The sequence below is a fragment of the Physcomitrium patens genome, chromosome 1 (assembly GCF_059467195.1).
Source record: "Physcomitrium patens ecotype Gransden chromosome 1, ASM5946719v1, whole genome shotgun sequence".
Lineage (NCBI taxonomy): Eukaryota > Viridiplantae > Streptophyta > Bryopsida > Funariales > Funariaceae > Physcomitrium > Physcomitrium patens.
In genome coordinates this window covers 6,204,408-6,348,586 of record NC_143410.1, presented here as the reverse complement: position 1 = coordinate 6,348,586, position 144,179 = coordinate 6,204,408, and the positions used below count along the sequence as shown (strand labels likewise).

At 35.2% G+C, this 144,179-nt stretch overlaps 9 protein-coding genes across 20 annotated transcripts; 3 read left to right on the top strand and 6 right to left on the bottom strand.

Moving 5' to 3' along the window:
• Nucleotides 1–36,282: 36,282 nt before the first annotated feature.
• Nucleotides 36,283–42,072, bottom strand: LOC112282512 (putative boron transporter 2). 5 transcript variants are annotated; one of them, XM_024520670.3, is made up of 14 exons: nt 41,866–42,072; nt 40,757–41,028; nt 40,516–40,598; nt 40,172–40,364; nt 39,924–40,062; nt 39,532–39,697; nt 39,188–39,357; nt 38,764–38,937; nt 38,479–38,574; nt 38,083–38,217; nt 37,698–38,002; nt 37,285–37,555; nt 36,924–37,050; nt 36,283–36,731 (listed from the first exon to the last, which is right to left on the bottom strand). In XM_024520670.3, the coding sequence occupies exons 2-14, from the start codon at nt 40,855–40,857 to the stop codon at nt 36,697–36,699; spliced, it is 1,995 nt and encodes a 664-aa protein (XP_024376438.1). In that variant the 5' UTR covers nt 40,858–41,028; nt 41,866–42,072; the 3' UTR covers nt 36,283–36,696. The 5 variants fall into 5 exon arrangements, with proteins under 5 accessions (XP_024376438.1, XP_024376524.1, XP_090104775.1 ...); XM_090248649.1 differs by lacking the exon at nt 36,283–36,731 and having other exon boundaries at nt 36,738–37,050; nt 41,866–42,034; XM_090248652.1 differs by lacking the exon at nt 36,283–36,731 and having other exon boundaries at nt 36,738–37,050; nt 40,757–41,086; nt 41,613–41,960.
• Nucleotides 42,073–69,301: 27,229 nt separating this feature from the next.
• Nucleotides 69,302–73,858, bottom strand: LOC112292204 (LIM domain-containing protein HDR3). 3 transcript variants are annotated; one of them, XM_024540472.2, is made up of 12 exons: nt 73,451–73,858; nt 72,847–73,023; nt 72,403–72,706; nt 72,054–72,183; nt 71,720–71,855; nt 71,466–71,549; nt 71,211–71,330; nt 70,822–71,034; nt 70,639–70,701; nt 70,302–70,417; nt 70,025–70,083; nt 69,302–69,910 (listed from the first exon to the last, which is right to left on the bottom strand). In XM_024540472.2, the coding sequence occupies exons 2-12, from the start codon at nt 72,979–72,981 to the stop codon at nt 69,621–69,623; spliced, it is 1,650 nt and encodes a 549-aa protein (XP_024396240.1). In that variant the 5' UTR covers nt 72,982–73,023; nt 73,451–73,858; the 3' UTR covers nt 69,302–69,620. The 3 variants fall into 3 exon arrangements, with proteins under 3 accessions (XP_024396240.1, XP_024396233.1, XP_024396246.1); XM_024540465.3 differs by having other exon boundaries at nt 73,140–73,698; XM_024540478.3 differs by lacking the exon at nt 73,451–73,858 and adding an exon at nt 73,180–73,403.
• Nucleotides 73,859–80,484: 6,626 nt separating this feature from the next.
• Nucleotides 80,485–83,512, top strand: LOC112292216 (uncharacterized). Its single transcript, XM_024540494.3, has 5 exons — nt 80,485–81,324; nt 81,592–81,761; nt 81,911–82,192; nt 82,502–82,765; nt 83,117–83,512. Exons 1-5 carry the CDS (start codon nt 81,060–81,062, stop codon nt 83,462–83,464), a joined length of 1,329 nt encoding a protein of 442 aa, XP_024396262.1. The 5' UTR covers nt 80,485–81,059; the 3' UTR covers nt 83,465–83,512.
• A 27,524-nt stretch (nt 83,513–111,036) lies between these two features.
• Nucleotides 111,037–112,869, top strand: LOC112290459 (F-box only protein 6). The gene is made up of 2 exons (XM_024536723.3): nt 111,037–112,273; nt 112,401–112,869. Exons 1-2 carry the CDS (start codon nt 111,194–111,196, stop codon nt 112,443–112,445), a joined length of 1,125 nt encoding a protein of 374 aa, XP_024392491.1. The 5' UTR covers nt 111,037–111,193; the 3' UTR covers nt 112,446–112,869.
• A 563-nt stretch (nt 112,870–113,432) lies between these two features.
• LOC112290468 (uncharacterized) lies at nt 113,433–116,129 on the bottom strand. 4 transcript variants are annotated; one of them, XM_024536754.3, is made up of 2 exons: nt 115,992–116,129; nt 113,433–114,702 (listed from the first exon to the last, which is right to left on the bottom strand). In XM_024536754.3, exon 2 carries the CDS (start codon nt 114,679–114,681, stop codon nt 113,950–113,952), a length of 732 nt encoding a protein of 243 aa, XP_024392522.1. In that variant the 5' UTR covers nt 114,682–114,702; nt 115,992–116,129; the 3' UTR covers nt 113,433–113,949. The 4 variants fall into 4 exon arrangements, with proteins under 4 accessions (XP_024392522.1, XP_024392504.1, XP_024392513.1 ...); XM_024536736.3 differs by having other exon boundaries at nt 115,846–116,096; XM_024536745.3 differs by lacking the exon at nt 115,992–116,129 and adding an exon at nt 115,694–115,823.
• Nucleotides 116,130–117,192: 1,063 nt separating this feature from the next.
• On the bottom strand, nt 117,193–119,762 carry LOC112279250 (uncharacterized). 2 transcript variants are annotated; one of them, XR_002968934.3, is made up of 5 exons: nt 119,471–119,762; nt 119,122–119,213; nt 118,530–118,691; nt 117,982–118,199; nt 117,193–117,645 (listed from the first exon to the last, which is right to left on the bottom strand). XR_002968934.3 is itself a non-coding variant. In XM_024513492.3 (4 exons), exons 1-4 carry the CDS (start codon nt 119,610–119,612, stop codon nt 118,050–118,052), a joined length of 546 nt encoding a protein of 181 aa, XP_024369260.1. In that variant the 5' UTR covers nt 119,613–119,762; the 3' UTR covers nt 117,919–118,049. The 2 variants fall into 2 exon arrangements, 1 of the variants encoding a protein (XP_024369260.1); XM_024513492.3 differs by lacking the exon at nt 117,193–117,645 and having other exon boundaries at nt 117,919–118,199.
• A 1,077-nt stretch (nt 119,763–120,839) lies between these two features.
• On the bottom strand, nt 120,840–125,310 carry LOC112283068 (leucine--tRNA ligase, cytoplasmic). Of its 2 annotated transcripts, none has more exons than XM_024521342.3 (3): nt 125,155–125,310; nt 121,440–124,784; nt 120,840–121,197 (listed from the first exon to the last, which is right to left on the bottom strand). In XM_024521342.3, the coding sequence occupies exons 1-2, from the start codon at nt 125,260–125,262 to the stop codon at nt 121,467–121,469; spliced, it is 3,426 nt and encodes a 1,141-aa protein (XP_024377110.1). In that variant the 5' UTR covers nt 125,263–125,310; the 3' UTR covers nt 120,840–121,197; nt 121,440–121,466. The 2 variants fall into 2 exon arrangements, with proteins under 2 accessions (XP_024377110.1, XP_024377124.1); XM_024521356.3 differs by having other exon boundaries at nt 125,099–125,301.
• Nucleotides 125,311–126,872: 1,562 nt separating this feature from the next.
• On the bottom strand, nt 126,873–135,133 carry LOC112289760 (dynamin-2A). The gene is made up of 21 exons (XM_024535293.3): nt 134,394–135,133; nt 133,404–133,454; nt 133,065–133,185; nt 132,812–132,907; nt 132,385–132,449; nt 132,077–132,194; nt 131,606–131,939; nt 131,343–131,490; nt 131,089–131,190; nt 130,852–130,971; nt 130,501–130,584; nt 130,201–130,328; nt 129,987–130,071; nt 129,482–129,566; nt 129,303–129,376; nt 128,774–128,996; nt 128,284–128,471; nt 128,036–128,155; nt 127,831–127,898; nt 127,529–127,692; nt 126,873–127,426 (listed from the first exon to the last, which is right to left on the bottom strand). Exons 1-21 carry the CDS (start codon nt 134,556–134,558, stop codon nt 127,188–127,190), a joined length of 2,778 nt encoding a protein of 925 aa, XP_024391061.1. The 5' UTR covers nt 134,559–135,133; the 3' UTR covers nt 126,873–127,187.
• A 4,742-nt stretch (nt 135,134–139,875) lies between these two features.
• On the top strand, nt 139,876–143,978 carry LOC112291316 (uncharacterized). Its single transcript, XM_024538522.3, has 5 exons — nt 139,876–140,451; nt 140,593–140,836; nt 141,091–141,196; nt 141,502–142,757; nt 142,971–143,978. Exons 1-5 carry the CDS (start codon nt 140,116–140,118, stop codon nt 143,777–143,779), a joined length of 2,751 nt encoding a protein of 916 aa, XP_024394290.1. The 5' UTR covers nt 139,876–140,115; the 3' UTR covers nt 143,780–143,978.
• The last annotated feature ends 201 nt before the right edge of the window (nt 143,979–144,179 follow it).

Sequence of the window (144,179 nt, the reverse complement as noted above, 5' to 3'; positions counted from 1 at the left end):
ACCTCAAGGAAGGAACTCAGCCACCATTTGGACCAATTTACAGTTTATCGCAAGTTGAGATGGCTGAACTCAAGACATATATTGACGAGAATTTAGCGAAGAATTTCATACGCCATTCAAAATCTCCAGCAGGAGCTCCAATTCTATTCGTAAAGAAAAAAGATGGATCTTTACGAAAGTGTGTTGATTATCGAGGACTCAACAAGATCACAATCAAGAACAGGTATCCATTACGTTAGATATCAGGACTCCTTGACCAGTTGAATCAAGCTAAGATCTATACAAAAATAGATCTAAGAGGAGCATATAATCTAGTACAGATCAAAGAAAGAGATGAATGGAAGACTGCGTTTCGAACCAGGTATGGACATTTCGAATATAATGTCATGCCCTTTGGACTCACGAATGCACCAGCTGCTTTTCAACATCTCATGAATGATATATTTCGTGAATTCTTAGACAATTTTTTCGTCTGCTATTTAAACGATATCCTGATCTATTCCAAGAACGTCGAAGAACATGAAATACATGTTCGTCAAGTATTACAAAAACTTAGAGATGCAGGATTGTACGCCAAGATGAAAAAGTGTGTATTCCACACTACTCAAGTTGACTTTTTAGGATACATCATTTCAAATGATGGTCTCATGATGGATTCTAAGAAAGTCCAAACAATCGTGGATTGGAAGATTCCAAGGACAGTAAGAGATGTCCAATGTTTCTTGGGATTTGCCAATTACTATCGGATCTTCATCAAAGATTTCTCACGAGTTGCAGCTCCACTTACACGCTTGACTAGTAAAGATAAATTTCAATGGAATCAAGAAGCGGAAGCAGCATTTGAAGCCTTGAAGACATCGTTTGTCTCTGCACCAGTCTTATATCGTGTTGACTTTTCCAAGGCATTTTTTATGGAAATAGATGCATCAGATTTTGCCTTGGGTGCAATTTTATCACAAATGGGAACAGATGACAAACTCCATCTGATAGCTTTTCATTCAAGAAAATTCTCAGCAGCCGAGATCAATTATGAGATCCACAATAAAGAAATTCTTGCGATCGTGGATTCCTTTCAAGAATGGCGTCATTATCTAGAAGGCGCTTCTAGTCCAGTCACTGTGTATACAGATCACAAGAACCTCGAGTATTTCATGTCAGCACGCGTGTTGAATCGTCGTCAAGCTCGTTGGAGTATGTCTTTGTCAAGATTCGAGTTCATTATCACTTATCGGCCAGGAAAACAACAAGGTTTATCCGATGCCCTATCTAGACGTTCTTATTTTGCACCAAAAGAAGGAGATGCAGCTTTTGAGCAACAAAGAACGGTCCTCTTGAAACCGGAGCAATTTCATCTCCGAGCAATGAAATCAACATTGACTGTTGATTCAACTTTTCTTAAGCAAATCCAGTCCAATATGTCCTCAGACCCTCTTGTTTATGATATCGAGAATAATTCTTCCAAGTCTCATGATCCTTCTAAGTTTGAGTTCAAGAATAATCTATTATATTTTGAAGGACGCCTATATGTTCCAGAAGGAGAAGCACGTTTACGTGTTCTTCAAGCACGTCATGACTTTCCAGCAGCAGGGCACTTTGGATATAATAAGACTTTGGAACTCATATCAAGAGATTTTTGGTGGCCACAAATGTGGAAGTCAGTCAAAGACTTTGTACAATCATGTGATATTTGTTCAAGATCAAAAATTCCTCGACATCGACCTTACGGACTTCTTCAGCCATTACCTATACCAGAACAACCATGGTCTTCTGTTTCTATGGATTTCATCACAGATCTTCCAAACTCAAGATCTTATGATTCTATATTTGTGATAGTAGATCGTTTCACCAAGATGGCACATTTTGTGCCATGTACAAAATCTATCACAGGTGAAGAAACAGCTAAGCTTTTCATTGATAATATCTATCGCTATCATGGATTACCTAAAGATATCATATCGGATAGGAGAACTCAATTTGTGTCGAGATTCTGGAGGACTCTTTTCAAGATTTCAAAAGTGGACATAAAGCTATCTTCAGCTTTCCATCCTCAAACTGATGGACAAACAGAGCGCGTAAACCAAGTCTTGGAGCAATATTTAAGGTGTACTATCAACTACCAACAAGATGATTGGACAACCCTTCTGCCATTGGCAGAGTTTGCTTATAATAATACGGTACATTCTTCCACGCAACAAACACCTTTCTTTGCCAATTATGGCTATCATCCACGACTTGATACTTTTGATTTTTCAAAAGTTGATAATCCTGCAGCAGAAGATATGGCAAATTGGTTGTCAGAGTTACATGCAATAATGAAGACACAATTGAAGGAAGCTCAAGAACGACAAAAAATAAACGCAGATCTATATCGTAAGGAGCAACCACAAACCAACGTGGGTGATAAGGTATGGCTACTTCGTCGCAATATCAAGACTATTTGACCTTGTGACAAGTTGGACTATCGTAGGCTTGGCCCCTTTTCTGTTTCTGAACAGATCAACCCAGTTGCATATCGGTTACATCTACCGGAGTCAATGAAGATCCATCCTGTATTCCACGTATCTCTTCTTGAACCATATAAGACAGTGGATATACAAGGAAGAAGACAAATGCCATCGCCTCCTATAGAAGTAGATAATAATGAAGAATTTGAGGTGGAAGAGATATTAGACTCAAGGCGGCGCCGAAATAAGCTGGAATATCTTGTTCATTGGCGCGGATATGATATTAGTGAACGCACATGGGAGCCATCCAGGAATCTAGCAAATGCATCAACTAAAGTCAAAGTTTTTCATCAACGACATCCATCAAAACCAAGATGAAAATCTCTCTTATAAAAGAGACAAGATTGAGGCAAGATAACATTCAATTTCCTATCCTTGTTTGTAACTTCTTTACATTTGTGATGCTAATTAGATGGAGAGCCAACAACCAGCGGATTCAACTCAAGAACCTTCGTTTGCTGACCTGTCGGACGAGACATTACGATTGTCACAACCTTCAAGACGACGCAATCGAGATGAAGATCTTCAAGAACGACATGTTCTTCCTTGAACAGATGGTGAGATACAACGCGTTTGGTATCATGATTTGGGAAGGGACTCCCGATGTTTGGTGATTTTGCTAGAGGTAGGAACAACTCCTGATGGTGTTCCGAATATTCTATTCGAAGGAAGTTATGAAGGCCTCAATAATGATCAAATAACTGGGTGGTCTTCCCGCCCTGGTATGGGACACTACCGATGGTTGAGAGGCCCTATCAATCATCTTCGAAGAAAACAGAGATCAGAGTATGTGGCGAATACAATTCGTCGCATCATAGATTTCTTCAACATATGATGACCGCTCCTCGTGGAACTCGTCTCTAGAAGAGGGGGTAATGTCACGGCCATAATCATGTAAGCTAATAATTACATATAGAAATAGGTAGAAGTAAGTAAAAGTAGATAAAAGTAAGTTAATTATATAATATTTAATATAGAAGCTTCCTAGAAACTTCCTAGACGCTGCTTTGACTTCATAGGTGTCTTTAATTGACTTTTTGGATTAGAAACGTGGTCAACAAGTTGGCCATGTGCCACACATGTTGTTAGCTTGAAGATCAAGCTAACTATGTGGCCCACACGTAGAAAAACTTGCCTTGTAAGTCAAGGCATGTGTCCTACAAAGTCAACACATATTGGAGGTCCTATAGAACGTCGCCACGTAGCCCCTAGTTAGATAGTATATATAGAGACAAGAGTGAAGGCTTCTTCACTCTTGTCAACTCCTTTCTTGCTTCTAGTCCAGGTTCAAGAGTCTTTAATTTCTTGTCTTGTGGCAATAGCCATTCCAGTTTCCTTTTAATATACCTACTTGTTTATATTTTGACTTATTATATCGAGATAGCCTTTTGGTGTATATTTTTCCTCATCGAGTCTTTGTCCTTGATACCAGACCGTGATAGTCATGAGCCAGGATTAAGCTTGGTGCTTCCTCTTTGTTTCTTTTGTTTTCTTTGTTGTTGAAGAGTAATGGATAATTTTTGAATACTGAGAAGCAAGTCTGTGGAATAAATTAGAGATTGATTTATGAGTTATTAATTATGTAATTGGATTACTGTGTGATTGAATTATATGAGAAGTTATTGAACGATTGATTATGGATGGAAGATTATGATTGTTGTTTATTGAGAGTTGTGTCTGTGTGTTTAGATAGAGGAAGTCTCTGATTATAGGAATTTTGTGAATTCAGATTGGTTGGAGTGAAGTCTGTTATTTCTGATATTGGATGGAATTTATTGAGTTTTGAGCGATCTTTTGAGAGTGCAAGATTACACATTGTGGTTATCAGTTGATAAAGGAGTATTATTATTGAGAGGAAGCATTGTAGTATTTTTTAGTATTTTAGTGGTTCGGAATACAATTAATTGTGTGACCCAAATAAATGAAACTCATGCGCTTAGTCTTTCCATGTATTTGAATTCTCTTATACAGATTTATTCTGGAAGGAATTGTAGAATAAGTAAAACGACAATTACATTGAGAAATTTGGTTGTCGTGCTCCTCTAATATTTTCTACCATTCTTCTATCGATTTCAAAGGTATCTCCAAAGGTGTTGTCACTGAAACTTGCGTATTGATCCACACTACATTATTGGCCTCCTTCGCTAATGCGGCTAGTTTAGTCTGCAATATCTCAACCTCTACCTACAGCCGCTCTTGCCGTTCCTTCCAATCGGTCCCCATCCTTGCATTCTCAGATACCATGTTTGTCATCTTCTCCTTTTCCTCCATCCACTTCTCTTTAACTACAAAAGAAAACACAATGCTTGTCAAGAGCCCCCATCATATTTCTTACTATGGTCCAATCAATTGGGTTGATTTTTCTTTCTTTTGTAATAAAAAATCCGTCCCGGATTTATGTATAGTAAAGTTTAAGCCGATTGCCATTGATCTATGTCATAAATTTAGTATCCATAAAATCTTCCAATTGCACTGAACCATTTGAAAATCCATCAAGAGCTCGATATGGCCTATACCATCGAACTTGAAATTTTTCTAGAAAATTTTTAAATTGACTATCATAAAGAAATATCAAATTATTTGGCATAAAAGCCTTTGGTCTAAGCTTACTATCATAATAAGTCTTCCTTCATTTTTGTGTAGTTTCCATTATCATTAATGCATTGGCTCTACTTTCATCTAATTTTTCTAATTCTTCTAAATAGTGCTATAATGAATCATGATCTCCCAATCTATTATCTATAGTAATTCGTAAACTTTGGACTTCCAATTCAATAGGTAATATTACTTTCTGGCCATAAACCAATAGTAAAGAGATAGCATTAGTAGTAACTTTATAAGTTGTCGTATTACGTGCTTTTCTGCTTGAGAATGCGCCGGGCGTCTGGCTGTAGAAGGTAGTATGGAGATTCGCCAATATTCAAGCAGTCTATCAGTTTTTGACTGTTCGAATATAAGCCACTACAAGAATACACCGTAAATCTATACGGATGCCCTTCGACTGCTCGCCAAAGTACTTTTTGCCCCAGCCAGTGGATCTCTAGACGTTACAGAGAACCCCGAACAATCCAAACTGCTAATCTTCGATACCGCTTTATACTCACGATCTTGTATCCACTGACTGTCTCATTAGATTAATCCAATAAATTTCATTCACTCCGCATACTCAATCCTATAGACACCCTTTTAATTCTTCATCATAGATGTAACTCGATTTCACAAAGCAGTAAAGAGTATTCAAATCCACTTCATTAAAAATCTCGATTCACCATTACAACACTGACTTTAGCAACGATTGCCTCAGTCTTTCCAAAACCCTATGAAGAAAAAAAATCCAATTCTCTGTCTTTTTTTCCCGCCCGAAGCATGAAGCTAGCTCTCCCAATCCTTCAAAACCTCCCAAAAAATAACTCCTCCCCTCTCATTTCTTAACCTTAATTCTGAATTTCTTCAATCTTCCATCTTGGATCCAAAATTGGCTCCCGCCATCAGAGCATGATCCAAAATTGGCTCTCGCCGTCAAAGCTTTCTCCTCCATTTTCACCTTTAAGAGATCCTTGTACCGAAAGGACGTTCCCGGAATGGCACATGGAATAGAACAGCCAGAAATGGAATCGAAGCCCCGTAATCGTGACTACATTAAGTCGCCCGACCAATTCAGGTCTCATATTGGGTAAGAGTCCAGTAGAAAGACTCGGATGTTCCCGTAATTGGATCAATTTGGTCCTTCGCGTCAGATTAGCTGAGGCCCGTAGTAAGACCTGGATTTTCTCGTAATTAGACTGCATTGGGTTGCCCGACCAATTCAGGTCTCATATTGGGTAAGAGGACCCGGATTGGATGTCTTGAAATTGGATCCAATTGGCTCTTTGAACTAGGCTCACCCGTCGTGTGAATTGGTCCTTTCTCTTCCTACTGACTCTCGTTATTAGAATTGAACGGAGCATTTCAGTATGCCCCGACTGACTGTAACGGGGTGACTGAAACTGGCCACTCAATATTTGCACAGGAATTGGTCGTTGCTCCCAATATTCGAGATAACCAAACATTAATAAAAGTCCCCTTTCTTTATATTTTCACGGTATACTCGTATTACAACACGACATCCACCCCCTCTGAACCTGTGCATCTTCTGATATGCACCAATTTATCCAATTGCTGTTTGATTTAGAATATATCATCTACGTCTTTGTCCAGTTTGTCTTCGTCACCTTCATTATCCAAATCACTTTCAATCTCTTGCTGCGGAATCTCTATACCTTCATTAAGGTCTTCCATATTCATCTCTGTGTGTCTTCGTTTAAATATTTTTACTCGCTTCCCTGCAATTGGTATTTTCAATTTTGTACCATCTAACTCCCATGATGAGTAAGTCGCATTATCATGAACAGTTATTATACATATGGTCCAAACCAACGTTTTGAAAATTTCCGCAAAGTACTATGTTGATTATCCAGACTATTGTCATAAACAAGTACCCAGTCACCTTCCTCGATTGCTTTAGGTCTCAATCGATGTTGCTTATCGAATCGCGCCTTATTTTGTAACCTTGCTCTTTTTAACCTTCCCAATGCTATCTGGACATCTTCCGTTCTTTGCTCCAATTGTCGAATCCTAATAGCCAGAAGTTCTTCTCTTGTCAATCCATCTTCCCATGGTAGCATACTCCAAGTAATTACCTTTTCTTCAATCGGCATAATTAGTTTTCGACCTGTGATAAGTTCTACTGGCATATGTACTGTCACCAAACTATGTGTTTTTCGATCAGTCCATAATGCAAATGACAAAAGCCGTGGCCACTCTTTAACTTTCTCATTACAAGCTTTAACTAATGCTTTCACAATCGATGGGTGACCGCGTTCGCTTTTTACATTCCCTTCTGGATTATAAGCAATAGTCAGTGATAGTTTAATTCCACATCTTTCAAAGAACTTACGAGCTTCTTGTGCATTTAATTCTCCATGATCTGCAGTGATTTTTCCTATACATCCGTAGCGGCAAATGACATCTTCAAGCAAAAACCTACAAATCCCCTCTGTAGATTTTGTCCTCAATGTTCTTCCTTCTACTTGATTTGATAAATCTTCACGAGCTAAAACTAAATATCTCATCTGCCATAACCCAACCGACATAATAACCAAATCAACAACCCATTTAAAATGAATAGTCAGAGGATACGTAGGATGAAGACCATCTCGATGTCGGATATTAGAATACGATTGACAGATTTTACATGACTCTACAAATGAGACCACATCTCGATACATATTTTTCCACCAATATCGTTCCTTGAGTTTAGCAAAAGTAGCCCAGATTCCTCTATGCCCTGCCCATAAACTATCATGAAACTTTTTTAATAATTTTAGTTTTTCTTCTTTTTTGCCTATCACTCGTCATGGCATCCCAATTCCTTTCTTCAGTCTCTTCCATAAGAATCTATCTCGAAGTAAAAATCCATATGTTTTTTTTCTTATTTGTTTGAAATTTTCTGTAGATCAATTCCCCTGCTTAGACAAGGTATTCAAATAATGACCAATATCCAATAATTCTCCTTCATAAGATTCTTCAAGAAATAGCTTGTCTTCTATGTTGAGATTTGATATTGAATAGAATTTCAATCCGACATCATCAATGTCTTCAACCATTTCGTCCTCCCTCTCGTATCTTGCTCGAGATAGCATGTCTGCTACTAAATTGCCCTTTCCAGTGATATGCTTAAATTCTGGATTTAGTGACTTAATATAAGCAATCCATCTCAACATTGCAATATCTGGCGTTGAACAGTTAATAATCATTCCAAGCAATGGCAAGCAATCTGTTTCAATTACTACTACTGCCCCAATCAAATAGTCCTTTTCAGCTTTCATAGCCGAAACAACTCCCCAAAGTTCTCTTTTGACTTGCGAATATGCACGCTGACGAATACTTAAAACTTTAGCCCCAAATCAAACTGCAAATCTATTCCCACTGGAATCATCTTGACCCACAGCCCATCCAATGGCAATTGGACTAGCGTCCACAGTAAGAATCACTAGTCTATTGCACTTATAATCAACCTTCTTCATTATTGGAGGTGACATCAATAATTTCTTCAATCTTTACATTGTTTGAATATGCCTTTCTTCCCATTTAAATCGGTAACCCTTGCGTAACAGTTCATATAATGGATCCGCTATGTGAGCATAATGAGGGATCCAGATTTGACAAAATACACATGCACCTAAAAACCTGCGAACCTCTGTTAAAGAATCACAATCCTCTTTCATCCTTCCAATTGCATCAACTTTAGTCGGATCTAGTTTTCTTCCATAAGATCCACATAAATGTCCAACAATTACAATCTCTCGTACTCCAAATACGGACTTCATACCCGATAATGTAAGATGAACTTTTCCAAGCCGAGTTAAAATCTTTTCACAATCTTGTATATGATCAACAACATATTTGTGACACCCCCTCATATCTAAAGTTTCATCCTTGTCTCCTTCTCTGCACCCTTTTATAGGAACATCATCCAAAAAAGGCATAGTCTTTTCCGAAATAAAATCTCTCAATACCTTATTCATCCCATTCATCATATGCGCAACTGAGTTGGTCGCGCCTTGAGGAAGAGTGTACATTCTAACCAATCCAAGTGGTGTCTTCATTGTTGTCATATCTCTACTTCCTTCCGCAAGTTGAAATTGATCATAACGTGAATACAAGTCACCCATTGAATAGATCGCCGGTCCAGCAAATGCCTCAGCAAATTCATCCACAATAGGTCCAATTCTTGCATTCTTGACAGTTACTACATTCACTGGTTGCATATCTTGAATAAACTGTAGTGACCCATTCTTCTTAGGTACTGTTATCATGTTGTAACACAAGTATACCGTGAAAATATAAAGAAAGGGGACTTTTATTAATGTTCAATTACCTCGAATATTGGGAGCAACGACCAACTCCAGTACAAATACTGAGTGGCCAGGTTAAGTCACCCCGTTACAGTCAGCCAGGGCATACTGAAATGCTCCGTTCGATTCCAATAACGGGAGTCAGCAGGAAGAGAAAGGACCAATTCACAAGACGGGTGAGCCTAGTTCGAAGAGCCAATTTGATCCAATTTTAAGAATCCAATCTAGGTCCTCTTACCCAATATGAGACTTGAATTGGTCGAGCGACTCAATCTAGTCCCGATTACGGGGTTTCGATTCTGTTTCAGGCTGTCCTGTTCTCTGTGCCGTTTCAGGGAACATTATTTTCGGTAAAAAGATCTCTTAAAGATAAAAATGGGAGAGAAAGCTCTAACGACGAGAGCCAATTTCAGATCCAAGCTTTGACGGTGGGAGCCAATTCCGGATCCAAGACGGAAGATTGAAGAAATTCAGAGAAGAAGGTTAGGGAAGAGAATAAGTTTTTTGGGGAGTTTTTTTTTTTTTTGAAGGATCGGAGAGAGCTAGCTTCATGCTTCAGGCGGGGAAAAAGACAGAGAATTGGGTTTTTTTTCTTCATAGGGTTTTGGGAAGACTGAGGCAATCGTTGCTGAAGTCAGTGTTGTAATGGTGAATTGAGATTTTTAATGAAGTGGGTTTAATTACTCTTGACTGTTTTGTGAAATCGAGTTACGTCTGTGATGAAGAGTTAAAAGGGTGTCTATAGGATTGAGTATGCGGAGTGAATGAAATTTATTGGGTTAATCTAACAAGACAGTCAGTGGATACAAGATCGTGAGTATAAAGCGGTATCGAAGATTAACAGTTTGGATTGTTCAAGGTTCTCTGTAACGTCTAGAGACCTATCGGCTGGGGCAAAAAGGACTTGGAAAAGCAGTCGAAGGGCATCCGTATAGATTTTTGGTGTATTGTTGCAGTTGTTTGTATTCCAATAGTCAAAAACTAATAAACTGCTTGAATATTGGCGAATCTCCATACTACCTTCTACACCTAGACGCCCTGTGCGTTCTCGAGCAGGAAAGCACGTAATACGACATAAGTGATGAACCCGACGTGAAAGCTTGAGGTGGAAGGTATTGGATTTTGGTTGATTTTATCTTTATTTTATAAAAAACGAAAATAAAAATTTTGAAGGATTTTTGGGAGGAGTTTCTGGTGGGGATTCTTCTAAAGGACAAGGTATGCACATGGATCCGTCTATTGCTAGTATGTTTCAAGCCTTCTGATTATCAATGCAGCAACAGCAAAGCAATGATCAAAAAGAAGCTTTGGCAACCAAAGCATTACAAGCAGTGGTCAATAAAATTGATCAATTTGATGGGAGGAATATTTCAAGGTATTTAAGATGTTATGTTCGTGAAATGGAATTAAATCGGGTTTCTGAGAAGAAAATGGTTGAACTATTTGGACTTGCCACGATACCGGAGATAAGAGACCACAATACATCGATTATGGATCGTTATGGGAATTCATGGGAGGTTTTTTTACATGCATTGAAAGATGAATATTTCTTGGAAGATGTTGATCGCGTTACTAAGAAGCTGTTTCTAGAATGGATTGAACGGCCCAATAAGAATTTGCAAGCAACAGAGCTACTAAGGGAATTTGAGAGGCAATACTCTCAATTGTCGAAGGTAGAAAAATTGACATTGGAGCCGAACAAAGTTGATCTATTTCTTCAAGCTGATGATAGAGAATTGCAAGAGAAATTAGAACTCTTTCTTGAAGACAAAGAAGAAGATGAAGGATTGACAACAAAGTGGAAGAACGTTGAAGATGCGGTGGGGTTGCTTATAAAAAAAGAAAGGAGGAAGGATAGGAGCAATATTCCAAAAACAGTACAAGCACCCAAAGCTCCAGTACGTACAACACCACCGACAATGCCTACAGTTCAACCTTCGACATCCTTGTCAAAGAAAGCAGATATGGGTATGGAAGAAATTATACGAGGAATGCGAGATCTTCAAATCAAATTGGCAAGACTTGAAGAGAATACTTCTATAAATAATTCGAAGAATGTTTCAAAACAAGGATATGTACAAAGATGCATTTGGTGTGATGATGCTTCACACACTAGAAAAGATTGCAATGAATTTAATAATATGATACGGCAGGGAATTATTTGCTGGAAAGATGGGAAGATAGCATTGAAAGATAGGGAGGATCTTCTTCAAACCAATTTTGGCAAGGGAGGAATGAGAGCATTGATTCAAGATTACCTAAAAGAGCATAAAACAGCAGCACGAGAAAGTGTAAGTTATGGTGCTAGAGTAGATGATGAAATTGGTGGAAGTACGGAAACTAGTGAGTTTTGGGCTTTTGCCGTTTCTACAATGCAAGAAGGGAAATTACCTCGAGAAGCGTTATTGAGGATTGCAGCTATAATACGAGGTAGAACAGGTTGAGAGGATCATATTGAGTCTCTTTCAGTTCATGCATATATTGCTAAGAGCCAACATGAAGCTTTGATGGAAGAAAAGAGAAGAGGAAATTTTGATGATACTAGAGAAGGAAATTCTTCTAAGAGGCAAACTCGAGGAGACAAGGCTCGGGAGGCAGCTTCACAAGAATTGCCTATAAAGGATACCTCAGCATCATTGGGAGAAAAAACAACGGAGACAAAAGATAAAGGCAAATCAATTGCTTATAAGCTACTTTTTGACATTAAAGTGGCAACAAATTTGAAAGGGGTGTTGGAAGAACGTATATTAAACGCTAAGGTGGAATTCACATTGAAAGAAGTCTTGGAAATTGCAAAGAAGGAGGTTCATGATGTTATCATTGACAGCATTAAGCGAAAGAGGCAATTAATGGGCAAAACTGGAATGAGTCATGCTATTGATGCAAGAATATATAAAGATGAAGAAGAGGTTGATATTGGTTACAAGCAACCAACAAATGAAAAGAATGGGTATAATCAACGAGTACGTTTCGAAGATTCTAGTGACAAGGAAATGGAAACTTTGAGCCATTATACTCGGAAACATTGGGCAAGGGCAACTATTGAGGTATTGGTGAAAGTAGGAGATATAGAAGAACCAATAGTTGCTTTAATCGACCATGGTTCTGAAATAAATCTTATATCTAAAGATCTTTATAAGAAGCAAAAATGGCCAATTGATATGGAACATGGATGGGTAATACGAGCGGCTAATCACACATGGGGCGAATTATACGGAGCTTGTCCAGATAACAAAATACGGATTGGGGATGTTGCAACGGAGCAACATTTCTTTATTTAAGATACAACGTCTTATCCATTGATTTTAGGACAACCTTATATTACAGCAACACGGATGGAAACAAAAGTACTTGACGATGGATCTGCTTATGCAAGGGTACGGAGCGAAGATGGGAAGAAAGCTATACAATTTCTAACAGTACCTCCTAACCATGAACGGAATCGAGATAGAATGAAGGAGAAACCATTGCCAAAGATTGTTGAAGGATTTAAGGATTTTGAGGAGGTACCACTGTAAAGCGAGATTATGGAGGTACAAAAGAGGAGGTACTCTCGCGAGATGAAGGTGCCTTTGATGAGAGTTTTATTGGTATATTGGAGAATAGAAATATTATGTATAAGAAAGTTGATGATTTTAAAAGAAAAGAAAGAAAAAGATTATATGATATTGAAGGACAATTACGCAAGTTAGGTACATTGTAAGATGATGAGAGGATTTTAGGTATTTATGAAGAAAATGGACTGGAAGATTCATTGGAATTCATTACATCTATTGGGTTAGGGGATAATGTGAAGATTGTTGAGATTCATTCAAGAGAGGTTTATACCATACTTGAATCTTTTCAAGCACCAGAAGTCACTGTAGAGATGAGATATAAAACGGTAGATAAGAAGGTAAAGCCTGTCGCCGGACCATTACCAGAAGATTCTAAAGAAAAAATGGGAGAAGCATCAAAAGAAGCAAGTTTAAGAGATCCAATGAGTATTGGACATCAGTTTACTAAAGAAACTTTTGAAGAATTGAAGATTGGTTCTGATGGTTCTTTATTGCCGGAGGAAATTACTTGCTTCAAAAAGATGTTGGCTAAACAAGGTAGATCGTTTGCTTTCGAATCTCATGAAATTGGGTGTGTGGATCCAAATATTATAACACCTATGGTTATCTTCACTGTATCGCATGTACCTTGGAATCTAAGACCGATTCCAGTACCGAGGGCACATTTACCTAAATTGGTTGAACTATTAAAGGAAAAGATAAAGATGAAAATATTGGAACCTTCATTTGCGCCGTATTCTAATCGATGGTTTACGGTACCTAAGAAGAATGGGTCACTACAGTTTATTCAAGATATGCAACCAGTGAATGCACTAACTGTCAGGAATGCGGGAATTGGACCTATTGTGGATGAATTTACTGAGGCATTTGCTAGAAGGGCAATCTATTCAATGGGTGACTTGTATTCAGGTTATGATCAATTTCAACTTGCGAAAGGAAGTAGAGATATGACAACAATGAGGACACCACTTGGATTGGTTAGAATGTGCACTCTTCCTCTAGGCACGACCAACTCAGTTGCGCATAGGATGAATGGAATGAATAAGGTATTGAGAGATTTTATTCCAGAAAAGACTATGCCTTTTCTGGATGATGTCCCTATAAAAGGGTGCAGAGAAGGAGACAAGGATGAAACTTTAGATACGAGAGGATGTCGCAAATATGTTGTTGATCATATACAAGATTGTGAAAAGATTTTAACTCGGCTTGGAGAAGTTCATCTTACATTATCGGATATGAAGTCCGTATTTGGAGTACGAGAGGTTGTAATTGTGGGACATTTATGTGGATCTTACGAAAGAAAACGAGATCCCACTAAAGTTGATGCAATTAGAAGGATGAAAGAAGATTGTGATTCTTTAATAGAGGTTCGCAGGTTTTTAGGTGCATGTGTATTTTGTCAAATCTGGATCCCTCATTATGCTCACATAGCGGATCCATTATATGAACTGTTACGCAAGGGTTACCGATTTAAATGGAAAGAAAGGCATATTCAAGCAATGCAAAGATTGAAGAAATTATTGATGTCACCTCCAATATTGAAGAAGGTTGATTATAAGTGCAATAGACTAGTGATTCTTACTGTGGACGCTAGTCCAATTGCCATTGGATGGACTTTGGGTCAAGATGATTCAAATGGGAGTAGATTTGCAGTTTGATTTGGGGCTAAAGTTTTAAGTATTCGTCAGCGTGCATATTTGCAAGTCAAAAGAGAACTTTAGAGAGTCGTTTCGGCTATGAAAGCTAAAAAGGACTATTTGATTGGGGCAGTAGTAGTAATTGAAACAGATTGCTTGCCATTGCTTGGAATGATTATTAACTGTTCAACGCCAGATATTGCAATGTTGAGATGGATTGCTTATATTAAGTTTCTAAATCCAGAATTTAAGCATGTTACTGGAAAGGACAATTTAGTAGCAGACATGCTATCTCGAGCAAGATACGAGAGGGAGGACGAAATGGTTGAAGACATTGATGACATCGGATTGAAATTCTATTCAATGTCAAATCTCAACATAGAAGACAAGCTATTTTTTGAAGAATCTTATGAAGGAGAATTATTGGATATTGGTCATTACTTGAATACCTTGACTAAGCAAGAGAATTGATCTACAAAAAAATTCAAACAAATAAGAAAAAAAGCATATGGATTTTTACTTCGAGATGGATTCTTATGGAAGAGACCGAAGAAAGGAATTGGGATGCCACAACGAGTGATAGGCCAAAAGGAAGAAAAACTAAAATTATTAAAAAAGTTTCATGATAGTTTATGGGCAGGGCATAAAGGAATCTGGGCTACTTTTGCTAAACTCAAGGAACGATATTGGTGGAAAAATATGTATCGAGATGTGGTCTCATTTGTAGAGTCATGTAAAATCTGTCAATCGTATTCTAATATCCGACATCGAGATGGTCTTCATCCTACGTATCCTCTGACTATTCATTTTAAATGGGTTGTTGATTTGATTATTATGTCGGTTGGGTTATGGCAGATGAGATATTTGATTTTAGTTTGTGAAGATTTATCAAATCAAGTAGAAGGAAGAGCATTGAGGACAAAATCTACAGAGGAGATTTGTAGGTTTTTGCTTGAAGATGTCATTTGCCGCTATGGATGCGTAGAAAAAATCACTACAAATTGTGGAGAATTAAATGCACAAGAAGCTTGTAAGTTCTTTGAAAGATGTGGAGTTCAACTATCACTGACTATTGCTTATAATCCTGAAGGGAATGCAAAAAGCGAAAGCGGTCATCCATCGATTGTGAAAGCATTAGTTAAAGCTTGTAATGGGAAAGTTAAAGAGTGGCCACGGCTTTTGTCATTTGCATTATGGGCTGATCGAACAACACATAGTTCAGTGACAGGATATATGCCAATAGAACTTATGACAGGTCGAAAACTAATTATGTCGATTGAAGAAAAGGTACTTACTTGGAGTATGCTACCATGGGAAGATGGATTGACAAGAGAAGATCTTTTGGCTATTAGGATTCGACAATTGGAGCAAAGATCGGAAGATGTGCACATAGCATTGGAAAGGTTGAAAAGAGCAAGGTTATAAAACAAGGTGCGATTCGATAAGCAACATCGATTGAGACCTAAAGCAATCGAGGAAGGTGACTGGGTACTTGTTTATGACAATAGTCTGAATAATCAACATAGTACTTTGCGGAAATTTTCAAAACGTTGGTTTGGACTATATGTAGTAACAACTGTTCATGATAATGCGACTTACTCATCATGTGAGTTAGATGGTACAAAATTGAAAATACCAATTGCAGGGAAGCGAGTAAAAATATTTAAACGAAGACATGCGGAGATGAATATGGAAGACCTTAAAGAAGGTATAGAGATTCCGCAGCAAGAAGATGAAATTGATTTGGATAATGAAGGTGACGAAGACGAATTGGGCAAAGACGTAGAGGGTATATTCTGAATCAATCAGCAATTGGATAAATTTGTGCATACCAAAGGATGCACAGGTTCAGAGGGGGTGGATGTCGTGTTGTAACACAAGTATATCGTGAAAATATAAAGAAACGGGACTTTTATTAATGTTCAGTTACCTCAAATATTGGGAGCAAGGACCAACTCTAGTGCTAATACTGAGTGGCCAGGTTCAGTCACCCCGTTATAGTCAGCTGGGGCATACTGAAATGCTCCGTTCGATTCCAATAACAGGAGTCAGCAGAAAGAGAAAGGACCAATTCACACGACGGGTGAGTCTGGTTCGAAGAGCCAATTGGATCCAATTTCAAGAATTCAATCAGGGTCCTCTTACCCAATATGAGACCTGAATTGGCCGGTGTCGTGTTACGTGCTTTCCTGCTCCAGAACGCGCCGGGCGTCTGGCTGTAGAAGGTAGTATGGAGATTCGCCTATATTCAAGCAGTCTATCAGTTTTTGACTGTTGGAATATAAACGATTGCAAGAATATATCGTAAATCTATATGGATGCCCTTCGACTGCTCGCCAAAGTCCTTTTTGTCCCAGTCGATAGGTCTCTAGACGTTACAGAGAACCCCGAACAACCCAAACTGCTAATCTTCGATACCGCTTTATACTCACGATCTTGTATCCACTGACTGTCTTGTTAGATTAACCCAATAAATTTCATTCACTCCGCATACTCAATCCTATAGACATCCTTTTAATTCTTCATCACAGACGTAACTTGATTTCACAAAACAGTCAAGAGTAATCAAACCCACTTCATTAAAAATCCTGATTCACCATTACAACACTGACTTCAGCAACGATTGCCTCAGTCTTCCCAAAACCCTTTGAAGAAAAAAAATACCCAATTCTTTGTCTTTTTTCTCCGCCCGAAGCATGAAGCTAGCTCTTTCCTATCTTCAAAACGTCCCCATAAAAAAAAACCCCTTTCTCCCCCCCCTCCTTTCTTAAGCTTAATTCTGAATTTCTTCAATCTTCCGTCTTAGATCCAAAATTGGCTCCAACCGTCAGAGCTTAGATTCGAAATTGGTTCTCACCATCAAGACTTAGATCTGAAATTGGCTCTCGCCGTGAGAGCTTTCTCCTTCGTTTTTACCTTTAGGAGATCCATTTACCGAAAACAACGTTCCCTGAAACAGCATAGAGAATAGGACAACCTGAAACAGAATCGAAACCCCGTACTTGGGTCCACATTGAGTCGCCCGACCAATTCAGTTCTCATATTGGATAAGATACCCATAGTAACCTGGATGTTCGCATAATTCGGTCAAATTTGTCCTCGCGTCAGATTGGCTAAGTGGCCTATAGTAAGACCTTGATGTTTCCGTAATTGGATCAAATTGGTCCTTTGCGTCACACTGGCTGAGGCCCGTAGTAAGACCTGGATTTTCCCGTAATTAGACTGCATTGGGTTGCCCGGCCAATTCAAGTCTCATATTAGATAAGAGGACCCGGATTTGATTCTTGAAATTGGATCCAATTGGCTCTTTGAACCAGGCTCACCCGTCGTGTGAATTGGTCCTTTCTCTTCTTGCTGACTCCCGTTATTGGAATCGAACGGAGCATTTCAGTATGCCTCGGCTGACTGTAACGGGGTGATTGAACCTGGCCACTCAGTATTTGTACTGGAGTTGGTCGTTGCTCCCAATATTCGAGGTAACTGAACATTAATAAAAGTCCCATTTCTTTATATTTTTACGGTATACTCGTGTTACAACACGACACTGGACAATCCAATGCAGTCTAATTACGGGAAAATCCAGGTCTTACTACGGGCCTCAGCCAATCTGACGCGAAGGACCAATTTGATCCAATTACAAGGACATCCGAGTCTTACTACTGGACTCTTAGCCAATATGAGACCTGAATTGGTCGGGTGACTCAATGTGGTGCCGATTACAGGGTTTCGATTCTGTTTTAGGCTATCCTGTTCTCTGTGCCGTTTCAGGGAACGTTGTTTTCGGTAAAAAGATCTTTTAAAGGTAAAAATGGGGGAAAAAACTCTGACGGCGAGAGCCAATTTTGGATCCAAGCTTTGACGGTGGGAGCCAATTCCGGATCCAAGACGGAAGATTGAAGAAATTCAGAGGATAAGGTTAGGGAAGAGAATAAGTTTTTTGGGGAGTTTTTTTTTTTTTTTGAAGGATCGAGAAGAGCTAGCTTCATGCTTCAGGCGGGGAAAGAAGACAAAGAATTGGGATTTTTTTTTTCTTCATAGGGTTTTGGAAAGACTGAGGCAATCGTTGCTGAAGTCAGTGTTGTAATGGTGAATCGAGATTTTTAATGAAGTGGGTTTGATTACTCTTGACTGTTTTGTGAAATCGAGTTACGTCTGTGATGAAGAGTTAAAAGGGTGTCTATAGGATTGAGTATGCGGAGTGAATGAAATTTATTGGATTAATCTAACAAGACAGTCAGTGGATACAAGATCGTGAGTATAAAGCGATATCGAAGATTAGTAGTTTGGGTTGTTCGGGGTTCTCTGTAACGTCTAGAGACCTACCGGCTGGGGCAAAAAGGACTTCGACAAGCAGTCGGAGGGCATCTGTATAGATTTACGGTGTATTGTTGCAGTTGTTTATACTCCAACAGTCAAAAACTAATAAACTGCTTGAATATTGGCGAATCTCCATACTACCTTCTACAGCCAGACGCCCGGCGCGTTCTCGAGCAAAAAAGTACGTAATACGACAACGTTTATTTATTAATGTCATAGCTGCACCAATGAACAAGATACTCCAACTTGCCCCACCTTTGCCGTGAATCCAATAGCTTTTCAACCTCGTATTCCTCGTGGTTCACGATCTCAATACTAGGTGGCGGACATTGCACTCTTCTAGGAAAAGACAACTCTCGATAAGCCTCCAATAAAGAAACATGAAAGACTAGATGTACCTTCATAGAAGCCAGTAATTCCAGATGGTATGCCACTGGATTGATTTGTTTCTAGATGATAAATGGTCCTAATCTTCGATAGTCCAACTTATTACACGGTCGCTTGATCTTGATATTTTATCGAAGAAGCCATGCTTTATCTCCAATTTTGAAAGTAGGTGCTTGATTCCAAAATCTATCTGCAGACACCTTGTAGGATTCTTGAGCGGATTATAATTGAAGCTTCAACGTATTTTGAAGCTCTGATAGTTGTTTCGCAAATCTTTCAGCTGCTGGATTATTATTTGTTGACGAACTCAATAAATCAAGCTTCGGATGATACCCATAGTTGGAAAAGAATGGTGTGTATTGAGTCGACACATGGACGGTGTTGTTATATATAAACTCAGCTAGCGGTAGATATGTGGTCCAATCGTCTTGCTGATAGTTGATGCTACATCGTAAGTATTGTTTCAAGACTTGGTTCACCCGTTCCATTTGGCCGTCAGTTTGAGGATGGAAAGTCGAAGAAAGCTTGATATCTACCTTTAGTATCTCAAAGAGAGATCTCCAAAACTTTGATACGAACTGAGTTCGTTGATCTGATACGATATTATCTGGTAGTCCATGATATCGATACACATTATCGAGAAAGAGCCTTGCTGTGACTTCATTGCATGATGTCTTCTTGCAAGGAACAAAGTGCGCCATCTTTATAAGCCGATCTACCATGACAAAGATGCTGTCAAATGAGTTCGATGATAGTAGGTTCGTGATGAAGTCCATGGAAATTGAAGACCATGGTCGACGTGGAATCGACAATGGCTGTAAGAGTCCATAAGGGCAATGCCGAGGATTCTTGAATCTTGAACAGATGTCACAGGAGAGGACAAAATCTTTCACATCCTTCTACATTTGGGGCCACCAAAAATCTCGAGAAATAAGCTCCAAGGTCTTGTTGAATCCAAAATGTCCCGTAGTTGGAAAATTGTGGCAAGATTGAAGAACTCGGAGTCGTGTTGGTCCTTTTGGGATATATAACCGCTCCTCAAAGTATAAAAGATCTCCTTCCACCTTGAACTTGTCGTCATTGGCACACTGCTTAATATCAATGGCTATTGAATCTTTAATGGTCACGGCACGTACCTGATTCAGGAAGTTAGCATCAATTGGCACAATAACAGCGCAAAGTTGAAATTGCTCTAGCTTCAACAATGTCGTACATTGTTGATCAAACACTGCTTCTCCAGCCTTTGGTACAAGATACGATCTCCTTGATAAGGCATCAAATAGTCCTTGCTACTTTCCAGGTCGATAAGTAATAACAAAATCGAACCTAGATAGCAACATACTCCACCAAGCTTGACATCGATTTAGAACTCGAGCCGACATGAAATACTCCAAATTCTTGTGATCAGTGTATATGGTCACTAGCTGTGCAGCTCCTTCAAGAAAGTGATGCCATTCTTGGAAAGAATCCACTATAGCAAGAAGTTCCTTATCGTAGATCTCATAATTGATTTCAGCAGCAGAGAACTTTCGAGAATAGAATGCAACCGGATGGAGCTTCTTGTCTTCTCCCATTTGTGAAAGTATAGCTCCCAAAGCAAAATCTGAAGCATCAGTTTCTAAATAAAAGGCCTTTGTAAAGTCTGGATGTACGAAGATTGGAACCGTAATAAATGCGGTCTTCAGGTCTTGAAACGCCTTCTCCACTAGAGGTTCCCATTTCAGCTTATTCTTGCATGTCAACCGAGTGAGAGGAGCAGCAACTTGAGAGTAATTCTTGATGAAGATCTGATAGAAGTTGGCAAAATCAAGAAAGCATTGTACATCTCTAACCATCTTCGAAACCTCCTAGGATACGATTGCTTCCACCTTCTTGGGGTCCATCTTCAAGCCTTCTGTAGTCGTAATGAACTCCAGAAACTCCATCTCTATATGGTGAAATAAACACTTCTCCAACTTGGCATATAGTCCTCGCTTGCGTAGTTTCTCCAAGACCAAACGAACGTACTTTTCATGCTCTTCGTCGTTTTTGGAGAATATCAAAATATCATCCAAATAGATGACAACAAAATCGTCAAGGTACTCTCAAAAAATATCATTCATCATATGTTGAAAGACCACTGGAGCATTGGTAAGACCAAAGGGCATGACATTATACTCAAAATGGCCATACCTTGTACGGAACGCTATCTTCCATTCATCTCCTTCCTTGATTCGTACAAGGTTGTAAGCTCCCCTTAGATCAATTTTTGTATAGATCCTTGCATGTCCAAGTTGTTCTAAGAGACTAGAAATCAAAGGTAACGGATAACGATTCTTCTTTGTTACCTTATTAAGGCCTCGATAGTCCATGCACATCCACAATGAGCCATCTTTCTTCTTCACAAATAAGATAGGTGCTCCAGCTGACGATTTTGAATAACAGATGAAGTTCTTGGCTAAATTCTCATCGATGTACTTTCGCAATTCCGCCAACTCCGTCTGCGATAGATTGTAGATTGGGCCAAAAGGCGGTTGTGCTCCTTCCTGTAAGTCTATGGCGCAATCATATGGTCGGTGTTTTGGTAGCATGTCGACATTCTTCTTTTGAAACACGTCTTTAAAATCCTTATATTGCTCAGGTATACTTGTTGTCGAGATCTTCTCCCCGGTAGTTGGAGCCACATAAATGACAAACGGTGTACCTTCTTTAGACGTTCTTATAAATGCTCTTGCTCCAATGAATAAGGATTTCTCTATTCGAGGTTTTGTACTAGGCTTGCTCTTGGGTGGTTTTGTGGGAAAGGTCATCTTCCACAACCTCCAATCTATGGACGGGTTATGCTTTTCCAACCAGGAAAGACCAAGAATAACAAGATTTGATGGGGTTCTAATAATATTGAAAATAATATGACTACTATGGCCCTTAAGCGTCACTTCTATAGGTTCTGATTCATAGGTGACACTACCAGACAATAAAGGTCGCCCATCTATGACCTCAACATGAACAGATTTGGATTTTTGTACTAAAGGGATCTTATGATACTTCGCAAATTCTTCATCTAAGAAACAAGCAGATGCTCCTGAATCTAATAATGCTAAGGTTTTCAGTTTCTGAGGGCCAATAAGTAAAGGGATTGTAAAGCAAAGGGCAGGTTGAGCGGAAAGAAGGGAACCTGGTTGTTGTTCCGATATTTCACTGTCCAGCCGCACGGTTCCTATTGTGGCTGGGCATCCTCGTTTTCCTGAACAAATATGCCTCTAGTCATGACAATACGTCAATTTTGCTTTTTGGGACAGTTTTCAACTTTGTGGCCTTCTTCATCGCAATACAAGCATAGACCTTCCTCCATATGCCACTTTTTTTCTTCTAGGATAAGGGATTTAATATGTACCGCATCAATTTGCATGTCTTCTACCTCTGAATGTGAATTCATGTTGCTTGTCGACATAGTTGGGGCATGGCAAACCGTATGTTGTCTTGAACGTTGGTCTTGGTGGCGTTGAAATAGGCGATTATCACACTTCACAGCTTCGCTAATAGCTTCATTGAGCATTTGTGGATCAAAAAGAGTTAACAGTAAATCCTTCACATCATCCCTTAAACCCCAATAGAATTGACTCATCAATGCTTCTTCATCCCAATTGATGTCGCATGCTAATTACCTAAAGTCTGATGCATAGACTGATGTAGAGTGCATCCCTTGTCGTTGTCGTGTTGTAACACGAGTATACAGTGAAAATAAAAAAAAAAAAAAAAAAAAAAGAAGAAGGGGAATTTTATTAATATTCAGTTACCTCGAATATTGGGAGCATCGACCAACTCCAGCGCAAATACTGAGTGGTGAGGTTCAGTCACCCCGTTACAGTCAGCCGGGGCATACTGAAATGCTTCATTCGATTCTAATAACAAGAGTTAGCATGATGAGAAGGACCAATTGACACGACGGGTTTGAAGAGCCAATTGGATCCGATTTCGAGAATCCAATCCGGGTCCTCTTACCCAATATGAGACCTGTATTGGTGGGGCAATCCAATGCAGTCTAGTTACGGGAAAATCCAGGTCTTACTATGGGCCTCAGCCAGTCTGACGCGAAGACCAATTTGACCCAATTACGCGAGCATTCAGGTTACTACGGGTATCTTACCCAATATGGGACCTAAATTGGTCGGGCGACTCGATGTGGTCCTGATTACGGGGTTTCGATTCTGTTTCGGGCCGTCCTGTTCTCTGTGCCGTTTCAGGGAACGTTGTTTATGGTAAATGAATCTCTTAAAGATAAAAACGGAGGAGAAGGCCTTGATGACGTGAGCCAATTTCGGATCTAAGCTCTGACGGCGGGAGCCAATTCCGGATCTAAGATGGAAGATTGAAGAAATTCAGAGGATAAGGTTAGAGGAGAATCGGGGGGGGGAGCGAGTTTTTTTTCAAGCTTTTGGAAGGTTACCAGTTCGGTTTTCATTGGAGGGTTTTGAAGATCAAGGGAATTAGAGAGAGGAGCTTCATGCTTCGGGTCGGGGAAGGAAAGACATAGAATTTGGATTTTTCTTCTTCGTAGAGTTTTGGGAAGACTGAGGCAATCGCTGCTAAAGTCAATGTTGTAATGGTGAATCGGGATTTTTAAATGAAGTGGGTTTGAATACTCTTGACTGTTTTGTAAAATCGAGTTACGTCTGTCATTGAAGGATTAAAAGGGTGTCTATAGGATTGAGTATGCGGAGTGAATGAAATTTATTGGATTAATCTAACAGGACAGTCAGTGGATACAAGATCGTAAGTACAAAGGGGTATTGAAGATTAACAGTTTGGGTTGTTCGGGGTTCTCTGTAACGTCTAGAGACCTACCGGCTGAGGCAAAAAAAAAAAAAAAAGACTTCGACAAGCAGTCGAAGAGCATCCGTATAGATTTACGGTACATTGTTGCAGTCGTTTATATTCCAGCAGTCAAAAACTCATAGACTGCTTGACTATCGGCGAATCTCCATACTACCTTCTACAGCCAGACGCCCGGCGCGTTCTCGAGCAGGAAAGCTCGTAATACGACATCGTAGTGACTGGATCTTTGTTGTAGCCCATCGAACCTTGTCATGTTCACCAAATGCTTCTGCAAACGCCTCCAAAAAGGTTTCAAAGTTGTTTAGTATGGACGATCATTTCTCAAACAAAGGAGCAAACCATGATAGAGCTTGCCCTGTAAGTAAGGTTCTAACAAGCCCAACACGTGACTCCTCCGTTAGATAGTGTTCGGGCTATAAAATTGTTATCAACCTGATTTGGTTGACGAATCCTCGAAACTTAGAATGTGTACCATCGAACTTGTCCAGAAGGCTAACTTGGGACTCCTTATGTTATACAACCAGCGGTGCTTGTAGAACCTGAGGCAAAGTTGCTTCTCCAAGTACAGAAGTTTGAGGCTGGTGCAACCTAGATTGTGCCATCTCAGATGCTCCTTCATTATGAAGCCTTGCCACGACTCCTTCAATCTCTGCAGTTCTTTGCGATAACGTAGCGAGGGTATTCATGATAGCATCTAATTTGGACTCAGGACTTTTCGTCATACTAATGTCTTGACCCCCGACCATTCTAAGAGAAGGACAGAAATGACTCTACAAGAAGACAATATTGGTTTAGAGGAGGGTACTCCACAACCTCTAAAATGCCTTAAGAGCTTCAAGAAAAGAAGTAATCCATTCTCTCCAAGAAGAATAAGACTCCAATATTGTAACAAAAGAAGTATCAGTTTAGAGGAGGGTAATCCGCAACCTCTAAAATGCTAGTACACTTCTAAGTAGAGGGGTAATCCGCACTCTAACGAGGAAGAAACTAACTCTGATATCTGAGGTGAGTGAAGTCTTGACAAACTGTCACGGACACAGAAATACAGACTCAAGATCTAACAAGAAGTTTAAGAAGAACAGGCAAGAACTAGATTAATCAAATGAATACAAGAACAACACCAAAGAGGTGAGCTAGAGCTCCAAGAAATGTGTTGTCGAGACTGAAGAACTCTTCAGCCTCGATTCCAATATATACTCCTATTTAGGAAGCTTCTCAAGCAACTTCTACCAACTAAGAAGCTTTTAGAAGGTTCCAGAGACTTGCTTCTAGAAGGTTCCAGAGACTTGCTTCTAGAAGGTTCTAGAAACTTATCTCTAGAAGGTTCTAAGGACTATGTCCCTAACATCTTCTACCAACTATGAAGCTTCTAGAAGATTCCAAAAACTTGTTTCTAGAAGTTTCTAGAAAACTTGTTTCTAGAAGGTTCTAAGGACTATGTCCCTAACATTCGCCCTGGACTCTGAATTGGAACAACAGACCCGCTTCCATGGAATTCCCGCCTCTAAGAGGATCTTTCCATGGAAAGAACATTTCTTCGAAATGGCATAGAGAACGAAATAGCTTGAAATGAAACTGAAGCCTCCGTATTCGAAACCTCATTGAGTTGTCCAACCAAGTCAGGTCTCATACTGGGTAAGAGGCCCATACTAGGACTTGGATTGGATGTCCCCATAATTGGGTCAAATTGGCCCTTCACATCAGACTCACCTAAATATTGAATTGGTCTTTTTTTTTTTTGCCGATTTTTAGTAAGAATCGCTCGGATTCATTTCTTTCGATTTATCGAAGAATCTTGAGGACCTCAATTTATCTCCACAATTTTTTCCTGACTTTAGAAATCTTGATCCTAATTATTGAAATTGAATGGAGTATTACATTGCTAATAAGTATGCCCCGACTGCTTGCTATTCCTATACACTGGCGTGTGATTGTCATTGGCTCTGGGATTGGGACATTCACTAGCATAATGACTAATCTGTCTACAACAAAAATAATGAAGTGGTCTTCTTGCACCCCTATCAGGCATATTGGATGTCTCCACCGATATATACCTACTAGGCTTGTTCCATATAGGGTTAGAAAATGATCCAGGTTGTCTCGTTGGTACAGAGGGTACTTGGTTCGATGACGTCAGTAGAGCATATGTTGTTGTCATGTTTGGTGGTACAGCTTATAACGGAGTGACATTAACTGGCCTTTGAATATTGGCACTAGAATTGGCCACTGTTTCTAACATCCAAGATGTCTAAATATTAATAAATCTTTTCCATTAATATTTTTACCATATAGTCGTGTTGCAATACGATAGCATCGTTTAAGCTTTTCATTAAAATTAGATGGGAAGGTTTGAAATGTTAAGTATTGAATTATTTCACTATACTTTGAAGTAATTACATCTATTGTAAACAGTTTCGCATTGGATAGTGCATCGTTAATGGGTTCATAACCGAGATAAATGGTCTGCATTGGAATGTGATTTTCTTGGTCTTACTTGAATAGTAAAGTTAAATTCCTATAAGAGTGAAATCCATCGTGCAATACGACCACTCAATTGAGGCTTATTAATCATATATTTTAAAGCATCATGGTCGACATGGAAAACAAATTTATAACCACGAAGATAATGTCAAAACTTTTGTATGGAATAAATCATCATCAATGCTTCTCTTTCAGTGTTATATAATTTCTTTCAGCTGCTACCAATTGACGACTTGCATAATAAATAGGGTGATCAAAACCCCGATCATCTTTCTGGCTTAGCATAGAACCAATCGCGATATTAGATGCATCCACATAAACTTGGAATGGTTTTGTCTATCAAGGTGCCACCAATATTGGTACTGAAACCAATTTTTGTTTCAATTTTTTGAATGCAATTGTACATTTCTTTGTCCAAAATAGACTGATCCATAGGTTGGTGGTTTCTTCAAGAGATTTATCAAGGGAAGACATATAACTGTGAATAGATAGATAAATTACCTATAATAACTGACATAATCGACAAATGCTTGAACACCCGTAACAGTATTCGGTTGCTTTAATTCTACTATAATCTTTATTTTATCTAGATCTGTAGCAATGCCTGCCATCAAAACTATATGATTCAACAGTTTACCAGAAAAGTACACTAAATTGATATTTTTCTAAATTTAAAGAAATTCCATATTTGGCACATCGATTCAAACATTGACCTAGACATTCTAAATATCTAGCTCTCTTACTAAATGTACAAAAATCATCTAGAAATATTTCTATTTAAATTCATAGATAATCTTGGAACGCTTGCATCATTACCCTTTAAAATGTAGCTGGTGCATTACAAAGTCCAAACGGCATAACCTTATAAGCAAAGGTCCTCCAATTCGTAGTAAAAGTAGTTTTTAACTACTCTTCTTTTACAATCTTAACTTGATTATAACTGGAGAATCCATCAAGAAATGAATAAAATTTATTTCCAGCGACAGCATCTAATATACTATCCGTGAATGGTAAAGAAAAATAATCCTTCTTAGTAGCCGCATTTAATTTGTGGAAAACTTGACAGATGTAAACTTTTCCATTCTTTTTTGGTACTATAACAATTGGTGAAACCCATTGACTAAAAGGAATTGGATAGATAAATCCAACCTCCAAGTATTTATCTAATTCTTCTTTTACCATAAGTGAGTATTTTGGATTAAGTCGATGTTGTCTTTGGCATACTGGTGTAGCATTCTCCTCCAATATAATTCAATGCTGACAAACTTCAACTAGAATTCCTTTCAAATCCTCATACGACCATGCAAAAGTAGTTTTATGCATTAAAAAGTAATCCACCCAAATTTCTTTCTCCTTGCCTTTTATACCATTATAAATTTGAATGATTTAAAGAGCCTCTCCTGTACCTAAATTAATGGGTTGACATCGTGGAATTTCAGGAGTCTCTGCAATAATGTTCTACTCAATTCCAAAATCTTTCATAAAATCCGACAAATTAGAATTTTCCAACTCCAGTTCCATAGCACTAACGTGATTAACATCCTATCTATTCATCCAATATGCAATCATATGATCAGAATCGTCAATAACATCTGAAGGAACTAAGTACTCTCTCGGTCTCCTGCACTAATATTTCATTCTAGTGTGCTCGATAACTTACCTTGTATTAACATAAATTGGGTCAGCTGTACCAATTTCTTCTTCTGTAGAGTCATCTTCACAATCCAACATGAATTTTGAATTGGCAAATTGAGTTTCTCCGTGATATTGGTAGGGTACATTTGAAGCACAATTTTATCATTATCTTTCCCAATTATCAATGTACTACGGCCCTAGTCATTTTGAGCTTTAGCTTGATACAACCATAGTCGCCCCAATAAAATTGAGTATGACAATATAGAGCTTCGCAATTGAAAAATAATATAATCAATTTTGTAAGTAATCCCCCCAATTATTCTATCAATACTTTGTAAAATACCCATAGGTTTAACTCAATTGGAGTTAGCTATTCTCAAAACTACTATAATAGGCAATAAGTGATCCAAACCCAACTCCTCTATTATAGCGGCATTCATAAGATTTATACTAGATCCTCCATCTACTTGCACTCTCGATAATAACACTCCATCAATTGAGACATCAATCATTGGTGCACCCAGATCGGGATTCAAACTTACTTCTCAAATTTCTTTATTTCGAGATCTACAACGAATTAATGAGGAATTCAAGATATTTCGACACTCAGCTGCAATCGCTAATAGTTGCTTCATAGAGATTGTGGGCTGTATGGTGCCCAAATCTTTTAGAATATCATATGGTTCTGTATTAGTGATAATTCTCAATGTCCATTTCTTCTTCCCAGTCCTAGACACTGACGTAGTTAAATTAGTTTTCTCTATATTGAAAATTGATAAAGCTACTTGAACTAAATATGACGGAGCCTATAAAATCGATTCTTTCAATGGGTAAGATTGTTCTCTCAATTGGGCTAATATTGTTTTCTTGGAATTCATGCCTCTGGTATGATCTTTCAATGGAAAGGACGTTTCCCAAAACTATATAGAGAACGATGTCTGGATAGAGAGAGTTTGCCTCAAGAAAACGCTTGGCTTCTGGTTGTCACTAATTATTCAATCAAGCTTTAAAATAAAGGAAGCTTTAATTTTATATATAATTTTTTTTTCTTTTTGAGCAATTACACCAAATACACAAGCCTCAAATAACCAACAACACCCAAAATATGATAAAATCTTCTAAAACCTTGTATATTCTTGTGTGGAGATTTTTCCGAACTTCAACACCTCACATCTCCTAATCCGACCGTCCAAAAAAACTCAAATTTTACAAAAGGTACTGATGTATTCTTATTAACTTCTACAACAATTTTCAACCGCAAATTCGATGCGGATCTTGAAATATCTTGAAAACCCTAACAGCCGCTTCAAACCTTTATCTTTATATACCTACGTGAAATTTTTTTCATATCTCACAAAATATAAGCTCAAATGCCACGAAATTTGTATGTATAGCTTCTTAATACAAAAATTTACATTCTCCAAAAAGTTTTAGCCAAAAATTTGTCCGAATACTCAAGTTATGGCTTCAACCATTACTACAAACAAAACTGCTTACTTACTGCCTTTGATTTGAAAGCGCCGCCTTCAATTCCTTATAACTCCTTCATATTTACTCCAAAAGCAATAGTTCTTTCATAAAAGATGTAGGCCTTGAAATAGCCATTTTATTCGCACCTTCCGATCTTCAAAAGCTGCTGTAAAACTCCTCGTACTCTCAAAAGAGTAACAGTATGTCTTAAATTAACACCTTAACTTCAAACGGCTATAACTTCTTCACTCTAACTCCAAATCCTCTAATTTTTGCACACAAATTGTACCCCAAACTCTAAAATTTAGAAATTCTAGCTTTTTATCTCCAAATTCCTTCCTTGAAGTCGCCGAAATCCTTCTTAAGGCCGCAGATAGCCTCTTCAAAGCCCATTGGGCATGGTATTCGACAAATAGGGATAAAGTTCTCCATTCCTTGCCTTCATCCGACCATGCCTTGTTTTCATCCCTCTCAATTAGTCTCCTACTAGTTTAGATTTTCATCCTTAGGCTTCCACCTTCTCCCAAGGCTTCATACTAAACATTTAGGTCCTATATATATATATATATATATATATATATTTATATTTAATGTAAAAAAAAAAACAAATAAAGAAACAAAGTAAAGTTTCTTATACCAACTCCTTTTAATTTAATCTACTAGCCACTCTAACACACATCTAGATTTATTTATTTACATATAATATATTTCAACTAATTTTTACATACTGTAAGCATTTATAGTATGACAACGAAACTGCTTGAAACGGAACCAAAGCCTCCATAATCGGTACCTCATTAAAGTATTTAACTAATTCAGGTCTTATAATGAATAAAGAGCCCATGTCAGGACCTGGATTGGATGGCCCCGTAATTGGGTCCAATTGACCCTTTGCTTCAAGATCACCCAAATGTTGAATTGGTCTTTTTTCTTTTTGCTAACTTCTTGTAAGGACAGCTTGGACTACTTCTATCTGATGAATTGGTGATTCTTGTGTCCCGTTATTTTTTTCCTCTACAATTTGCACAATCGATTTTATCTTCTGATCACGATTTTTAGGATTAAATGGAACATTTCATTGATAATAAAAATGATCCGATTGCTTGTAATTTCTACATACTGAAGCATATTCATATATAAACCTTCGATTAGGGCATTCACTAGCATAATGACCAATTTATCGACACCGGTAGCAACGTAGTGGTTTTTGGCCCATATCGTCAAGTACACTTGGAGTCTTCACTGGAATATATCTACTAGACTGATTCTAGGTAGCCATAATAAATGATCTTGGCTGACCAATTACTACTAGTCGAGAATTGGACTGCTGAATTGGTATAATTTGGGAATTACCCCCTTGATTATTTCCATCATTTTGCATATTTGTTCCATAAATTGGATTATAATTAGTATTTTAAAAATTTCCAAAGCCATGATTAGGTCGATTTGGACGATTACTATTTCAACCATCCATATTTCCAGTCTGTACTTGATTAACATCCCATTGAGTTGGATGTATTAATGTTTGGTTATTGAACTGTTATTACCTTTGTAAATGCTAGCAGTTTTGAATAAGGTGCTTTCCTCCACAAAATGTACATTGAACATCCGTTTGTTTGGATGATGGACATTTCGTATCAAAATGACCTTATCCCTTATAATTATTATACCATACATTAGATCTCGTATTAGAAGGCTTATGTCATTTTTCCTTATCTTTAGCCAAATTCACGGCCAATTCTTCCATCTTCTTTTTTAGATTTAATAACAAGGCTTCATTTGGATCTTTAACAGTTGTATTTATAAACAACTCCGATTATTGATAGGTTGGCAATGTAAAATAAGGTGTCATTGTTATTGGTGCTATTGCTTGGAGTGGAGTAGTATTAATTGGTTTTTACAACATAACATTCTTTACATTGGATGTAGCCATTTGTGGATAATTATCCATCGACACATTTCTCGATTGTATTTGTTGGCTTCCTGAACTTGGAATCATCGTGGCCTCCACTGTTAATAATTGGTCATAATGACATTCTTCCCACACCTTTGCTCGTGCCAACGGTGTCTCTACCGTAGCTGGTCGAGCCTCTTTTACAAACATTTTTAATTCTAGTAGATGCAAACCATTGATTAATATCGACAATATAAACACAATTGGCATTTGATTATTTGACCATTTACAAAGTATATTTGTGACCCGGCCATAATAGGATTCTACTGATTTCCACACAAACATCTTGCTATTCATAAAACTTACTCTAAGTCAATCTTCAAATCCAATTGGTCTAAAATAGATTAGGAAGGCATTCATCAAGGCCTCCTAATTGAAAAATCTACCCACTAGTTGCCGATTATATCATTCAAAAGCTGTATCTTTTAAAGTTGTTGGCAACCATCTCAACCAAATGTCTTCAATTCTACCATTATTAGTCACGTAGGCTGTCAAGAATTGAGATATATGGTAATCAGAATCAGAGCTCAGCCAACCACTAAAAGTAGGTAATGGTGCCACACTTGTAGTGTAGTCTCCTATTGCTCCCATTTATACCGCAATTAGTACTTCTAGCACTCCCGCGGCCATTGGTGTTATTACTAATCTCTTTGCTATTTGAATTTGAATTTTTCTTCCTTTGATTTTACTTGGACCTACACTTTCTTTTTGTCGTTTCCGTAGGAGATTTTTCATGCGTAATCGCTCCTGTCTTTCTTTTGCTTGTCGATTAATTCTTTAATAATCCTCTCTTTCATAATTATCACTCATAATCTTTCATTCTTCTTTATAAAATCAATATTGCCTTGAATTATAACTCACATATTTGTAACCCTAAAACTGATTCTTCTCACGTTCTCATTCAACATATAATTCCATCTCTCATACAATCAATTTTTAACATTTCATATTGTTATCATTTCCTCGGCAGCGGTGCCAAAATGTTGTTCTCGTTGTGTTCAAGCTTTAATATACCAAAGCAATTGAACTAATAGAGGTGGATTCAAACACGAGAAAAGACTGGTTATATAAATTGGATCTGTTAGTATCACAATTGACTGTACTCTGACTATCTCAAATCAATTATCAAACTACAAAACACCATGGCTTACTACTTCCGTCTTAATTCAACACATAATCCATTCTATGACTATCAATTCAACAATACTTCCATATTCTCATCCATTCATCTCCCACTTACTTTCTTTGCAGTTTATATATATTTAATTATTAATCTCTAGTTTATTTATTATATTTAGTTTCTCAATTCATCACACAGAATTCAATATCTTCACTTAATACAACACAATTCGATAATCTCAATTTTCAAGGTCACAGATTTTCTCCAAATCGATCAGTCCAAAGTCATATTCCACAATATTCTAATCACAATTTCAACAATACTTCTCTCAATCACAATTCTTCATAAGAAAATAATAAAAGCAAAGAAAACAAAGACGTAGCACCAAACTTACCCCGGCTTACGACTATCACAGTCTAGCCCCGATCTCCCTTTTCTCAACCTCTTTATCCTATCAAAAGATGGATTGTAGACTAGGAGATTCCAAAGGTTATGATCCTTTGAATTCTTAACCATTTGTTCTACTAACAACCTACTGTTACCAATTAAACCGCCTAACCATAAGTCTAATTCTCAAGGTTATCAATAACCAACCAATAACTTATCACAAAATTTATTTACATATTCTACACCTTGTAATAAGTTAGAGTGTCTAAAACTAGAGCCATTTTGTATTCAAAATTAAATCAATTGAGTAGCTTATTTGTTGGAACTACCTATATTTATGAAGGCACATCAAGTTTTTCATGTTTCTTTCTTAGAAGCTTGTTCAGAATCAATTATTTTAAGAAGAGTACAACCATCATCTCTTTATATTGAAATAGATAATCATATAGAATATGACATAATCAACCTAGTAAATATCACATATAATCTATAAATCACATCCATCAAATAAAGAACTCTTTAAGCCAAGAAAGCATAAAAAAATTATGTATAGCTAATATTCAACTTTGAAGGAGTACAAATTTGAGATCTAAAAAACCAAAAGAAATATAGATATGAAAATAGCTGCAAATTTGAGATACAATACAATTGTTGCTACTCCAATGTAGCACTTGTAACAAACATCTTAAGAAAAATCAAAAAATCTTCAGTAGTTTGAAGTACTAATTGCAACCTTAGTCAAGCTACTTATAAAATGCATGCCTCTTACTACACACCGCAATCTCTAAGAATAATTGAAGAAAGCTCCAAAATAGGGAGATATTGTACAAGGAAGAAAGAGCTTTAAATTCCAAACTTCAAACATATGAATAGCAAAGTACATGAGAAAATAATAATTTGATGCAAAAACAATGATTAGATGAAAATATGCCAAAACTAGTGTCTTAGTAGAAGTGTTGGATACCTCTATAATATGAGTATAGTATACTAATCGAAAAATTGTGATAGAGACAATTGTGACTTTAGATTCTTAAACAAACAAACTATATATATATATATATATATAGATACAAAATTGTAAATATTATTATCAATGCAATTAAAGTCTTATTCCATATTCTTGGGTCTCCTATAAATTCTACAATAGAGAGTGTGTGTATCCATCTTCTTTTGAGATATTTATGGTATTTTTTAGAATAAAACGACCTTGTTTGATAAAAAATTTAATTGAAATAACCTTTTGATGCTTTGAGACTTGGAAAGCGAATTCAATGCTCAAACTGTGTCCACGTCTCCTGCATCTATCGAGCTACATGATCTGTACCAAGCCATTGCAAGTGAGAAGATGTGGCTCTGTTAAGCCATGATTCACTAACTTGCACAGGGGGCCATTTTGACAACAGTTTCGTTATCAACTCCAACCAACATATTCTTTTCTCACCCGGCAGGTATGTGTCGAGAAGCATCTTCTGGATTCTCTTATTGTGACCTACCCAGCAGCAAAGCCGGTTCGGCCAACGGTGGACAAGTTTTGTCCTCTCAAGGTTTGTACTAGTGTCGAGACACGAACATGGCGATTGCTCAGCAAAGAGTGTTACACTACCGCTATAATGCTAGTTGATTGGTCGTGTTGCTCTTCAAACTCAATATTGCTTCAACCATTTGTCTCTTCAGACTCTGAGTATAGAATATAGTCTTGCTCTCCTGTGCCTAGTTGTTTCTGAACCATTAATTGCTTTTGGTCATTGGAGCTAGCCATCCTGCACCCACAACTTCCCCGACTTTTAACACAGATGAATGCTTGGATAGCATGTATCAGGATCACCTCTTCATTGCGTCATTTTTTATCATCTGATCATGATCTCTTTGTAGCTGTGGATCGCTGGCGTCGAATCGTTGTCATGTCCAATGCATATACAATTCGAGTTTGAGCATGAGGTCACCCAGAGAAGGCCAAACTTTGCAAAGAGCTGGAGTAGTGTGCCGTGTGATTGATCCTTGGCGAGATGGTTTCATTGCAGACGCACCATGTCTCGAATGAACTTTTGTGTGCTGCTCACTGTGGCACCTCCTATGGTTGCTGTTCTAGTGAAAGCTCGGCATGTTGGCATGGACCCATTTAGTAATCCTTGCAACCATTGCTATTTGTGGCCACCACCTTCAAAGCACTCGTGAATACTGAGGTCGATCTCGAGAAAGGTACGAATTTGTGAGTATATACTTACATATATGCTTCCCACTCCCACGGTTTGCAAGGGATGGCTTCAAATATCCCAACGCAGTTTCTAGTAGCTTATAAGGAGCCATAATGGCTTTGAGTCTGTGAGAACACTGTGAAAGTACTGCATGAAGTGCGCAACGACGGAATGGAAAGATTCTTTTGGAAAACCATAGTGGTATGCCACCTACAGTAGAGCGTGTGTGGCATTGCTCTTGCACTGTATTAACCTCCTTGAGCTACATACTGTCATTTTTTTGTTTTTTGTTTTTTTTTATTAGTTATGTTTTCTTAATACTTTTTTTTCGCTACTTAAAGCATCTGTCTATCGTTTTTAATGAGCATCAAAAAACAGTTTTATATAAATTTATATACACATGTATATCACTTTGACGTGCTTTATTTCATGAACAACTATCTTGTACCATAAATCTTTGGTTTGAACTGCTTTATATAAAATACTCCTTGTGTTTTTTTTTTCATTTGAGTTAGCGCATCCGTTTGAAATCGAGTATTCAAATATACATTTCACTACATATTAGGCTACGTGCTCCCTAGTTGAACGAACCTAATGATTTTTAGCCTCGCTTGAAAACTTCATTTGAATAAACATTAGTTTTAAAAAAAATTCCTCCCGTGGTATTACTTCACAATACAAGGGCAATACCAACTGTGGTGAGAGTGATAATTGATGTGTGTATACCCTAAGACCAAGTCATAAGTCTATTCATTGGGTGTTTCCAACAAAAAATGTTTAAATCTCCTATAAAACGCAACTAAAAATGTATTGTCCCAACCATTAACTGAGCGGCTGCAAGTAAAGGATATTACGTTTGAAAACGATAAATCATGGAGTGAAAAAATAAAAAAATAAAGGCATACATCAATCAGTCAAATTGACAACTTGACCAATTAAGCAGTAAGAATTCCGATTCAGAAAATTGTAAACATAAGCTCATCCCCAACTGCATCATCCTCATTGCCGGCATTGTGCTCAGCAATAGTCATGGTTTCTCACCTCAATCGCTCCGCTATCTCAGCCTTTTATTACTCGCTTAAGTGTGAGATCATTGAGTCGAAGACCTAATCTCATCGTCAACATGTCTTGCACATAATCGATTATACATGTTGCGCTTGTAACTCAAATGCTCACCTTCGGTTCAATTTGAAGGGTGAATATGATACTGTGTTTAATAAAAAAAGAACATCCTAGACTGACGTAGCTGAAAAGATCAGAAGAGAATTTTTAGTTGCCTTCCGGGTCTTATGGAATGACCCTTATGTAACTTTGCACCTGATATTACTCTGCATTCGTCTATTACAACTGGTCTTCGTGTGTATTGGTAGAGTGACCTGAAATCAACCAACAATAGAATTATATCAGCTGCAAGCCTGCGTTCACATACTCCTTACACAGAGAATCGCCATTCAAAATAGTGAGCCGAATCCATCAACTAACTAAGATGGTCAAGTGGTAACCCACAATAACTTCTGCAATTTCTCTGAATTGCATACTATTGAACTCTGTAGATGAGGTAGGAATACCGAAGTGATTGTGCAGAGGAAGTGGGAGAGGGTGTTTGATTTCTCCACGAGCCGCAGTAGCGAAATGATCCAAGGACGCGTCATCAGATGTGTCCGATCCCACAGAAAGGCCTTGGGCTTCAGCTTCCTGCAAGAACCAATTCATGAAAGCTCTCAGGAGAGAATTCTACTAACACAATGTAACTTCGCAAAAATAAATAAATGAAATGATGCTCAAAGTACCTGCACATGTTTTAAATGATAAATGAACGTCTTTAAAATGTGTAGAGATCCTACACAACAAGTGAAATATAATTTAATTATCCACCCACTTGTGCATGACACCAATGCAAGTCTTAGGAGATGGGATGGATGAGCTTACTTTCAAGGCCAAGCTTTGAGGAAGTGGTGCCACCTCTTCGTATTCTGCAGAATCGAGCTGCTGCAAGTACTCCCTCTTAAAAAAGCGAGGTAGCACAAACTGGCGTACAGGGATCAGAAGCATGATCAGGACTGGAAACAGAACTCCACCGATTGGAATCCATGTGATGCCGTAGCAGCATATCATATAAACTAGTTGGAAAATCGTGAAGGTAGCTGTCACTTTGAAAGGCACCGTATGCATAAACATTGGATGAGTAGTCTCCAAAGCCCTGAGTAACACATCAACAACGTATTCAGGACATCATCACAGAGGCGGACCCATCAGAGCTAGAGACACTACCCAACACATCATATTAATACTTTAATTTTATTTGTCTATCACTTTTAACTTTCATCTGTTGAATCACTTACTTATACCGCTTAGCGGAGGAGCTGAAGAGTAGACAAATTCTTCCCCAGAACTGGTTTCCTGGAAGACTTTCAATGGCCATGTAAGCAAAGTAGCCCCACAACACTGAGGACGGGATCTTCTTCAACGCAGGCATCGCACCAATGCATGCGGCAACCAACAGCGATTGCAACAAGTTGCTTAGCCGTTGCTCTTTTACTTCGACAGGAAGAAGGGGATCAACATCCTTTTCGGGGTCAAAGTTCACCTTGTTCATGGGGCTCCCAGGATCACTGGAAGTTATGTTGATGTGAAGCTCTTTCGTGGCCTGCCATGACAGAAGAGAATCACAAATCTACTGCTAGAATGTTCTTCGCAATGAAGCGTATTCACATGTACAACACATACCCGAGGAGCACATGGAGATGAAAGTGGCGTCTCAGTTTGTCTATATCCATCGTGCAAGTCATCCTGAAGCTTTTCTCCCGATGGATTATGTGCTAGACTTATTTTTGCTCGTTTTATTAGCTTGCTGCGGACGAGCTGAAGAAAAAAAGGTGCGCGTAAATATTTATCACTACATGCATAAATACATACATATTGTGTGTGTGTGTGTATATATATATATATATATACATACACTAAAACTACCAACTGAAACTCAAATACTGCAATAGACATAATATAAAATACAAATGCTGTAGAATATTATTGTACTACAATTTGTTTTCCAGATAAGGTCTTCAATAACTTAATACAGCCCTTGAATAATCGGAGAGAAAAAACGCCAGACTGAAGCCTCACCTCTTTCTTCAACGAAGCAAGCGCACGAGTATGCATGGGCGATTGAGGAAGAACTCCATGAGATGGTGGCAGACCCAGCAATCCGCACAAAAGTACCTAAAAGTTCATGAAAGATCATTGACATTGATAACTGACAACCAGATTGAGAAGCTTCAGTATCTACAAACAACCATGTAGGTTTTTAAGTTCCTCAGAAAAGTATATCTTCTTCATTCGAATCAACCTCAAAATTTATTACCCAGTAAAAAAAAGTAAGTATTCACGACACCCCTGAGAGAACTTTACCGTGAACCCTAGGAGTAGCAGATCGTAATGATAGGAAAATGGTTTTCGTAAATTAAACTCGGGTTGTTGAGCCAGCTGAGCGGACACACAATGATCGAAATAATAGAGAATGACAATCATCAAGGCCGGTACAATGGCTGCCGCAATATAAACTCCTGGAATATCGTTCATGTCCTGAAATGCGACAAGTTTACATACAACCATTCGTTTCAACAGACGCATCATACAGTTATAAGTCGGATGCAAATACCTCAAGACGCATGTTTTACAAAAGAAAAAAATCATAAAAAATTTACAAAGAAGAAATAATAAAAGGGGAGTTCAAGCACGAACGGCAGCAATAGAGAAGTAAAAGACACGACACGGATTCATGAATCATGAGTCAAACTTGATCGAATATACACCAAAATCAAACTGTTCTTACCGCAACCACATCCCAGTGCGTTGTTGCTATTGGTGACTTCCATGGATTTGGGCTGGTCAAACGCCTTGGAATACCTGCTGGAACAGATCCTACTCGTGCATACGAGACGGCACTCCATACAATCACCAGGATTGGAACTCCATAATTTGCAATAAATCTTCTGAAGAAGCCTGGTGGAGGTCACACAAAAAAACCCGAAACTATAACTTCTGTCGAATACAGCTGTGATCTTAACATATCCTCAGAAATCATTATTATAAACAGATAACGAACGAACATTTACTGTTAGCATTGCAAGAGATTGACATGAAAAAATTGCTGAAGTTATGGAAATAATGATTCACCTGGGCCAAAATTCCAGGACCTTGCATTCCTACTTTTTATGGCCGTCCAAAGAAGCCCAAAGGTAAGGATCAACCCAAACATGCCATTGCCAAAGCGCCACGAAGACTGGAATTGCTCCTCAGTTGCATTCACGAACTTGGAAATACGAAATTCGTTCACCGCTCCCTGAAAAGACGCAACTGAATGATCGTTACCAAAACTAACCAGCACATTATAAAATTGCTGACAACCAGTAAAGAAGAACGTCCCGAACGAATCAAGTTTGCTCGATCAAGTCGTTAAAATGTGATTTAAGAAACGAATAACAATGACCTCTTCCCAACAAGGACGACGAGTCTGATACAAAAAGTCACTATCAAACGATGCTCTTGACTAGATGAAGAACAAAAACCTTCACAGCCTGCTGCACAAAGAGCACAGCAATAAGCAACCCAAAAAGCTCCCCAGCAACCCTGGTGAATCTGTTGATGAAATTACATGCTCCAAGGATAGCGAGAGCGGCCAGCATAAAGGCCGACCATACACAGACCCTGGAAACGCAACTTAAGATGTAAGAACAATGGGTATACCAAATGCACAGGCTTATAACACTCGAGTAGAAGAGCAGAGAGAATCTGGGAGCAGTTCAGAGAAGCGTACCAAGCCGCCCAGCCCAAGAAAAATCGAGCGCCAATTTCAGGCCTGTTCTTCGCAAAATCATACATGAATGTGTATACCAAAGAGGTTGGCTCCGATACTCCAACAATAAGAAGTGGTTGGCCGCCAACAATGGCCTGAATTATGCCACAAATCGTTGTTGATGATAAGGTTTGTACAGCCGTAATAACCCCCTCTACAGTTACAGAGTAAAATTCTCAGTACAGGAGTAGTGCCTAGGACACGAGAACACCTTCTCCTGAAAAAACATAGACCCTGGGTAAAACACTGTCATAGACTAAACAAAGTTTAATAATAAATAACTACATAAAGAATCACACGCTCACCCGTATCCCTGCCGAGCTGCTCTCCAAAGGCAATCACCGGTAAGGCCGAAGCGAAAAATATGTATGCTGTGGCAGCAAGAATCCTGACAGGCCCCAAGGAATTAACACGTCAAAACTACCGATGAATGAAATTGTAGACGAAGGCTTGAAGTGGAACACCCCACTTATTGATTTGAGTTTAAATGAAGTGAATTTTGCAACACCCTGATTGACCCTAACCTATTGATCATCAAACAAGCACCTGTACGTAGAATTGAAGCCACCAGTCCAGTCATCCTTATAGCAGGCAAGGCGTCCTCTGAGGTCCTCTCGTACACCATTGAAGGGTACTATTTTGCCCATGTCGAACAAGCTCCCTCAAGAAGAGAGCCTGCACACGCGGCTTCTTGTTTCAAGCCGCCACTGGAATCGTGACGGGGTACACCAATGACCCAGTACGAGCTGGTTCTGGCAAATACTATTTGCCGCTCCAATTGCTAGAACCACCCCCGTCATATGTGTCTGATTCAGACCCTGAAAGATAAATTTATATTTAAAATTTTGAGCACAATCCAGCTGCCGTGATTGCGCCCTGTCATCACACTTGCAATGTTGTAACTTTCAGCTGCAAAAGTTCTGGGAACTAACGTTGCATTTCAGAGCCCATACCGAAGGTAAAGTCATGATCTTGCAATGTGGCCTTCAAGAACCTCACCACTTTGAAGTAGGCAAGAAACAGTGCACATTCACTCACACGCCCTGAAACTTCTTGAACTAATATCAACCATTATTTTAGACTGTTTTTCCAGCCACGCGACCTAATACTTTCAGAAAATAACAGCTTATGACACAATTCGAACACTATCTACGCTGTAACCAAACCGAAACGAGCTCATTCTCAACATTCCGACCTCAAGAAACCAGTCGAATAACCTCAAACCGTCCTGGTACATTGATTACACTGCCACACAATTCAACTACACAATTTCTACGACTACATTCTCTTGAATCCATCCTGAAATCCAATCACAGTGCCATCCAGCCCAGCTTTCGCCAGAATCAACAAAGTAAATATTGCTCTCCCTGAACCGATCAAATACCCGGAACGCAATTCATACCTCTCAGCAGAAACGGACGAAAAGTACTGTTCACGACACTATGCAATCACGCCAGTCGCCTGAGAACAGCAGGAGAGAAGCGCCCGACCCAAACCAGTCCTGAATTCAGACCAGAAATAACGCCCAAAAAAGCGACTTTCTCTCCACACTACTCACCACCGCTCAATCCAACCTCAAAAACTCCAGCATGCACCAACCCTGAAGAAGAAAAACACCGCTAACACGACCACTACCACCACCACCACCCACTCACCGAATCACGCTCCCCGCAACCTTGACATCAGACGGGGCGCCAAGGGGCTATTCACCTACTCCTGCTGCTCCCGCTCCTGGTTGTGTCGTGTTGCGGGGCCATCGATTCACCTACTCCTGGTGTGCTGTTCTTGGTTGTATGTCGTGTTGCGAGGGGTGACACTGGTGGGTGCGCTTGGTCCCCGGCGCTGTGCTCCGCTGCGAAGGCGCTGCTCCCTCCTGCTCCGTTGGGGCTGCCGTGTCCGTCGCGGGCACCTACTCACTTTGCTCGCTGACGTCGCTCGTGTGACGCAGCTTTCGCGACGTGTCTTCTCCTTTTCTCTCCGCATCTGTGTCGCCCAACTTCTTCCTTTCCGAGCACTCATCCTGCATTTTTCGCCTCCTTTGTCTGCCTCTCGAGCTTTCGAAGGAAATTGGCAGCCGAGTAGTTGATTAGCCATTACATTAATGTCATTTACGATTTTATGTTGAGGCATCGTGTGTAATTTGGCGTCAAAGTTTTGAGGAGTTGGTATGAGTTGTGAGTTGATTTAGATAGATAGTTTGAGTTCCATGGATTTGTCATCTATTACTTGTGAAAAATTGAGACAAGTTGACTCGAATGTTTTAGAATCTTAAACAAAGTTCAAGAATAGAAGTTAGTAGGTAGTGGTGCTACTAGTTGATAATGTAATTATGACTCAATTCATGTACATTTTTAAAAGAATAGTATCTAAGGGGATTTTTTTTGTTGAATTAATAACACTAAATACTATTAAAGACAAAGAATAAATCATATTGAAATATTTTTTTTGTTAAAAATTTCATATAGTAGAACAAGAAATAATGTCTTTGAATAATATAATTATAATTTGGAAAAATGAAGATGTCAAAACTAAATTAGTTTAGATGAGGATTAGCACTAAAAAAGGATATCAAATAGGTCCAAAGTTCTTTTAACACACTAATTAGTAACTATACTTTATTAAAATCATGTAATAGTTCTGAATCAATGACAATCTTGTTAATGTGATAATTGATTGACAATAGCTTCCTAAAATCAAAGATTGATAAGTTATCTAAGTTCAAATCTAATGTAACTAATGGATAGTCTTAGCTCCTACAATGGTCATATATTAGTAGAACAAATTCTAATTTTTTCTGCATGGCCCCCCTCTTATTGTTCATCCAAATTGCTATTATTCTTTTAAACCTCTTTTTATGATTTTTTTAATACTCTTAAAATTTATAATCAAAGATAATATAAAGCATCATTACTATAATTAAATCATGTATTTTATGTATTATTTATTTTATTTTAATAAATAAATTAATAATTATTTAATTTATATGTTATTATATATTTTTTTCAAATCTATTCAAATGATAAATTATGATAAATTATGATAAATTATTAAAGCTTCTTATTTTAAATTTTTCTTATTCTTCTTAATTCTTACTTATGTATCTCAAAGATTTATATTTTTATGAATATGATGATTTATTTCTAATTAATATTGAGATAAGATAAAAATAATAATAATAAATAAAAAATTAAGTCTTTTTTATGAATATTTTTAGAAAGAAAATTCGATAACTAACTATATTATTACTAGACTTTGTATATATCTAATATAATATAATTTTTCTTTAAAAATAATTTTCAAGCTTTCATGTTGATATTATAATATACTTTTATAATAGCTAATTATAAAATAAATCTAAAATAATTACAATATATTGGCATGAGCTCTTAAATTTCACCAATTCAAGATTGTATTAGAAAGTAACCATTAGATTGAGATATATAGATCATGTCTTTTCATATTTATATCTCTTTATTATTTAGGTTGACATCAATCTCTTTAATATACACTTTATAAGTATCAATAAAAATATAATTATTATTATGTTTTTTTTTTCTTTTTCTTTCTATTAACATGGTATTAAAGCATCAAATATGATCTTATATTATAATAATTAAAATAAAAAATAAACATTCATATTATATATTGATTATTTTTCCAACAAAAAATTAATCAATTATTGCTTCTTCAAATTCAATTCATAAAACATATTTGGTAGAAAAATTATCATCTACCAATTACAATTTATGGAGTGTTAAATGGATTTGATTCTTGTTTTAAATGATCTTTTTTTGTTGTGAATGCAACAAAACTTGATCTTGATTTTTCAAATAATTTTGTACAAAAAGAATGGAAAATTAAAGATGCAAAAGTAAGAGCAAATATCTTCTTACATTGCAGTTATAAACAAGTCAATTTGATAAAATCTTCTAAAACTTCTAAAGAAATAAAGAATAGATTAGAGTCCACATATAAATAAATTGATCTTACAACACAAGTCACTACAAAAAAGAAATTATTTCAATTCGAAACTAATTTTAAATCAAAAAAAAATAGCTATGCTTCATTTATTTATTTTTATTAATAACAATGAACCTATAAATTTACCTATTTGGTATTTGAATATAAAAATAATAAGTCATATGATATCAATTAAGGAATGGCTCATATCATATTAAATTTTAAATCTTCCCTTAAATATATACATAGAAGATGATAAAAGAGCATAAAGCTATTGGCAAAGATATGGTGCAAATTAAATTAAAAGTAGTGAAATTATAAATTTATAAGAAACTTTACATCTACAAATTTTAGCTAGAATTTTGTTGTCTTTATATTTAGCCTTAATACAATGTAAAAGCATGGAGCTCTTTTATAATTGTTTTAATATTAAAACATATTTTAAAGCTAAAAAAGCACTTGTAATAAGAATTAATCAAGTTAGAAATTTCTACCTATTAGAAGTTAAAACTCTTAACTTTAAACAAACAAATTCACTTATAATAAGTAAATTATCTACAAAAAAAAACTATTATATAGCATCATTGTTTAGGACATATCAATCAGCATACATTAATAGAAATGTGTAAGTTTAATACAAATATTTTGATAAATATATCACATATTTTTTAACATAAAAGTAGTTTAGCTATAAAACAACATAAAAATTCTTTTTGTAAAGATAAAACTCTACATGCTTCTAAATCATTTGAATTGATCTACATCAATGTTTGTGGTCGTATGTAAACTATCTATTAAAAACTTTATTTATTTTTTCATTTGTATTAATGATTATTTAAGATTTATAGCAATATATTTCTTAAAACATAAATCTAAGGTATTTTCAAACATTTCAAACTTATAAAGCTTGTGCCAAGAATCAAAAAAATCATAAAATTTAGTCTTTATGCTTTGACAATAATAAAGAATATATATCAAAAGAATTCAATAATTTTTGTGGTTAACATGGAATAATACATCAATTTACTATCTTCTATATACTTGACTAAAATTATGTTAGCAAGCAAAAGAAAAGAAATTTGCTACAATCCACTAGATGTATGTTACACATATTTAAATTACTCAATTTGTTTTGGCAAATGTTATTGTCTAGACTTGATGTATATAAAATAAAATCTTTTTAAAGGAATTAAGAGCTTTAATGAATCTTTTGATATTATGGTGTAGTAAAATATCTCATTTAAATAATTTGAAAATATTTGGATATATAATATATATATATATATATATATATATATATATATATATATATATATATATTTAATGAATACTTATATAAGCTTGATATAAAAGATAATAAATGCATTTTGGTTGATTATGGTGACTTATGAAAAAAAATGATTATCTATAATATAATATAAATACAAGAAAATATTTTATAAGTCAAAATATTATCTTTGATAAAATTACCTTACTAAAAGTATTAGAGTTCAACAACATATATAGTAGCTAATTGTGATTCTTGTTATAAAGATATAAGTTTTGTCTTTGTTATCTTCTCAATCTCTTTTTTCAAATGTGGGTGTAAATACTTCCAAGAATAAATTAAGTTCCTATATGAGTCAAGAATTTTTTTCTATCAAAGGTGCAAATTAAAAGAGACCACTTCTAGATAAGAGTGCACATATGAATCCAACTTATATAAATCTATTGAAATATTAGAAAAGATGCAACCATAGATTAAACTTGACTTATTGTAAATATCTTCAAAATTTTGATCTTTTTCCATGAAACTTCTCTAACACACTAATCCTTCCTTCTTTTATATTTATAATAGCATAACTTCATAGATTTAATTGTAAAGTTGATCTTCTTAGTTTTCTCAATTTCACAATTTTTTGGTACAGAAAGTAAACTTCATTATTGATTTCTTCTATAAGTATAGAAATAATATCTTTATTGTAGATGTTGATAATATGTGAGAGTTCCACCTTAAAAGTATTGATAAGCTTGTAAAGATTTACAATAGTTGCAAATTTATTTTCAATTTTATCAAATATTATATATATAATTTTTTCTTCCATATCTATAATAGAAAAATTTTACAAATCTACAAGTAAAATTAGATAGGGGTCATTAAAAAAACTTTAATATCAGATGAAAATTTCAACAAAGAATGGTAGTACAATCTTTTAAAAGAAAAAAAATCAATGTCAAAAGAATGTTAGTTTAAAGGTAGATAGTCGGCAAACTTCATAACGCAATAAAAAAAAAGAAAAATGATTCACTCACTCCTAAAACAAAATAAGAATAGTTTATTAGGATTCTTATCAAACTATCAAGTACATGAATCACAAACAATAAAAATGTCAATACTTTCTAATGGTATTCAAAAAGAGTAGATATTCATTGAAAGATGGTATAATATTAAGACTAGAATAGCTATTTCTAAAGGCAAAAAGATTAGAGACTCTTGAAATAAGACTAAAATCAAGAAAGGCATTGAGAAGAATAAAAAAAGTTTCACTCTTATTTCTATATATACTATCTAATTTAAAATTATATAGTAACATTCTATAAGACCTTTGACATGTATCCAACTTAAAGAATACATTTTTAACTTGTAAGACAAGTTTTCTACATATATATTATATAGCCAAATTATATTCCAAATCACCAACATGTATGATATGCGACCAACTTATTGGCCAAATTTTCAACCTACTAATCATCTACAAATATGTATAAAGTCACATCCCTATCTATGAAGCTTCTAAAAAACTATTTATAAGATATTATCAAATTTATTTACTTCTAATTACTTCTATCTAAATTCTTAAATTTGAATATATATATATATATATATATATATATATATATATATTAATGAAATTATTTCATTGAAAATTATTTTTTTTATCGTAAAGTAGATTCTAATATATATTTATTTTTTGAATTAATACATCAAAGATTTGTCATCTTAGTATTATATTTAGACAATTCTATTATTATTAATAATGATATTTAATTTTTAAATACTACTAAAAGCTTTTAAAAAGTAATTTTGAAATAAGCAGCAAATACCTCATTAAATGTAGAAATAAGTTTTTAGATATTATTATTGAATGCAATAAAATTTAAAAATATATTATTTTATCACAAATTAAGTATATAACTAAAATAATAATAAGATTTAATATGTATGATTTTAAACTTGTTTTAAACTTTTTTAAAGTTGAATTAAGATTAATTAAAGATATGAATCCAATAGATCTTAAGGACAAAGAAACGATGAAGGATGTTCTATATTCAATGGTTATAAGGTGCTTAATATATGCCATGGCTCATATTATATTTAATATTATTTTTGTTGTTGGCTAAATTACCAAGTTTATGGCAAATCCTAATTAAATATATTTATTCATTGTAGAATGTATAATGAGATATCTTAAAGACATTTTAAATTATAGAATTAATTATCAAAGTAAAAAAAGTTCTATTGATTATCAATATGAAATTCAAGATCGGAGTGATGGTTAAAAATATATAGTTTTAGCTTCAACCACAAAACAAACTATTTAAATTAAATAATAAATGAAAGATATAGATTATCGTTAATTGAATACCTTACTTTTATAATATGATAATCAACTTCTAATTTCTTTATCTAAAAATCCATGCCATCATGATCAATCAAAATATATTGATATAAAATATCAATATTTTATATAAAAGATTGAAGATGAAAATATTCATGTACTATTCTATCCAACTAAAAATATGGTGACTAATGCTTTAAAAAAGCTTTACTAAGATCCAAATATTTTAAAATTCTAAAATAAAAAGGCATGAAGACAAAAACTAGTAGATAATTTAAATATAAATTGAGAGAATGTTGAAAAATAACCATCATATTTAAATACACAAATCATATCCTTTTATATTTATACCCTTCATTGATTAGGTTTTCATTAACTTCTGTGATATACACTTGACGAGTATTAACAAAAACATCATTATTACTGTTCTCTTTTTTCTTTTCTTTTTTTTTTTTTTTTTAACAAATTAGACCTCTTCTGAGAATTTTTCGTCTCTAATTCTAAGCTAAACAAGTAATTGTAAATCCTCTCTTCATAGAATTGTGTTGCATGAACCTCCTTATTTAATTGAATAGCTTGAAACATCTTAGCTATTAGATTTCCAGATTGAATCTTGGCCGTTATAAGATTTATTAAGAATAGAGAAAAAGCATAAAATGGAATTAAGGAGGTGGGCAAGTTAGAGGGCAGTTAGTTTGGAGGGTGGCAAATTAAAAACTTAGAAACTATTTTTGATTGGGCTTGCATTGATCCATATTCACATGGATGCAGAAGTTTGTTCAAGGGTTGTCTCTCAATCCTAATTTTTAACAATTAATTTTTTTTATTATTTTTTGTACTATATACAACAACATTCATATATGTACATGATATTTTTATATCCAAGAAAAGTTTTTGCAACTTAAAACATTTATTCATTAATTTTTTTTCAAATATAAATATTTTATAAATAAATATTTAGTATTAATTTTTTTGTATAAGAAATAAAATAAAGATTTATTATATTATATTATATTATATTTTTATAATAAATATTTAAATTACATATAATCTATTTAAAATATTTTAATATTTTATAAATCATAAAATATTTTTTATAAGCATTATGTATATTGGTAGTTTTACAATTAATAAATGCAATAATTATAATATTTTGGTCATAAAAACTACCACTAAAATGAGTCTTTATTATATATAATGATAAATACTACATATGAAATATCATCAAATCAAATCAAATCCTTATACAAAGTGCCAAATTTTGCATCCATACTCTTATTAAAAATCTAAATCTTTAAAGAATAATTCTACATCTTAGTCAACATTGCATACTTCTTTATCTAATGCAATACTATTATCTTCTTTTACAATCATATATTAGTAATTTTTGTAGTTATTTTTGATGACTTTAATAAAGAATATCTTTAAATTACTATACTTTGGACATGTTACTTTGCACAACTTATGTAGTTTTTCTCACATATGCTTCTTCTAAACAACTTCTTATCTTTGTTGTAGAAATTTGAGTCTATCAGGTTTTAGTACTATTAGATTTTTTCCACCAAATCCTCTTCTATTATCTAATTTTTTTCTTCTTCTTTTGACTTCTAAATCTAAATCTAGTACTTGTAACATGAGCTTATAAAAGGCTGATACTACCACCATTTTTTAATATAAGGATTTATAAGAATCTTGATAATAAGTCTCTTATACCTTCTAAAAATATCAAGATTGATTTTTTTATTTTATTAAATTTATCATATTATTCCATAGTTAAGGCATTCATCTTATATAGTGTCATGAAACTAGTGTCATGGACAATAAAATCATCTTTAAAATATAATAATAGAAGTATAAATTTATTTCAATGATTGCCTATATGATTATATAGAAGTAAGTAAATATAGATTAATTTCATAATATCTTCTAAAAAAGCTTTCTAGAAGCTTCACAGATGCAATTTTGATTATACATGTGTTTATAGTTAATTGATAGGTTAGAAAATTGGTCAACAAGTTAACCACATACTACATGTATTGATAGCTTACAAAACATGCTAACTATATGGTGTAAATATAAAAAACTTGCTTTGTAAGTTAAGATACATATCTTGCAAAGTCAACACATGTTGGAGGTCCTATAGAACATAGCCATATAATTCCTAATTAGATAATATATATAGAAGTAAGAATAAAGCCTTTTTGACTCTTGTTAATGCATTTTTAGTTCTTAGTCTTATCTCAAGATTTTTCAATCTTCTTGTCTTTAGCAATAGTCATTCTAATTCAATATATTACCATCTTTGAGTGATTTTCTAGTCTTTTTATATAACAGAAGAATGTATTGATGATTTCTTTTTTTTTAATTCAGATCTAAGATAGTTTGATAAGAATGCTAATTCATTTTTCTTATCTTATTTTGGAAGTGAGTGGATTATTCTACTTCTATTATTATATTTTAAAGATTACAGACAATCCATCTTTAAAAAAATAACTTAATTTTTTAAGACTAATTTTTTTTCTTAAAAAAAGTAGATTACTGTTCTTTATCAAAAAAGTTATTTGGTATTAGAGATTACAAATTATCCTCTTTTAATTTAATTTTTTGAACTTTTTTTAGTTGTCTATAGAAGGAAAGATTATTAATACTATTCATAGCAAAAGTGAAAATAGATTTGCAACTATTATAGATCTTCACAAGCTTATCAATACTTTAAAAGTAAAAATCTCAAGTATTTCTAAAGCAAATTATAGAGGTATTATTTTTGTACATATAAAAGAAGTCTAGAATCTATGTCAAGAAGTTTTACAATTAAAGAAATAAAGTAAATTAATCTCACAACCAAATTCAAGAAGTCTCTCTTCTATAAGTACAAGAAAAGTAAGGTTTAATATGCCCAAGAATTTTGATGGAATAAGATTAAAAATTTTTTAAAAATTGCAATAAGTTAAGCTCTATTTAAACTTGCATCTTTTCTAATATCTTGATAGATTTACTCAAGTTGGATTCATAGATGCACTTCTATTAAAAAGTGTTATCTCTTGATTTATACCTTTGATATAAAAGTATCACCACTATTCTATAATTTGAATTCATTTTTAGAAGTATTTATAACTATATTTGAAAAAAATAATCAAAATAGGATAGCAAAGATCAAGCTTATATTGCTACAATAAAGGTCATATTCATCTACTATAAATGTTGTTGAATTCTAAAATCTTACTTACAATATGGATAGAAATGATAAAGCCCTTATCAATCAATTTTAATATAGGTTGAAAGATAAAATTAAAGATTTATATGTTGACAATGCCAAGAGCAAATTCATTAGAGTAATTTATTACTCAAGCTATTGCATGATAATCAATTCTTTGAAAGACTCAAAGAATAAAGATTTGATTAGAGAAGTATAAATCAAGCCATAGCAATACTTTTAAGTAATTGGAAGCATACTTCTTTAAGCTAGAGCCTATGCAAATTGACACAATAAATTTTAAACCTCTCACTAAGCAAGCAAAGATTTATCATTGGAAAGAAGATTTATGCTTATATTACAGACCATCGAAGCATACTACTCAATATTATCCAAAGAAGCAACACAATTACAAAATGAGAAGTATAATTGCTAAATATGATAATATATTAAAAAATAAATTTCTCCAACTATAATAGGAACCATACGACTAGATACTTATGTAATACCTAATAAAGATCCTATTCTCTCTTCAAATCCTTTACTTTGTTTCAAAATAGAAGTTTATTTAGGACCAAAAAATCACAAAGTCTTAGCCTTGTTAGATTTAGGAGCGTCAATTTGTTTTATAGATAAAGACTTTGTCAAAAATCAACAAATATTATTAGTCAAGAAAACTAAATTCTTACATGTAGAAGTCGTAGATGGTCGTTTGATATCTTTTGGAGATGTTATTCATAAAAATATTTTTTTAAATGTAAAAATCAAAGATCATAATAGCATAGAAATATTTAATATTATAAGATCTTTCTCCAATCCAATTATTTTAGGATTATTGTGGTTATAAAAATATTATTCTTAAATAGATTAAATTTCTTATAATCTTAGATTTTGTTGTAGTTTAATCCAAAATTCCATAAGTCAAGTAAAAACACATAAGTTTAATATATCCAAATCCTTACTACTAGGTGCAAAAGTTTTTATTATTGTAGCAAAAAAAAAATTATCTTTTGTTATATATGTCACTTTTATTTTTAATGGTAAAAAGGTATTAAGTCGTATTCCTAGCCAATATCAAGATTTTAAAGATTTTTTTGAAAAACAAAATATGAATATTCTTCTGAAGTATCGACTTTATGATTATTCAATTGATTTGTAAGAAAGAGCTCAACCACCATTTGGACCAATCTACACCTTATAGCAAAATGAGTTGGTTATACTAAAGGAGTATATCCATGAGAACTTGGCTAAAAACTTCATATGCTATTCAAAATCTCTAGCAAGAGCTTATATCTTATTTATAAAAAAAACAATGGAACTTTTTGGATGTATATAGACTATCAAGGATTTAATAAAATCACCATCAAAAATAGATATCTTCTATCTCTAATTTTAGGACTTTTTGACCAATTCAATTAAGTAAAGATCTATACAAAAATAGATCTATGAGTAGCATATAACCTAGTCTATATTAAAGAAAGAGATGAATAAAAGATTGATTTCTAAATTAGATATGGACATTTCGAATGTAATGACATGCTTTTTAGACTCATGAATGCACTAGCCACTTTTCAACATTTTATTAATAATATTTTTTGTGAGTTTTGTGATGATTTTATTGAGAGTTATTCAAACAACACTCTAATCTATTCTAAAAATATAAAAATATAAACTTCATATTTATTGTATATTACAAAAACTTAGAAATATAGGATTATATATTAAGATAAAAAAATATATATTCTACACTACTTAAGTTGACTTCTTATGACATTATTTCTAATAAAAGACTAATAATAGATCCAAAGAAGGTTTAAACTATCATAAATTAAAATATTCTAAAAATAATCAAAGATGTACAATATTTTTTAAAATTTACTAATTATTATTGAATTTTTATTAATAATTTTTCTCAATTTGTGGATCTTCTTACATGTTTGATATGTATAGACAAACTTGAGTAGAGCAAAGAAGCTAAAGCATCTTTTGAAGCTTTAAAGACAACATTTATTTTTGTACCAATTTTGTATCATATTAATTTTTTTGAGGTATTTTTCATGGAAATAAATACATTAGATTTTGTTATAGATAATGATTTGTCAAAAATAAAACAGATTACAAGCTCCACATGGTAGCTTTTCATTCTAGGAAATTTTCAGCAATCAAGATTAATTATGAGATCTATGACAAAGAGCTTCTTACAATCATTGATTCATTTCAAAAATGGCATCATTATCTAGAAGGCACTTCAAGTCCAATCATTATATATACAAATAACAAGCACCTCAACTACTTCATGTCAGCACATTATTTGAATTATCACTAAGCCTATTAGAAAATATTTTTATAAAGATTTGATTTCAAAATCACTTATCAACTTAAAAAATAATAAGTTTTATCAAATATCTTTTTTAAATATTTTTATCTTACACCAAAAAAATTAAATATATCTTTTTATTAACAAAGAGTTATTTACTTGTAGCCAAAGCATTTTTACTTTTGAGCAATAAAATCAACATTGACTACTGATTCAACTTTTCTTAAGTAAGTTTAATTGAGTATGTGGGTCATCAAATTGACTCACTAGTTGTTTTAGGATAAAAGAATGCATGTAGAGTGCCAAAGTTACATTTTTTAGGTGAAGGTGTACTTAGTGGATGTTAAATGAAGGAAAATAGTATTAGTAGAGAAGAAATGGAGTCTTAATAAGTCTTGGAGGTAATTATCTTAGTTGATTTAGTATTTTTTATTTATTATTGAATATTGAAGAATATTTATTAAGGTAAATATTTATATTGGCCTTCTATTTATATATATTATTTATAAGAAAAAACTATAAATATAATTTATTAATTAAAAAAAGCATGAAAAAGAACTTCATGTCTTTTTAGTTAGTTATACAAAAAATAGGATTCATAATAGATTTAAATTGATTTTATAACTATAAAAATTATCAAGATGGGAAATTATATTATTAAACTGATATTAGTATTATAGAACCATTATAAGAATTTTAGAATTTATTTAGAATTTATTTAGATTTTTTTAGGAATTTTTAGAGCAATTTCCAAGACTTTGGTAAAATTGAATTTTACAACCTTGAGAGCCTTTATGAAGAAATTGTACAAGGTATCTAGGATAATTGCCTCCAAGACTAAGAATTCAAAAATTTTATAAGGTTTCTAGGATAATTGGATATTTTTAAACACCATGGTAAAGTTTAAAAAAAAAAAAAAAAAAAAAAAAAAAATAGTAGAAAATAGGAGAATCAACAGGTAGTCTAGTTCTTATAGGAAGGAAGGTGTACAAATCCCATATTGGTAGTAGCACCTTGGATATAGGTAGGAAGATAAGACTAAGGCCTCAAGGCCTCTATAGACAACCTATATACACTACTTGTGAACCTTAGTGAGGCTCGAACTCTTGATCTCTTCAAACAAGTTATTGTCACGGACATACATATAATTACCTATATGAATAGATAAAAGTATGTAAAAGTAGATAAAAGTAGGTTAATTGTGTAATATCTTCTAGAGAAGCTTCTTAGAAGCTTCATAGACGCTGCTTTGACTTTATAGGAGTCTATAGTTGACTTTTAGGTTAGAAACTTGGTCAACAAGTTAGCCATGTGCCACACATGTTGGAAGCTTAAAGAACAAGCTAACTACGTGGTCCATCCATAGAAAACTTGCCTTGCAAGCAAAGGCATGTGGCCTAGAAAGTCAACATATATTGGAGGTCTTATAGAACATCGCCACGTGGCTTCTAGTTAGATAGTATATATAGAGGCAAGAGTGAAGCCCTCTTCACTCTTGTCAACTCCTTTCTTGCTTCTAGTCTAGTTTCAAGGGTCTCTAGTTTTCTTGTATTTTGGCAATAGCCATTCCAGTTTCTTTCTTAATATACATATTTCTATTTTGTCCTATTTCTTTTTGAGAAAAGTCTCACTTACTCTTTAGCTTTCATCGAGTTCTTGTCCTTGACAGATTGACAAGAGTACACTTACAATATCAGAGCTTTGTCTTTTCTTGATTAAGAGTGGATTACCCTTTTTTCTTGATAAGACATAAGCGCATTAGAAGTTGTGGATTACCCTCTTTTAAACTGATATTGTTCTTAGTATTTTCTTTGTTATCAATTCCTCTCTTCTATTTGTTTTGAGCGTTATTAGACATCTTCTCTTTTCTAAGTGCTACTATGGCAGAGCTTGTTGAAATGAAGAGTGCAATGGCACAGATGCAAGAACAATTGAGGGAGTTAATGCTTGCGATGCATCAACTCAATTTACCACCACAAGGAGCAACAAGAATGGTAGGAAGTGAAGATATAGAGATGATTGGAGCTGCTTCAACATCTGCACCAAACCATGTCCCTTCTCCCAGAATGGAACACCCTTCGAGTGTTAGAGAACCGAGAGTTGCCTTGCCCGAGAAGTTTGATGGTACCAGATCCAAGTTTCGAGGATTCATCAATCAAGTCCAACTAGTGATTGAACTTCAACCCCAGAGCTATCCAACTCCAGGGTCACAAGTTAGATTTATTGGTACACTTCTTGCAAGTTCAGCATTGTCATGGTTTTCATCTTTTCTTGAACGACGAGATCCTATATTGGATAATCTGGAGGCTTTTTTGGCGGAGTTTCGATCCATGTTTGGAGAACATGATGCAATTCGTGTTGCAACCAACAAGATCCGTATTTTGCGACAAGGCAATCGATCAGTAACATTATATGCTTCGCAATTTCGACAACTTGCAACTGATATCAAGTGGGATGATGCCGCACTTGTGAGTCAATTTCTCTACGGATTACAATATGAGGTAAAGAAATTGATGCTTAATTTACCTGATCCTCAAACATTGAGTCAAGCAATTGACTTTGCTGTGAAGTGCGACAATCGACTTTTTGAATTTTGATCCGAGAGTCGCACAAGTGGGCCTCAACGTTACTACAATTCAATGGCAACACCAACGTCTCCTCAACACATACCTTCAGAAGTAGAGGATATGCAAATTGATGCGGTACGTTTCAAACCTCTTACTGAGCAAGAAAAGTCTCGTCGTCGACAAGAAGGATTGTGCTTATATTGTGGAGAACCTAAGCACACTGCTCAACATTGTCCAAAGAAGCGACGTAACTACAAAATGAGGAGTACGGCTGTCAAAGAAGACAGTATGTCGGAAAACGAGTACGTCCAGCTACAATAGGGACCGTGCGGCTGGAATCTTGTACAACTTCTAATGAAGGTCCTATCCTCTCCTCAGAACCATCTCCTTGTTTTATAATAGATGTGCGTTTAGGACCTAATAATTACAAAGCCTCTGCCTTGGTAGATTCAGGAGCCTCATCTTGTTTTTTAGATGAAGAATTTGCTAGATGTCATAGAATATCATTAATACAAAAAACTAAACCTGTACACGTAGAAGTCATAGATGGTCGTCCGTTGTCTTCTGGAGATGTAACTCACGAAACACTTCCTGTAGATGTAGTAATAAATGGTCATAGTAGTTGCGTAATTTTTAATATAATTAGATCTCCCTCTAATCCAGTAATTTTAGGCTTATCATGGTTAGAAAAGTATAATCCTCGAATAGATTGGATTTCTCGTAAACTTGATTTTCCTCAGAGCATTAGTAACAGTTCTATTAATCAAGTAAAAAACCATGAGTCTAGTATAGTAAAACTCGCACTTATAGGTGCAAAAGCATTTATACACGCAGCAAAAGAAGGATCAACTTTTGCTATTTATGCTGCACCTATTTCTGAAAGCGTAAAGACTTCAAGTGGCATTCCAACTCAATATCAGGATTATCAAGACGTTTTTGAGAAAAATAATGCAGATATTCTTCCTGAGCATCGCCCATACGATTGTTCAATCGATCTCAAGGAAGGAACTCTGCCACCATTTGGACCAATTTACAGTTTATCGCAAGATGAGTTGGCTGAACTCAAGACATATATTGACGAGAATTTAGCGAAGAATTTCATACGCCATTCAAAATCTCCAGCAGGAGCTCCAATTTTATTCGTAAAGAAAAAAGATGGATCTTTACGAATGTGTGTTGACTATCGAGGACTCAACAAGATCACAATCAAGAACAGGTATCCATTACCTTTGATATTAGGACTCCTTGACCAGTTAAATCAAGCTAAGATCTAGACAAAAATAGATCTAAGAGGAGCATATAATCTAGTACGGATCAAAGAAGGAGATGAATGGAAGACTGCGTTTCGAACCAGGTACGGGCATTTTGAATATAATGTCATGCCTTTTGGACTCACGAATGCACCAGCTGCTTTTCAACATCTCATGAATGATGTATTTCGTGAATTCTTAGATAATTTTGTCGTCTGCTACCTAGACGATATCCTGATTTATTCTAAGAATGTTGAAGAACATGAAATACATGTTCGTCAAGTATTACAAAAACTCAGAGATGCAGGATTGTACGCCAAGATGGAAAAGTGTGTATTTCACACTACTCAAGTTGACTTTTTAGGATACATCATTTCAAATGATGGTCTTATGATGGATTCTAAGAAAGTCCAAACAATCATGGATTGGAAGATTCCAAAGACTGTAAGAGATGTCCAATGTTTCTTGGGATTTGCCAATTACTATCGGATCTTCATCAAAGACTTCTCACGAGTTGCAGCTCCACTTACACGCTTGACTAGTAAAGATAAATTCCAATGGAATCAAGAAGCGGAAGCAGCATTTGAAGCCTTGAAGACATCGTTTGTCTCTGCACCAGTCTTATATCGTGTTGACTTTTCCAAGGTATTTTTTATGGAAACAGACGCATCGGATTTTGCCTTGGGTGCAGTTTTATCACAAATGGGAACAGATGACAAACTTCATCCGATAGCTTTTCATTCAAGAAAATTCTCAGCAGCCGAGATCAATTATGAAATCCACGATAAAGAACTTCTTGCAATCGTGGATTCCTTTCAAGAATGGCGTCATTATCTAGAAGGTGCTTCTAGTCCAGTCACTGTGTATACAGATCACAAGAACCTCGAGTATTTCATGTCAGCACGCGTGTTGAATCGTCGTCAAGCTCGTTGGAGTATGTCTTTGTCAAGATTCGACTTCATTATCACTTATCGGCCAGGAAAACAACAAGGTTTGTCCGATGCCCTGTCTAGACGTTCTTATTTTGCACCAAAAGAAGGAGATGCAGCTTTTGAGCAACAAAGAACGGTCCTCTTGAAACCGGAGCAATTTCATCTCCGAGCAATGAAATCAACATTGACTGTTGATTCAACTTTTCTTAAGCAAATCCAGTCCAGTATGTCCTCAGACCCTCTTGTTCATGATATCGAGAATAATTCTTCCAAGTCTCATGATTCTTCTAAGTTCGAGTTCAAGAATAATCTATTATATTTTGAAGGACGCCTATATGTTCCAGAAGAAAAAGCACGTTTGCGTGTTCTTCAAGCACGTCATGACTTTCCAGCAGCAGGGCACTTTGGATATAATAAGACTCTGGAACTTATATCAAGAGATTTTTGGTGGCCACAAATGTGGAAGTCAGTCAAAGACTTTGTACAATCATGTGATATTTGTTCAAGATCAAAAATTCCTCGACATCGACCTTACGGACTTCTTCAGCCATTACCTATACCAGAACAACCATGGTCTTCTGTTTCTATGGATTTCATCATAGATCTTCCAAACTCAAGATCTTATGATTCTATATTTGTGATAGTAGATCGTTTCACCAAGATGGCACATTTTGTGCCATGTACAAAATCTATCACAGGTGAAGAAACAGCTAAGCTTTTCATTGATAATATCTATCGCTATCATGGATTACCTAAAGATATCATATCGGATAGGGGAACTCAATTTGTGTCGAGATTCTGGAGGACTCTTTTCAAGATTTTAAAAGTGGACATAAAGCTATCTTCAGCTTTCCATCCTCAAACTGATGGACAAACAGAGCGCGTAAACCAAGTCTTGGAACAGTATTTAAGGTGTACCATCAACTACCAACAAGATGATTGGACAAACCTTCTGCCATTGGCAGAGTTTGCTTATAATAATACGGTACATTCCTCCACGCAACAAACACCTTTCTTTGCCAATTATGGCTATCATCCACGACTTGATACTTTTGATTTTTCAAAAGTTGATAATCCTGCAGCAGAAGATATGGCAAATCGGTTGTCAGAGTTACATGCAATAATGAAGGCGCAGTTGAAGAAAGCTCAAGAACGACAAAAGATAAATGCAGATGTATATCGTAAAGAGCAACCACAACTCAACGTGGGTGATAAGGTATGGCTACTTCATCGCAATATCAAGACCACTCGACCTTGTGACAAATTGGACTATCGTAGGCTTGGCCCCTTTTCTGTTTCTGAACAGATCAACCCAGTTGCATATCGGTTATATCTACCGGAGTCAATGAAGATCCATCCTGTATTCCACGTGTCTCTTCTTGAACCATATAAGACAGTGGATATACAAGGAAGAAGACAAATGCTACCGCCTCCTATAGAAGTAGATAGTAATGAAGAATTTGAGGTGGAAGAGATATTAGACTCAAGGCGGCGCCAAAATAAGCTGGAATATCTTGTTCATTGGTGCGGATATGATATTAGTGAGCGCACATGGGAGCCATCCAGGAATCTAGCAAATGCATCAGCTAAAGTCAAAGTTTTTCATCAACGACATCCATCAAAACCAAGATGAAAACCTCTCTTATAAAAGAGACAAGATTGAGGCAAGATAACAATTTCCTATCCTTGTTTGTAACTTCTTTGCATTTTGTGACGCTAATTAGATGGAGAGCCAACAACCAGCGGATTCAACTCAAGAACCTTCGTTTGCTGACTTACCGGATGAGACATTGCGATTGTCACAACCTTCAAGACGACGCAACCGAGATGAAGACCCTCAAGAACGACATGTTCTTCCTCGAATAGATGGTGAGATACAACGCGTTTGGTATCACGACCTTGGAAGAGATTCTCGATGTTTGGTGATATTATTGGAGATAGGAACGACTCCTGATGGTGTTTCAAATGTATTATTTGAAGGAAGTTATGAAGGCCTCAACAATGATCAAATAACAGGGTGGTCTTCTCGCCCTGGAATGGGACACTATCGATGGCTAAGAGGACCCATCAACTATCTTCGAAGAGAACAAAGATCAGAGTATGTAGCAAATACAATTCGCTGCATATTAGATTTTCTCAATATATAATCACCGCTCCTCGTGGAACTCGTCCCTAGAAGGGGGGGTAATGTCACGGACATACATATAATTACCTATATGAATAGATAAAAGTATGTAAAAGTAGATAAAAGTAGGTTGATTGTGTAATATCTTCTAGAGAAGCTTCTTAGAAGCTTCATAGACGCTGCTTTGACTTTATAGGAGTCTATAGTTGACTTTTAGGTTAGAAACTTGGTCAACAAGTTAGCCATGTGCCACACATGTTGGAAGCTTAAAGAACAAGCTAACTACGTAGTCCATCCATAGAAAACTTGCCTTGCAAGCAAAGGCATGTGGCCTAGAAAGTCAACATATATTGGAGGTCTTATAGAACATCGCCACGTGGCTTCTAGTTAGATAGTATATATAGAGGCAAGAGTGAAGCCCTCTTCACTCTTGTCAACTCCTTTCTTGCTTCTAGTCTAGTTTCAAGGGTCTCTAGTTTTCTTGTATTTTGGCAATAGCCATTCCAGTTTCTTTCTTAATATACATATTTCTATTTTGTCCTATTTCTTTTTGAGAAAAGTCTCACTTACTCTTTAGCTTTCATCGAGTTCTTGTCCTTGACAGTTATTCTTGAGATAAAATTATTTACTTAATTTTTCATTTATTTACGTTTTACTTTACAAGTCTTCATAACTTACTCATAGTAACTCGGATTTATATGTTCTTTACACCATTAGAAAAATAAAAAAAATTAAATTTATAAAAATATATTTTTTATTTTTATTTTTTATTTTTTACTAGGTAAAAATTCAATGAATAGATTATAACTAGTTTTATAATGTACAATTGCTTGATTGTACTTTTTCCACTTGTTTTCTATTTTTCTTCTTTCATTCTTGTTCTTGCTTCTTTCACTTCATACCACCCATTACAAGAAACTTTTAACTAAGGCCATCTTGTAATTGAATTAAAAAGTGAATTTTACACTCACAAAGTATGTCTAATCTTCTTATTTGTGATATTAAAAATAATTCTTTAAAGTCTTATGATACTTCTAAGTTTGAGTTCAAAAATGATTTACTCCATTTTAAATGATGATTATACATTCTAAAAGACGAGGAAAAATTACATTATTATGTGATAATACAACTATATGGTAAAAAATAAAAATATAGATATTATTATAGAAGAGCCTAGTAAAAAGATGTTAGAAAAAAAACAATGATAAATTATAAAAAGGTGGTAAAAAATTTAGTCTTAATGCTATTTTTTATAGAAAGGACTTTTATTTACTTTGTAGAAATATAAATTAGCTAAATCAAAGTAAATATGATAAGAAATTAATATAGGAATATTTTTAAAAAATAAAAAATAGATTAAAGTAAAACTTACCACAAGTTATCAATAATTGATATCTAGAGAGAACCAATTGTTAGCTTGGATCAAAGTCAAATTCTAAGACAAAAAATCATACACTTATGGAAATTCTAAGGTTCTTTTACAAATTAAAGAGTGGAATTTGAAAAAAGACTTAAAAAAATATTTTTAAATGTTGATTTTATATCATTTAGATTAATTTTTAGGTTTTGGAGGATTTTCAAAGTTAGTGATGTACTTAGTAGATTTAGATTTTTAGAAATAAAAATGAGTTTACAAATTTAAGGATTTTGTGAGTTTTATAGCATATTTATTAGTGAAATTTTGATAGTAACATTTTACATTTTTTATAAATTTTTATAAAAAAAATTGAAATCAAAAAAATAATTAAATTGAAGCATATGAAGATTTTTATAGGTTAAAATCTTAGAAATTAGAATTTAAAGAATTGGTGAGGATTTCTAAGATATTTGTCAAGTTATCAATTGAATTGAAATAAAAATAATTTTAAAAATATCTAATTTGATTTCTAAAAATGTAAAAGATTTGAAATGATTTGAATGGTAAAATTAAGAGATTGTGGCTTGAGAATATCAACATCAAGATTGAAGAAGGAAACCAATTGGTTTTAAATGGAAATTGGGGATTATCATTTATTTGGTATGAGCAATCATTTTCAATTTTTTTTTGATTTTTGATAAATTATTTGTTTTAAAGTGTGTAAATTTTGAATTAAAATAAATAATTTAGTCATTATTTATTGAATTTTTAATTTGATATAGGATTATATAGAATTTTATTTAAGATTTAGGATGTGATTATAGATTGATTAGAATTGATTTAGAATCTAGGATTAGTTAGGATTAAAAATTTCATTAATATTTGAATAAGATTTGGTTAGGAATTAATTAAGATTTGATTAAAGTTTGATTAGGATTTGATTACAATTTTTTTAGGATTTGATTAGAATTTTACTAGGATTTCATAAGGATTATTTTAGGATTTTATTAGGAATTGACTTAGGATTTAATTAAGGTTCATTAGGATTTTAATTAAGATTTGACTTAAGATTTGAATAAGGTTCAATAGGATTTTAATTAAAATTTTAATTAGAATTTGACTTAAGATTTTTTAGGATTTATTAATCATTTCTATTTTTAGTATTTTAAAAACTTATTTGTTATTTCTTTAAAAGGTTTTATTTTTTATATTTATTTGAAATTATTTTTATTTCTATAAAACATTATTTTTATATTTCTTTAAGTTTTCCTTATTATTATTTTTTGAAGTTAATTTATGACTTCTTAGTGTTTCTTTTGTAACTTCTTTTAAATTTATTTTAGATTGATTAAAGTTTGATTAGGATTATTAAAGATTACTTAAAATTTATTTAAGACTCTATTAAACTAAGTAAGATTTTTGTTGTTTTTTTAGTTACTTTTAACAACTAGGTACTTAATGCATTCTCAAGCAAGATCACACATAATACAATAACATATTCTTTAAGCTCATCATGATTTTTCAGCAACTCAACATTTTGGATACAATAATCTAATATTTAGAGATTTTTGGTAGCCTCAAATATAGAAGGTAGTTAAAGACTTTGTACAATTATGTGATATTTGTTCAAGATCCAAAAATCCTTGTCATTGATCTTATAGACTTCTTCAGCTGTTATCTATTTTTAACAACCAAAGTCTTTTGTTTCTATAAATTTTATCATAGATCTTTCAATCTCATATTAATATGATTCTATATTTTTGATAGTTGATTATTTTATCAAGATGGCAAATTTTGTATCATTTATAAAATCTATAATAAGTGAAGAAATAACTAAGTTTTTTCTTAACAACATCTATCCATATCATGGATTGTCTAAAGTTATTATGTCAAATAGGAGGACTCAATTTATATCAAGTTTTTGGAGAACCCTTTTTAAGATTTTAAAGGTGGATATAAAGCTCTCTTTGTTTTTTCATCTTCAAACTAATGGGCAAAAAAAAAAAAAAAAAAAAATCAAGTTTTTGAATAGTATTTGAGATGTACCATCAATTATCATCAAGATGATTGAACAATTTTTTTGCCATTGGTAAAGTTTACATATAATAATTTGGCACATTCTTTTATTCAATAAATAATTTTTTTGCCAATTATAATTATCATCTATAACTTGATATTTTTAACTTTTCAAAAATTAATAATCCTGGAGTAGAAGATTTGGCAAATCATTTGTCAAAGCTACATACAACAATGAAGGTGCAGTTAAAAGGAGGTTAAAAACAACAAAAGATCATTGTAGATGCTTATTGCACAGAATAACTACAATTCAACATGGATGGCAAAGTATGATTGCTTTGTCATAATATTAAGACTACTCATCCTTATGACAAATTAGAATATTGTAAGCTTAGATATTTTCCTATTTACAAACAAGTCAATTATGTTGCTTATTGATTACATCTATTAGAATCTATGAAGATTCATTTCATATTCTACATATCTCTTTTTGAAAAATATAAGACAGTGAATATCTCAAGAAAAAGATAAATGCCACCTCTTTTTATAAAAATAGATAATAATCAAGACTTTAAAGTGAAAGAAGTCTTAGATTCAAGGCAGCACCAAAATAGGTTAAAATATCTTATTCATTGGTATAGATATGATATAAGTGAATGCACATGGGAACCAACAAAAAAATCTTAAAAATGCAATAAAGAAGGTTGGAGCTTTTTATTGACAAAATCCATCAAAAATTAAGATGAATAAAAGGAAGATCCATAAAAGATGATGACTACTCCTTGTGAAATTCATCTCTAGAAGAGAAGATTATCTTATACATATATATATATATATTAATAATTACCTATATGATTAGGTAGAAATAAATAAATATAGATTAATTTAAAATATCTATATATATATTAATAATTACCTATATGATTAGGTAGAAATAGATAAATATAGATTAATTTCATAAAATCTTCTATATAAGCTTCTTGAAAGCTTTATAGATAAGATTTTGACTTTATACATGTTTATAGTTGATTAGTAGATTAGAAATTTGATTAACAAGTTAACCTTGTGTTTTTTGTGTTGGTAGCTTGTGGAACAAGCTAATCATATGGTGCACATATAAAAAACTTATCTTACAAGTTAAGATATATGTCTTGCAAAGTCAACATGTATTAGAGGTCCTATAGAACATTGCCACATAGCTCTTAATTAGATAGTATATATAGAGGCAAGAGTGAAGTCTTTTTTACTCTTCTCCATGTCTTTTTAATCTTTAGTCTTATTTCAAGACTTTCTATTCTTCTAATCTTTGGCAATAGCCATTCTAATGTAATACTATATCATCTTTTAGTGATTTTCTAGTCTTTTTAAGTAACACAAGAGTGTATTAACCTTTTCATTCTTTAAGGTTTATGTCCTTGATACTTAATTATTTCAAACAACGTATAGACTTAAATATCATGCCTAAAAATTTAAACTCTAATATCTCTTCTTTTTCTTGGATTATTATTTAGTCCATCATTTGAACCATCATATATTCCATCACTTGAACTATCATCAGTAATATTTTCTTCTTGCTTGAAGAAGTTATTGTCTACATGAGAATTTAGTAATAAATTCAATAAATATAAATATTTTTCATTAATAATCCATCTCATAGCCCATATGTATTTATATATGAGAATATAATCATTGCATCACACTATTTGTAAAGTAAGCTAACAATATATTATTTTGTTGAAATATTTTGGCTTTGAAATGCAAATTCTTTGTAACATATATCAAGAACTTTCAAATTTAAGAATTGAACTTATTTGTAATGTTCAATCAACTACTTAGTTCTTTGGAACCTTGATATACGTTGCTTATTTCTACTTCTTAAAGAATATTTTTTTAATTCACTTAACATATAGGTATTGTTGTAATGTTGCATAAAAATAATTTTTTTTAAATAATGTCTTATACTTGACTTACCTATTAATATAATAATGAGTTCATTAAGTTTTTAATTCACCTTTCTATTCAAGATGGTATACTTCACATGTTTTTACATATGTTTTGTAAGATTAATTGTTTTGGCATATTTGTGGCAACATAATTTAGTCCAATTTGGCCACATCAACTTTCATTTGCATTTGTGCCAAAATCGACTATTTTCTACATAAGAACCATTTTATTTTTAATTTATGTAATCTTCCATACTCAATGTCAATTTTTTTTAATATTATATTTTAATATATAATATATAATCTTATATGTATATATATATATATATATATATATCAAAAAATTCATTAATATGGAATTCAAACAATAAATTTTTTGCCCATATTTTTTTGTATAGAATCAATACAAATAATATGTGACACTTTACTTAAATTCTACCAATTTTTTTTTAATACAAATAGTCTTTTCTAATGGCTTTCATTAAAGTCTTATACTCTATATTACTTTTATAAATAACTATTGCATTTGATCAAATTGTACCTATATTTTGAAATATGGTACTCATTATTGGATGTAATATTGTTTGTTCTTAACTACTATCTTTGCTAGTGCTACAAAATATCAAAAAAATTAACATCCTCAATTTTGTTGTATTAGGATACATTCTAACATACAATGGAATATTCTATTAGTTTGTCTTAAATGTTGAATTTACAATCTATACCAAATTTGGCATATTATCTTTTGTTCTTTGAAGCATGTCTTTTAATTCCATCTCTAATATAAATATTTACTTCTTTGCTATTAGATTCTTTGAATCATAAGCTTAATAAAAAATTAAAAATTAAAAATTATTTTTCATCCATTTAAGAACCATTTTTCTTACTACTTTATAATTGTCTTCATTGTATTTTTTTTATTTAAAGAAAATATGATAGATTTGAAGTTTCTTTTAAATCTGAAAGGATGTAAAATATTTGTTGTTCATGCAATTGGTTTTTTTGATTCAAAATGTCTTTGCATCTTCTAAAATATTTTAAGACAAATTTTATGTTATTAAGATTACTCAACATCTTAGGACAATTATTAATTGTACTTTTTTGAGTAAGTAAGAAATAAGAATCCTATTTTGATCTAAGATTATGGCCATTATGGCTTAAATTGGTATAAACTTCAATATCTTATTTTTTATCCTCTAGATATATGATTTTTATAAAAAAAATTATATTTCACATGCCTTTTAGAAGATTATTATCTAAATTTACTAGTATTATTGATTAAATCAAAATCCTTGCTATAAATCTTTTATTCTTGATGGCATATAAAGATTGTCATCTTTTAGTCATAAGGTGTCTTTCTTTGGTATTGATGGATTAGCTTCAATACCAATATGTAATATATCTTTAAATTATTAATAAACTCTTTCTCTTAGGCATAAAAATATATATGATGTTGGATGTATTACCAAAGTTGTTGATATTGTAAACAAATCACTCTTTCAAATACATGTTTTTCATATTCACACATGATACAAGTCTTAATAATTTTGTGTCACAAACATATATTTATTGTAATTGTTATCTAAGTGATATGAATAGGTAGAAATAAGTAAAATTAGATTAATTTCATAATATCTTCTAGAAAAACTTCCTAAAAGCTTCATAGATGCTGCTTTGACTTTACATATGTTTATACTTGATTGGTAGATTAGAAATTTGGTCAACAAGTTAACCATGTACCACACATGTTTATAGCTTGCAGAACAAGCTAACTATGTGGCGTCCATATAGAAAACTTGCCTTGCAAGTTAAGATATGTGTTGTGCAAAGTCAACACATTTTTAGAGGTCCTACAGAACGTCGCTATGTAGCTCCTAGGTAGATAGTATATATAGAGGCAAGAATGAAGTCTTCTTCATTCTTGTCAACTCCTTTCTTATTTCTAGTCTAGTTTCAAGGGTCTCTAGTTTTTTTGTCTTTTGGCAATAGCCATTCCAGTTTCTTTTTCAATATACATATTTAATTATTTCTATTTTTTCATCTTTCTTTAAAAAAGTCTCACTTGTTTATTTGTTTTTATCAAGTTCTTGTCTTTAATACTTTAGTGATGTAAGTTCTTTGAATTCTATACTTACTCCCTTATACTATCTATTTCAAATCATATATTCTTAAAAGAATTTTTACATTTATAAAATAAGATTCTTCTCCATAATATCCATCATAAATTATTGATGTCCATTCATCAATATAAAGAATAATAAAATCTAGATATTTATTATTAAATAACTAGTGTTCATCATTTAACAACTTAAGTATTACAAAACCATTTCTAAGAGTTTTTTTTTATTTTTTTAAAATGGTTTATAGAACACTTTAATTGAAGTTCCTTCTTGATAAATAAAATTAATATCTAATCTAATAATAGTCTCATATGTGTTGATTATTACATCTCTTTTTAGCTATTAAATTATGTATTCTCTCAATTCATATTTAAAGCAATAATATCTATCAAGAATAAATATTAGAAGATCTAATCCTAAGTCTTGAATCACATCTATTTCATATTCATCCTCTTCTCTTTTACTATCTAAAAATCATAAGAAGTTGAAGTCAATTTCATCATTTGAAGAGATATCATTGAAGTTAAGGGCTTCAATGACTTTGTTAATGGTTTCCATTGTTTCTCCATCTTTCAAGCTCTAAAATATAGCACACAATATAGTTAGTATTGCATAAAGTTGTTACTTTAAAATAATATTTAATTTATTAGTAGCAATCTCTACCACTAAATTCTCACATTGGTCATTGCCAATATTTTAAATTGCAACTAAATGGTGGTAGGCTCTACTACAAAGTTGCCCAAACCATAACCATTTTTTACTCATTTTCTATCCATTTTCTATCACCAATTTCTCTATAATCGTAAAAAATGGTCTTCAACCATATCCTTTTGTAATTTTTCTTATCTATTTTTCACCACCTATTTCTCCTTGGTAGTGAAAAATGGTCGCCATTCATGCCATTTTTTTTTTTTTTTTTTTTTTTCCCCCTCTTTTTCACATAAAATCATGCCTTGGTGGTGACAATCACCATCCCACTTTTCCTTGCTAAAATTGTAACCTTCCTTTTTACTTACTTTTCCCTTGTTTTTTATTTTTCTGTGATTGCCACCACCATTCTCTGTAATGGGCTCTGTGGGATTCGGCAGGCCCCCTATCCTAGTACACTGAGGAAGTTTCGAGACACACCTTTTTTTTAATAAAAGACCACTCACACATGCGGTCCGACTGCGCAGCGCTGTTGACGCAAGAGAAAGATGTCTGGGATTCATGGCCTCCTCTCATGCGAGGCTGCGTGCCCTCCTCATTCCTTTGCTTATGCTGCCAGTTTCCCCAAAGATCCTCCACCCCCCCTCTGTGTTTCCAAAAAAACTTGTAATGGCTAAGATTCAATCTGGAAATCCAACAGCCGAGATGTCTCGAGCCAGTCGATTGAATAAGGAGGTTTCTACAACACACAGCTAGAAGGGAATCCCCCCTTCTTTAATAGAGAGAGGTTTGTTCTTTCAATGCCGTTATGAATAGTTGAATGGTGAGTGATTCAAAAGCCACTTTGAGTTCAGTCTACACTAAGCTCAGAGTTGTATGCGGCAGGGGTAATGTAGAACTCTGTTTCCTTAAGAAAAATCCAATCTAACCAGACCTGGTATTCTTCATTGACAGTAGTATTGATATGTGTTACGGAGGAAAAAACTGCAAGACCACTTCAAATCTAATTTTCAAACACCAGGAACCAATGCTTCAAGTTCTGTGATGCAAACCTCGACAGTTAGTTATCTGCAAAGAAGACTTAAAAATTTAGACAGTTTCTCCATGTGGAGAAGCCAAATTGGAATCCTCCATGTACATGTTCTCGCCTTCAGAAAAAGAAAAAGAAATCTAGGGTTCTGCTTCTATACTGTACATTTTCTGAGTTTCGTGGAGCAAATGGCACCATGATGAGACTCTCCCACTCTTTTCAATGGGCGTTTACTCTAGTATACTAAAGCTTCATATGGAGTATAAGATGCGGTCTTGTCTTCCACCTAGTTTGTTTTAATCCTAAGGAGTAATGCATGAAGCGCAGAAAACATCCGAGTTTTGCTTCGTGACTCAGACTTGGAAGTTTGCCGTCATTCGAAGATGCTCCAGAACTCTCACCAGCCCATACCGGTTCACTGACGCGAGCGCCTGGCGAAACCCATCTCCGTAAACGGGAGACGTGTCAGAGGAAATCTGGTAGAGGTAGAACTTGCCCAGACGCTCTTGAGCAGGGCTAGTGATGCCTTTGGCACTGGTGGAGTCTTTCTTCTCCGCTCGCTTGAGCTCTGCTGATAGCCATATGTGTGACATGACTTGGCATATGCCCTCCTCCACCTCAGGGCGCATGCGAGGAAATCCTCCTACAAACAAATAAGCAATACGCCATTGGGTCATCAGAATATATTAATAATTCGAAACTATACAATTCCCAGCTGGTCCACACATGAATTCAACTGTCTTAGTTAGAGTCATACCTGCCAAACGTAGCCATGCGTGCATAAGCTCATGAACTAAGATAGATCCCGTAAGCAGCCTGCACAACCAATTCCAACCGTGTTTAGAAAAATTCACGCCACGTGCATGGTCCCGAGCTCTTTTGCAACTGCATATGTTAACGTGTCTGGAGAAGTAGATAAGAGTTTCTTCAGAATGCAGTGTGGGGAATCAACTTTCTCAGTTTCTGGATTTGAATGGAAATGTAATCATCCCCTCGAGAAGTGTTTAAAATACAGGACCATGACGATGAGTTACCTGGGGAGACCATAGAGAACAAGGATGGCGGTGACTTCACAGTGACGACGGAGATGTTTTGGCTCGGTCCAAAAATTGAAAGAAAGCCTGGGGAAAGACGATTTTCCTCCGAACACCTGTTTGCAAGTTATGACCATTACCAGATCATCAGCACCAACAATATATCCAGATTTGGAGACTCCAAAGCTACAAAACATGAGGTGAATGCCCTCAAGTTGCACAAATCCGTGTGTGAGCACGAGCTGTGGCAGTCAATTGGCAAACCTCTTTTACAGGTTAGATAACTGTCGAGCCAACCGTTGAAGCAACAAACACAAGAGAAATGAACGAGACTGACCGTGGTGACAGTTTGCTCCTCGGAAAGACAAAGTCCTCTTGTCTCCGACGTCATGTGTATTCCCTGCAATGGAAACCATACGAAACATCTAAGTATCCGATCGGCTCCAGCTACTGGGAATGAGGAGCTCAACACGTTTCGGAGAGTAGATAAATAAAAGCAGGCCTAATGTGAAAATCGTACCTCTTTCTCGCCTTCTCGTGCCTCGTTGAGAGCGGTGCGCTCAACCAGGAGCATAGGAACTTCTTGATCTATCATCATGCCGACGTTCTTATAGAATTTCAGTACCTCTCGGTAAAGAGGTTGGCATTCTTTGGTGTCAAACACAGCGGTTTCTAAACACTCCAAGCAAATCTTGCGTCCATCCTCTAAGCCTGCGTACTTCACTTCACCGGTCTGCAGGCGACAGATAAATCGCAAAACATCGACCATCAAATACAGTTTTAGGATTCGACTAGTGGCATTTACGGTGTTGTTGGGATATTGGTGAGTGGGATTCATGCCATGTAAAAAAGGAAAAAAACGGTAAACATTCATATTGAAGTCATGACTATAGGTGAGAGATACTCTACCTCAATGCGGTCACAACTACAGCAGCGTGGCGTGCCATCAATCTCATGACTGGGACAATACTTCTGATTCCAGAATGGATGCGACCGGTATTCTATCATCCCATCCTCATTTGTGGGAATCTGCAAACGTCCAAATAATTTTTGTGAGAAGATGATGTAAACTAAAGGGATTGACATATGACACTCAGCAATTTCAGTTTGACCATAAATGGATTCAAAGGTTTTAAATTCAATGAGAAGGATGAAAAATCTCACGAATTCGAGACAAACTTCGCACTTGGGGTGGAACAACTCCTTATAGCAGTTGCGATGGTAGGGATCACCCCCTTGGACTGAAAACTGAAGACCAAAAATAAACAAGGTGATTAGACATTCAAAGAACAGAACGATGGTGCTTGATGTTCCACTGCTGCAACTCCTAAATTAGTTCCTAGCTGATAACACCGGGTTAGGATCCTTCTAATGAATAAAAGATTGGCATTTTGAACCTAGAAAAGCTCAATCAATACCTCTCGATCGTCAATAGGTTTGCTGCACATTTTGCAAGCGAAGCAATGTGGATGCCAATTCTTCCCCAAGCAGCTCAAGAAGCGCCCATATCCAAGAGGTTGCTTACATCCAGCGCAAATATTCGTTGCGGTTGGTCTACAGATTCCAACACAAAGTATCATCACAGGGTTCCAAAAATTCTTTATTTCTTTAAAATAAACACACCTATCAGAGTACTGAATGTTCACAAGGAACAGTCAAGGTAAAGCTTCAACAACCCTCGGAAACTCTAGAGCACGGGAGAACTACAAGAATGCGAAACAAGAAGCGATTCAACGAGGCACAGATGCTTACTTGAGCACTGCAGGGCGGGTGCTGGGGCTTTTTTCCTTCCGTGAAGCACGATACTGGAGGTCCAAACTATCCTGTAAAGCTCTTGCTAGCTCCTCATCAGCATCCGTGCTAGGCATATGTTTGCTTCCTCCTGACGTTAACAGAAAACCCACAGATTCAAGTACATTGATCAATCGAGTCTTACAAGCAATGTCCAGACATCTAGCAGCTATGGCGTGACTAGAGAAGCCACAAACTAGAGCATCCTTATCACAAATCATCTACTGTAGTACCCCACATTTAACAACCTGAAGGATCAAAATCACATGGCACAGAAGTACCCTAATGAAATAAGCGTAGCACTACTCACGATTCTCTTCTTCAGAGAGAGCCAGCGCAATGGCGTGATCAGTGGCCTCCATGGAAGCGGCATCAATCTGTGGGTACGAGATTCTTTCGTTGTGATAAGTGGGCGTGTCATTAGTGTTTGCCGGTGGCGGTGCAACAATCTCGTATGGGAACCTATCATAGGAATGTGAGGGCCCGTCGTCAGAGTTGTATGGTATGTTGTAGGCATGTAACGGCATGTCGCTCGAGTATGAGGGCCTGATACTGTTGGTGTAAGAAGGCATCTCCTCCGAGTATGATGAAGACCCTTCAATACTCCTCGAATCCTGCCACCAGTATGCTCAATACTTAAATTTAGTGATCAGTGCTGTTTTCCCGAATTGAACCACTTGTTTCTGAGTTTTCAATTTCCTGATGCGGTTCACTTGGCAGCTGTGAGAAATGAATGGTTTGGAAGTCATTTTACCTGGAAGATATTAGGGCCTTGCCAACCACCGTGACTCTGGCGAGGGATGTTAGTGTAATCAGGATACTCGTCGCCTTCATGGTAGCGGTAAGTAGATGAGCTCGGAGCATCGAATAATCTGCCGAGCCACGCCATGTAAACTACAACGCTGCCAGTCTAACGGATTGGAAGAGTTATCTGCATTGAAGAACAGTAGAGGGGATCAGTCCAAATGCCGGGCAATCACCACAAAATTTACCAAATAGAAAAGGTTGGGCAAGCTCATGCAAAAATCTGTGAGCTAGAGCTCGCACCCTCCGCTTCGAGCAGAATTGAGATCGTAGATTGATTGACCTCTACAACTTTGCCAATGATTTTTTTTGCGATTCTGCGTTTTTAATTCAAGTGCGGAAAGAGAGCCGCCGGCAGTCTGAAGTAGTGAAGTTCGATACTGTCCGGGAAGAAAATAATCGAATACGCCGTCTAGGACTTGAATGCCGCAGATGGAGGCCTAACTAGCGAACAGAAACAAGTTTGGCAAAGCCGACCCGCCTTCCCTTGCGAAACAAATTGCATCTCCAAACCGACGAAACAGAAAATCAACTTAATGAAATAAAATCCTCACCTGGATAACAGCAATTCACGAAATGATCATGCGAAAATATCTACATCCAGTGCTCCACAATGGAATTCTTACATCCAAGACTAATGGAGGATTAATCCCTGTAATCGCTCTCGAAGGCTACCAACCAACTCTCTCCATACAAGCCAAAAAAGGGGAATTACTCTCGCACTGAAAAAGTCCACTAGCTCGCCGGCAAAACTAGACCACCAAATCGATTACCCCAAGCCTGCATTCTCACAAGAACTAACACGACGTACACTAGCAAACCACAAACCAAAGAGACGAAGGTATATGATGTTGTTGAACCAGCCGCAGCGACCACTGCTAACAGTGGCAATGATCGGGCCGGTATAACTAACAAAAAGAAGAAAAAAAACGAAAAAAAAGTGAAGAGTTGCACTACAGAAGAGCTTATTGAAGACCAAGTGGGGTCCAGCTAAGGCATAGTACAAGCGATGATATTAATCACCACGACGTTTCTGCTGCTTCATCCATTTGCACCAAGACGCACAGCTTCAATGAGACTTTCGTATTGACCAGATCATTGGCTGTGTGTGACGAATCTAACCTCGTCGACAGACACAATGTCGTGCAAGATTCCACCGTAATACCAGGTCGTATGGGATCGTTCAATCCAAGAAACCATTGTTTAGCAGGTTGCAGGTCCCTGTATTTCGCCACAAACTAGACAACGCTAGAGCCAAAAAATGCGCATACTCTCGACAGATGGGAAATTCATTCACAGTCCATCCTCACGCAAAAGTAAGCGAGGACTAGTTGCAACGAGAGGATAAGCAGTAAGCCATCATGATAGTGGGCAACTTTTCTCGACAAACGGTGTGCTGAAACTGTGGGATCAGGAGTGGTTTGTCGACCCCGGCGCAGAAGTCGAGAACTATACACCGACGTGAAAGTATACGGTAAAATCACTTTTACTCCATTGGGACCCTCCATCGCCTTTGCCAGGTCCACGAGCCCAAGGGTCCCACCACGGCAGCAGATTGATCGCGATAGGATTGCAGCCAATCAATTCTGTGAACATGGTTCAATCGTCGGCGAGCACGGCGACCAAGCTCTCAATGAAAATGCGCTTGCAGTGCCATGCAAATGACGCTTCTAGGAGGGGAGTTGCAAATCTCTTCGCGTGTACTTTTGTATCCTACACTCGCGTCGTACGTTTCCTACAATTTGGAAGATTCTAGACCAGCTCTGGGCGATCGAGGGAGGTGCCGCACGCTGGTAAAACTCTAGGGGTCCTGCAAGCCCAGTACGCCAGTGCTTCGCCCTTGACCGGGCAGTGGCACTCATGCCGAATACATGAAACAACTCTCCCGACCAGAGCAGCCCACCATTCCACCTTTACATCCACGCATGTCTACACTCTAGAGCCTGTCGTTCAACAAAGTGATGTAAGCTGATTGTGGTGATTGTGGATGATCGATCGCCGAATGCGTCCATGATGGGGGCTGTCAGAGAGTTGCGAGGGGCAAGAGCCGTGAGGGCTCTCTCGTCGTCTCCTCCTGCAGCCCCATGTGCACCTGCCGATGTGCTCATCATCAGATGTGATGATATGAGAGAAAAAGAGAGAGAGTTTGTGTGTGTGTAAGTGAGAATTGTCACTGCAGCACCGGACGACGACAATGGTGATCGCATCGGGCTGGGGTGCGGTGGCGAGGCGAGGGCCCCCACCACGCAAGCTGTGGTCTGTGGTGCTGGCTCTGTCACTTCGGCGGCGCTCTGCACGGCGTTGAAAACTCGACAGCCTCGGCGACGCTCACACCGCCGCTTGTTGATGAGTGGTGCCATGATCAAGGCAACCTTGTTCCTCTCTTAAGTCTATATTCTCAACTTAAATTCATGTATGTATATGTGTAAATATATTCTAGTGGAAACCCATGCAGTGGCCACAAAAAAAAAAAAAAAAAAAAAAAAAAAAAACATTGTAATCTATGTGTTGTTTCATATGCCATAAAATTCCATGTTGCATGTGGTTCCACATTGTGGTGCTTTTGAGCTCCACACCTAGTGATCTTGCAATGTTACTTCTGGAAATCTGCAGCAATAGCACAATATATGATTGATCAAAAGTTAAGTTATTGTTTCACATTTGATGAAAACAATGAGATATGCATTCAATTAGAAATGGTTTATGTCTCCTCTATTTTATCCAATTGATTTATCCTCTAAGTTGTTTTATGTAAGAGATATATATATATATATATATATATATATATTTGTTTTGTTTGATGGTATGGATTAATTGGGAAATTGAATGTAAAACTTCTTATATTTTTGTTGTCTTGAGTTGGGTAAAATTGGGTACAATTATAATAACAAGGTCAATTTAAAAATAAAAATTGCTCTTGTGGTAATTGGTCTGCAAGAGCATGTACTGTGAGATTGCATTGTGGAATCCTAGTGTTCATTTAATTTTCATTCCAATTTGTATCTCTGTTTTGCTTTGGGCCATTCATGTTTTATTCCATTGTTGCAAAGATGTTACACAACTAATTGATTATTTTCTTGTTGATGATTTTTGTATAAAATTTTGCCTTAATCTATTCAGTTGTCTCAAGTTAGATTCCTTGTGTGAATATTGCTCAACTCCTCCCCTACAAAAACAAAAAACAAAAATGTTCTGGTAAGTCCATATTATATATATGTCCACACAAATCTATGAATAGTTTGGATATGGTGCAATAAATATTTGGTTAGTTACAAATTTTAGTTTGAGTATGAATATAAGAACCAATTTAAGCTTGGTTATATATAAATACTCACTTCATATATAGTACCGATTTGTAAGGATATTCTCTATTGCAAAATTGGTGGCACCTCATTTTGCAATACTTTTTGTGATCAACAATTCATGTTTCTGCTGAAAGAGTGGGTTTTGACATATCTAGTTTACATTTTGCAGCTTTTGTCTTGATGGGTCTGCATTGTGCCAGTTCAATCTAAAGTGCACCAATGGTAATGGGATGCCATTTTACATGGATTCACTGGCTAAGAACTTTGTGGAAATGGTCAATCTTTTGGGCAGACAATCACATTCCCATAGACTATATTGTGGTGAATAAAGGCCTTGGTATACAGCAGAATATATTATTTTGTTCTTATCATTGTTATTGTCTGATTTTCTTCTGACTTGAATCCACTAAGCATATTTTGAAAGTAAGCTAGATGTATTTGATTCCAATTGAAATGACTTGGCTATGTATTGTAGGGGATATTCTGAGGGAATATTGTTAAAAATCTGTTATCAATAACTGAAGATGCAGCTTCAACAACCAATTGCATAGTAACATGAGTTCACATGTAGTTGTATCTTCATGTACAGCTTTGGAGGCATGGTTACAAAATGTGGGTTACTTTCACATTGTTTGCCACTTAGTAATAATCAAAGGTGAAAATTTTATATTTTGGTTTAATGTATGTGTGTGTGAATACATAAATATATATATATATATACTGTCACAAACAAACATAAAAATCAGTGGATATTTTGAATTTCAGGTAATGACAAAAAATACAGTAAATGTAGAAAACTACATTGATAAATAAAAATCCATGGTAAAAATTTATTTTATCATGTTATTTGAAAACATATAATGCAGATAATGACAGAGAAAACTTAGAAAATATGATTACCATATTATCTACATACAAAGAAAGAGAGAGAAAAAAAAAAAAAAAAAGAAAAAAAAAAAAAGAGGGTACTTAGATGTGAGATTTTTCCTACTTTGATTAATCACAACAAGTTGTATATTAAAATTCTTATCTAAATCATGTTACTTAGTTTACATCACAAATCACATTTCTTTGAAAAGGTTTTATATTTAAACTTATTTAATTTTATTTACACTGTTTTCACAGATTTATTTTTTTATATAAGATTCGATTTTTCAACTAATTTTTAACATATTTAAAATAATTCTGATATTTTCGAAATTTTTCAATTTTGATATTGTGTTAAACACTCGAACTTAAATATTATTTGTTAGCACCAAATATGCAATTTATGAAAAGGAAAGAAACATACTTGCATATTGTTTTAATGACAATAATTATGAAAAGAACACGTATTCATAATTAATTATATGGCTAACTTAAAAGTGAAAATTAATGAAACTAATAAATTTAGATTTAAATGGTACATAGGTTCACATGTATTCTTTATTTTCTTTCTTTCTCTAGTCATATATATATATATATATATATCAATTTCTTTGATAGTAAAAAACAATGATAATAATAGTAAATATATTATAAAACCATGTTGCGCAAAAAAATCTGTTGAGTAGATTAATTTTCTGAAAAAATTGTATAGTCATCCGGGAAATTCTTCTGTTAAATGTTTTTTTATTATAATTTTTTATTTTTACAACTTTGAAATCTGATCGTATCCTAGAATCACAATAAAACCATTAAATTTTTAGTAAAAATTTATAATATTTATAAAAAAAAATGTCGAAAATAGATTATTTTCAAAAATATAGACAGAAGGAAGAAGAAGATTATTTCATCTCATTCTATGCTTTTTAATTCTTTTATAAATATTATTTTTTATAATTCTATTAATATTTTAAAAAATAATATCCAAATATATATATATATATATATTACCAATTTTAGGACGTTAGAATTTTTGGTTATATACACTATAAAAATGTCACATATTATATTTTAGAATTCTATTATTTTGTTCTTATGAAATTGATATGAAAAACAATATTTTACCAAAATAATATATTTATTTTGATATGTCTATAATTTTTTTTAAAAGAATATATTGAGAATTTGTTGGATAAATGATTTTGGTTAGCCATGGACTTCATCTAATATCTTGCTAAATACTCTTTTTAGATTGTTATCACAAATTTTAAGTATGGATCATTTTTTAGACAATACAATTAGAATAATGTATAAAATAAATAAATTTATTAATATTCTCTTAAATTCAATGTTGGTAGAATGCAATAATAGTTAATTATACACTATTGTCTTTCTTGTCTTTATTCATTAATATATGGATGTAATTAATCAAACCAATTTGATAATATTAAGAAAATGGTTCAATTTTTTTTGTAGGGGTAACACTTAACCTCTTACTTAACCCAAAGTTGCTTAATCCATATTATATAAGTCTAAAAAAAATGAGATTTAGAGGTTATTAATCCAAAAGATGCAAGAAATACTCTACTATCAAAATTGATTGTATGGGTATTTTGTCCAACACACTCCAACATCTGAAATGTTTTTGTCATTGAATGATGCAACCTAAATCCATTGCTTTAAGTAACTAGTGTCTAGACTTTACATAAACACTAGTATCCAACTATAAATAAAGTATAATATTAAAAAAATGATATAAAATAGATAAAACTTGAGTTGCAATGTTATCATTAATTTTTCTTATCCTTCTAAATTTCTTCTATGTTTTATAAAATAGATTATTATTTATAATATCCAACTCATAATTTATAAAATTTTCCACTAATTCAAATAGAAATATTTATTTTATTCATTTAAAGGGGATCCAAAGAATTAAAGATTTATTTTTAATAATTTTCATAAACTATTATTTTTAGATAAAACCAGACAAGAATATGAAAAAGAAATAAATCAAGATATATATTTTAATATATATATATATATATATATTTATAGTTTATAGAAAGATCTTCCAAGTGCAAGAGTCTCACCTTTTATATGTAAAGATTGGATTGGATTCTATAAATTACAAAATATTTAAATAAAATTTCTTCTTCAATTTAATTAAAAATCTTATTTTTAATTATATTTTATATTATTGGTCTATAAATAAAACATTATTTATGTACACAAAAAACATAGGTAAATCAATGATATGGAAGAATCAATCTAGATTGGATCTTGGTATAACTAAGATGAATTTAATTTTCAAACATGACTTTTCTTTCAATTGGCATAATGTATAGTTGAGGCTCTACTTGCACAAAGAGTCTATGTTTATATGGCTCATTTGGTACAAATGAGAAGTAATAAATAAATAGAGAAAATAAATTAGTTCAAAATTGATATTCATTATAATCTTTGCAAACCTAATCAACAAGTAACTATTTCATATAGTATTTAGAGGTGTTTTCATATATGGCATTGGGTCTTTTTTCTATATTACAAACTAGCCTCTTATTTTATAAAATAGAAATTATAGAAATGTTTTACTTAACAAACAAACAAATGATCTTTGTAAAGTAACTACCCTCCACATTAATAAATAAATAAATAAATAAAAATACACTAAATATTCCCCATTAAGAAGATTATATTCATAGATTTTAAAGATTTAACCAAAAAAATTGTATTCAAATATAAAAATTAAAACAAACTCGATAAAAGAAATAGAATTTAATCTAGCTTATTAAAATAAAACAAGTTACTTTGAGAAACCATGTGTAAAAAAATTAGAAAACAACTCAATAATAAGAAAATATTTTTGAAAAGATGGCACTAAACATAGATAGCAATAAAAATGATTGGATTTAGATCCACTATAAAAATTAGATAGAACTCAATGGTGTCCTAAAGTGGCATCATAATTTATAAAAAAATGATTAGTATAATTTTTTAAGTCTAGTTTGTCACTCCTATATCTATCTTAAGGAAGGGTTGCTTTGCTTTGTGCTCTACTTTTTACACCCTAAGCATTGGACTTACTCCATTTTGTATTTTAAAAAATCAAAAAAAATAAAATTAAAATTAAAAATTGCCTCAACTTTTGTCTCTAATGCCAACTTGTTGAGAGCACGAAATCTGTGAACGAACGAACTTCGTGGACGAACGTTTGTAGATGAACGAAGACGTTGGACTCGGATGGAGATTTACAATCGGTTTTATCAATTCACTATTGGGACGTTGGAGATTTCATTCATCCTTATGTTGGATGAGTTGGAGATGGACAGAGAGGAGGCCAAAGGGACACACGGTTTAGGGCTTCGGCACTGAGGGAGTCCAAATGGAGGCAGCACTTTTTCAGATCCAAACACTCAAATTGGGATCTTTTCGTCACCCCTCATGGAGAATTAAACCTGCTGAATTCGATGCAGAATTGTTGAAGAATACGTGGCCAGAAATTTACGAGATACGTTGAAATCAAGAGTATCGCTGGGATAACGAGTGAAGAATTCGCGCTGGGACATTTCAGGCCTTTCGTATTTTCACTCTTGATCGATCTCGTCATCCTCGCATTCTGAATGTTGGAGTGCTGCTCGCGCATCTCCAGACTTAGGACTTCTGAAGGAATTAACTGGGTTGCAGCGTTATGAACTGCAGCTGAAACTTGAACCAGCACTGTAACTGCACTTGAGATGTGTAGTTTAGTATTTTAGAGTCTGGTTTGCGGCTCGAAACCAAGTTAGCCCATGCTTCACGCAGCTTTTCTTTTCTGTTAGCTTTTTAACATACTGATGTGAGATCGATATAGCTTGTGGGTTATATGTTTTTGAGCAAGATGTTGCCGGTTCGATATTCTTGTGGTGCGAATTGACGAGGAAGCCAATGCTGCAAATTTGTTGAAAAAAAAAGAATATAGAGAACAAGTGGAAGGGGAGGAGGTTAGATTGTAGTCATGAATCTTAAAGTGAGGCCGCTCATGCGGCGGTGTTTTAGTACGAGTGTTAACACAGGTGAGCAGAACTTGATTACATGGGTTAGACGAGAGGGTGGTCGTGTGGGAGCGCTGGATCAGCAAGGAAGTCAGGAGGGAGGGTGGGGTTTACGGACAACCGAAGCTGTGAAAGCAGGGGATACGCTCATATCTTTACCTCCGCATCTTATCCTGTCGCTGGAAACCTCGAATCCGCTGCTTCTCGCATTGTTCGATCGCGTTCCAGGTTTGTGCGCATGAGACGCTACGCCAAATTCTGTGTTGATCTTTGAGGCTACTGTTCTAGCAATGCCACAATAGGTGCAACGCGTGTTCCTCGTCGTCTTCTTTGATTATTTGTTTGCTTATTTACTTATTTGAGTTATACCCATGTTATTGAATATAAGTTATGATCCCACGCAAACGCTGCTGTGGCCATGTGATTCATAAACGATGGTTCTTCCACAGTGAGGATGGTTGCTTTAGGTCGAGACTGAGTTTAAGGTTTGGGCAGAGGAGCTGTGGACAGTCAAGTTGGGACTGAAGTTACTCTCAGAACAAACAAGGTTCCAGATGTCGCAGTGGTGGCCTTATATTCAGAACCTTCCCAAGCGCTTTACTGTGCCCATTTTTTACACTTCGGAAGAAATTCAAGCGCTTCAGTACCTTCCTCTGACACATCAGGCAGGAAGTCAACATATCCCTCATCTTTCGTTTCGAGTGCTGACTGCACATAATGCTTATACTTTTATTTATTTATTTACATTTATTTTTTGATTGCTTGATGAACGCTTGACGTACATTGGCTTTGTGATCTGCTCTCTGGTGTACAGGTGCACAAGCGAATTCAGTTTCTAAACGAATTTGTAGCGGAGGTTAAGCCAGCTATAGTTGGTCAGGCACCACAGCCTGGGCAACCCTTCAACAATTATCAAATACTTCCTCATGCACTTGCTTGGGCAGCGACAGCTGCTTCAAGCCGTGCATTTCAGGTGCACAGAGAAGGGGGAGGATCATCATTGTTGCCCTTAGTGGACATGTGCAACCATAGCTTTACACCTACTGGACGTCTTTTACAGCACAGTTCTGAATCTCAGTCATTGCCTGTACTTGAGGTTAGTGGAACCATAGAGACTTATTTTCAATAATAGAACAATTGATGGGTTTTCAATTGAGGGAATGTGACTAAGCACGTACAAAAGCATTACGATATATGACTCACTATGATCACTCTAGTGAAGTCCGTAGTCAGGTCAATTTCCATCTTCGTTTCTACGATAAATTTGCAAGTAGTTTGAAACCCTTATTTTATTATTATTATTATTATTATTATTATCTCTCTCTCTCTCTCTCTCTCTCTCTCTCTCTCTCTCTCTCTCTCGCTCTCTTTGTTGAAGATTAATGGACTGGGTTGCATGGCACAGGTAGTAGCAGAAAAAGATCTGGAAAAAGGGGAGAATGTGGTTTTGAACTATGGACCTCTAAGCAATGACATTTTGCTTCTCGACTATGGCTTTGTGATGCCTAAAAACCCTAACGATCGGGTGGAGCTTCGCTACGACGACCAGCTTCTTCATATGGCTTGTCTCGTGGCTAAAGTTAATATAGACTCGTTTAAGGATCCTACCACTTCGCAGCTGGCTCTTCTCACAAGATTGAACCTTCATGGTCCTAGCTCTTCACAAATGGTAGTCCATTTATCCTTTAAATTGCGTTGCTATTGTATGATTATCTGAGGGGTATCTGCAAACATAATTGTTTGAGCGTTTAAGCTGAATGATGCGACTCAACTTCAATGCCAGCACAAAATATAGAGCAATAGATCCTTCTTGTATGTTGAAAGGACATTAATAGTATGTTACTATTTTGGCGACTTCTTGACAGCATTATATTCTAAGGGTTGTGACGTGAGTAAGTCTCTCCGCTTAAAGATGTACAATTTCGTCTTGCTTTGTTTTCTTTCTTTCTTTATTTATTTTTTATGTTGTGTGCAGAACCTTCTGTTGTAAAGGTTTGCTGAGAAGGTGTTAATGTTGCAGGTTACATTAGGCGGAACCGAGCTTGTGGAAGGCCGGCTGCTGGCGGCAGTAAGGGTAATGCATGCCCAGGACCCCATGGAACTTCTTGACGTTGATTTGGAGGCGCTACAAACCTGGAATCAGTCACCTCCGCTGGGTGTTCTAAACGAGCGCAAGACCATTCGCACTCTAATAGGTCTTGGTATGCTCGCCCTTGCATCTTTTCCAACTGAGATTGAAGAGGATCAAAGCGAGCTAGTAAAGGGTGACATTTCAGAGAATCATCGTCTCGCAATTCAGTTTCGGATGCTTAAGAAGCGCTTACTGCTTGATACAATCAAAGGCTTGAAGGCCAGGGATCCAACATGAGTAGTCTCGGAAATTAACACAATAAAGTCTGCTGCTCTTAACGATGAATGGGTTAAGTAAATTCTGCTTTTACTATGCATGCGTCGAACTAGGAATGGTACAACGCAGCTAAGCTTCAGTTTATGCGACATGCATGAATTAGCATAATCTTTTCTACGCATTTGAAGATCCTCATTGGCAGTAAAATTTGCCTCTTATTAAACTAGAATCCGCAGTCTGGGTGACCAATGACCAGGGAAAGTTCAGCAAAGCAGGGCTCATAAACTTCGTCAACGGCTTGAACTTTCCGTTGTCTACACTTTTGAAGTCATGGACCATAGAATTCGCCATTATCCAGTGTTGTTCATCAAATATTATAATAGAACAATACTACATCTTATAAGAAGTGTTTATATTGGCAATATTAAATATGTTGTAAAAACAAGCCTTGGCAAACATGGATAAGAGCCAACAGGTGGTAAATATTTTGTAAAATTTTCCATATGTAATTATTTGATGGCTACAAATATAAAAATCAATATGGTTTAATTATTTTGTTTCATTTCACAATATGTCAAGGATGTTCACAAGTACTGCAATATAATCACAGTATTAGAAACTTACACAATTTAGAACCTCAATTTTTTTACTCAAAAAATCATTGCTGTCTTTCAATTTCTGGTGTACTTTTCCAGACATTCTAGCTTTTAGAGTACTTGTGTAATAAACCATATCCAATTATACTATAACAACACACACATTTTGAAGAGAAGGAATTATGTTTCTTTCTTTTTACATCTTGATAAAAATGTGTTTTAAAAAAGCACATCCATGAGTTTTGAATTTTTTCATTATTGTCAAAAATGATATAACATTTTATACTATCTACAATAGTATTTAATGAAGACTCAAGAAAGTATGGTCAATTGCAATTGTTATAAATACCTCTACATGAATGATACAAAATCAAGTAACTAACTCATACTACAAAATCACTTCAACAATATTTGATACAAATAAGCTTTGATGGCTTCAATCACTTGAATCATCAAAGAAACACAAAATCATGACAATGTCCATATTTTAAATTGTTTTTAGATAGGATAAATGAAAGAAGTTTGAACTCTCTCTAAGATCTAAAACCCTTCCAATCTATAGGAACGTAAATCACAATACAATGTAGGACGAAGCAGACCAGAAGAAAACTAAAGAGAACTACACAAAATGGAACATGAAAGGTAGAATAGAGCAAATGAAAATAGAATAGAACAAAATAACATGAAAGGTAGAGTAGAGCAAAAAGAAATAGAATAGAGCAAAATAACAAACTGCAAACCAAACTTTAGTGAGAGAAAGGAACCAAAGCCATACTTGATTAAATATCCAAATGGCCTCAGCGAATATTATTTATACTTTATCCATCCATCTTGGAACTTTATAAAATATTCCTAATGGTAGGCTCTACCAAGATAATCTCTTCTTCTACAAGATTTTAGAGATGGGACCTACTTACATAATTATCTTTGTAGAAGATTTTAAGATGAGTCCATATAAATAATTGTTCAAAGCTTTTTTGAAATATTCCATGGTAGATTCTACATAGACCACCAATCTAACTCCAATTCTAAAAACTTTCCAAATACGGCTCCAATTACCTATTTCTATGTATCAACAATACAAATGTCTTATCCATACCTCGTTACAGTTAATCTCCCTCCAATAATGAAGAACGTCATTATTTTTCTTTCAATGGTATTTCTAAATTGTTTCTTGACAATAAATGAGGTTTTGTACAAGTTCCTACATTACATCATAGATGGAATAAACTTTCAAGATGATTTTGTTCTAAAGTTGCAGACATCCAGTGCTACAGCAAAGATAACAATGCTTCAAAATGCTATCCATTTTATAATCTTATTTATCATCAATCTCAACTAGTGGTGGTAGTGGTGGTTTGAGAAGTACCTTAGTTCAATATGAAATTCCTTAAGCTATGAAACATGGAAGACCAAATAGACTTGAATATGTCGTCAAAGCTCAAGATAATATGCAATATCAAAAATCACTATAGAAATGTGAACAGATCTAAGCTTACAAATTTAGATTGATATTAGAAAGTAATACTTGGTCACCCTCTCAAAAGGTCTTATATTATTGGTGGTTATCTATATATTATTTTTGTCAAATTTGTGCAATAAAGAGGTGGTACCATATGTCCTATAAGGCCGTCATAAGCTTTTGTATGAATTTATCTATTGTTAGATTATTAGTGGTGATAGAATAATAAAAAATTATTAGCATAGTTGGATGCTCATTGATATTAAGAAAGAATAATAAATGATTAATACTTGCTTGAATACTATCATTGCAAGCAAACTCCAAAGACATCAAATATTCATTCTAGACATTATAGTGAACTGCCATGAATGCTAGTAGCATATCTTCTAAGCTCCCATTTGCATACTCCATTTATCGATCTATTTGAAGATAGAAGGTCATAGACATGATAAGTTGTGTATCTAATAGCTTAAATAAAGCCTACCAAAAATTCTCTATAAAACTTGGATTTTGATTTGAAACAATGATACAAAGTTATCTATGGTGGTAAAAGATAATGTAAAAGAAGATCCATGGAAGTATTGAGGCATCAATATCAGAGTGCACTATAGCCAAGTAAAATTGCTTTAAGAGTTGATTCACAAAGACAACAACCAGAGTATGATTGTGAGACATTTGTGGCAAATACATAATGGGATCCATAGACATCTACTCCTAACATGCTGTAGGTAGTAGAATTAGTTGCAATAACCTAAGAGGTGCTACGTTACATATTTTGTTACGTTAACATCATTTATAGGAGTGCACAAAAGCTCAAACATCATAATCCAAACCTATCTAAAATTATGTCCTTTAAATCCATTTAAGAGTCTTTTCATACCTTAGATGTCTAGATATTGGAATATTATGTCCCTCTTGAAGTATGTACATCTAGAGTATAGTATTGTTAGATACATAATTTTATTTTCTGAAATAGAGTAGCTATCACTGAGATGATAATCTTAATATTATATATTTTCCATCTTTAGTTATTTGATAACCATCTTGAAATAAGCATCCCAATTCATAGCTTTATTTCATTTTGATCTTTTGATTAAGTTTGAAATGGTACTACTAATAGTAGCGACTTTTGCCTTTTCCTTCAATTTAGGCTTCAAGTTTAGTTTCTACAATAAGGTATTTGATACGATGTGTTATTGCCCTTGCTTGTACTCAAGTTAAATGACAAAGAACTACAATTTTTCTTTTCAAAAATGATGTTGTGATTTTATATATTTTTAGATGCAAATTATAAAATAGGGACTAATGGTTAATCTAAATAGTTACTAGTTTCTTCAACAAATAGTGTTGCCACATCTTTGTGGTATATACAGTTGTTAGTTGCTCTTGATTATGTACAAAGTAATTGTGCTCTATCTTTTTGGACTTACATGATTCATATGCCAAAGATTGAAGGCACCTACCAAAGTCTTGTTGAAGGACCATGCTAATAGCAAAATTGAAAGCATCAATATCAAATATATATAGAAAGTTAGGATCATGTGGTTGTAATATTGGAACAATAATGAGGGCATTTTTTGCTCCAATTTCCATTCAAATAGGGCACCCTTTTCCAATAGGCTTATGATGCAACAATGTATACAAATTGTTAAAAAAAATGACAATAATATCAAGCAAGGCCTAAAAATGAATGAACTTTAAAAGCATCTTTGAAGGTTGGCCAATCCTCCACTACTTTTATCTTATCCTACTCCATGTGCATGCCTTTGAAGGATACTATATGCCTCAAAAAGGTGACTTTTCACTCCCAAAGTTGACACTTTGATTACTTGCAATAGAAGCAATTATCTCATAGGTAGCACAATACTTCTAGTAGATGTTGCTCATGTTCTTTAAGAGTTTTAATATAGACCAAGATATCATCGATGAAGACAACTATATACTTGTTTAAAAAGTTCCAAATTAATCTATTCATGTAATCCATAAAAGAAGCTAGAGTATTGGTGAGGCCAAAAGATAAAACAAGCCATTCAAAATATCCATAGCTCGTATAAAATGCCATCTTTTTTATAATAGGTATTTGTCACTAGCTACTCTAAAGGTCCAATTTGCTAAAGATGATTGTACCTTGAAGTTTGTCAAGAATATCATCTATATGTAGAAGTGGATATGCATTCTTCACAGTTTACTATTAAAGCATTGTTAATCAATGCAAAACTAAAGTCTACCATCTTTTTTGGATACAAAGAATACATGTGCTTTCCATAGCAACGTATTTTCTCAAATGAGGCCCTTCTCTAAGAATTAGTCTAATGTCTTTTGCAACTCTTCAAGTTCATTTGATGCTAGGCAATAAATTGGTCGACTTGTCGATTTGGTCCCAGATAATAGTTTTATTTAAAAGACTGCATCTCAATCAGATGACATGCCACTAGGCAAGTCGATTTGAAAGACATTCTAATATTTATGTATGAGTTGCTCTGTCCATATTGCTCCTTCAATTGTCTTTTCTATCACTAAGGCAAGATTCATAACCACCACATATACAAGTTGCTTATGTTGTATTTGCTTTTTTATAATGATCATTCTTACAAATAAGCCTTTAGTCGCAGATTGTTTTTCTATCTCACTTAATACAAAGGCACAAAAATTCACCTTACATTCACTATCTTTGAAAAAAATTGTCCTTGTTAACCAATCAACTTGCTTATTTTTTATATCTAGCCATGGCATACTAAAGATATTGTCATATCTAAGCTTTGTTATCATGAATTTTTTTTCTTAAGACATAGGTGTCACTCAACTTCAAGGTTTTTTTTTGACATGACTCACTCAATACATTCTCTCGATTATCTGCTAGGTATATATTCTTTCTTTTCATCACTTTGATTTTAATCCCAAATTGCTTGGTAATTTCAACCAAGATAACTTTTTTTTATAGAGCTACAATTCACAAGCACTCAATATGGCTATCTTTTTAGCCAATCCATTAGACACATCAGTCAATTCTTTTGATAATTATCTAAAGCCATATCATTTATTTCTAAGAGATATCAGCTATTTCTAGTATTAGCCCTTATTTCTTTTATTGGTGAGTCTCATTTTTTTACTCCACTTCTTTATTGACTTGATTAGCTTCAAGATTGTGAACCTCTCTTGATTTTTTGGTGCCTAAATTTTGACATTTCAAACAATCTTTGACTTGATAGCTTAGCTCTTGACAATAAAAATTCAATCCCTTCTACGCCAATATTTATTGTCTTTGTAGTATTATTGGTACTTATAAGATATCAATCTCTATCAGCATTGGTTCCTATGTCATAGTATTGGATAGAGCTCTATGCTATAGGTCATGCTCCATGATTTCTAAAATCTATAGCATCAACTTTCTTTACAATCCTAATTGCCTCTTAAAATATTTGTGGATCCCTTAATTCTACCTCTTATTAGACTATAAGTTTCAATCCTTATACAAATCAATGTATCATCTCTGCTTTTGAAAAATTGCAAATTTGAAGACATAGAGACTTGAATTAGGAGATATAAACTTGTACTAACTTGAATTGTATAAGATTAGTCAACTAATTATATGCTAACTTTTCTACATTGATGGGCCAAAATTGAGTCCTAAGCTTAGTTTTAAACTCCTTCTAGTCACAAAATCCATCTTAAGCTCCATAATTTTGATCTTAATGTCAGTACCAAATGGTTGGCATATCTCTCAAATAGCTACATGTATACATAATTCTTTTAGTGATATTTGCCTCAAATAGTTGGAAGTATTGTTACATACTAAAGAGCCATTGGCATACATCTTCTTGCTTTGAAGTCCCAAAGTATGTATTGAGCTTGTTCAATTTCAACCTAACAGATGTCACTTTCATTCTTATAGAGGCTTCTATTTACTCTTGCACAATAGCTATCTGATGTTGGATGTATTATATCTAAGTTTCCATCTGAGATTGCTTTGCTATATCTCCCATGCTATAATTTCTTTGTTGGATTCTACTACTATAATGTCTTCTCTTCTTTCAGCCAACTTTTTAAAAATAATTCATGATAGCCTAAAAATAATATTCGGTGTGATGATAAAAATTAACCTCCAATTAAATGGTAGCTATCAATACACTATCAAAGAATAGACTAATACTCACTTTCATAATAATGATAAGAGACTAAAATCTCTTTAATATCTAAAATCATTCCAATCTATAGAAACATAAATCTGAATACAATATATAGTATAATAGGCCAAAAAAAATAGAAAAAAATTAAATAGAATGGAATATAAAAGACATAATAGAGGAAAAGAGAATAAAATATAATAGAACAAAATAATACAAACTAAACTATATTAAGAAAAAAGGACCAAAACCATACCTAATCAAATATCTAAATGGCTTCAATTAATCATATTTACACTTTGTCCAACTATCTTAGAACTTTATAGAATTTTCCTAATGGTAGATTCCATTAAGATAATTGCTCATTTTAAAAGATTTTAAAAAAGAGGCCCAACTTAGCTAATTGCTCTTTCAAAAGATTTAAGGTGGACCTCATTTAAATAACTATCTTAAGCTCTTCTAGAATGTTCTATGGTCGATCCTACATAAACCACCAATATAGCTCCAATTCTAGAACTTCTCAAAAACAACCAACTAACTATTTCTATGCATCAACAATACAAATAATTTAACTATGTCTTATTACAATAAATACAAGAAATATTTCAAATATATACTTCTGTAATCTTTATTATAATATAAATAAGAATCTTTGAAACCACTTTTGCTATCAATTTCATTCTTTGTCTTTAATCTTAATATATTTTTTTTGATAGATTTTTACATCCTTAATAATTCTTTGAACAACTATGAGATCCATGCTCTACTCTCTCCAAGACAACATCATCTCTACTCTTCTTTATTCTCAAAAATCTTATAACCAAATTGCTTCCAAACTTGGCTATAATAAAGCTATTATCTCTAGGCTAGTGAAAAAGATTACTTTTAATAGAAAGAATCTTAAGTTAAACAAACCAAAGAAGCTCATTGTACTAGATGAAAGGGCAATTATTTGCCAAATCAACATTGAGAAGGCTGAAAATGCTTTTGAGGTTGCTAAAAATTTTAAACATGATATAACAACCAATATGACATAGCAACTAATATAGTTAATCATGAGGGTAGAAATATAATGGTATGTAGTTACATAGAATGAAATGGGATTGAAAGATCGACAGAGATTGAAGGGAGGATGGATGCTAAGGAATTTGTGGAAACTCTTGAAAAAATTGAGCTCTCTAGCATTCAAGAATCTGGTATTTTTAAGAAAGAGGTGATTTTTTAATAAGACAAATGACTCCAAGCATAACTCAAAATTTGCATGGAAGTGGTTTGTTTATCATAGGATTAAAATATTAGATTCGCATACTTAGTCTTTTGATCTTAATTCCATTGAATATCTTTGAGAGCACTTCAAATTCCAACTCAACACTTGGAAGATAAAATGAAAGAGAGTTTGGAAATTATAGCAAAAAATAGTTGCAGAATGAAATAATATTGAAGTAGTTTTGTGCCAAAAGTTAATAGAAAGTATGCATAAGAGGTTGGAAGCAGTTATCAAGGCCAAAAGAATTCATAAAAAATATTAATATGTAATTGGATACTACATTCAAAAAAAAAAATTCAACATTGCTCTAAATTGAATTGATCATACCTCTACAATTACATAATGGAACTTTATTCAATATAGACTCATTTAATAGCTGTAAAAATATACTTTATTTAATATACAAATCATGTGTCATTATTCACTACAATTCATCTATAATATACTACTCTTTTCAAAATATGTTAATATTGAAACAAGTTTTTGAATCATTTTTTATTCATAAGTGATGTCATATAAAGAAAAAATTATAAAGCCAAATAGTCTATAGTTATGACAAAAAATATTAAAACTTAAATATTATTACATATATCAAGGTATCAAGGACATGAATCTTAAAGAAAAAAATCCTCAATACACTCTTGTGTCATTAAAAAGGACTAAAAAATCACTCAAAGATGTTATAGTATTGAACTAAAATGATTATTGCTAAAAAATAAGAAAACTAAAAAGACTTGAAACAAAACTAAAAACTAGAAAAGCATTGGCAAGAGTGAAGAAGGCTTCATTCTTACCTCCATATATATACTCTTAACTAGGAGCTATGTGGCAATATCCTATAAGATCTGTAAAATGTATTGACTTTATAAGACATGTATTTTAACTTCTAAGACAAGTTTTATATATATATGCCATATAATTAACTTGTTTTGTAAGGTATTAATATATGATTAACTTATTGATCAAGTTTTTACACTTTAAATCAACTATAAATATGTATAAAGTCAAAGTAATGTCTATAAAGCTTCTGAGAAGCTTTTTTAGAAGATATTATAAAATTAATCTATTTTTATCTATTTTTACCTACTTTTATCTACTTTTACTTAAGCATGTAGGTATTTACTAAAATAAATATGTATATTCCTGATATTACATTTTCATCTAGAGACAAATTCCATAAGGAGCAGTTATCATGTATTGATGAAATCTAAGATGTGGAGAATCATATTTACCACATACTTTGATCTTTGTTCTCTTCAAAGATGGTTGATAGGACTTCTTAGCCATCAATAATATTCCATACTATGATGAGAAGATCACCTTGTTATTTAATTGTTGTTGAGGCCTTCGTAACTTCCTTCAAATAAAATATTTACAATACTATCAAGAATTGTTCTTACTTCTAATAAAATCATAAATAATTTAGAGTCTCTTCCAAGGCTGTGATACCAAATATATTGTATCTCACCATCTATTCAAAAAAAGATATGTTTTTTTTGAAGAACTTCATCTTGATTATGTCATTTTAAAGGTTGTAACAATCATAATGTCTCATTTGATAAGTTAGCAAGTGAAAGTTCTTCAGTTAAATCTACTAGTTGTTGATTTTCCATCTCCTTAATATCACAAATACACAGAAGCTACAAAGAAGGGTAGAAGGTAGAATGCTACTTTTCTTATATCTTATTTTATTTTATAATAAAGATTTGATATTCTTTATCTTGATTTTGATGGATGTTGTCAATGAGAAGCCTCAACTCTCTTTGCTACATTTGCAAGATTCTTTGGTGGCTCTTATGTGCATTCACTACTAACATATCCGTACTAATGAACAAGGTATTCCAACCTATTTTGGTATCACCTTGAATCTAAGACTTCTTCCACCTTAAATTCTTGATTATTATTTATTTCTATAAGAAGATATGGTATTTATCTTCTTCTCAAGTTATTCACTATCATATATGGCTCAAGAAGAGATATATAAAATATGAGATGGATCTTTATAGATTCATGTAGATATAATTGATAAGCAATAAGATTGATTTATTTTCAAATTGAAAAAGATCTAAGCCTATAATAGTCCAACTTTTACAAAGATAAGTAGTCTTGATATTGTGACAAAGTAATCATACTTTGCAATCCACATTGAATTGTAGTTGTTTCTTATAATAGGCATGTGCATTCATTTTTTTTTGTTCTTGAACTCCTTTTAATTGTGCCTTCATTATTGCATATAGCTTTGACAAATGATTTGCCAAATCTTCTACTACAAGATTATTAATTTTAAAAAAATTAAAAGTATAAAGTTATAGATGATAATCATAATTGAAAAAAAAAGGTGTTTATTGAGTAGAAGAATGTACCAAATTATTATATGCAAACTTTGCCAATGGTAAAAGAATTGTTCAATCATTTTGATAAAAATTGATGGTACACTTCAAATATTGCTCTAAAACTTGATTCACCTATTTTGTTTGTCCATTAGTTTAAAGATGAGAAGTTGAAGAGAGCTTTATATCTACTTTTAAAATCTTGAAAATGATTCTCCAAAATCTTGATATAAATTAAATCTCCCTATGTGATGTAATATCTTTAATAAATTTGTGATAGCAATAGATATTGACAAAAAAAAGTTTAGCGGTTTCTCTACCAGTGATAGATTTTATACATGGTATAAAATATTCCATCTTAGTAAAATGATCTAATACTACAAATATAGAATCATACAAATCAGAGGCTAAAAGACTTATGATAAAATCTATAGAAACGGAAGACCATGATTATTTTGGAATAGGTAATAATTGAATAAATCCATATTGTTGACAATAAGGAATTTTTGAACTTGAACAAATATTACATGATTGTACAAAGTCTTTGACTGCCTTCTACATTTGATGCCACTCAAAATCTCTTGATATTAGCTCCAAAGTCTTATCATATCCAAAATATTATATTCCTAGAAAGTCATGACGAGTTTGAAGAACACATAATTGTGCCCCTCCTTCTAGAATATATAATTATCTTTTGAAATAAAATAGATTATTTATAAATTTGAACTTAAAAGCATCATAAGATTTAGAAGAATTATTTTTGATATCATGGATAAGAGGATGAAAAGAAATACTTGATTGAATTTTCTTGATAAAGATTGAATCAATAGTCAATGTTGAATTTATTACTTAAAAAAAAATACTTTGGCTTTAACAAAATCGTTCTTTGTTGATCAAAAGATACATTTTCTTCTTTTGGTACAAGATAAGAATATCTAAAAAGGACTTTTAAGAAACCTAATTATTTTTTCAATCAATAAGTGATCTTAAAATCAAATCTTAATAAAGATATGCTCCAATAAGCTTGGCAATGATTCAAAACATATGTCGATATAACGTACTCAAGATTCTTATGATCTATATATGATGATTGGTCTCGAGGTGCCTTCTAGATAATGACACTATTCTTGAAATGAATCTACGATTGCAAGGAGTTCTTTATTGTGGATCTTATAATTAATCTTGACAACTAATTTTTTTTTTGGAATAAAAAGCTACTAGATAGAATTTATCATCTGCTCCTATTTGAGACAATACTACATTCAAGGCAAAGTCTGATGCATCTGTTTTTATAAAAGAAAATGCTTTAAAAAAGTCAACATATTTTAAAATTGGTATAAAAATAAATTCTTCTTTAAAGCATCAAATGATGCTTTAGCTTCTTTACTCTACTAAAGTTTTTTTTATAAGTCAAATATATAAGTGGAGCTACAACTTGAAAAAAAATCTTGATAAAGTTCCAATATTAATTGATAAAGTCCAAAAAAAAAATTATACATCTCTTATTGTGCTTGAAATCTTCCAATCCATGATAGTTTGGACCTTCTTTGGATCCATCAATATTCCTTCATTGAAAAAAATCTATCCTATGAAATCAACTTAAATAATGTAGAACATATATTATTTAAACTTGGCATATAATTCTACATCTCTAAGTTTTTGTAACATGCAACAAACATGAACTTCATGGTCTTTTATATTCTTAGAATAGTTTAAGATGTCATCCAAATAACAGATGAAAAAATTAACAAAAAATTCACAAAAGACATAATTCATTAGATGTTAAAAAACAGCTAATATATTCATGAATCCAAAAGACTGTCAAGAACATAAAGTGAAAGAAGATATATAAACTTATGGAATCTATATCAAAAAGAAAGTGACAAAATAGAAGAAAGTATGTATATTCAAGGAAGACCTAGAATGGCTATTGCCAAAGACTAAAAAAATACAAGACTCTTGAAACTAGACTAAAAGCAAGAAAGGAGTTGACAAGAGTGAAAAAAAGCCTCACTCTTGCCTCTATATATACTAATTAACTAAGAACTATGTGGCAACATGCTATAGGACCTCTACTACGTATCCAACTTGTAGGACACATGTCTAATTTGTAAGGCAAGTTTCTTAGGTGTATGCCATATGTCCAATTTGTACTATAAATGGTCAATATGTAAATACGTGGCCTCCTTATTGGTCAAGTTTTTAACCTACTAATCACCTATAGACATGTATAAAGATAAAACAACGTCTATGAAGCTTTTTACAAGATAATATCATATTTATCTGTTTTGACTTATTTCTATCTATTCTTATTATCTAGATAATTATCAAGATAAATATGTATGTCCGTGATATTATCCTCTTTCTAGGGACGAATTCCACAAAGAGCAGTGATTACATGTTGATGAAGTCCAAGATGCGCCGAACTATATTTGCCATGTACTTTGATGTTTATTCTATTTAAAGGTAGTTGATAGGTTCCTTCAACCATTGATAATGTTCTATGCCAAGGCGAGTAGACCACCTTGATATTTGATCATTATTGAGGCTTTCATAACTTCATTCAAACAAAACATTAGTAATACCATCAGAAGTGGTTCCTACCTCTGAAAGTATCACTAAATACTATGAGTCCTTTCCAAGGTCGTGGTACCAAACACATTGTATCTCGCCATCTATTAAGGAAGAATATGTCATTCTTCAGGATCTTCATCTCGATTTTATCGTCTCAAAGGATGTGACAGTTGCAATATTTTGTTTGATAGCTCAACAAATGATAGCTCTTGAGTTGAATCTGCTCGTTGTTGATTCTCCATCTTCTAAGTACTAAAAAATCTAAAGAAAAAATGATACAAGATAGAATAAAAATCTCTATTGAGCTTGCTTTATTTTATAATAAAACAATTCTTGACTCTTCATCTTCATTTTGATGGATGTCATTAATAGAAAGCTTTAATTTTGACTGATACATTTGTTAGATTCCTAAATGGCTTCCATGTGCATTCATTAATGTCATATCTATGCCAATGTACCAGATATTCTAACCTATTTTGGCACCGCCTTCAATCTAAGACTTCTTCTACTTCAAATTCTTCATTATTGTCTACTTCTATAGAAGGTGGTAGTATTTGTCACCTTCTTTGTATATCCATTATTTTGTATGGCTCAAATAAATATACATGGAACACCAAATAGATTTTCATAGACTTCGATAGGTATAATCAATAAGCAATTGAACTGATCTGTTCATAAATGGAAAATGGTTTAAGCTTATAATAATCTAGCTTATCACAAGGATGAATAGTTTTAATATTATAATGAAGTAATGATACCTTATCGTCCAATTGAGGTTGCTCTTTGTAATAGACATCTACATTGGCTTTTTATCGTTCTTGAGCTTTTTTTAATTATGCCTTTATTATTGCATGAGCTCTGACAATCACTTTGTCACATCTTTTGCTTTAAGATTATCAACTTTTGAAAAGTCAAAAGTATCAAATCATGGATAATAATTGTAATTGGCAAAAAAAAGTGTTTGTTGAGTAGAAGAATGTACTAAATTATTAAAAGCAAACTCTGCCAATGGCAAAAGAGTTGTCCAATCATCTTGTTGATAGTTGATTGTACACCTCAATTACTACTTTAAAACTTGATTTATCTATTCTGTTTTTTTATTAGTTTGATGATAGAAAGCCAAAGATAGTTTTATATCTACTTTTAATATCTTGAAAAGAATTTTCTAAAATCTTGATAAAAATTGTGTTCCTCTGTTTGATATAATATTCCTTGGTAATCTATGATAGTGATATATGTTGTCAAGGAAGAGTTTAGCTATTCTTTTACTTAAGATAGATTTTATACATAATACAAAATATGCTATTTTAGTGAAACGATCTACAATCACGAATATGGAAACATATGAACTTGAAATTTTGAGATCTGATATAAAATCCATAGAGACAGAAAACCATGATTGTTTTGGTATAGGTAATGGTTGGAGGAGTCCATAAGGTCAATGACAAGGAGTTTTTGATCTTGAACAAATATCACATGTTTACAAAAATTCTTTAACAACCTTCTACATTTGAAACTACTAAAAAGCTCTAGATATAAGCTCCAAAGTCATATTATATCCTAAATGTCTTAATGCAAGGAAATTGTGACAAGCTTTAAGAGCACATAATCATGCTTTTTTTTCTGAAACATATAAGCATCCTTCAAAATAGAATAGGTCCTCTTTAAACTCAAACTTGGAAGTATCTTGAGACTTAGAGAAATTATTTTTAATGTCATGAACAAGAAGGTCTGAGGACATACTTGCTTGGATCTACTTAAAAAAGTCAAATCAATAGTCAATGTTGATTTCATTATTCAGAGATGGAATTATTTTGACTTCAATAAAATTATCTTTTGTTAGCTAAAAGCTGCTTCTTCTTCTTTTGGTGTAAGATAAGAACATCTAGAAAAGGCATTAGACAAACCTTGTTGTTATTTTGGCCGATAAGTGATATTAAACTCAAATCTTGACAAAAACATGTTCCAATGAGCCTGACAACAATTCAAAATACATGCTGACATGAAATACTTGAGGTTCTTGTGATCCATATACACAGTGACTAGACTTGAAGTGCCTTCTAAATAATGATGCCATTCTTGAAAAGAATCCTCAATTACAAGAAGTTCCTTGTTGTGGATCTTATAATTAATTTCTGCTGCTGAAAATTTTCTTAAATCAAAAGCTATTAGATGAAGTTTGTCATCTACTCTTATTTATGACAAGATTACACCCAAAACAAAGTAAAATTCATTTGTCTCCATAAAAAATACTTTAGAGAAGTTGACGCTATCGGGGTAGAGAGGGTTTCCCTCAAGAAAACATTAGATTCCTGGCTATCACTAATTGCTCAATCAAGATTCAAAATAAAGGAAGCCCTAGGTTTATATATAAATTTTTTTTTTGGAGTAATTACACCAAATACATAAGCCCAAGTAACCAATAATATCCAAAATATGATAAAATCCTCTAAAACCTTGTATACCCTTATATAGAATTCTTTTGTAAACTTTAATATCTCATATCTTTCAATCCGACCGTCCAAACTTACTCAAATTTTATATAAAGTACTGATATATTCTTATCAACTTTCACAACAAATTTCAATTGCAAATTCGTTGCGGATCTTAAGATATCACCAAAATCCTAACAGTAGCTTCAAATCCTAGTTTTTATACACCTATGTGAAATTTTCTTCATATCTCACAAACTAAACATTTAAATGCCACAAATTTTATATATATAGTTTTTTAATACAATTATCTACCTTTTCCAAAAGATTTGAGCCAAGAATTCTTCCAAAAACTCAAGATATGGCTCCAATCATTACTATGAATAAAATCACTTACTTACTGTCTTTGATTTGCATGCGCTGACTCCAACCCTCCATAACTTCTTCATTCAAACTTTAAATTCATCAAAAAGTATATAAAAAGTGTAGTTGAAGAAGTGTTCTTTTCAACCTCAGTTCTTGATCCTTCATTGCTCTTTGTAAACATATGTTATGCCTCAAAGAGTGACAATAGATATGAAATTGACACCTTAACTTTGAGTACCAATAATTCCTTCATAAAAACTCCAAATCATCCAAAATTTGCATCCAATCTGTATCCAAAAGCCTAAACGTGATGACTTTAGCCTCTGAAGCTCGAATGACCTCGAATAAAAAACCCTAATTCCTAATAAGGCCTCAGGCAGCCTCCTTGAAGCCCATTGGGCATGGCCTTCAATCAATAGGAATGAAAATCTCTATCCCTTGCCTTCATTCAACCATGCCTTACTTTCATCCCTCCCAATAAGCCTCCTAGTAGTTAAGAGTTTCTTCTTTAGGCTCTAATCTCCTCTCAAGGCTTTATATTAAACATTTAGATCCTATAATTTTTTTAAATGCTATAATCGAAATAGATAAAACTTAAAATAAAGTTTTTTATATCCACTCTCTTTAAATTAATCTATTAACTATTCTAACATATACAAATATTTATATGTCCTAACTAATTTTTACATACTATAAGCAATTACAGTATGACAATATAATATAGGATTAGTACAAAAGTAAAAGCTTTCTTCAAAGCTTCAAATGATGCTTCTGCTTCTTTACTCTTCTCGAGCTTGTCTTTATAAATTAAGCATGTAAGTGGTATTGCAACTTGAGAAAAGTTCTTGATTAAGATCCAATAGTAATTGACAAATCTCAAAAAGTATTGTACATCTCTTACTGTTTTTAGAATCTTCCGATCCATGATTGTATGAACTTTTTTAGGGTCCATCATTAGACCAATGTTTGAAATAATGTATCCTAAGAAATCAAGTTGAATAGTGTAGAATACATTTTTTTTTTTTTTTTTTTTTTTTTTTTTTTTTTTTTTAATCTTGGCGTACAATCCTACATCTCTAAGTTTTTATAATACATGATAAATATGAATTTCATATTCTTCTCTATTCTTAGAATTGATTAAAATATTATCTAAGTAATAGACAACAAAATCATCTAGAAACTCACGAAAAATATCATTTATAAGATGTTGAAAAGTAGCTAGTGCATTCATGAGTCCAAAAGGCATAATATTATATTCAAAGTATCCATACCTTGTTTGAAATGTAGTCTTTCATTCATCTCCTTCTTTAATAAGGACCAAATTCTATGCTCATCGTAGATCTATTTTTGTATAGATCTTAGCTTGATTTTATTCATCAAGAAGTCTAGATATCGAAGACAGAGGATATCTATTCTTAATGATAATCTTGTTGAGTCCTTGATTATCTACACACATTTGCAATGGTCCATCTTTTTTCTTCATAAATAAGATTGGAGCTCTTAAAGGAGATTTTAAATGGTGTATGAAATTCTTCGCCAAGTTTTCATCAATTTACCTCTTGAATTTAGCCAACTTATTTTGTGATAAACTATAAATTGGACCAAATGGCAGCTGAGTTTCTTCTTTAAGATCGATTGAGCAATCATATGGATGATACTTTGGAAAAATATCTATATTCTTTTTCTCAAAAATATCTTGAAAATCTTGATATTGACTTAGAATTTCACTTGAAATTTATCCAAAATTTAAAATGGATGTGGCATAAGTAACAAAAGATAGTCCTTCTTTTGCAGCATGCAAAAAAGCTTTTATACCTACAAGTACAAGTTTAGCTACATTAGACTCATGGCTTTCTATTGGATTAGAAAAAACTTTTAATGATGTTTGAAAAAAAGTCAAGTTTATGAGAAATCCAATCTATTATAGGATTATATTTTTCTAGCCATGATAAACATAAAATGACTAGATTAAAAGGAAATCTAATTATATTAAAAATTACGTAATTATTATGACCATTTATTACTACACCTATAAGAAGTGTTTTATGAGTATCATTTCTAGAAGATAATGGACAACCATCTATGACTTCTACATGTACAGATTTAATTTTTCATACTAATTATATATTATGACTTTTAACAAATTCTTCATCTAAAAAATAAGTTGAGGTTCTTGAATCTATTAAAGGAGAGGCTTTGTGATTATTAGATCCTAAACGCACATCTATAGTAAAAGAAGGAGAGGGTTCTGAGGAAAGAATAGGACCTTTGTTAAGAATTATACAAGATTTTAGTTGCATGGACTTTATTTTAATTGGACAAATTTATTTTTCGACATGTTTTCATCTTTGACAGTAGTACTCCTCATTTTATAGTTGTATTGTTTCTTTAGACAATATCTAGTAGTGTGCTTAGCTTCTCTATAATATAAATATAGCCTTTTTTAATGATGATGAGTCTTTTCTTGTTTGATAAGAAATTTAAAATATACTATATTAATTTGCAGGTCTTCTACTTCCAAATATTTAGATTGAAAAGTCATTGGTGTTGTCATTGAATTTTATTAATTTTGAGGTTTCATTGTGTGATTTTCAAATCAAAACTCAAAAAGTCAATTATCACATTTCACAACATAGTCAATTTCTTGAGTCAGTATTTGAGGATCACGTAAATTGAGCATTAGTTTCTTTACTTCATATTATAATCCATAGAAAAATTGGTTGATGAGTGCTGTATCATTCTACTTAATATCTATTACTAATTGTCAAAATTGTGAAGTATATAATATCATTGATCGATTACCTTCTCGTAAGATACAAATCTTGTTTTTTATAATATAGATTGCATCATATTTTCTATACATAGAGGGAAACTCCGCTAAAAATGCTTTCAAATTATCTAATATTTATCATGTTATTTAAAAAATGATAAAAATTATAATAAAATAAAATTTGAAAGTAGTATTCCAATAAACCTGACTTGTGATCCTTGAGTTGGATAACTTTGAGGTTGTAATTCAATCACCAATTGTACCTAATTAGATCTTGTGCCATCAAACTTCTCAAGTAATCCAATTTTTGGTTCCTTGAAACTTGAACAATGTTCCATTGTAGGAGCAGTAGTATGATTTGATGTAGATGTTGAAGCAACTTCAATCATCTCTATATCTTCATTGTCTGATAATCTTGTTGCTCCTTGTAGTGGTAGACTGAGTTGATGCATCGCAAGCATTAACTCTCTCATTTTTTTCTTGCATTTGAGCCATTGCACTATTCATTTCAGTATGCTTTGCCATGCTAGCTTAATAAAAAGAAAAGTATCTATTCTTACAGAATACAATATTCAAGAATCAAGAAAAAAAATAATTCTAGAAATAATATCAGTTGAAAAAAAGGTAATCCGCAACTTCTTATATACTTATGTCTTATCAAGAGAAAGGGGTAATCCACTCTTAATCAAAAAACGATAAAGCTCTGATATTGTATGTGTACTCTTATCAATCTGTCAAGGACACAAATTCGAAGAAGATACATAAACTTGTGAAATCTGTATCAAAAGGGAAGTGACAAAAGAAAGTATGTATATTCAAAGAAGACTTGGAATGGCTATTTCCAAAGACTAAAAAAACATAAGACTCTTGAAACTAGACTAAAAGCAAGAAAGGAGTTGACAAGAGTGAAGAAGGCCTCACTCTTCCCTTTATATATACTACTTAACTAAGAACTATGTGTCAACATGCTATAGGACTTTTAATACGCGTTGTCGTAATACGTGAAGTCTTACTTGAGAATGCTCCAAGCACCTGGCTGTAGAAGAAAGAATAGAAATTGTAATAACAAAATCTTAATTCTAATAGAATACTAATAATGCTCTAATTAAACCATAATAATGCTAAGCAAGCTTAATCAAATTCAAAAAAAACCTCAAAGAAATTTCAAACAAACAATAAGAATTCTTAAAGAAATATTACAAGAATGACAAATATCACTCAAATACATCTCAATTCAATCTTAATTTAATTCTAGTTAAAATCCTATTGAACTTCATTCAAACTTTAGGCCAAAACTAATTGAATCTTAAATCCTAATAAAATCCTAAACCCTGAATCAAATCCTAAACAAACCTTAAACCAAATCCCAATCAAATCCTAAACCAAATCCTAACCGAACTCTAAACCAAACTCTAAATCCTAAATCAAATCCTAACCAAATCCTGATCTAAATCCTAAACTCTAAATCAAACCCTAATTCAAATCCTAAATCCTAAATCAAATCCTAACCAAATCCTAATCCAAATCCTAAATCCGAAATCAAACCCTAATCAAATCCTAATTAAACCTTAAACCCTAAATCAAACCCTAACCAAACTCATATCCAAATCCTAAACCCTAAACCAAACCCTAAATAAATCCCAACCAAATCCTAAACCAAATCCTAAACCTTCAATCAAACCCTAATCCAAATCCTAAACCAAACCCTAATCAAATCCTAAATCAAATCCTAATCCAAACTCTAAACCCTAAACCAAACCCTAACCAAATCTTAAACCAAATCCTAGTAATTTCTATAATAGATTTAAACCTCAATAACTAATAAATAAATTATCGATCTTAATTCAAATTTTGTATACTTTCAAAACAATAAATTAAAAACAAGCACAAAAAAATTGAAAAGGATCAAATTTATCAAATTGTCGATAATCTCAAAAATGTGCTAGGGTATTGGCCAGCCTCCTTCTCCAAACTTAATGCTAATCTTCCAGAGCCAATATCTCTCTTTTGTGCCGTTAGATTAATCTCAAAATTCTCATATAGATAGAAAATCAAGTCTAATATCTTTTCATGTAAGTTTCACTCCAATCCAACTAATAGATTGTAAGAAATCTTAAAAACCCCCACTGCACCTAAAATTCTATTTTCTAAGACCTTGACTCATTTAAACCTCAATATCTCTCAATTCAACCCTTAGATCGAGCTCATATTCACAATACATATTCAACACAACTATAAACATAAACCTAGAAAATTTCATCTATAGATCTATTACAAAACTCTTGAAATCATCCAAAACATAAATCCTATTTTATTTCATAAAATCCAACTCATCTGAAACAAACTTTGACTTTGCAAAGCTCTTACAAAGTCATAACAACTCCAAATCATCCAAAATCAATGCTTATAGAAATCCTATCCAATCTGCTATCAAATCATACTCTCCGATCTGCCAAAGAGTTCCAAAGTCGTTGTCTAAACTCGGTTTTGTGCTCCAGGGTCTGATTTCGATCTTGGTTTATAACCGGCCCTCTCTTGGTAGCAATATCTAGTTTTTCTAAGTAATTTTTACTGGAATTTACTCTTAACTTCTTCTTAATGATGTCTATATTATTTATTTTTCTAATCTACCTTGTTTTGCCTTATTTATGGCCCTACAAAGTAAGTAGAAGTCACCTTTTTAAAAAGGCAGCATTGCTATTAAAAGTTTTACTACCTTCCTATCTTTTATCCATATTTTTTTATTTTTTCTTTTAACTTGGCTCTTCTATAATAAGCTCTATGTTATCATCTTTCACTATATAGTCATGTTACAACATGACAGCGTCCAACTTATAGAACACATGTCTAATTTACAAGGCAAGTTTCTTAGGTATGCACCATATATCCAACTTGTAGTACAAGTGGTCTACATGTTGACATGTGGCCTCCTTCTTGACCAAGTTTTCAACCTACTAATTACCTATAGATATGTATAAAGGCAAAGCAATGTCTATGAAGGTTCTAGGAAGCTTTCTATAAGATATTATCATATTTATCTACTTTGACTTACTTCTACATATTCTTATTATCTAAATAATTATCAGGATAAATATGTATGTCCATGAAAAAGGCATGACATTATTTTCAAAATATCCACATTTGATTTGAAATATAGTTTTTTATTCATCTCCATTTTTAATACATATCAGATTATATGTTTTTTATAGATCTATTTTTATATAAATTTTTCTTTAATTGAATTGATCAAGAAGTCTTAAAATCAATGGTAGAAGATACTTATTTTTGATGGTGATCTTGGTGAGTCCTCGATAGTTCTTACATATTTTCAAAGTTTTGTCTTTTTTCTTCACAAATAAAATAAGAGCTTCAATTAGAGATTGAAAATAGTATATAAAATTTTTAGCCAAGTTCTCATCAATGTACTCCATGACTATAGCCAACTCATTTAATAATAAGCTTTAGATTAGTCCAAATGGTGGTTGAGATCTTAAATAAAGATTGATGGAACAATCATAAAGATGATGCTTTAGAAGGATATCTACATTCTGTTTTTTAAAAATGTCTTTGAAATCTTAATACTAACAAGGAATACTACTTAATTTCTTTTTACTATCAAAAATGGGCATGGGATATATAATAAAAGATAATTCTTCTTTTGCAGCATGCATACAAGGTCTTGCATCTATTAGTAAAGGTTTGGATATACTTAACTTATGTATTTTGACTTGACTAACGAGATTTTTAATTAAACTATTAAAAAAATTAAGGTTATGAAAATTTCAGTCTATTTAAAGATTATAATTTTTTAATTAAGATAATCCTAAAATAATTGGATTGAATAGAAATCTTATTATATTAAATATTTCTATACTATTATGATCTTTAATTGCTACATCTAAAAGAATAGTCTCATGCATAATATCTCTAAAAGATAGTGAATGATTATCTATGACTTCTATATGTACAGATTTAATTTTCTTGAATAACAATATTTCTTAATTTTTGACAAAATCTTTGTCTATAAAAGAAGTTGAGGTTCTTGAATCTAATAAGGTTAAGACTTAATAGTTTTTTGGTCCAAAATAAACTTCTTTTGTAAAACAAGATGAAAGGTCTGAGTAGAGAATAATACTTTTACTAAGAGTTATGCAAAATTCTAGCTGCACAATCCCTATCATAATCAGAGAAATTCATTTTCTAACACATTGTCTTCTTTAGCAACCTTGCTTTTCATTTTGCAGTTGCATTGTTTCTTTGGATAATATTGAGTAGTGTGTTTAGCTTCTCTGTAATAAAAGAATAAGGTCTCTTATTGTCATCGAGTCTTTTTATGCTTTGTGAGGAATTTAAAATGTAATATATCAATTTGCATTGGTTCTGATCTTAAAGAATAAGTTTCTGAAAACTTCAAAGATGTTGTCATTATTTGACTTGTTCTTCTCTAACCAAGTCTTTATTCTTAACGTCTTTCAAATAATTGATTCTAGCATGCAATAGCTTAAGTAATAAGTTATTTCAAAGATTCTACCTTCAGCTTTCTCAATAACAAATCTTTGATATTATCCTTCTACCCATATTGAAATTGATTAATAAAGATTTTGTAATTCCAGTCCACATTGCAAGTAAGATTTTGGAATTTAGTAGCATATATAGTAGCTGACTATGATTCTTACCATAAAGATAAGAACTTGGTCTATACTATTTTTTCTTGATCACTTTCTCCAAATATGGCCATAATTACTTCTAAGAATGAATTCAAATTATAAAGGAGATATGAATTTTTTTTCATTAAAGATACAAATCAAGAAAGAATACTTCTTGGTAGAAGTGCACCTATGAATCCGACTTTAAATTTTAAATAGAGCTTGACTTATTGCAAAAAACCTCAAGATTTTGATCTTGTTCCATTAAACTTCTTATGCATACTAATCCTTGTCTTGATCATACTTGTAGAAGAAAAATTCTTTGGATTTGATTGTAAGTTCAATCTTCTTGTTTTCTTCAAGTGCACAACTTTTTGATGCAGACTTTGAACTTCTTCTATAGGCATAAGAATAGTACCTCCATAATTTACATTGAAAATGCATAAAATTTCTAATCTTAGAATATTGACAAGCTCATAAAGACCTACAATAGTTATAAATCTATTCTCACTTTTGCTAAGAGTACCATCCATAATTTTTTTTTCCATTGATAATTCAAACAAATTCAAAAAATTAAATTAGAAGAGGATAATCTACAAATTTTTATATCAAATAAAAATTCCTATAAAAATAGATAATTTATATTTTTTTAAAAAAAATCAATGTTAGAAAACAAGATTATTTGTTTAAAGGAGGATAGTCCACAACCTTCAAAATACAACAATAAAAGTAGAGTAATCCACTCACTTCTAAAACAAAACAAAAACATTACATTAACACTCTTATCAAATTGTCAAGGTATCAAGGACATGAATCTTGAAGAAATCCTCAATACATTCTTGTGTCACTAAAAAGAACTAAAAAGTCACTCAAAGATGATATAGTATTGAATTAGAACTGTTATTATTAAAAACAAGAAGACTAAAAGACTTGAAACAAAACTAAAGACTAAAAAATCATTGACAAGAGTGAAGAAGGTTTCATTCTTGCTTCCATACATACTCTTAACTAGGAGCTATGTGGCAATATCCTATAGGACCTCCAAAATGTATTGATTTTATAAGCCACATATCTTAACTTATAAGACAAGTTTTATATATATATATATATATATATATATATATATATGCCACATAATTAGCTTATTTCACAAGCTACCAATATGTGGTTAACTTGTTGACCAAGTTTCTAACCTATCAATCAATACAAATACATATAAAATCAAAGCAGTGTCTATAAAGCTTCTAAAAAGCTTCTCTAAAAGGTATTATGAAATTAATTTACTTTCATTTAATTTTATTTATTTTTGATTACTTGCACTTAATCATATAGGTATTTACTAAAGTATGTATGTATATTTGTCATAGCATGTCATTACTAAATGATAAAGTAATAGATTTCCACTGTTTTCTTTGTAAATCTTATACTCTAAAACTATTTAGTACTTAGCTTCTCGGTGACCTTTGAAGTTCCTTTCTATTGGCATGAGGAGATACAATCTAAAAAAATAATGGCAAGTTTCAAAATGTATATCAAAGATGTATTCAGCTTTGACCTCAATGTCTTCATTCTCATCCATATGCCAAAAATTATCTAATTTTTAGCCAAAGAGAGAATTCAATATTAACATAAAAATATCATGCACTTCACATTTAAAAAATTATTAGTTATCAAACACCTATTCTACAAAAATAGATTTATTATTCTTTATAGTTCAGTTCTAAAAGATCTTGCATAGGTTGTGAATTATGTATTCATCAAAATTAATAAGGAACAAAATTTGCCATAGACCTTGTCACTTCTAAATACCAAAAACTATTGCCATAGAATTTCAACAAGGTGGTCTATAAAGCATTTGCAATAGAAAGGGACATAGTTGTTTTTGTATATGAAATTAAATATTTTAAGGATTTTTTGTCTTTGAAAAGACTAAATAAAAGTGTCTCACAAAATTTCAATGCATTTATAGCGGCTACTTTGAAGTCCCTGTAAATATGCTATTATAAGAGATTTTTTGTTGTGTCCACCTCTTAATAAATTTGGTCCTTAAATTTGTATGGGAGAAGGTAGCAATTTGGATTGATATAAAAATTCTAATTGCTATTGTTTATTACAATCCAATGCACTCTCATAAATCTTTCTAAAAAACAATGGTTTCAAGGGATGTTGGAGAAAAATCCACCTCTTAGTTGCATCATATTTGCATGTGCGCTATGATCTTGAAAAGTGTCAAGTTACTAAAAGAATTGGTGTACTACAACCACCATATAGGTGTACTACAACCACCACATAGGTGTAGAGAAGTTTTACCTCTACAACAATAGCAAAGACAATCTTGACAAAGTAATCAAAGGCTTGAGAAGTTTTAACATTAAGAAGCCACTATGGCCTTGGATGAAAACTCAAAAGACAAGATTTTCTCATTGCAACTTGTATATGCAATCAAAGTGCATGTAGATGTTCTATATCGATATTAACAAATACATTTTTTCAAATCAAAACTTTTTAGAAATTAGACTGAAATCCCAAGCCCCCAATTTGCAATTGACAACAACTTCTCAATTAATAATTGCTTTGTTTATTAAGAAAGCAGTTGAGAATAACTTCAAGGTAAGTAAATCAACATTTCTTGTTATAACTACGAGCTCTTGGTTTCTCCTCTGCAAGGCATCCCACAAAGTTATACTTGCCAAATGTGGTGATATTATGTCAATCATGAATATTTTAAATATTTCAAGTTATTTAAAGAATATATTTTTAAAAATTCTAATATATATATATATATATATAGAGGAATGTTAAATAGACTTTGGCTTTTACTAAATTGACCCACCCATCCTAACCATCATGGAAAGAAAAAAAATGACTTCTAGATTTATTTCTCTACTACTAAATCCAAAACCAATGAAAATCAATCACATTCATCATGATTATCATATTATTCATTATAGGTAGGTCGTATTAGTTAAAACATGGGTCCATTTAAAATTACCTTAGATATATATATATATATATATATATATATAACTGAAAATAAATTCCATAAGATTTTTCATCTATTCCACCAATTGTGTAGAGACAAGTGGCCAGCAAGGTCCGTCATCAGCCCATAACCCAACTCCTACCCTAATATCATGGCGGGCAGCCAAGTGGCATCCAACTGTGCACGGGCAGCCCGGAGGAAAAGCCCGCGCAGGGCGTGCCAAGAGGGTATTAGCCGCGCACGTTGCTCGTGTCTGCGGCGCTTCCGTCCCACGCATTCCCCGAGCTCGCAATTGGTGACGCTCATTAATCCAGCTGCTGTTGTCGCTGCTGCGGCCCATCTCACTTCTTCTGTGTGTGGGTCCCGCGATTTGTGTCGCTGCTTTCTCCCCATGCGCTCTCTCGCTCTCTCCTCATCTCGCCGACACGTTTGCAGGCTCCATTATCCGAGGTCCCAAATGGCACTTTCAGAGGCGGAGTTGGGGTGTTTGAAACGGGTGCGAGGAGATCGAACAGGCCTCCTTAATAAATCCACTGGCCCGACGCATCTCAGCCGTCAGATTTCCGGATTCAATCCTGGCCTTTACATGGGTTCTCGTTAACGCGGGGGAGCGCGGGGGGAACGTGGCGGGGCGGGCAGTAACTGACCCTGAAACCGATGCTTTGTATTAGATTTATAAAAATTCCCCTTTATTAATGTGTGTGATTGAAACCGAATAAAGAATACTGTACAGATAAAAGCATTCAGGTGGCATTATTTTTGTTAACACATGGTATATAGAAATGCATGCATGCTTATAAGTGCATATTACAGTTAAATAACTCAAAACATCCCAATAACATTTTGACTTAAAATATACCAAGATAAAATGAAAAAATAAAATAAAATAAAATAAAATAAAAAATACTTATACAATGAACTCAAAACCTGACTTCAAATTGTACACACTAAAGATAGCAATAATATTTGTGGTTATCTCAGTAAATAAGGTTTGAAATTAAATGAAAACAAACATCTAGCATAGACCATATTTAGGGTCCAAACCTAGACTTGATTTGGTTCATAGTTTTCTTTTTTTCTTTTTTTCTTTCTTGCCAATTTACTTAAATAACATATTTATGTTATAAACAGAATATTTTTGTTTATTTAATGAAAGATACATCAATGTAATAATTATGTATATATATATATATGTGTGTGTGTGTGTGTGTATTACCCTTGAGTGTATAAAGAAATAACATGGAGATGAATCATATACAAAAAAGAGGGTATTTAATAATCATGGAAGTTTGAATTTTAAATCAAGTTAAATCAATTTTGAAACCTTGTTTATAAAATATCTTTGTTGGAGAAAAAATTAATGAGTAAATTTTTTGAGTTGTAAAAAATCTTCCTAGAAATAAAAGTATCATTTACATTAAGTGTTGTTATGTATGACAACAAAATAAAAATAAAATCTTTGAAGCAAGAGTAATGGTTGAATTCAAACAAGAAATTGTCCCAAAATGTCATAATATAGTTAAAAAGTGTTTTTTACAAAACTTTGCAATTCTACACAAGAGAGTTTATCTCTTAAGACAAGATTAGGATACTGAAGCCAAATAATAATAACAAATAAAATAAATATAAAATGTAAAATATAAAAAAAGAGACGTGTGCTATGCAGTACATGATTGAGCAAATTTTACTTGGTGGTGGTGGTGGTGGGAATAATGGTACTTTGTTAAAGGAAGTTGGGGGGTATACCATACTACAGGGAATTGAAGGATTTGGGATTGAGAGAAACAAACCCCCTAAACAAACTTCACCGTACATACATACATACATACTCTTTGTGTAGAATGTGGATGAGTGAGGGCCCAACTGAGGAATGCAACCCAACTGAGAAATGGCAAAATAATCCTCACTGGAAACATCCTCCGTGGCTTGGAGTTGTAAATCTTTCCCAACCTGCCCGCCCCTCTGGTTCCCCAACGTTCCCATACTCCGTTCTCTGACACAATTCGACGACGAGGGTGGATGATGGACAGGAGGGTCGGTGCATGGATTTCGTGTATCTATCTAAACGAGTGAGTGAGTGTGAGTGACAGGATGCTCTCGTGGAAAGTTGTGTTGTTTGTATTGTGAGCTTAGAAATGGTGGGTTTCAGAGAGTGTTTGTTGTGAGAAAGTGTTTGTTGGGTTGGGTTGGTTGATTGGGAATGGCGGTCGCAATGACAAGTAATGAAGATGGAAGCGGGATGGATCCCAAGCTGTGGGGCGAGCTTGGTAACCACATCGAACTGGCGAAGAACATCTACTCGAAGCTGCCGATCCAAGAGTTTTGCCGGCTACGCGTGGTTTGCAAGGAGTGGAATCGTTTGTCCCGCGATCGAAAGTTTCTCGAGAGCTGCTACACGAGTCCCATTCCGAAGCCTTACTTCTGTTTGAGGGCTGAAGGGAAGGACAGGCTGCACGCCTTATTGTCTTGCGACGCCGGGTCCAAGCGCTGGAATTGTACACGACTTTTTAATATAGATTATCGCTCTGGAATTCTCGATGTGAACGGAATGATTTACAGCATCAGCTGCAATGATTATGGTGGACAGGAGGTCTATAACGTGCATACGAGGTATGCTCATTCACTGCCTCTTCCCTTGGAGAAATCGTTGGATCTTCCATTCGCCGCCCTCAAAGTCGACAAATCGATTCACCCTTACGAGTATGTGGTTGCCTATGGGAACAACTGGATACCCACTCAAGTTTACGACTCCATGACGAACTCCTGGACGGCGAAGCCAGGTAACAGGCCTGTCATGGGACCTGGGCGAGCCAATTGCGCAGAGTGTAACGGCATCATGTACATTAGGTCAGAACTGGATGAGATGACGACCTACGATTTGGAGAAAGACGAGTGGGCATATATGGATCCTCCAGGGGGAGACTGCGACGACTACTTGCGTAGCATTGGAGTGTGGCAGGGACGGCTATATGACGTGTGTGTGGAAATTGACAAGAAATTGATCACTGCGTGGGAGCTTGGCGATCGCTCTACTTCGGAATGGAAGCCCTACGCGCGCATGCCGGAGGATCTTTTCACGTATATAGCCTATGGCGATAACCCGGATCCCCCTGTAGATCCTAGTGACATACAGATTTTGACAAATTTCTGCGATGAGTATGTGCTTGTGTGGACTTGGCTGATGGAAGAGAACCTGGCGGAGAGGTTTGTTATGTTCAATTTGGATACCCATGTTTGGGAAAAAGTGGATATACCGTGGGGTTCCTGTTCACTTGACAAGGTACTTCCGTTGAAGTGATATCTCCAGTTGAGTTCGTGAATCTGCCCAATTTCTTCCACGCAAGCGATGGCTTTGTGTCTCGACTGCACCACAATGTGCTCAAATTGCTTTTCTTTTGCATCTGCAGTTCCAAGTCCTATGGATAATCGCTGCATCGGTTCATGGACCCTAGTTTGCTTGCGTTTTAGTGAATGCCCTCATCAGTGAAGGCTTGGTCACAGCTCCAGGGATAGTTACCTGCAACTCGAGAAATCACGGCAGATGTGCTCAAATCAGGGTCTCATGATTTTCTTGGAGGAAATGCAATCGGAGAATCTGGAAGTAAAAAATATGTTCTACAAATTATGAATTTTTAATTTTGGATGTTTTCTCTTGGTTTTGTATCTGTAGAAGGCGCGAAACGGGTACAAACAAATCCAAAACATGTGCGAGGAGGAACCGTTTTAGGGTGTATTTAGGCAGTGTTGCGGCACTTGGGCCTGAACATCAATGTACCAGTGCATTTGGATGAAATACACCAGGTGCATGACATTCTACGATTCGTGTGGATCGGCACTTGATAAGATCCATGCATGAAATATCTCTATTTTACTCTACTTCCTGGATGAATCCTCATTACGTATCTTTGACGTATAAATGGCAACCAGCATGTTATACGGTGAGTGCTTAGAATAAACCATCCTAAACCATCCTAGTTGTTGCCCCGCCTTGAAATTTCCAATTTCCTTAATTCTCCGCAACTGTGAATGACTTCGTTGAAAGTGACACCAAAATCCCAAACCATGAATGAATAAGATAAGAATCCTTGAATAGATGGGTAATCAACATACACTACAGGCCACACTGCTTCTCTGCTTTACATAATATATTACATGTCCTTGTCATTCATGAAGTGTCGAGGAAAATTTTTACAAGAAAATGGACACTGCTAAAAGCAGCATACAATATCAAATGCGTAAGTAAATCACGTTACAAAACAAACAATGAGCAGGACATAAGAGCACTTCGTGGCCCTCAATTACTTTGTAATAGTACAGCATTAGAACTGCAGCAACATTGGTGATCAACCAGAGACTCGAACACTTGCATGCACACCTTCGCTACTGAAATCTAATATTCAACAGGAACAGTAGGACAACCTCGAGACAATCTTCTGATATTCTCGCGCAAAAGTAAACCTTTGTTAAAAAATTGTAATTACATTACAATTACAGGTCCCAGTGGAAATGTTTTCATTCTCACAGAAAGACAGATCGGGAACAACAATGCAAAAGCTGTCACTTTTCTTTGAAGCACCTGTCATCAACTGAATACAGAGGACACCCTGACACCTTCTCAAGAAACTATTGAAGACCAAGTCGCAATGGTCAAGTCAAAATCTCTTACAATAAACAAGACCTCCAAAGAATCCACTGGCATGCACGTGTAGGAACAACACTCTACACCAGATTTGAATGAGGAAAAAAATGTCGCTGTAATAATGAAAAAGTCGAGCCGAAAGGGATGACCATTTCCATGAAGGACCACTGGCTTTGACGCTCACTTCAAGTTTCGAGTGAACCTGCTGAAAGCGAAAGAGTTGACCTCGTGCGCAGTTACATGGGACTTCGGGAAATATAGTATACCTCATCGCGCATACTGCTCTGTTCAAAAAATTATCAGTTGGAGACGAGTATCTAGTGAATTGCAAGATCAACAGTCTCAGGACCGAAGTATTCTTGCCACATTCGAGAGTCTCCAAATCCAGCAGACGGCACCCAAGTCACTTCGCTCATTGACTCTCTCCGTGAAAGAGAGGGCGTCAAAGGGGTTGTCGGACCAACATCGTCGTCATTAAATTCTTGAAACTTGTGTTTCCTACGAAGCTTGGATTTCACCTTCCTGAGGGTTCGAATGGCAACAAGGGTAGGCATTTTGATACACGCAAGAGCTAAAAGGTGTAGCAGAGAGAGGGGGCAACAACAAACGGCTGTACAGTCAACTGCAGCTCCTGCTATACACTTGCACATCCCAGCTTTCTTGGTGGTGAAGCGCTTAGTTTCCCATTCTTCATCACTCCACTGCCCTTGCTGCCAACGATCATTCTCACTCTTACAGGAACAATTACATACCGCACCTTCTTCTTTAAATTTACGAGAGGGCTTAGTAGCCTTTGCATCTCCAGGAGAAGATCCTTGCAACGCAGATATGCATGACGCGTGCTTCAGATGAACACCAGGATTTCCGGATGATGAACTCCTCTCACAGTCGCCGTGGAACCCGTTAGTTGCAGTTTTGGGACGAGAACCAAGAGATTCAGCAATCAGATACTTCTTGGAGTCGTTTTGTTGCACTGGTCTATGCCTGTCAGACGTCTTCGCCTTGTCCAATCTGGTAACACTTGGTGTATGCAAAGGTTGCGCAATCATCGTTTTAATTTTGTAAGATTCCTGCACACGGTTTGAAACCCGCTAAGATCCCACTAACAATAAAGTACTCCGTCATATCCATTAACTTCCAACACTAAGTGCTAACTCCAACACACGTAACTCAAAACCAACACATCTTCCACATGACATTCGCAGTATCAGGAGGAAAAAAACTAGCTACTGCCAAGCCTCTGTAAATGCTAAAGATAAGGTAGACACATTCGTATTATGAAACTGTTCAAACCAGAGACAGCAACATGATGGCCACGAAAATACTATTCCATGCACAAGCAATCTTTCAAAATTACGCTCAAACCTTCGAACATCGACAACACATGTAGTGACAACGGAAGCAAATCTACCAACTCGTGATCGAAGAAAACCCTTAAAAACTTCTTCTCTGAACCGTTTCCTAAGAAAACGGTTACACAAATCCTTGACTTCTACAGATTCAAACAATGAGACACAATCAACTAAGCAGAAACGCTGCTATGCGTGCCTCACATCCCTGTGTTTTGCAATCCCAATTTGCAATACTCAAAGCACCAAACGAGGTGTACTGGCAAATAGTACTTGCTACAGACCGAAACAAGCGGGTGGAGTTGACCCTAACCAACAACATGCTTGTCCAAAAACCGTTACGACCACTTCGAAACCGCTTCGGAAACTTTTTTTTGAAAAAGTTATCATGAGCCAAGGTTTATCAATGACAATCTAATCCTCATCTGCTTCTATGATTCCAGAAAGACTCGAAAAAAATTAAAAGAGAATAGCAAACGAACACGTTCAGCGTCGTAAAAAGCGGTAAGAGCAGAATGCCAGCTACAATATTTCGATTGGCAACCTCCCATGTGAGAAGAATTGAAACGCTCTTGTGAGCGGAGACAAAATTGTCAATCGAAAACTTACAGCAGGGTTGTGCACAAGACAATAAAATCCACAGACAAGACAACCAGTTTTAGCGAAGTATGAAGTGCGTGACGTTCAGTCAAAATTAGCGAAGAAATCCCACCATGAAGCATAACTCCACGCCCGCAAACCAAACCCTCGAGAAACACTAATCCAACACATACAGACACCTCATCGAAAAGTTGCTCGAAGGGCAAAACCCATCTCAAGTCCACGGGGAGCCTCGGATGGCAGATCCCTCGAACTGGGTCTCACCTCCCAACTCGACGAGGTCGATACCTCGGCCATGAATGATCAGCACTCAGTTTCTTTTCCCACCAGCGTAAACCATAACCATGCCGATCATCACGATCACAACTGCGACACTCTCTTGAAGCTCAAATTTGCACACAACCACAAACCTTGAGAAAACTGCAGAAGGACAACTGCAATCGCTACTCAATTCTCGACCGCGAATGCACCCAACTTCTTCAAACCTCGAAGCCAAACACCCTCCTCGTGCTCTAACAATCCAAACCTCCCGTACCCACTATTGAGCAGCCTCGCTAACGTCACGTGCGCCTCAACGAAGAAATTTCGCACACCAACACGGCGTCGCACGGTCGGCGACGCTGCATGGGCACCGCCAGCATTTCTCCGTCAGGATCCGATCCCATGATCGGTTCCGACACTCCATCGATGTGAATCGACTTCCTAATACGAGATGTGAAGTTCGCTTCGGAAAGTTTAGATGTATTGCTTAATTTAAGCATCGAAACCCTAATTTGAGAATTTGCTCAGATAGAAATTCAGGATTTGAAAAACTATTCTTATTATTATGATGGGTTTTTTTTTTTTTTTTTTTTTTGAGAGAGAGAGAGAAGTGGTAAAATTGTTACGTGTTGAAATTGAATTCAAGGACATTTTGATTCAGGTCATCTTAACTTTGACGTGGATTTAAGGGGTTTATGATTAAAATAAATAAGTAAAATGAAGTATTTCTAATTTTTTTCTTTGACACCATTTCATATAACTCTGTAATATTTTACATGGAATTGATTCATATTGCTTATTTAACCTCGTTTTGCCTAAAATCTCATCATTCTAATTAAAATAATAATTTAGTTTACCATTAAGTTATTTAGTGTTACTCTTTTTCTTTTTATCTTTTTTTCTTTAAATATATATTTTAATTTTTTTCTGAGACAGCATGATATTTTTATGTAGATTTTCTTTTTTATTACCATGATTTAGCTTGTTTTAAATGATTTATGTAATATTTTTAAAATCAAGTACATGTCATATATCTATACTACATTCATAAATAAAATAGGTATATTGAATTTTATAAAATTATAAAATTCATAAATAAAATAGATTAGACTTTTATCCTAATTTATAAAATTTATACACGGTACGATGTGGATTAAAAGTAATTTTTACAAGTCATAACAAGATATAGATTTATGTTAACAATAAATTAAAAAAACAAAACAAAACAAAACAAAACAAAAAATCCTTTTTTCTATTATTCATTGTTATAATTTAAGAAGTAGAAGCAAAGATTTATTATAATAAAACTTAGCAAGATAACCAAATAACTATGTCTGTATACAAGAAATGTTGCAGTCCTAAAATCAAGCCAAGCTTTGAAAATGCTTGTCTTTTAATAGTTTCATTTATATTGTACTAGTTCTAAGTCAAGAAACTTTGTCAAAAATATGCTCATGTCAACATTGTCAATGAGTATTATATAAAATAGTATCAACTCTATTATCTACTCTCATGTACTCATATGGACAAGCAATGGAATTGATGAATCTTCACAATTGTATCTTAAAACTGGAAAGACCAGATGCCGAATGATGCATTTTTATTGCGGTAAAGAATGGCTTTTGTCACACCTCACACATGTGCTGCAAGGGAGCTGATTCATACCTTCAATTCTTCCAAGTATGATAAGACCATTTGATCCAACAAGCAGTTACTCGGTTCCTTTCCCTGACTGCAAAGTTGCAACAAGCTTGCACTCTTCGGCCTTCAGTTCGATCGTAGTAGATCGACAGTCTGGAGTTTCTAAGTCTCAAAGCACGTTTTCAGAATTACGACTGGGTTAAGCATTGTCCAGCATTGTATGAGTTTAGTGGAACATCTGAGTGAGAGAAGGTGTTGCCATAACGAGTGCTGATCTATCTACACAGGAGGAATTGTGTAGCAAGTGATTCTCTCAACTTCAAAGAAAATCACAGGAGGACAATAAGGATAAGCGTTAATGAATCAGATGCAGTTGCAAGAGAACAACGGAAAAGGAAAGAAGCTGTAGGACTAGACAATTCTTTGAGAGCTCTATTTACAAACACAAAAGCCGCATTGAAAATTGAATCAAAATGTCCATGTTTGAAGCAAATGAACCTGAACTGTGGAAAAGACGATCGTTGTCCCCCTCAAAACGTTGGTCCCTATCTATTTAGACTGCCCCTCTAAAAATTTAGACCGGCTTCACGAGCAGCATCTGCCAACGCCTTAATGCGACCGTGGTAAACAAAACCGCCCCTGTCAAAAGCCACCTTGGTGATGCCTCTCTCTAGGCACAGCCTGCCAATAGCCTCCCCAACTTTCTTAGCCGATTCCTGCAAAAACATTTGAAGCTGTTAGCAAGAAATTTTGAAATTCACCGTGGGATTCTAATTCTGTTCTATATAATCCTCTGCATTCTAGTCGTTCAATCTGTAACTTGCTCACATTTAAAAGCTACTTCTAATTCTGTCCTATGCATGAAAGATGATAAATGAAAATAGAAGTTCAACGGTGTTATCCTTAGTACTTTTGAAGTTTGATTATTTTGACGGGGTGTGAAGCGACGACATCACATCAAAGTTGAACACCAGATAACCAAGACAGGAAATATTTTCAGTGAATACGTAAAACTGACGTGTTGGAAAATTAGAGGAGAAACTCACAATGGTTGGGCCTGCGGTATCCTCGATGGCTTCACGAATTTCTTTCGTAAGCGTGGATGCAGTGGCCAGGGTATGCTGCTTGGTGTCGTCAATGACTTGGGCGTACAAATCTTGGTTAGTGCGGAAGACAGCCAATCGAGGTCTTTCAGTTGTACCACTCAGCTGCACACAAGTTCCCAGCGTGGTATTTCATTAAAAGGATCTAGAAACGGCCAGGTATGATCACTTCAGACCTGCCCAACATAACTGGCCATCACACTAGGGTCCTTTCCAATTACTCAAATCCACACTATAGATTCACATCCATCTACTTGTACTCTTCTTGAGTTGAAAGTCTACAGGAATGCAATACCGACTTCAAAAACCAAGAATGGGACAGTTTCTGACACTATGAATTTTAGGGCAAAGTGTAGAGTGTGATCAATTCAAGCTACTTAGAGAGTCCAATTAGTAAGTCGTGACGGGCGGTATTTCTCCCACATTCTTGAAGATCTAAGAATGTAGACAAATTCTTCTCAGAATTGTTGAGTATCAAACTGCGTAACCTAGACAAGTTCGATAAGAAGCCTCACGAGAGCAAATTCCACATTACCTTCTTTCTCAAACGCCTGTGACGAGATTTCACAGACTCTCTCCGGGTTTGATCCTTCAGGGCTTCAATCTTCAATGGCTCACGCATGAAAGCTGCAAAAAAAATTAAACAGAGTCAAGTAACCAGAAATGCTGCACGTCACAGTGATGCCAATTCTGCGATCACACCAGCTGAATTTTCAATCAAGAACGAGTCACGTCACAAAACGCAACAAAACCGTGAAAAAGAAGAGTCTCGTTCCATCGCGCAACACCAAAATCCTTACCACCAATCCCATTCCGAGCAAAAACGAATCCCATGATTAAATTCTTAGAAACTAAGGACACAATCGAGCACTGAGAACACTCACATGGGCGCGAGGATGGCAGCATTGGGGATCTAATCGAGGGGGCGGCAGCAGCCAAGCCATTGAATTCCGTGAATGGGGAGCCTCGTAGCGACAGCGACAAAGTCATAGACGCCGCAGCTCCGGTCATCAAAGCTGAAGTCATTGTCACCAGCCACACCTGCGAATGATGAATTGAAATCCCACAAAAACCAACCTCCTAAAAGAGGTATAGAAGCAAAAGACGCTTCAACGAACGCAAATTGTTGCGTGGTGTCGGAACCCACAAAATCTGTTCCGCAGCGGCGAGGCTCTGGGAGGCCCTGCCAGCGTTCAGCGGAAGCGAAGTGGGTGTCTTATTCAGCCTCGAGGAAGCCAGTGTTCCCTCGCGATGTTCCCACGTTCTCTGATCCCCACGCCTCCCCCTCAGTACCCATTGGTGACGGGGTCAGGATGTTCGGCCTCGGGACCTCGCGCTGAAAACCGTGGATTTGACATCAAGCAATAAAGATAATTAATATCTATGTATATAAAAAATTAAAAAATAACGATTTTGTTTTCGAGATGTGTTTTTTTATTTTTTTTTTTTCGTGGGATTTATGCTTCGTGAGACATGAATTCATAACATATGGTTTATTTTTTCGTCTAATCTCATTTTAATTGTTGACAATTAAACACTAAATTGTTGTGTTTTCTAGCCTCTGTCTGTTTTCGTGACACAAATCCGAACATAATTACAGCAAAAAAACTAAAATCATAGTTTGGAGCTGTTCCCTCATTGTGCATGAACTTCTTAATTTCTGATTGTTGATTTTTAGCAAAGATTCCGTGTAAGGATATCGTAAATTCCACCGTTCTCAGTTTTGTGAAAGTGAATATTTTTGCACTTTTTGTAGGACATATTTGCTACCATTTTCTGCCATGTCCGAAAATTGTCCTAATTCAAAGTTTTAGCTTCATATACATGTTTTACACAGTTGTATGTTTACATGTTTTATTTTTTTCTACATGTAACAAAAACATGAGCTGCCAATATCTTAACACCTTCATCATCAAGGCAACCAAAGTCATTCAATGTAAGACGCACTGCTTACTACATGTATGCTAAGGTACTGAGAAATGCATGTGCGATGATCCCATTGAACAGAACACTGGAGCACTACCTCATTTGACTTCCATGACTATACCACAATAGTATCCCAGCCATCCAAAATTCTATCTCATCTCCAAAAGAAGGTGTTTTTTCATTGTTGCCTCAATCGTTTCCCATGTTTGCTGTGTTTTGGTTTGAAATAGAATAGAACACGGGATAAATGCTGTTAACTTGTAGTTCACACAAGCAGTTTTTCCACTCTTTTCATCAGCAGCTGTCACCGGCAAGAATAACAACTACTTTTGAAGTTAAAAATGATTTCCTGTAAGAAATCATGGTATTTTTTCCATTGCAATTGAGCAGTCGGAAAGAAAAGATCACCTCCTGTACGAAACTCTCAACAGAACTCAGGACTTTTGGAACACCTAAAAAATACCGATCTGTCCATGATAAACTACCTAGCTACACATTAATGTGCTTACTGTTTAGAATAGGAACAAGAGGCTTAAAAATCAGTCACCAAGTCAGGATCTTGCTAAGGTCTACTATTACGAGCAACCATCGGTCAAATAACATAGATCTCACAGCCTTTGCACCTTTCAAAATCTTGAAAACCTCCACAATTGGATTGGGCACAGGCATATCAAGTGTCGCAGGTCTGCAAGTACCAATTCACGATTGGACCAAGCAATTAGAAGCCACCTTCCGTGAGATGCACACATCGATTTAGCCAGAATTTTTCAAGATCACGAGTGCACAAATCCGCCACAACTTAAGTAATATGTTCAGTCACACAACCTGAGGTTCCTGAAAAGCTTGAGAGCCCAAACTTGCGTGCCAAAACACAGGAAAGATTGCACAACTTTGCACAATTTCGGATAATGAGATTTTAGGGCATACCAACAGGACATGATAATTGCGGAAAGCTCAATTCAATTTCAAGTCCGCCAAAGAGACCTCTGAAGTCGAAAGGAAAGCAGGAGCAGGGTTCCCAGGTGTTGGAGGTTTCTGCTTCAGCTGAGTTTGCTGCGCGCCCGCCATAGCCAGAGCATCAGCATCTGTGTAGGAGTAAATTTGCACCTTTTCCAATAAGAGCTGACTTGTGATGAATTCTAGATTCTCTTTCAGAACCTCAATCTCTCCAAATGGAAGCTTCACGTCCAGCGCATGCTCACCCACAGCCAGCGTCTCATCCTTCTTGAACTTGATAAACGGCATGCACTGTTGCTGGATCTGTTTAAATCCCGCCTCTTGGCCCAAACTACTACTCTTCAAGGTAGCCACAATCTCAGAGTCAGAACAGAAAGATTTTGTACTGGCGGTATACTTGCTTTTCAATATCTTTAAACACTCCTCTTGCCACCCACTATACTTCTCAGCAACATAGATGAGGGCAATAGTCAGTTTAGCAGCAGGTGGGGCAGCGCCTCCTTTACCCTGCTTAACCTTTTTAGGGGCGGATTGCTTTTGCAAAACGTTTCTCAAGGTCTTGATTACATCCTGTAAATACTTGTTAGCACGTTGCAGAATGAGGTCAATAGCACCAGTAGGGGTTGGCCATCCCGCTGTAACTGCATAACCCTCTTTCTTGAACAAATCAGTCCATACATGCTCCGCATAATGAGGGCAAATGGGAGTGATAAGCCTTGTCTGCACGTCCATAAATCTCCAAATCAAATCCTTGTGCATTCCCTCTGCCCCACACGCCAACCTGTACTCATCCCGAGCAGTCTGAAGATCATAGAAACCAGTCTTTAATGCGTCCCTGAACATGTAGTTACTGTAATGCATTTGTGTCTCCTTGATGGCGATATTCAGCTCATTCTCGAAAACCCTATCTGGGAACGAGGTAGTAGGACCTGATCGAAGCACCAAATCTGCTCCAATAACTTGTTCCATCCAAGCAATCTCCTTCGTCAGACGCAAAATAGCAGAGTTTGCCGTTTCGAAAACAAAGTTTGCATCGTCCATAGCATCTCCAGCATCAGCTAGAGCAAACCTCGTAGCATCTGCTGAGAACAACTCAATAGACGACAGGATGGTCAAGAAATTGCCGGTTGATTTAGACATCTTCTCAGAGTTCAGTAGGAGATGTCCATTGCACCGGAATCCCTTAGGCCACTTCTCCTTCGGAAACATCGCAGTATGATTGTAAATGCAAAACGTCAAATGATTCTGAATCAGATCCTTCCCTGACACACGGAGGTCAAATGGGTACCAGTACTCAAATTCAGTTCTCATCTTCTGCAGCAGTTCAGCCGGAATATTTGTCTCAGGAAGAGGACCTTCTTGGAATACATAGTCCCAGACGGCATGAGTCATATCCTCTGGCCGTACGGCACCAACGCTCTTTCCGTACATATCACCACCTTGAAGGAGATGCACTACTGTGTAAAAGGCCATATATATGGTCGAGTCCGAAAGAGACTCAATCAAGAATTGAGGGTCCCACGGCACCCGTGTTCCTAAACCAAATGACCGTGAGCATGCCCATTGATTAAGCCAACCCAGGGTGTGCTCGAAACCATGTCTGGCTTCATCATTGAAAAGTTCCATTCCTTTCAGGCACTCCTCTGACAGGGCTTTCCATTCCTCCTCTCCATACAGCAAGTACCATTGATCTGTCAAGGCCACGACACACTCGTCCCCAGATCTAGACATCACCTTCTTCTCAGGTTCACTGTAAGGGACAGCCATGCCTTCCAGCTCCAACATCTTCCGTATCAATGGCTTCGCATCTGATACTTTCGAGCCCTGGTGGTCTCCAATCAGCATTACTCCATCAGTGAATCCTTTAAGATATGTTTGTCTCTTAGCCTCTGCTAACTTCTCCTTGTCATTCTGACTTTGAATTTTCAGGTCCGTACAAACCTTCTCTGCTGCAACGTCTCCAAACCCAGGAATATTAATGATAGGGATAATCTCGAAAGGCATGACCCACTCGTCTTTCACATTAAACTTCTGACGCAATGCAGGTTTTGCCTTCAAATCTTTCATGGCCATGTAATCATCAGGAGAATCACTCGGCACGCTTGTCACGATCCCTGTTCCTTTGTCCGTCAAAATTGTGAGCATAGGCAGAGCGTAAATTGTATCGTAACTAGTAAGTGGAGACTGGAGAGGCAGCCCAATCAAATCATGCCCAGTAAGTTCCACCAGACAAGTAGGCTTCTCTGGAATCCTGGATTTTCGCTGATAAGCAAGATTGAGGGCAGCACGGTAAGTTACAATGAAGACTTCAGTGTCATCAATTTCGTAAGCACCATACTGACCGTCAGGGAGCACCCACGCATTCGTTTGGCCATACATAGTCTCAGGGCGCAGTGTAGCAGCTGCAAGAAACACCCTCCGACCAGCAAGCACTTCAAGTTTCCCTGTAAAAGGCGCCTTGATTTCCATCTTGATGAGAGTATAATCCTGAGGCTGCACTCCTTCACCTGAAGCTCTGTCATGATCTGCACAGGGTTGGCCATCAAATGGAGAATATATTGCGTACCGGGTAGCCTTTTCCACCTTGCCTTTATTTTTCAAGGTCTGAAGATGCCACCTCACAAACGAGTCGTAGTATGGGTTCATGTCAGTGGTGATGAAAGAGCGCCTCCAATCCACTCCGAGCCCGAATGACTTCAGATGCTCCTTCGCTACCGGTGGGAAAAACTCTAGCCAATAGTACGGATCCTGAAACTTGGAAATTACCTCATCGTCAAGGTCCAGCGACTGCATGATCTCCCATTGATGTTTTGCAGGCCCAGTCTTCGAGGCGGCTTTCGACTTCTTACTCTTAAACTTCGCTGGCTCGGCTTTTTCAGCCTCCTGCTGTACCTTCTCCGCGGCAGCAGCTTGCGCCTTGCTGACTGCCTCACTCTCTTCCTCTATCTGGGGAAAGACTGGAGGATTCCCATAGTTCTTAACCTCTCGCGCTAACTTATCCGCACAAGCCTTGATGGGCATACCGGTACAATGAAAGGCAAAAGGAAAGAGAACCTTCTTCCCAATCAAACGGTGATACGCAGCTGCAAACTCCAGCTTAGATATTGTGAACCCGTGGCCAAGATGAAGATACCCATTCATGTAAGGATACGGGAAATTCCCAAAGAACTTCTCGTCTTCCTTGGCTTTCTCCGACGGAGCCTCCACCTCAAAAACCTTCCCATCCTCCCACTTCTTCTGAACAGACCGTTCTATCTCCAGCAACTTATCCCGCCGCGCATGGCTCTTGGGAGCCTCCTTGCCTCCGTCCATTTCCTGCACACACACAATAACCGAAACAACAGCCTGAAATCCCCAACCCCCAAAATCCCAAACCCAAAATTCTACACCACGTGACGACGCACGAATCCCAATCGCTCAAGCGTAATAACACAAAACCTAAATCTCTCTACACGCTGTTCCACCCAAACGACATCACTCATTCCGACAACTGAGAACGCATCACTCCGGATCTACCTAAAAAAGAAAGTCACCCCGAGGTAACAACCCCACAAATCGGCCTCCAGCAGACGCAACGACACGAGAATGCGAGATGTGAAAAATGCGAAAGAAGAGCTAAGTGTACGCACTTGAGTTGAGTCGAAATGCAAGGAGAATTCGGGAGAGAGGTGGAAGGAGGGGCCACCTTGGTTGACGAAGGGCGACGCAAGAGCAGCGGGATTGGAGAGAGGGAGTGCGATGGATCGGAGGAGCCCTTGTGGTGGTAACGAAGATCATAAACCCTAAACCCCATCCACAACTCACTCGCTCACTCGCTTAATGCCCTACCAACATCGGAGACAGCAACGAGACGATCGTGGCGCCTTCGTTCTCGCGTACCACGTTGCCTCGTCACCCCCCTGCTGTGTCCACGCTGGCATCTCACCTGCCATGTCATCGTTTTGGCGGTACAGCCCGTAGGGCAGTGTGTAAAGTTTTTGCATGCCCACGGGCATGCGAAAACTTTAACAAGGTTTGTATCATGGTGGGAACTTTGGTGATTGCCAAACCCCCCTAAACACAATCTCTTTCTCGTTCTTTTAAAGTAACCCATTTACGTATATATAATATTTTTGAATAATAGGTACTATATAAAATAAGAGGAATATTAGTAGACCCAATTTTTTACTAAATTTACCCACCTACCTTAGCCATTGTGAAAAGAAAGATAAAAATGTCTTCTAAATTTATTTCTCCACTATTGGATCTGCAACCAAAAAAATCAATTACATTCTTCATGACTATCATATTCTTCATCAAGAGTGGGTCTATTTAACATTACCCTAAAATAAATGGCCCCCCTAAAGTTAAATGTTATAGACGATTTAATAATTATTGTCATATACTCTTTGCATAAAAATCAAGTATATGATAGTGTTTTGCAAGATATATTTTTGCAAAAAAAGAAAGGATTTTGAGTATGTTGTGATTATTTTACAACATTAAAACATAAGATTACAGTGACATGTGGATATCTCTGAAAAGTGAATATGAAATATAATTGATAGATTGTATTGTTTTTCGCAATCTAAGATGTGTAATGAAAGTAAGTACGTGTACCACATTCAATAGAGTGGTTAATATAGTAAAGTACAACAAAAAAATAATCTTTTTCATGAAGAAAATATGTGAACAGTGAAAAAATCACTGTGTGAGACTCTAATGAAATTATAACTTCATTTTAGAGATGTATTATTCAACAAAATCATATCAAAAGGTACAACTAAACCATAATAAAGCCACGTTTATAAAATATGAATGCATATTTGATACACTTGTATCTTGTATTTGAATATTAAAATCAAGAATAATTTCTGAGTAATTCAATTTTCATTGTCATCATATTCCAAGGGCAATCTGTTAAGTATGATGCATCTTAGTTCATAATAAAAATCTCATTATTATGCTCTGTATAAAGTAGAAAATAAGCATGCATAAGTATGGTAGCTTAAAACAAGATAATGTGGTCTTTATGATATTTATTTTCAAATTGAAAGTAAGCATATTTCACATACGTCATAATAGTGTATTTTTCATATTGAATACAATATATTGTACATTCAAAGAATCCAATTTAATTTCTTTGGTCTGAAACAAAATTTACTGCACAGACTTGTAATAGTATTTTGTAGTGCTTATAAAATTTCTGGCATTTAAATTTGACAAGTACACTTTTTTATTTAAAAATTATCATAAAGCATTGAAGCAAAATTCTGTTGCTGTATACACCTTCATCAATGCAAACAACTAAATTTTCTATTATTAAGTGGAATTGCAAATAGTTTGAGTACTTGTTTTCGAGAATATTATAATGTTATCTTCCAAGTGAATGGCAATTTGAAGTGTGAGTACACAACATGAGCATAGATGAATGTGGAGCGAATTATATAATGAAGAAATAATGGGTTTGCTCAAAATGAAATAACACGGCACAGGGCTTGGCGATGACAACGCCCACTCTTGACCCCACATGACAGCAGGAAAAGAATTAATGCCACCTAAGCTGTATCTGTTGCTGATGAACATGTTAAAACGAAGCTAGCAACAGAATACAGACCATGCACGTAAAAATCTGATGTCTCGTTCTGTCTGCAGTCTAGAGGAGCCGCAAATCTTTTAGTTGCAGCATTTTCCAGAAGATCCACATAAATCGGACCATTTGTAAAAACCAAAATCCTTCTAGTATTTATACATGGAGCCACTACCTGGGGGAGGAGGTGGTGGAGTTCGACCTGGTGTTCGACGACTAGCGCCCACATCACCGTTGTCGCTGTTGATGTTCCGGGAACTCCGGCCATTCATAGGAGACTCATTTCTAGATGATCGTGAAGGTGATTGGGAAGGCCTGACTGCTGCTTCCTGAAAAGCTACGCGCCAATCCTCCGCCCCCTCTACGGCACCGTCGGCTTTGGAGTCCGCTGTGACCACAAACAAACATCATTCGTCAGGTTGCACATCTTGATCCACTTATCTACCGTCAAGTTTCTGCTTCCTATGCATTTAAATACTAAGAAACTTACAGCTTGAATCGTCAACAGATGCAGCAGATGCACGAGCTTCATGCAAGCCCAGTGTCTTGGTCAACTTCGCTAAGGCTGCTGCTTGTTTGTGGGCCTTCTCTCGACGCGCCTTGACCTCTTGATCCTCCATTAATAGTTCTTGAATTCTTGCAGTCGCCATACTACTGTAGCCCACAAAAAATACAGTAACATATTCAGTAAGAGACCTGAACGAGTTATGAGAAGACAAAAGCCTTCAATACTCCATACATATAATGACAGAGGGTGCTGTCTACATCTTCAACAATAACAGTTATGCGTACCTGATGGAGCTGTAAAGTTGGTTAAGCATAGCATCCTTAGCTCTCTCCACTTGGCAAAGGACCACTGCCTGACATACGAAAGGTGGGAATAAATCGCTTAGATTAGTACCGCTTACGACAAGCATAATCGGAACATTGTCTATTATTCTGCAAACTGATAGTCATTCATAATTTTGTAGAAAAAATAAATTAAAAATGCACTTACTTTGGGAACATTGGCTGCCAGACTGTTCAAAACTGCCTCAACATAATCTCTAACTTCCTGTGCCATGAGTCTTAAATCCTCTTCAGGATCTGTAGGTCTTCGAAGAACAGTGGAAGTATCCTGATGTAAAAATAGAAAACAAAGAAAAACAGACCATAAAAATTAGCATGCAACTAGGAAACGACTGTCTAAGAATATTGAGACGGAAAAACATGACTGGTATTCTAATGGGTTTTCACTTCACTTACTGAGGACGCATCAGTCGATCCTGGGCGTACAGATGAGTTATTATCCGAATCCTTAGATGACCGAACTGAATCCTTGGAAGATTTAACTGATTCGCCTTGACTGCTCGAATCAATGCAAGCTTTAAGCTTGGACATCCATTCAAGCTTCTCGGCCATGGTTTCAGCCTTCAAATGAACTGAATGCTCCGCTGTAAGTTCGATTTACCCCACGAGCAGTTAGATAATTATGTATTGTTGAAAACGGAATTGATATATGCCAGCAAAAATACTTCAGAGCAAGCAGAGAGCCAAGAAGACAACACAAAGTAGGATCCGAGGATATAGGAATCGCAACGTGAATACGATTCCCAGAATCGCAATTACACTAGTTCCCACCAAGTGCAGTCTCCACATTGCTCAAGAGATTTACTGCATTAGAAGAGGCCTATCTCCTAAAAATGAAACGAGATTAATATTAAATGAAGATATAGAATTGCATTTTGAGTAATACCTTTAAGAAGTGTTTTGTACGCCACTTTATGACTCACTCTGAAGATCAAGCTAGCCGTGGGATCTTCTTTCTCCGATGTTCCATTAGATGACGACTTACTCTTGGATGATTTGCCATTGGACTCCTCAGCTCCAGACTGCTCGGGACCATCTTCCAGAATACACTCCTCCAAAGCAATTACACCTCGGAAATTTCGTTCTTCAGGTTTTTTGGTATATGCTAGCTGGAGAAAATTTGAGAAAAAGTATCAAAATCGGAAATTCTAACTGTTGGGAAGATTCAATCATTACAAGTATTCCAAGTACTTAAATACTGAGCTCCTCTATCAGACTCAAAAAGGTATATCAATGCAATCAAGGTCATATTCGAACAAATAATATAAGTCGTTTTCATTTTCTAAAAAACAAGATATCAAAACCAAGACCAAAACCAAAAAAGATAGTATATATAATCGTGGCACAAACTCAGTGCACAGATGTTTTCTTTCTGTCAACATGCTTCAGAGCTATCTGGTGGAACGGAAGCGTACCTTGCACGTCTTCTCGTTAAGTACAAACCAGCGCTTGGCCCACTCATTCTTGTCACTTTTCTTCAACAAGTAACCTATTCAAACCACAAGACGATGTTTCACATCATCCACCTTTTATAAGAAACGTGAAAGATTAACGTGTGCAACCAATGAACCTGACACTCAACAAAAACCCATACCAGCAGAATTATCGCCGATGGTCTGCAACACTGGTGGGGCATCCTTTTTGGGCTCCTCTTTCTTGGTACTTACTAGAGCAGTTGCCTGTACACCAACCGGTACAATCAGAACATATCTAACTCACTTTACAGCTTGCGATTACTACCAATTTGACGATTGGGTTCATTGTTACAATCCAACAACTAAGGAGAATGATCTTAGGCTCATAAGACCATGATTCCTCAGAGGAAATCTGATCATATTAACTCCCTCTATACCTAGGAAGGTATCGAAAGAGCTCAAAAATGAACAGACGCTCTAAGTGCCTGGGAGTGCACAATGGCAAATAATTATGTTCTGGAGTATCAGCACGACAGTACCACGACAGATTAGACAATCACTTCATGCGACGTTATATTTGCATACTGAAGATGATGACACTATTACCCCAAGCAAAAAAACATAATTTACTTTCAAAGAAAAGCGTGCGATTCAAAAAATTACAGTACTGATAGAAACACCCACCTTACTCAGCAAGGATTGCTCGGCTTCTTGAGCTTTCTTTGACTGCACTCCCTGTAGAGTATCCAGTTTCTGAGCCCTTTCCATCCTGTGTACACGAAGTAGATCCCACAAATCATTCCGTATCTCGTGATATCAACCAAATGAGTCAAGAGATCGTTCTTTTAATTCAAGAGATCCAGCTGCCTGTAATTTTAACAAGGATACTCGCACGTACCTGCGTTGAACTAGTCTAATAAAGTGTTGAGGTGGAATGAATACGCGCTCCATATCAACAAGAGCAACGGCCATATTCTTGGCTTCAATCCTGTATCCCTCCAAAGCTGCACTGGCGATTGAGACAATCTGAAACGCAGGACAACTACGTTAGAATCCTCCAAGAAAATTCTCTGAAGTAGTAGCTTCAAATTAAAATGAAATAACGTAGAAAGAGCACGACACATGATTACAAGATGATCAAATGATGGACCAATTAGAAGGATAATCGCAGAGGAACAATTAGAAAGCAAACAATTACCTCTCTCTTCAAGGGAGGATATCTTCCTAACCCCGGAGTTCCACTTGCAGAAGCTGATACTATGTCCACAAGAACACGATGGACCTGTATGTCCCAGGGTGTTATCTCAAATTACTATGCATGTTACAGGATAAGCAATCAAAATTGTCCATTTACAAGCAGGAAACACTGGTGCAACTCTGATATGCACTGCCTAGGCATGCTGCATTGTATCTATTAGTACCATGATGTACTGTCTCAGAGAGAGGTCAACAGACTAAAACTTAAAATCAATCACCCTAAGGTCCATAAGACGGAGGAAAGAATTGTTATGAGAGCCAAATCAAGGCAAGTTGTTGCGAGTAACCATACCTCATCTACACAAGACTTTGCCGGCTCTTTGGCCAACTCCAAGGCCTTTTTAATGATTGCTCTCAAACCTTTTTCAGGTGACAGGAGGTATGGCTGATATCCATCTGCTTCAAGTACCAACTGCACCAAAAAGGGAAAGAAATACTAGGTCAGATACTTTTCACATGTGTGCATCGTGTGTATCGTTCAGCCATTGAAATCAAATTTCAAGTGCTCAAAGTTCAATGTCCATAATACCTTTTTAATACTGCTGATCTCGAACATCTGATCAAGCGGCAGACCCTTAATCCTTTTAGGCAGCACACCTTCAAAACTTGCCACGATTTTCCAACCTTGCCCCTGTAGAGATACCACTTGTCTCATTACTGGGAATATCTATGTATTTATGTGTGCATGTAACTGGTGTGATGGATAACGATTCACATGGAAAATTTCTATTTGATGCATGAGCTTGAAATCGAAAACTGAAAAGGGCACACAGTTCAGCTTACTTCTCCAGTGTTAATATGGGCTAAAAATCTATCTTCAAACTCCCGACACAACTCCAGTGCAACTGCAACGGTGCCTTCTGAACTGGTTACTCTTAGTTCCCCAAGCCTTGCTAACTCCTCATTCACCATTTGCGACTTTCCCTCCAACCTGCAGAATAAGGCCATCGGATAAGAGATATTTAGATAGCGTGTGCAGTTTACGTTCGTAACTTCCCCACAATGTTCTCATACTAACAACAGATACAGAGAATAAGTAACTTTACCCAGAAAGAAGGTTTGGAATACGCTGTTTCAGCCGAGACTGGATTTTACTAGCCAAGGTTTCCAACAAGGCAATTCGCCCTAATTTCGCTGGTGGGGCACCTTTCAAAATAGAATTCAACGATTCCATTTCAGCCTTCCACGCTGTGTCCAGCGGATCTTCAGAACTAGAATGAGCAGCTGCTATTGAGACGGACTGGCCAATTAGAGCAACCCAAGGCATGTCCTGAGTGTTAGAAGGACCTTGACCAGAAATAAGAGCATTCACAGCAGCCAAGCTTCTCGGATCTGAAGCGGCTTGATCGACTTTGCTGATTACACCAATAGTTCGTGAACCTGCACGGAGTTTATTTCAAAAACTGGTAAATTAGTCACAAGCACATTGAGCGCTCTTCCAGTGTCCAGCGTTATTTCAGTCTAAATGAACTCAAAATCTACACTACAGTGCAGACTAGAACCCCAATGTAACTCACCATCTGAGTCCAACTCTTGAGCCAGTTTCAAAGCTCGATTCACAGCCACGTCCCTACAGGACGTAGCAGCAATCACAACAAGCAATATGGTATCATTATTGGCAGCCAGATCATGTGCCTGCAAAAACGAGACATGGGACCAAGATACACATGTTACAAAACGATCGAAGATATAAACCTTGGATCCTAATAAAGACTTCATCCATAGCATTAGAATATAAACAGAAGGAATCAAACACAACACTGAGTACGAATATGACTTCAGTTTATGATTTGCACCACCCGACGGCGAGAAGTAGGGCACTCACAGGTGAGTCATCAATGGATCCCCGAGAATCAATTCCAGGAAGATCTATCAACTTCAATGGAGGACCTGAGCACAATGAGATGCATTATTATAAAATATTCTCAATAAAGCGACATTTATGCTTAATGCGCCACGACTTTTTTCATCTACGCCAACGGCAGCGATATGTGAAATTCACAAAAATTCAGACACACCAGAGTCGAAGGTGAAACCATATTCCGACCAGACACTAACTGTTCACGGCAAACAATGTTGCTGGTATTGTCAAAAACTGACTTTATGATCACAGACACTAAGAGATTGCGAAAATTAGACCAACTTGTGGGTATCTGACAGAAAGGTAGAAGCCAGGATCAATTAAACATCTTTGTCACAGTTAGCTAAGCGTAGTGTAGTGACGCTAATAAAAGTCACGAACGACCACTCACCTGAGTTTGAACGCAGCGTGAGACGGATCCCGTCACCCCTTCCCTTGGAAGAACTGACACTCTTCAAACGACCTTGAAGTGAGTGCCTAATATCACCTAGACCACATGACAGAAATAATATCAACCAGTGTCTCATCTGATCACAAATGGACAGTTTAAGCACAATAGAATGCCACGAGAAGAAATGATTGTCCACTCAACATATCAGAGCCTACTGAGAAAACTAAAAAAAAACATGTGCCGCTGAACTTACTGGCGGAGACATTCTGCGTTCTTCCTTCCAAAACAACTGCCAACCCTCCAGGTCTACCAGATTTATCCCGCTCCATATCAATAATGATCGGGGCACGAGTAGCACCATTTTCCCCAGTCGGCTGGAGAACTTGAAAGTGTCAAACAGGTAATAAAAAAACTCTAAAGCATCGTTTAGTGAGAGGAGATCCAATTTTGCGGTGTGCGACAATCATCGTATTGAGAACATTGCTGAGGTATTGTAATTCATTCTAGAGCTAATACGAACCCTTTTCTTTTCATGAATGGTCTCTTGAGCAGACTCAACAAACCTTCACTTATACGGTAGGACAAGGCTTACCAGGACGGGATGACCAATAAGGCTGTTGAGAACAGCTGACTTTCCAGCACTCTGTTCAAAAATGACAACAAGTTTAAAAAATGTAACGCATTGTGAAGCTTCAGATCAGAAAATGGCAAGATGGTGTCAAAAGCAGAAACAGAGGCTTCCGCCGTGTAGAAGATAACGAGCATAGTTCTTGTCGTGATAGAGTTCGAAGTAAGGCAACACTGAAACTCTGATATCCCTCCAAGGAACCTACATTTATTAATATTTTTTCAAACTACATGTGTAAATTCAACACCTTACTCCGACATCACAAACAAGTACATGTCGAAACTGGTGATTGTAGATTAAGTAAACTGGTACAGTGCATCAATAGCAGGGGAGAAAGGACGCTGTACACTTAGCGTTAAAATTTGTACGTCAAATAGGAGTTTTCAAAAGTTTGAATACTGTAAAATTCCACTTCGGGCTGATAATACATCACCAACATCAAATTTCGACGAAGGATTAAGTGATAGATATACGAATAGGTACAACTATGAATTTCAATCAAATCCGGAACGTCTATGACTTGAAGATTCGCGAATACATCCAACTTTAGATGTACGCAGCGCCATTTGTTCGAGAATTTCTTATATTCCTTCCTTTGGGATTCAGAACTACATTGGACGAAGACTTGCGAAAGCACTCGCAAACTAAAATCTCAAAAAGTGCTCTCAAAAGTAAAAGAGGCGGATCGAGCCCAAGTCAATTATTGCGTCTTCTAAAATAAGACTGGATGAACCTGCGTTGCGATAAATCGTGATTACGAAGAAGTCCTACTTCAAACACACCCTTCTCTCAGCATTGAGCTGTCCGCGTTCAATCACAACAACCTCGGATCTCAACTCGTCATTCGAGATCCTACCACGATCAGTTGTCCAAAGGACATAAATACGCATTATGATGCCCTAAATCCAAAGGGACAGGCTATTTCGATACGCGGACTTACGGACGAGAACATACCACATTCCCTAGTGCAATGGCACTGAGAAACGACGTCGACGCTGTAGTCGCATCTCCTTCCTGGTCTGCCAACACAGCACTGGCTTGCGACATAGCCTCCGCGACTGTAATCAAATTCTCCATAACTCCCACGAACCGCTCCGTCGCAGCTTTACTGTCCCCCATCCTGACGACAAACCCGATCTACACCTCTTCACTGCTCAATCTCACTCCTCGTCCGAACAACCTCACTCAGCTCCCGACACTCGTCGTCGTCACCTCATCCAACCTCTAAACCAAGCCCAAGCCCGGAACAGAGGCAATTGCTCGAAACGCAATCCACCCTAGGGCAACGATCCAAGATCCGATCAAATCTCGAAACTCCCTTCACTCACCATCCCCGTCACCATCACCATCCAACTAAAGCTTCAACATCACCATTCTACCACGGAGTCTTCACAAGCAGCCCGCTGCAGTGCCCGCTGCAGTGCCCGCCCCTGCCATCACTCACTCCCCGGTCTAGACTCCTCCCACTCCTCCCACTCCTCCTTTCCTCACCCCGTTTTGCAGTGTCACTAAATCTAACTCCCTCCAGTAATGTACCTCATCTGATTGCTGGACTCGCAACAATACGGGATCTAGGTGGAAGAGTCCGAGACAGCGAGCGAGCAGAAGTAGAAGGTTAAGCAAAGCAAAGGCGAAGGCGATGACGCTGGCGATCGACTAAGCTTGCAAATCCTCCGGGAGTGCTCGCAAGTGTGAGTCCAATACAAATGAGGGACGCGGTCATGGGAGCAGTAAAAATGTATTGGGAGCGACCTCGTTTCATCCTTCTGGTCCTATTCCCACGCGCTTTACCAACCTCCTTTGTCTAGTTCTCTAAAACCCTCGAACCCTTTTCCCACTCACCCCTCCACCCCTCCCCCACGATCCTTTTCCCACTTGGCCACTTTCCGCCATTCTTTGTCTGCCAAAGCTGGGATCCATTTCCCGCCTCCATTTTTAGCTTTGAATCTGGCAGGCTGGTTCGGGACCGAGCCTGAGGTTCGGCCTGGCCTGGTCTTACTCTACCTTTGAGAGAATTGAGAATATAGAACGATTTTTGGAGTAATTTCCAATATATTAAATATTTACTTAACAATATATATATATATATATTTATATTTATATATTTATAATTATTTAGCTTAAAACATACACTAAAATATTTATTGATATCATCCAAGTTCCTCATTTTGATTTTGATTTTGATTTTTTCTTTTTTTAATTCTTTGAGAGGATATTGAAGATACTTTTGTTCAGTTTATGTCTTTGAAATTTTGAAATTTTTGCACATTCTATTGAATAGTAAAATAAAAGTCTTCAAGAAAAACATGCCGTTTCTTTTAGAAATGGTATAATATATCAATTTGATGTGTTGTAGTACATCTACTTATGTTTACATCCTAAGATAAGTATTGTCTTAACAAGACTTCTATTGCTTTAATAGAATTGTAAAATGGATTAAAGTAAAATAGAATAGATAATAGAAAAATACTATTATTGAACAAAAGTTAAAATCACAATTTTATAAATTTAACCATATAATAATAAAAATTGATATTTAAAAGTTAATTATGTGTAAAATATGGTCAAACATTATCTCTCTTACAAAAAAAATAAGGACATTTGGCATATGAAGGTTCATTTGGAAGATAGGGAGGTGTAAGCAACAAATTTGCTTTGAATAGGTTCTAAAGATCAAAGTTAATTGGAATTTTTTAGATATTTATAGATCTAAAATTTTGATGAATTTAAAATTTGAAGAACTCATAGAAGATGCTAAAAATAAATTATATATTAAGTTTATAAAGAAATTAATATTTCAATAAGAAGGTCTAGCTATTAAAATATAACAAGTTTATCAAGATATATAAGATGGTTGAAGTTGATTTTAAAAAATAAAATAGAAATATTATTTTAAAATTTAAAGATGATTATAGTTTTGCAAAAAAATCTTTACAAAATTAGTTCAACAATACTTGATGTAATGATTTCAAAAAATATTTTTGGTATTTTTTTTTAAATTATAGATGTAAGTATCTTACTTCATAGCATTTTAAAAGTATTATTCAAAGATATTTATAAAAACCTTGATAATAATTATAATAATAAATGGTGGATTTTCAGCTTTAGTATAAAATACTATCATTGGCATAAAGAACCTATCAACCACATTCATACAAATTATAGGTAATATTTAATAAACCTTAGATAGAATAAATATGTAAATCAACTTAAAATCTAAAACTTTATGGTGATATTTTTTTAGAAAGAAAAAAAAAAATTATATATATATATATAGAAAGTAATAACTATATTCTAAAACAAACTCTTTAGAAGAATCTTATAATTTGGATAATTGGCTTATGAGCTTTGTGGCCTTTATAAAGTTTCCTCATGGCTATATTGCTAATAAATATATTTAAAGAAAAAGCTAAGTTTTTTAAAATATATTTATTGATTTTTTAAGCAAAGATTTTAAATTAATAATTTTTATTTTTTTATTCAACAATTAAATTTTCTGTAAATAAATAATATACATATTTTTTTATTTAACTTTAGTTATATATGAATATAAACTTTTCACAATGTTGTATAATTTGTTGTTATTACAATCATCTTCTTATTTACATACATACATATATATATATATATATATATATATATAGTATTATATGAGATTTTTTTAAATCATTAGTTTAGTATCATAAATTATTTTAATTAATTTATGATTAATATTAAATCATAATAAAAAAAATTATTATTTTTTATTTTTTTAGAAATGTAATAAAATTAGTACATATTACTCATATATTATTTTTTCAATAAGAATTATATGTTCTGACATGTTTTATTATTTAATACTGATTATGAACAATAGAAAATGTTTTTAATTATAATAATTTCAGATCAGATGTACATAATTAATAAATATTACAGGCATTATAATTATGTAGATAACAATTAATCTCTTGAACTAACAATGATTTCAAATTATATTACAAATTTATTTTTTATCTGAAAATTATTGTTCTTAAAGATAAAATAAGTATTGAAGTTATTAAAATATTAAATAAATCTAAATTAAATACATTTCATTATTGGATATTTTTATTATTTGTGAATTAATAAGGCCATTCACTTATAATTTTTATTTAATAATGCCATTCATTTATAATTTTTATTTAATTCAATTATCATTATTAATACATAAAAAAGAAAAAAATATCATAATTATCCTTGAAATTTGCTAAAATAACAAGAATGCCTTTGTATTCTTAATAATATCAAACCTACCGCTCTTTTTTGTGATAATTGCAAATTTGGCTTTCAAATGTAATAAACTATATTCTTTTTTTATTTTTCAATTGTAACTAAGGCACAAAGTGCATGCTGCACTTTCCTTCACATCTTGGGCACTTCATGAATGCCATTGCTATTGCCTAAATTATTGCGCTTGTCAACAAGTTCATATGTTGTTTTTTTCCTTGAGGTTTGTTGTCATTGCTAGCCATTGCTTTGTAGCAAATGGGATACTCTCCATTGATGTCTCCCTTAATATTCTTTGTGTTTCATTTAGAGATGCATCTAATTTTGAATTAATTCTTGTATAATTAGCTACATCAAGAAGACAATATATAAAATTTGTGAGGAGACTTGCCATTCATATTTTGAGCTACACTATTCAGCCTTACAAAGTGATATTTTTATTATCTTATTGTACATACTTTAATTGTATTGTAAGTAAGACAAATATTGACACAATTGACACTTACTTTATAAGAATGCAATTAATGCAAATATGACTTAGAATTAGATTGCACACATTGGACTCTATAATATAAGAAAAATCCTCAATTTCATGTTGATAACTTATCATTTTATGAAATTGCTACCAAATGAGTTGACTAGCTACAATATTTGTTGATATAATAAGTGATATCAAAATTTTGATATTGTTGTATAATATTTTGGAGTAAGTTGACTTGGATCTTAACTCCAAGCATGTATTGCAAAGAGTGCCATTGATAGATAGTTCTATAATATGTTTGTAGCTATTTATACAAACAACTCAAAAGAAGTCATCCACCATTGTTAAATAGAAAGGTGATTGCAAGCTCATAAATTCCTCTAAAAACTTGTTGATGTTATTTACTTTAAAATAGCATTTGCTTTCCTCATGCATCATCTATGCTACATCATAGTGAAACATAGCAAAAACTTCTTAAGAAGTGATTGAGTCTAGTGGAATCACACATGTATTATCCATGTCACATTTGATGTATCTTCTATTGGAGTACCTTAAAGTCTTGTGTTGATCTTTCTTGTGACTTACATATTTGTCCAACAATACTAAAATTCTAAATGCTTTTTTAGAATGAATATTTTTCATGTTTGAGTGATAAGAGGTAGAAGAGTTGGACAATGGGATATTTGAATTGCTATGTTTGTGATCATAGTAGACTCCTAATTATTTCTTATCCTTATTAGGCATATCTAATAGTTATTTACTTAAAATGCTTCTCAAAGTAAAAAGAGATAATTTGGTTTTGTTTCAAAGGGTATTTGTAGAAGAATATTGGAGTGATATGGATTTGAATGAATGTGTTGAAGGAATGAACAAAAAGAATAGTTTGAGGAACTCATATCATTGAGATACTTATATCAAGGACAAAAAAAATCTTATTGCACGAAAGACAAAAAATTCACATCTATTTAATAAATTTTCTTCAAAATCCATAATCTTTTTATCAATGAGATATAATTGGTGATTGTAGAGTTATTGAATGCACTTTTTAACCGCCATCAAAGATTGCTCAACAAAATATAATATTTTTTTCTCAAGTGGTTCAAATACAAACATATGCTCATTGTATGGATCACAAATAGACAATTATCAGGCAAGGAGAACATCATCCTTCTTTGCTACCTTAGAAATCCTATCAAAACAAGAAAATTAATTACTAATACTACTTTCTTGAAGCCATCGATGGTCTTCAACACATGATCCCTTACCTTTAAGGTGCAATGTCTCCAAAAACATCCAAAGGTAGGCATTGATTTTGTGAGGTATCCAAGATGTAAGAAAAAGTGGTGCACAAATTTGCATGGCACATGCTTTGAGCCCTAGCTACAAGTAAAAAAAAAAAAAAGAAGAATATAACTTATTATGTTAAAGGACAAATTTGCAATTATTACAAAAAAGAAGAATAGATTTGATATTATGAAGAATACATGGATATTCTTGATATTTCAGCAAACTTTAGAAGTATTTATGATATTTTTCCTAAAAGATAACCAAGTACCAAATAATAATGTTGCCAAATAAATGTTCAAGTGTCACAAATTCAATTGAATTAATACACATCAACGGAATGAACGTAAACGAGCAATTGGATGAAGCAGTACATTAATCCATGGTGTTTCAAGTCTCTGCCGGAACCCTAACGAAGGCACAGTGCCCGCACTCTGGCGTTCGACTCCTTGGAAATCCACCGAATTGTTGCTCACTTTGGTTTCTGCGAGGAGTTGATTGAATTGGAGTTGTGTGCAGTGAAGAAGATCACTTTGATGCGAACCCACAAAGCCAATTCCCTCATGGGGTCGTTTGAATGTTGACATTGTATCTCGCTGCGAAGCGTGGGGGGTGTTTTGTTGCAGTGTATTTGGAGGTCGTGGCGTTGGAAGATCCTTGGGCGTGATGGGAGAGAACCGGATGGATGGGCAGGTGAAGCATGCGAAGTCTGGTATGAAGAAGGCAGGAGCAAAGAAGGGCGAGAAGGGTGGTGGTTCAATTGAGTCGAGGAAGGAAACTGTGCCTGTGCAGCTGAAGCTGCGGTTGTTTGTGGGAGGATTGGGACCAACGGTTGGAGTTAGTGATTTGCAGCAACGGTTTGCGCCGCTGGGGGTAGTGCATAAGATCGATTTGGTGCCGGGAAAGAAAGATTGGAGTCCCGAGGGGGCGTTTCAACGTGGTTTTGCGTATGTAGACTTCGAGGCCTCGACGGAAGCCAGTCTGAAGAAATTGTTTAGTGCTGTATGTTCCAACCCTTCTCTCGGAGCTTTGTGCTTTTCCTCGTTGTTTGAAACATTGTGGAAATGAGGCACTCGCATGGATAATGCAATCGGTAAATGTTGAACTTGTTGTTGACGAGGAGTTTTCTGGTCAATATTGCAGTATAATGGGTGCAAGTGGAAAGGGGGAGTTCTGCGGATTGAGAAAGCTAAGGAACACTACATTGATCGACTGCGTCGAGAATGGGTTGAGGCTGAAGCTGAAGCTGCCGCCAAGGCGAAGATTGCCGAGGAGGCTGCTGCGAAGGCGATTATTCAATCTCGTCCCATGTACTCCATAAATTATGAAGATGTGGAAAGCCCTGAGGGTGACGAGGTCGAGTTGGGAGAAGTCACAGGTGAAGAAGGTAAGCTTACGTTTCTTCAACTTTTAGGAATCCTGTAAAGATTTCACCAGTGTGTGTGTGTTTGTGTATGTATATGTAAATTTAGCGAGAGAGATAGATAGTGAGGGAGAGAGCGAGAGAGAGAGAGGGAGAGAAATTCAAGCTCACAGGCTGTAACATGTTGATGGTAGGGTTTTGCTTTGAATTATATCGGGAGTTTTGATATCTTTGGGAAATCATTCTCACCGTTTGGCTTGTACATGCTGGTGTCTCAGATGTTATGGGAGTCGATGCAGATTTAGTTGCAGCTCAGATAGAGAATGAAAGGAAGGGGCATCTCGATCTGCTTAGCAAGCTTTTTCCAGAGGACAAAGATGCTGGGTTATTCTCTTTCTCAACTCTTGTATTTTCAGTAGGGAGCAATTGTTTTTGTTGAATGTACTTTTATGCAATCAGATCTTGGGATGTTTACTGTCTTTCAACAGCTAATGAGGAAGCAACTTGAAGAATAAATTTCTGTTGCTATGCGATAAGTACGCAACGTGTAAACCATGCAAGGGAAAATTTTAATAGATTCGCTCAACTTAGATTTTTACGTAAGCTCAGCAGCACATGAGTCGGTTAATTAGCATTGGTTTATCCCGCGAAGTAGTGCATACTTGACCCCTATATGTTGATTTATGCAGTGAAGAAGAGGAGAAGGTTATTGAAATTGTGAAGTTGCGAGCATTTCCAATGCCCACTGATGCTGGTGCAAAGAAAAGAAAGAGTATAGATGAGAATCCTACTGAAGCTGTCCCACCAGCCTCCACATCGGGACAACCCGGCGAGGATTGCTCTGGGGTTGCAAGTGCCTCGAAGTCGAAGAAACGGCAAGTAAAGTTTTCGAAAGAAGCTAATGCGCCCCACTCTGATTCCGTACATAATAAAGAAGTGACGATTGAGAGCAAACAGAAGAGTTCAGATGGTAACACCAACGGCTTGCGGCCCATACTCAAGAAGTCTCAGGTTTCCAAAAAGATGGACGTAGACGTGGATGGAAAGGAGGAGGAGGAGGAAGAAGAAGGAGAAGAAGAAGAAGCAGAGGAGGAGGAGGAGGAGGAGGAGGAGGTTTACTCCCCTTCCAGTCGTTCCCCGAGTCCAGAAGGTGGCCTCTCGGAGGGACACAAGTGGGAGCGTCTTTTCAAGTATGCTGGTTTGAAGAAAGGTCCAGACATGAGCAGGCCTATGGATGGTGTATTCACAGGGATTAGTCTTGATGATGATGAGGAGGAAGATCCGGCTGTGGTCGAGGCTAAAACTCCTCAGCAGGACTTGGTTGGGAATGATGGGATGTTGTCTGGTGTTCTTAGCGAGCAAGAAGGTGAAACTTCTCGGCGAGGTGCGGTTGGAATGGATGGCATCTTCTCTGGCGTTCTAAGCGAGCCAGAAGAAGAGGAGTCTGATTCACCGCTACAAAATGCACTTGGGAGTAAAGCTCTAGACAGCATCATTATGAAGAAAACAAAGAAGTTGACAGAGGAACCAGGCATGAGTTCTGATGATGTGTCTGATCAAGGTGAAGAGACTCTCGAGTTTGAGGATTCTGACGAGAATTTGCAAGTTACCGAATCTGATGAATCCAGTGATTCTGAGATGGATGGGGATTTGGATTCTGATATGGAGGATTTTGGAGATGATCCTTCGTCTGCGCCGAAGGCCCTCATTCCTACATGCCTTGACGACGCTGCAAAGGCTAGTAAATGGGCGAGGATGTTCGAGTCCGCCACGAATGTTGCGGCACCTCTGGAGGGAGTATTTTCTGGGTCATTAGATGATGTCAATGCATCCACGGAGGTAAGGCCGGCTGTAATAGAGCAGAGAATGGTGGAGTCAGCGGATGCTAATCAAACAGGAAGCATCAATAAGGCTCCAACGGCGTCTAATAAGATGGTTGCATCAGGTGATTGCTTCTTGCAACCTTTTTTGGAAGGTGATCATTTACAGGACAAGCGGAAGCTCTAAATGACAGAACACATGGTGCTCAGGCATTAGATTTAGTAATTTCGTGCAATCAAGTCTATTTTTTAAAATATGTCTAGGTTTAATTCCATTGTGGTCCTTCTATATTCGCAAAGCTCTTTTTGATGAAAGTGAAATATAATTTGTGAAACAGATGAGGAGGCGACCAGTCAAAGTTCGGGAGAGGAAGACAGGAGTACTAGTTCTGAACATTTCACAAATACCGACATTGCAGAGCCTGAAAACAACCATATCACAGATGCCAGTGGAGACGAAGAAGACTGTAGAAATACTGAGCAGGATCGAGGAACTATGAGTGGTAATTTGCTGTCACGGTTTAACCTGGAGCAAGATGATCGAAACCCCTCAGATTTGGCACAAATTAGCGGCGCAGAGTCTTCTGGTGATGTAGAAAAAACGAAGCCCGATCCAGGCAAAGAGAACACTGGGGATGGGGTTGGATTGCCAAGTTCAGTTCCGTATCCTAGAGAACAAAACAACGTTGATGATAATACGAAGTGGATACAACGAGCTTCGTGGAAGTCGCTCATGGGTGCTGATGGCCGGGCAGTCTTCTCCCTCAAGCAGATTACTGGGGAACCTGAAACTACGAAAGCCACAAATGACGTGAAGAAAACTGAGGAAGCGTCGTTGCCAGAACAAACGTTTGGTTCGTTCAGTTTCAACTTTGCTCGAAACTCATCCGATGCTTCTGGATCTCGACGTAAACAACTCAATAGCGAGCAATCTAAAAAAAAGAGTAAGTTGGGGTCAGCTTCAGATAAACGTGAGAAACCTGATGAGGTCATAGAGGAGGAAACTGGGTGTTTGTTCATGAAGTCGACCAACGCAGAGAAAGAGTGGCGAGCTTCAAAATCTGAACTACGTATAGATTCTAAGTCGAAGCATAAGGCAGCTGTGAGAAAGATGAAGAAGATGAAGGGCTCAGGTGGGGCTAGGTAAGGACACGACGAGTTGTCTTGGTCTTGAAGAAAAATTACAATTAATTTTGTAGGAAATGAGTCACCAGACTGGCTGACGTTCTGATGAGTTTCTTGTGAATATGAATTAGTTCTGTGGAATGTATTTTTTGGGAGATGAATACATTGTTCGTCTAAGTAACTGAACCTGGTCAGTCGTACCAGCTTATTCATTCCTACAAGTTGGCTTAGCCTTTATGCATCAAGTGAATTCACAGTGAAAAGTCCTTAGATGCAATTAGGAGACCTCAAATGCGGAGTCAGCAGATAGGTAGATCTAAAACAGAACTTTCAAAAAATGATTGTTACAAAAAAGAATCAATCCAAAGTTAGGCTTCTTAGAGTTGCAAACTAATGTTCTGTTGCACACATTCTTAACGGTA

Excerpts from the sequence above, each read along its gene's own strand:
- LOC112282512 (XM_090248649.1), bottom strand. The coding sequence starts at position 40,857 with ATGGGCAAAATAGTACCCTTCAATGGTGTACGAGAGGACCTCAGAGGA. Across the intron at positions 40,063-40,171 it reads TTCTTGGGCTGGGCGGCTTG|GGTCTGTGTATGGTCGGCCT; the intron begins GTACGCTTCTCT and ends TTGCGTTTCCAG. Across the intron at positions 39,358-39,531 it reads GTCCTGGAATTTTGGCCCAG|GCTTCTTCAGAAGATTTATT; the intron begins GTGAATCATTAT and ends GACCTCCACCAG.
- LOC112292204 (XM_024540472.2), bottom strand. The coding sequence starts at position 72,981 with ATGGCGTGGCTCGGCAGATTATTCGATGCTCCGAGCTCATCTACTTAC. Across the intron at positions 70,418-70,638 it reads AGGAGCAAACTGTCACCACG|GTGTTCGGAGGAAAATCGTC; the intron begins GTCAGTCTCGTT and ends ACTTGCAAACAG. Across the intron at positions 70,084-70,301 it reads GTTCTCTATGGTCTCCCCAG|GCTGCTTACGGGATCTATCT; the intron begins GTAACTCATCGT and ends TTGGTTGTGCAG.
- LOC112292216 (XM_024540494.3), top strand. The coding sequence starts at position 81,060 with ATGAATCTTAAAGTGAGGCCGCTCATGCGGCGGTGTTTTAGTACGAGT. Across the intron at positions 81,762-81,910 it reads ACCTTCCTCTGACACATCAG|GTGCACAAGCGAATTCAGTT; the intron begins GCAGGAAGTCAA and ends TCTGGTGTACAG. Across the intron at positions 82,193-82,501 it reads AGTCATTGCCTGTACTTGAG|GTAGTAGCAGAAAAAGATCT; the intron begins GTTAGTGGAACC and ends TGCATGGCACAG.
- LOC112290459 (XM_024536723.3), top strand. The coding sequence starts at position 111,194 with ATGGCGGTCGCAATGACAAGTAATGAAGATGGAAGCGGGATGGATCCC. Across the intron at positions 112,274-112,400 it reads GTTCCTGTTCACTTGACAAG|TTCCAAGTCCTATGGATAAT; the intron begins GTACTTCCGTTG and ends TTGCATCTGCAG.
- LOC112290468 (XM_024536736.3), bottom strand. The coding sequence starts at position 115,878 with ATGGCCGAGGTATCGACCTCGTCGAGTTGGGAG. Across the intron at positions 114,703-115,845 it reads CGACCTCGTCGAGTTGGGAG|GAATCTTACAAAATTAAAAC; the intron begins GTGAGACCCAGT and ends AACCGTGTGCAG.
- LOC112279250 (XM_024513492.3), bottom strand. The coding sequence starts at position 119,612 with ATGACTTCAGCTTTGATGACCGGAGCTGCGGCGTCTATGACTTTGTCG. Across the intron at positions 119,214-119,470 it reads GCTGCCATCCTCGCGCCCAT|CTTTCATGCGTGAGCCATTG; the intron begins GTGAGTGTTCTC and ends TTTTTTTTGCAG. Across the intron at positions 118,692-119,121 it reads ACAGGCGTTTGAGAAAGAAG|CTGAGTGGTACAACTGAAAG; the intron begins GTAATGTGGAAT and ends ACTTGTGTGCAG.
- LOC112283068 (XM_024521342.3), bottom strand. The coding sequence starts at position 125,262 with ATGGGGTTTAGGGTTTATGATCTTCGTTACCACCACAAGGGCTCCTCC. Across the intron at positions 124,785-125,154 it reads GTCGCCCTTCGTCAACCAAG|GAAATGGACGGAGGCAAGGA; the intron begins GTGGCCCCTCCT and ends GTGTGTGTGCAG.
- LOC112289760 (XM_024535293.3), bottom strand. The coding sequence starts at position 134,558 with ATGGGGGACAGTAAAGCTGCGACGGAGCGGTTCGTGGGAGTTATGGAG. Across the intron at positions 132,195-132,384 it reads GATCCATTGATGACTCACCT|GCACATGATCTGGCTGCCAA; the intron begins GTGAGTGCCCTA and ends TCGTTTTTGCAG. Across the intron at positions 130,072-130,200 it reads ATTAGACTAGTTCAACGCAG|GATGGAAAGGGCTCAGAAAC; the intron begins GTACGTGCGAGT and ends TCGTGTACACAG.
- LOC112291316 (XM_024538522.3), top strand. The coding sequence starts at position 140,116 with ATGGGAGAGAACCGGATGGATGGGCAGGTGAAGCATGCGAAGTCTGGT. Across the intron at positions 140,837-141,090 it reads AGAAGTCACAGGTGAAGAAG|ATGTTATGGGAGTCGATGCA; the intron begins GTAAGCTTACGT and ends CTGGTGTCTCAG. Across the intron at positions 141,197-141,501 it reads CCAGAGGACAAAGATGCTGG|TGAAGAAGAGGAGAAGGTTA; the intron begins GTTATTCTCTTT and ends TGATTTATGCAG.